At 45.5% G+C, this 144,179-nt stretch overlaps 2 protein-coding genes and 1 non-coding gene across 5 annotated transcripts; 1 reads left to right on the top strand and 2 right to left on the bottom strand.

Annotated features, from left to right (window-relative positions):
• Window positions 1–21,171: 21,171 nt before the first annotated feature.
• LOC141418729 (small nucleolar RNA SNORA40) lies at window positions 21,172–21,298 on the bottom strand. Its single transcript, XR_012443375.1, has one exon. It is a non-coding gene; the product is annotated as a small nucleolar RNA SNORA40 (small nucleolar RNA).
• Window positions 21,299–49,046: 27,748 nt separating this feature from the next.
• Window positions 49,047–75,343, top strand: Pomgnt2 (protein O-linked mannose N-acetylglucosaminyltransferase 2 (beta 1,4-)). Of its 3 annotated transcripts, none has more exons than XM_074059873.1 (2): window positions 49,047–49,218; window positions 68,526–75,343. In XM_074059873.1, the coding sequence occupies exon 2, from the start codon at window positions 68,622–68,624 to the stop codon at window positions 70,362–70,364; it is 1,743 nt and encodes a 580-aa protein (XP_073915974.1). In that variant the 5' UTR covers window positions 49,047–49,218; window positions 68,526–68,621; the 3' UTR covers window positions 70,365–75,343. The 3 variants fall into 3 exon arrangements, with proteins under 3 accessions (XP_073915974.1, XP_073915975.1, XP_073915976.1); XM_074059874.1 differs by lacking the exon at window positions 49,047–49,218 and adding an exon at window positions 49,250–49,406; XM_074059875.1 differs by lacking the exon at window positions 49,047–49,218 and adding an exon at window positions 53,699–53,787.
• Window positions 75,344–78,863: 3,520 nt separating this feature from the next.
• On the bottom strand, window positions 78,864–132,253 carry Gask1a (golgi associated kinase 1A). The gene is made up of 5 exons (XM_020171898.2): window positions 131,792–132,253; window positions 96,502–97,755; window positions 81,556–81,678; window positions 80,081–80,184; window positions 78,864–79,467 (listed from the first exon to the last, which is right to left on the bottom strand). Exons 1-5 carry the CDS (start codon window positions 131,792–131,794, stop codon window positions 79,257–79,259), a joined length of 1,695 nt encoding a protein of 564 aa, XP_020027487.1. The 5' UTR covers window positions 131,795–132,253; the 3' UTR covers window positions 78,864–79,256.
• Between the last annotated feature and the right edge of the window lie 11,926 nt (window positions 132,254–144,179).

The following is a 144,179-nucleotide window of genomic DNA, read 5'->3' as shown; positions in this document are numbered from 1 at the left end:
TTACTATATTTACCTAAGTAGTTATCTTTGCTAGTGTTTTTTTTAATGTGAATTACCATTACTACCTATTGACTTCAGTTCAGCCCGAAGGACTCCTTTTAATGTTTATTGTAGGGAAGATATGTTAGTAACAAATTCTCTCTGCTTTCATTAATCTGAAATACCTTAATTTCATCTTAATTTTTGAAAGATAATGCTGCTGATGATAGAATTCTTAATTGATGATCTTTCTTTTAGCACTTTGAATGTAACACCCCATTGCCTCCTGACTTCTTTTACTTCTGACGAAAAACCTATTATTCATCTTGGTTTTTATTATTATTATTATTATTATTCATATGTGCATACAAGGCTTGGGTCATTTCTCTCCCCTGCCCCCACCCCCTCCCTTACCACCCACTCTGCCCCCTCCCTCTCCCCCACCTCAATACCCAGCAGAAACTATTTTGCCCTTATTTCTAATTTTGTTGTAGAGAGAGTATACTGTTTACTATATTTACCTAAGTAGTTATCTTTACTAGTGTTTTTTTAATGTGAATTACCATTACTACCTATTGACTTCAGTTCAGCCTGAAGGACTCCTTTTAATATTTATTGTAGGGAAGATATGCTAGTAACAAATTCTCTCTGCTTTCATTAATCTGAAATACCTTAATTTCATCTTAATTTTTGAAAGATAATGCTGCTGATGATAGAATTTTTAATTGATAATCTTTCTTTTAGCACTTTGAATGTAACACCCCATTGCCTCCTGACTTCCACTTCTGACAAAAAGCCTATTATTCATCTTGTTAAGGGGTCTTCGTATGTGGTAAGTCATTTTTCTTTTGCCATTTTCAACATTTTCTTTGTGTCTTTGACTTTCAACATTTTGACTGTACTATGTCTTGATGTGTTGACTTAGGTTTACTTTATTTGGAGTTTATTGGGCTTCTTGGATATATAGATAAAATTTTTTCATTGAATTCAAGCATATTTTGGCCACTATTCTTTCAAAGATTCTTACTGTAACTTTCTCATTTTCCTCTCCTTCTGAGACTCTGTAATGCATATATTGGTGTGCTTAATGGGATCCTATGAGTTCCTGAAGCTCTGTTTATTTCTCTTCATTCCTTTTTCTTGCTCTTCAGCAGAATGAGTAATCTCAATTGAATTATCTTCAAGTTTATTCTTTCTTCTACTATCTCAAATCTGTTTTGACTGCCTCCAGTGATTTTTTTCATTTCAGCAATTATATTTTTCAACTCCAAAGTTCATTTGGTTCTTTTTTAAAAAATAATTTCTATCTCTGTATTAGACATGATTTTCTTTAATTATTTGAACCTTTTGTAGTACAGTGATCCCACCTTGTCTGCAGATTTATTACATGTAGTTTTGATCAATCACAGTCAAAAAAAATTTCCCATGCACACATGCAGCTCAGTGGATGGCAGAGAATTTCTCAATCTGTCTCGTGTTATCATCAGTTGTGTTTAAACTCTATGCATCCTGAGCATTTTGGGATTTCTTCAATGGTGGGTGTCCACACACCCTATATACCAAGAGCCTATTCTAGCTGATTTAAAGCTTTTATCTGATATTCCAATATGTGGCCTTCTTTACAGACAGTTTCTATTATTATTATGGTTTTTTTTTACAGTACTGGGAGTTAAACACAGGGCCTCACACATGCTAGGCAAGCACTCCACCACTGAGTCCCATCCCCAGCCCTATTGGCTGCTTTTCTCCTGGTACATTGATTATATTTTTCTGTCTCTTTCCTTGTCTCAGTTTTTGAAAACTAGATTAGATAATATAACATAGCAAATATGAAAATCAGATTCCCCCCTTCCCAGGATTTCTCATTGTCGTGTTGCTTGTTGGTTCTACTATTTATGTGGCTGGTGACTTTCCTGGATTACTAATGTGAAGTCTGCATTCCCTGTGGGGTGTGGCCACTGAAGATTCTGCTCCTTAGCTTAGTTGTGAGCTAATGAATGGGCAGCAGTTACCTTCAGTGCACTGAACGCCTAAGTCTTCCACCCTTCCTAAAGTGCTCTGCATGTGTGCTGAGACAAGCTTTCAACATTCAGCTTACCTCTCTGCTTTTCCTTTTTCCTTGTACAGAGCCTCAAGGTGGGCTAAAGACGAGAGATGGGGCTTTCTTATATTTTTTTCCAGACATGTGCACAGTCCTGGATGTGCATGTGACTTTCTAGATGTCTGGGAATATGGCAAAGCTTCTCAAAGTGTTCTATGGCTATCTGATTCCCCAAATTTTCATTTTATATTTTGGCCCTTCATTTTATATTTTATATTATTAGTGTCAAGGATCTGAGATGGGAGTTTTTGAGAAGCTCCAAACCCGGTCATAGAATTCACTGCAGCTCAAAAATGTTGATGTTCTGCTCATACCTTTCTCTTTTATCATAAAGAGCCTTTCACCACCCCTACCATCCTGTTCAAAATGAAGGACATAGCAAAATGTCTGCAAATTTGGTCCTACTTAAAGCCAAACTGAGGTAGTTTGGGTATGGATGACATAAAGGCTCAAATTGGGCCTGGTTTTGCTTTCTCTTTCAGCTGATATTAGGAACTCATGTCACAAGATAGAATTGGGATCAGTCAACTCAACCTGAGTTTCTTCTACTTGTGATAGCTGCAGAGACCTCAGCATTTATGAGCCAGTGGGCCAAGCATGCTGCTGGATATGCTGACACATCCTCTTCTCTGTCTGTGATCCGGGAGGTGGAAGAGGGAACAAGTGAGCTAGTGCTCAAAAGACAGCCACCTACAGATCCACAAAGATCACCCCTTTGCCTCCACGAGAAACCTTTGTAACCATTCTCAGAACACAAAGCGACCTTTGGAGAGATGCAGCTGTGGTGGCTTTGCCACTTCTCAGGGCTGGGCTGATATGGCAGGGAATGTGGCAGGTGTCACTTGGCAGAGGCAAGGGGCAGAGGAGCATTCTATGCTATTTACAGTGTCACATTTCTGACTTCATTGAAACTAGGATGTTTAATAATATATAGATTTTAAGTGACTGGAGGCTTACTGTCGCCAAATCCTGGCCTAAAGCATATTTTTACAGCTGAGTACATAAGTCCCTGAAAGACGGCACTTACCATGGAAACGCTGACCCAGCCTTTCATTCCTTTCACAGTAATTAAAATCCTCATTTCAATTTGTTTTCCTTTATTTTGAGATGGAGTTATTTGCAAGTCCAGGAATACATCTCCCTATGATAGAAAACTAAATGCTGCCCTCTGTCGGGAATAAGATGAACTGTTTCTGGAAGATCTTGGTTTGGAAAATCAGGGAAACCCAGGAAAGAAAGTCCCACAGGACTTCCCGTGTTTCCCAGGAAAAGTCAGATAAGGAAAAGGAAGGGTGTGTGATCAAAACAAAGGTCACATCTGGGTGCAGTTATTCATGTCCATAATCCCAGCTACTCAGGAGGGGAGGTGGGAAGGATCACAATTCAAAGCCAGCCTGCACAAAAAATTCTCAAGACCTCATCTCAAGGAGAAAGTTGGTTGTGGTGGTGTGTGCCTGTCATCCCAGCTACACAGGAAACATAAATAGAAGGATTGTGGTCTGAGCCAGCCCAGGCATAAATGCAAGAACCTAAAATAACCAAAATTAAAAGGGTTAGGTGTGTGGTTCAAATGGTAGAGCACCTACCTAGCAAATGGAAAGTCCTGAGTTCAAACTCCAGTACCACCACCAAACAAACAAACAAAAGGCTGCTATGGGCAAATGGAGATTTATCCCTTGGAGGAACTCTGGACAGAGTAGACAAAATGAAGGATGTATCACCTTCCTGAATGTGGATTCTTTTAGGTTCCATCTCCCGAGACAGGACAGCATGGCACCTGGTCAGTCTCACTGGCTGTTGTCAATGGACAGCTGGATCTGCCTGGCACGTGTTCCTCTGAATCCTCATTGAGCAGTGTCGTGGCAAAGTCCAGAAGACTGCCTGATTCTTATTATGGGAAGACAAAGTGGATGATATGGAAGCAAGGGGGCTGTGGCTTGGGACTGTGCACCGAGCTTGGACCCTCCAGAAAAGCCTTCCAGCCACCAAGGGACAGAATCGGAGTGGTCAATATTACTCCTTCCTAGAGTCCCTGTCCTAGGGGAGGGCCAGGTAAGATGCTTATGGCTAACTCCCACCAGTCCTTGATTTTAGGCTGCTCTTCATCAATTTTCATGCATTTCTGGCCTGCTGGCCTTGCAGGCTCCAATGACCAGAGGAGGCCTCAGGCACAGGGATTCAGACTCTGGCACTTGAGTGACCTGTCTATGGCACCCAGTCTCCATTATGCCTTTGATGCTCCTTTGGACTGTTTTATTTGTAGGCATCTCCAATGCCCTTGGAATTCAGGGTATTCCCTTCTGTTTATTCAAGACCCACAGTCTGTTGCACCTAATATGATCTTACTGGCCAAATGCCTGAGGATGTCTCCCTATTTTTTCACACCTTTTCTTTGGAAAATTTGTCATGGATGTGGCTGCATGTCTTAATCTGCCAGTGGATTCCCAGAAGGCTCCTGGCCTGAGAGCTGCAGTGGTCTCAGATTTCCCAACCTAACAAGGCCTCATTCAGCTGCACAGATCATGTTAGAACTTGGCCTAATGGGACTTGAGTGTTCCCCAGACTCTGCACATTAGAACTTTGCAACAATTTTCTAAAGTGTGGGCCACGGATAGTCAGTCTGGGCAGTGCTCCTCAGAATAGGGGTTTAGAGGTCAGACAAGGTCAGGTACATGAGCAGGTAAAGCCCTGTCCCTTAGATCATAGAGCCTACAGCATAGAAAAGCTCTGAGAAGGACCCAAGGGAAGAAGCACAATTAGCTTTTTTGAACTTGGCCTTTCCTGGCTTATTTCATCATTTGGCCACTTTTTTATGAAATGTGTATTATCCTGTAACACACTAGGTTATGCTACACGTAAAATTCTGCACACTTTGCTCTTGTTTTTTTTTTTTTTTCTCCGAATTTTAATGAATGTTTTTGGCAGTTTTGGGGATTGAACTCAGGGACCTCATGCTTGCTAGCCAAGTGCTCTATCACTTGAGCCACACCTCCTGCCCTTTTTGCTTTTGGTTTCTTTTTCAGATAGGGTCTCGCACTTATGCCCAGATCAACCTTGGACTACAGTCCTCCTACCTCTGCCTCCAAAGTAGCTGGGATTGCAGGCACAACCCACCATGCCTGGACTACTATTTTTATTATGGAAGTACTACATGTTTATTGTAGAAGGACTGGAAAAGTACAAATAAACAGAAGGGAAAAAGAAAGCACTGAGGCACATCCTGTGGACACTCTGGGTTCCTGCCCAGCACGTGCTGTGTTGTGGCATTCCTTTGTGGGAAAGATTTTTTTTTATTATGACAGGAATCAATTCATGTTCCCTGGGCTGTTTAATTTTATTACCTTTGATTCTAAGTAGCTAGTTTCAAAAAATAAAACACATGTCTCAGCCAACACAGGTCAAAGCATCATTTTGAATTTCTTCCAAAACCCCAGGTAGAGGAAAATTCCCCCACCATATGTTGTATGTACCTTTTACAGGAGTGGCACGCCAAGAAAATAAAGGAATTGTAGGAAGAGGAAAAAATTATATATGGTGATTTCTCAACTATGAAAAAATACTTACTATTTTTTAAATATGGGAATGAAATACACCCAAGAATTAGGAAGGTTTTCTTTGTGTTGGTCTGTCTTTGTGATATTGTCAATAAAAAGCATAAAGATAAGTAGGTTTTCTTCATTTGTTCGTTTTTTGGTACTTTGGGGTTTGAACTCAGGGTTTCACACTTGCCAGGCAGGTGCTTTACGGCTTGAGCCATGCCTCTAGCTCTTTTCTCTGGTTATTTCTTAGATAGGTTCTCGCATTTATGCCCAAGAGGCCCTGGACTGCGATCCTCCGACTTTATGCTTTCTGCCATAGCTGGGATGACAGGCGTGCACCACCACACCCAGATTTTTTCTGTTGAGATGGTGTCTCGAAAATTTTTTTGCCTGGGCTGGCCTGGAGCCTCAATCCTCCTGATCTCAGGCTCCCTGCATAGCTGGGATGACAGGCACACTACTATGCACAAGTATTGGTTGAGATGGAGCCTTGAGAATGCCCTGCCTGTGCTGATCTTGAACAGCAATCCTCCTGATCTTAGCAACCTCCCCTCCCTGTATCCCCCTCCCCCCAACACAAGTAGCTGCCTGGCTTTAAAGACAAATATTTTTGAAAGCATCCATTCTCCCCACACAAAGCTAGCTACAGTGGGGATTAACCAGAGGGGGGGCACTGTGTTTTGGGGGGGCAATGCATGAGAGGTGACATGGCCCCATGAGATTGAGCGGAGACCCTAACATCTCTCCTTAGGGAAACACTGGGCTTACTCAGGGCCCTTGGCCTCCATGGCCTCCAGATGTAGCAAGCTACTTTTGGAAGTGTCATGGATGGCTCTGAGTGAAGTGGAAGGGGGTGTGGTAGCTTATTGCATTGGCCTCAGAGCAGCCCTGGGAGAGAGGTGCCATTTTTATACCTTTGCACCAATGCTCCCTGAACAGGTGAGCACATTTCTTCCCTAGAGGCTTGACCCTGACTATGCCTTCAGCCTGGACTGTCTTCAAGTATGAACTCAGAGAGGGTCTGTGAGGAACCCAAGAGCACACAGCACTGAGGCAGAGCCAATACCTGCCCTATTGCAAATTTCACACACTCAAGCTTTGCGGTCTCATGGGATTTTCAAAGTCACACTTAGAAGAGAAAATTCTCAAGCCATGGGGAGGACATCAGGTACTGTTACTCAGATATCCTTCTTTAGAAGGCAAGGGCTTGTCCAAAGTGGCTGAGGACAACTCTTTTTGTTCCTTGTGGCTAGAAGGCTGTTCTGGAAGGTCTGAGCTCTACACATAGTCACAGCCACAGCCCCTTTGTTTCCAGCCCATCTCCTTTGCCCTCCCTTAGCAAAAGACAGCCAGTCTTCTGGGCTCTTCCACAACGCTGCTCAAATGTGGATCCTGGGGAACCCCTGACAGGCAGAGCCAGCTGCCCATCAACCACAGCCAGTGAGTGCTGACCAAGTGCCATGCTGTCCTGCCTCAGGAGATGATACGGAACCTGGAAAGAACCCGTGAACAGGAAGGTGATGTTGGCCTTCATTTTGTCTCATCCTCCATGTCACCACCTCACGACACCTGCCCTGACCTTCTATATAGCATGAAAATTCCTCACTCTCAAATCCTATTTACTTTTCTTCTTAGCACTTATCATTTTCTGATGTATTTTCTGTCCTTCTCACACCTTCATGTGAGGCAGATACATGAGTGATCTTGTTCACCTTGGGTTCCCTGACCCCAGAACACTGCCCGTAATATCGGTTGGCTCAAGTCTACCTGTTATTACACTGTGATGGATGAGCGCATGTCAGCACATCAAGACTCCAGGTAAGGGCTACTTGGGGGGATTTGGTTTGCATGGCTCAAGTTACAGTCCTGACTTCCATGTAGTCATTATAGTTGACAACTCTGCATCTATGAGTGATGATTCCTTCACAGGTCAGCTGTCCCAGCAGCAGAGGATGACATTCAGAGGATGACTGGGCTCTGCTTCCTTCTCTTCTGTGTGACCTCCACAAAGTCTCTCCCCTCACTGCCGAGGTGGACTCCCAATATCTTAGGGTAGGTTCCTACCTAAGATAAGCACTACTAGTAAAGTGGGTTATTAGGAAGAAAAGTCAATAGGGAAGTGAGGAAGTGAGACCAGAAAGGAGGGAGGCCATTCAAGGGTGAGTATCAACCACATTCCACAGGGGACTCCAGGGACAGTGTAGGTCACGCCCCAGGGTATCTTGACCAGGGCCAAATCCAAGGATCCTCCAGCTCCCCATGTGCACTGGCCTCCTGTAGCCTGCCCTCAGGAAAGACACAGGAGAATGAAAGGGAGTCAAGGTCATAGGAGTGTTCTGACATGGTCCCCTGCATAATATGTAAGACAGTGCTTTCCCACACAGCACTCTACAGACCTAGAAATGTGGGGTTGCCAGCCTGTGCAAGTTACTGTACCTCTTCGAGCCTCAACAAACTCCACTGTGAAACCAGGGAGAATGACATCTCCTCTGTTTGAATCCCTACTACATAGGGATGGCCCTGACTAGCTGTAAAGCTTGCACAAATGGTCAGGGATATTATCATTACTGTTCTATGTTAGTACTAAGTAATTTTAGGTGTTTGCTGTTTATATTAGTGTATCAGTATGTGATATAACAAACAATCCCCAAAATTTTGGTGACTTTTCACCATAAAGGGATAGATCTTGCTTATGCAATAGTACAAAATAGATGTTTCTAGACAGTGACGGGGGACAAGGTGAACAGAGACATCAGCTCAAGTCAGTCATTCAGGGACCCAGGCTGACAGAGAGACTGGGACATCTTCATCACGTAGCTTCCAAAGTCACTCTGGGCACTGACCTTGAGCTGACAGGAGAATGAAGAAAGGGTCACGAATAAGAAGCTTTCATTGGGAATGCTGCTCCTGTTCCATTGGCCAGAAGTTAGTCACATGACCACATTTCTTCAAGGGAGCCTGGGAAATGTGGCCTAGCTGTGGAAGAAAAGAAAAAGGGTTGGTGAGTGACTAGGCTTTGCCTCCTTACTGAATTTCACAGCTGTTGTCTTGGAGACAGGAAGCTGCTTTCATAGGTTTTGCCTGCATCTCTCTCCCTCTTCCTGCCCAGTTCCCTGCCCCTCATACAACTCTCAACTTGTGGGCCAGTCCCTGGATGCCTGCTTTATCTCAACCTGGAAGAATCATGTCTGTTCAGTTTCAAACTGCTCTTAGAGACTTTTGCAGTCTAGTAGATAATAAACCCCTAAGTCAGAATTTAAACACAGGAAGCCCCTTTTTCCTCCCTTTTCCCTCCTGCCCTCTCCTGCCACTTTAGGATTGCTTCTGCTCACAAATTATAATTACCATGTCAGAGAGAAAGTATACTCTTACTTGGCCTGATGCCCTCCCAACACATTGACACTTCTAAGGGAAGACAGCGGCCAGAAATAGGATCTCCTTTCACCTTCAGTATCCAGAGATTATAAATATTTCATTTTACCTACAAGACAAGTCAGGCACCTCCCAAGAGCCAGAGAGTTGTCTGTGTGACTGGATTTCAAAGGAGAAAGGCTGAGCCCAGGGCTAAGCATGGGACAGAGTTATAGCTGCTCAGACCAAGAGAAGACCTTCAGACTTGTTGCTTTAGAATATTAGTTTGATCACTTAAAACATGTGGAACTGAGCAGTCACACATTCCAGGAGCTCTGGCCCTGAGGACCCTCTTCTCCCTTTGTGTTTGAACCTAGAAGTATCAACAATTGGAAGTTAGCCCTGAGAGATAAGGAACCTGGTCTCTATCTATCTTTTAATTATTTGCTGCTCTCAAATTCTTTGGAATGCAATTTTTGGGGTGACTAGTCATAGCCCAAACCACTGGCTGATTGTGGACAAGTTTCTGTACTATCTGCAGCTAAACACAAGGGTGTGTTCTCAGGGGCAGTCCCTGTCCCCCAGGCTTGTGATCACGAGTCATGGAGAATATCTGTGACCATGGATTAGGAAGCTCAAGTTCACAAATGTAGCCTAAGACCCAGAATAAGTTATTTCCCTTCCTGGACCTTGGTTCCTTCATTTGTAAAATGTGGTGGCTGGACCAAGTCACCCTTGAGCTCCCTTCTGGCTCAGATGCCCTTCCATTGGCTGGCTGTCTCTCCACCTTTGAAGAATAAATCTGTGGTTGCTATGTGCAGTTCAGGGAGATGCCAGAAGAGGGCAGAAGTTAGTAAACAGCAGGTGCTGCAGGAATCCTGGTGAGGAGACCAGGTGCCTGCAAGGGTGTCCAAGGGAATAAGACGTAAGGGTGTGGCTGCCACAATTCCTCTGGCTGCTTCTTCTTGTGAAAGTGTCAGCTGGGCCATCCCCCATCCCTGTGCCCATTGATACCCAGTGGTGCTCTATCCTTGCCGATTCCACTGTCTTTGCTGTACAGACACCTGGATTTTAGGCCCCTCTTGCTTGTTTCAGCCCAGAAATTCATGTGCCCGTACCTGCCATCCTGGTACAGTCACCTCTATATCTTCCCATATATACCTCATACTCTCAATTTTAGCTTTGCCTTCTCTACCCCACACCCCTCCACTCCAAGGGACAAGAACCTGGATGACTGCGCCTCGCTAACACAGAGTAACCAATTATAGTCCTGAGGCAGACTACACATTAAGGAAACTCCACAACTTAAAAAAAAATCATACAGCCTGATTTAGAGCACTTTGCTCACCTCTCCCTTACCCATCCCCTCTGAGTTCAGAGAGCTCCATTTCAATTGTAAATCCTGTGTTAAATTAGAGTGAAATTTCTTCCCATATGAACTTAGGGTACCTGAGATTTAGCATAGGTGTATACATGAGTGTGCCCATATCCTCCCCTGCTCAAAGGCCATTGGAGACAGGGAGTGATATGAGTCTTCTCCCCACCTCCAAGTTAAGGATTTTATAAAAACGACCTAAAATAAAAATTCTTCCCCCCACCTTTTCTTCCTGCATGTGGTGCCTGCATTCCATCTAGCAGAGACTCCACCTGTAATCCCCTCCCCTTTCCTATAATAAAACTCTGTTATTTATCTCTCTACATCCACATGTTCTGAGTGGATTCTTCTTCACCAGAGTGCAAGGACCAAAATCTTCTTATCAGAATCATCAGTGACTTCCATAGTCCAGGTAGGGTGAGCCAGTGCTGGTCCTCAGCTGTCCATTCACAATATCTCATTTCTAGAGAGCAGAAGGGACTCTCTAGACAAGGTCACTGAATGCTATGCTCCTCCCACACCTGGTAGTTCACAAACGAACCATGAGGATAAGGATTTTAAGCAAAGCACTTTTTCCTCATCCTCTGCTGCACTTCCTAACTGTGCCAGGATCCCCCTTCCTGGGCTCTGCACGTGCTGTTCTTCTCACTGGAGGCCCCCAGTCCTACCACCCCCAACATAGCTCCCCAACTTTAGGTAGGTCCCAGCTTTATAAGCCTCCTCTATGTGGTTTTCTTCCTGATCCTTCCCCCTGCCCAAGTCTGTGCTCAGATCCTGATCCAATTAAAATAACAGAAATAATCTGGCTAGAGAATGGGCCAGAAGAATGACCAGCCATCCAGTCTAGACATGTCCCTAGAATGAGAAGACTCCACCAATAATCTCATGTCACTCAGGGAAGCTGCAAAGGCCACAGAAATTGTGGCTGGCCCCGAGCTGACTATAGACTGAGTCCCTAATTTACAGACACTTTTAGATGGTGCGGGACAGGCAACTCCCAAAGTGTACTAAGGTGCTGATAGATGGGAGGAGAGGATACAGGGAGGGAGTCAAGAGCAGCTCGATCTACCACAGGACAGTGCATGCTCCTGCTTCACCTTGGCCCACTCTGGTCTGAGCACTTACCACGTTGTGCTGTCATGAAATGTTTGTTGCCTCTCTCTCCACTGGACTGTGAGCATCCTGAGGACAGGGAGGCTGTCCTGCCCACATTTCAGCCTATGGTTCAGGCTCAGCAAGTGCCACAGAAACTGATGGATGAGGATCAGATTCCTATGCCCAATTCTTACCTGTGTCCCCATGATGCATGACTACACAGAGTCTCTACTGTGGTGAATGAAATCTGTTCTTCTGTCCCGTATATGTTGGGCTTGAATATGGCCATGAAGACCAAAAAATCAGAGCCAGTTCTGAGCAAGATCTCAGGAGACATCCTTTAGTTTTGCTCATGGTCCTTCAGCCCTGTGATTTGACCTGGAAAGAGCAGGCAGCTCCCAGTCCTAGGAGAAAGAATGGGGAACACAGGGAGCAGGCTAGAACCCAACTCAGAGTCCAAAGCAAAGCCCAGATGACTTGCACCTGGAGCAAAGCCTCCTCTGTTGATTCACAGACCTGTGAGAGGAAAGGATAAATGGTTGTTGAAAGCCACTGATCTGGAAGGGTTTGTTGGGCAGGTTATTGTGGCAATATTTTTGCAGGTCAAGTTCTCTAGGAAGCAGACAGACACCAAGATCAAAAAGTGTGTGCAAGAGGTTTTATTAGGGAAGTGTATTAGTCTGGTTTTTGTTACTATAAAGGAATAACTGAGGCAGGATATTTATGAAGAACAGAGGTTTTCTGCTCACAGTTTTAGAAGCTGAAAGTCTAAACAGCATGGTGTGGATACTAGAAGGGTCTCCTTCAGCTGCATCACCTCATGGCTGGTGGCAGTGCTGGGATCACATGTAAGAGTGAGACACCAAGCCGGGTGCCAGTGGCTCATGCCTGTAATCCTAGGTACTTAGAAGACAGAGGTCAGGAGTATCTTAGTTTGAAGCCAGCCCTGAACAATTAGTTCTCGAGACCCTATCTCAAAAATTCTCAATACAAAACAAGGCTGTCAGAGTGGCTCAAGTGGTAGAGCACCTACTTAGTATGCATGAGGCCCTGAGTTCAAACACCAGTACTGCCAAAAACAACAACAACAACACAAGACACCATATTGCAAAACAGGAAGACAGAGGGACTGGGGTCCCCAATTCCTTCTATGGGCATACACACTCTCACAACCTAAGAACTCTATGAGGCCCCACCTCCCAATATCACCACACTGAGGACCAAGCTTCCCACACATGAACCTTTGGGACACACTCAAACCACATACAAACCATACCAGGATGGCTCTTGAGACCAACACTACAATCCCTCAGCTCTTTCTGGAGTTGACCCAAGCCAGGGCAAGGGCAATTTTCCTGAGATACAGTATATCCCAGGGGGAGCTGCTGGCAGTGCTCAGTGTATCTACAGGAGTAAGAACTTCCTTCCTAAGGGGTATGGGTATGGGTGCATCAGAGTCCACAGGCTATACCTGACAGATACAATGGTTTTCATCGGGCTTCAGGACTGCCTCCCTACATTTTTATTGCTCTATGACCAGAGATTTCAAATGCATCTGATTATTTCTGAAATCAACTCCATCAAGGACACAATCCTGCAGCCCTCTAATAGGCTTCAAAGTAGCAAGTAATTCGTGTTAGCTGACAAGTTCATTTTACAATGCTTCTGCACCCAACCTTTACCCTCCATTAAGACAGTAAGCTGAAAGCTGCCTGGAGTGTGAGCTGTGAAGATGGAGAGTGGTCTTCTCTTAACAGACAGCAGAGGGCAGGTGATTATTTCTGGATGCAAATACATCCGCAACTGACCGCCTGAGGCAACTCCCCTTACAAAACCACAGCTCCCTCCTAGCTCCGCCTTGGAAACCTACAGCGAAACCTGGACAGATCTGTTCCAAAGGTCTCAGCCACACAGGCTGCGAGAGAGGCTCAGAGCCCAGGAGCTGGTGCAGACCAACTCTCTCAGATCCCTGTGGAGCAGAAAACTGTCACACCAGAAGGGATGTGTCCTTCGACACTTCCCCCATCCCATGATGTCACCTACACAGTTGGCTTTATGCTGGAGCACTAAGCTGTCCCTCTTCAAGGTCATCCATGACTCACTTGCTGCTTGTGAGCATCAGCCACTGTTCCTTTGCTTCATATAAGAAAAGCTGCAATAGAGGGGCTGTGTCAAGGGAGTGTTAAGTGGTATTTAAAAAAAAACCCTCAGTGGTTTTAAATAATCAAAGAATAAGAAACCCAGTGCACATATTTAACATTGCCCTTTGTGTATAGATTTCTGTCATGAATTTTTTGCAAGTCACCCAGTGTTACCCTGCAGCTGCTGGGAGCTGCAGTAAATACTGACATCTGTCACCTGCAGAGGGCAGGCTGTGAGGTTAAACACTGGGGCATACCCAGAGGGTGGGGTAAGTTTATTTCCTCTGAACCTCCCCTCTCCACACCATCTCAGGGGTGAAGAACAAAAGCAACCCTCAAAGTAATTGGAGGGAACTTGTAACCTTGGTGCACAGAATGATTTTTTATTTCTAATCTGAATGCATTAGCAAGTCAAAGACAACTCCAGCATGGAATGCACTCAGACTCCATAGCGGTGCTTTACCATTCCTCACTCTCCAAGGCTGGCTCAGTGGCTGAGCACAAACCTTGCAGACTGAATCATGACAGACAAAAGCTGGAGACCATCCTGGTCCTGTTTGTGAAATTGCCTAGCAAGCTGGTTAGTTTTCAGGTGCCTGTGCCGTACATGGATCATGCACTTGAACACGTAATACCAAGAGCACAACAAAGGCGTTTCCATGTTAGAGGAACTGTGTTTTGTGGACTGTACCTTCAGGTCTTTACAATGAGTAATCCTGGCTTGCAAAGGTTTTCTTGGGTCCCTGCCAGTGTTAGTCTCTGCAAGACGAAATTTGATTGACTGCAGTAGGCACTGAAGACCTTATTCAGTGGAATGTGATATTTCAACACTCATTTTGGGAGACTTTAAATTTTTTTTTTTTTTTTTTTTTACTAAATGTGGCATATCAATGGGTCCTGGTTACAGTTCTGTTAAGTAACTATATGAGGCTTGATTATTAAATTTAATCTCTTTGCCCCTTACTTTTCTTGTATCTATGAAGTGAGTTAATATTTTGAAATAGGAGCTGAGCTGGGTGCTGGTGGATCACGCCTGTAATCCTAGCTACCCAGGAGGCAGAGATCAGGAGGATCATGATTCGAAGCTAGCCCCAGCAAATAGTTCTTGAAACCCTATCTCAAAAAAACCCATCACAAAAAAAAAAAAAGGGCTGGTGGAGTGGCTTAAGGTGCAGGCCTTGAATTCAAATCAGAGAGCTAAAAAAAAGAAAGAAAGAAAAGAAAATGAAATAGGGGCTGAGTTTTCTTACCATATTTCCATGTACTTGGGTCTTCCCCACCCTACTCCTATTTCATCAGCTAAGCTTGGTTATGCTTCTTTGATTCAGGGAAGGAGTGTAGATTTAAGAAAAAAGAAAGCATTTCCCTGACTTTGAATGTTTTAAACCCAAGAGAACTCAGCAAGAATATGGTGAAGATAGTGGATTTGGAGGAAGGAATACACAATAATGTAAAACTCTAAGACTTGAGATGTCCCTGGATGAAGGAAAGAGACTGGGCACAGAAAAGACTTTATATATATGAACTTTGTAGACCTGGTTTACCTGCAGCTGGGATACTTGTGATGCTCCTTGCATGCTGCTGGCCTTCCAGCCTAAGGGCCTATGTTCTCTGCTCTTCTGTTTGGTGCTAGATTCTCTTACATCAGGAAAACACTTTCTCTATCTTTGTGGGAGCTTACTCTACCATGGAATGCAGAGGAGTTAGTTCCTTGGAACTAACCTCATCCGAGGAGAGACAGAATTAGTGGACAAATGCCCCAGTTTCCCTGTCTTCCAATGGGACAAGTGTGTTCTTCGAGGTTTCTCAGGGATCTACAATTGAATTGAGGCACATTTACCTACAGTGGTGACCCACTCATTAGTGGTGACCCACTCATACTCTTTGTTCTTTTTTATTCCCTGTCTTACTCCCCCATCTCCTCACTTGGGAATCTTACCACTTCCTGGACTTTACTCACAAGTAAGGGTCCAGATGTTCTCTGCTCCCAAATTCTCCCAAACCTGTACCTCGTCACCCAAGAACTCAACCAGGGATGCAAGAGCCAAATCAAGGACCAACCAGGAAATAGATATTTCTCCACCAACTCTCTCCCCTTATTAAAGGTTGGTTGCTCCAGCAGCCACTGACTCCCTAGAATTTCTGGTTTGGCCCCATACAGGTCAAGTAAAGTTCTACAACTAAAGAATATGCCAGGTAATAGTCACAGGTACCATGAAAGGGCACTGTCAGTGTGTCCAAGAACTGTCCACTAAGGTAGGAGGGGATGTTTGGAGTGGGTTGAAGGGACAGAGCCAGGGCTGACATGTCAGGTATAGAATTCCATTGCATCCTTGCCATTATTCAAGCATTGGTGACTCCTTCTCAGGCTCACCAAAACACCTAGATTCTCCTGCCCTTCTTGGAAAAGGCTCAGTATCCCATCCTGCTGTCCTTGTCTTTGACAGCATTCTATACTATCCCTTGGTAATTTATGAAATCTACTCCTGCATCAATGACCAGCACAGTGTCCTCTAATCATTACCATAGTCAAACTGGCCTGGGAAACAGAACAACAAACGGTTGCTCGGGCAGGTGCCATCACATCATCCCTGTCTCCCAGGGTTACCCTGACAAAGTACCATGAGCTGGGTGGTTTGAAGCAACATATATTTATTTTTCCAGAGTTCTAAAGGCCAGAAGCCAGGTATCAAGGTGTCACCAGGGTTTGTTCCTTCTGGAGGCTATGAGGGAGAAGCTGTTCTGTGCTCTCTCTTGGCTTCTAGTGGTTGCTGGCATTTCTTGATGTTCCTTGGCTGATAGGTGTATCAGCAAGTATTTAGAATAGACGGGATTTATTGCAGGGAATTTGCTGATCAGAAAATGAACCAACTATGAGAAGCCAATGGGAATAAGAAGGCAACCAAGATATTACCAAAAACTGGAAGTAATTCCACTCCTAGGCTGGAAGTATACCAGAGCCCAGGGGCCTGGGATCACTCTAGAGTGGTCCCTCTCACTAGTGTACCTAGTAACACACATATAGAATTTTTGACTCTTTGTCTACATCTTGGGCTCTGTTAATGCAGATGGTAGTGCCCAAGAGATGAAAGCCTTCAGGGCACTCAACAGTGTGTCTGTTAAGTTGGAAATTGGAATTGACACTTGACTATGATGGACTCCTGTGCCATCAAGACAAAACAGAGACACAATGGTATAGATTCATTTCTCCTTGCTCTTCTCCCATCAAGTACAACAAACTCTGGAAATAAGGGAAATATGTCAAGAGGCAATTAGAGAAGAACTCTGAACAATGGCAAGAGGGGCACTGGTTAGGGACCCCAAGTCCTAAGATTGAGGAAGCACCATAGTATCAGGGTCCCTCTGCTCAGCTGGAGAAGGTGACCCAAGCCTGGCATTACCTAATCTCTACCTAGCAAAAGAAGGTGGTCCATGTAGGCTCTCTCAGTCTTTCCCGGATGGAATGGATCCAGTGAGGGGTCAGGAACCCTGATTACAATAAAGAGCATGCTTCTCATCCCCTCAGCAGGGGACTCACAAGAGATACTTGGACAACCAGGTGTCCCAGGCATGAGCAATTCTACTGTAATAGGTGATCGGCCCCAGAAAGACTTTGTCCTCATGGATTAGAGACTCCTCTCTTCTAGATGGTAGCCCTGACAGGTGTATCCAACCACAAGTGTCTCACCCAGAAAGCAATCTTTGTCCCTGTGGGACGGAGGTTCCTCTTCTCAAACTAGATGCACCAAGTAATTGTCCCTGTGGACTGTGTCAGAAAGAATCAGGGGGAGCCCTACTGGTACCAGACACATCAGGCAGGTGAAATTGCTCCCCCAAAACTGAAAATTAAACTGCCATTGGAACCACAGCCCATAAAAGTAGGCCTGGACTCACAAGTATACCTAAACAAGTGACTTTCTGCTACACAAAAGAACTAAGCAGGACCTAAAGTCTCCTAACACCACAGTCAAAGTGTCCAGAACACAATTAAAAAAATCACTCCAACCAAGAACCAGGAGCATAATAAGTTGAACCGGAAAGACAGTCAACCAACACCAATGCCAAGTTGAATCAGATGCCGTAATCATTTGGCAAGGATTTTAAACCAGTGTCATAAAAACACTTTAACAATAATTAAAAATTCTCTTGACCCAAGTGAAAAAATAGAAAATCTCAGCAAAGAAATAGAAATTAAGGAAAAGGAACCAAATGAAAATTATAACCTGAAAAATACAGAAACAGAAGTAAGAAACAGTAGAGATGATGGAGGATACCCTGGCTGGTTTCCCACTGCGGAGTCATGAAGCATCATGACACTGTGATTTGGGGTGGCTGGTACTGGGTCCTTCCTGCACTGACTTTACTGAATCTGTGCTATTGCACCCACTCTTAGGTATCTTTATCGTTTCTCGTGGGAACTCTCTGAGTCATCTCTCCACACTGGCTTCTGCTATGCTTCTTTATGGGCTACTCTTCAAAGCATCTCAAAGATCACTTTTCTCTTTGCTAGCAATTTCACCTATTTTGGTGACACAGGAAGTATTTGGCTTAGGGACCTGGGAAATTAAGTGAGACAAAAGCAACTCAGCTAGTCATACTAGTATCACATCTGCTGCTCTGCCGTCAGTCTGACCTCTTAGCTCCCTAATTTCTCCTTCAGCTTTATCCGTCCTTCTATTTAATTTATTAGTGAATTATTCTTTAGTTTGGCAGATAGACCCATTTTTTCCTCACTGATTCCTTTCCCACTCCTTCAACAAAGGGAAACAGTATTCAAAAATCAGCTCATTTTTGCTTCATATAGGTGTTTTGTTGTTGTTGTTGGCAGTACTGGAGTTTGAACTCAGGGCTTCCTTGCAAGGCAGGTGCCCTATCAGCCACACCTATGGTCTTTTTTTTTTTAATTAACTCTGGTTATTTTGGAGATAGAGTCTCACTTTTTTGTCCAGGCCAGTGCGGAACACAATCCTCCTATTTTATGCTGCCCACCATCATTGAAATGACCGGTGTGTGCCATCACCATCATTGAAATGACTGGTGTGTGCCATCACACCCAGCTTTTTTCCATTGAGATGGGATCTCATGAACTTTTTTTGCCTTGGCTGGCATGGAACCATGATCCTTCTGATTCCAGCCTACCTCATGGCTGGTTAAGATGACAGTGCACACCATTTGCCATTGCACCCAGCTACTGGCTGAGATGAAGTCTCATGACCTACTTGCCCAGGGTGGCCTGAAACATGATTCTCACAATCTCAGTTTCCCAAATGCTTCATACAGGTTTTATACCTTTCGAACATATTTATCTATAGTAAATGTTACTGTTTAAATACAATGTATGGGCTGGTGGAGTGGCTTAAGTGGTAGAGTGCCTGCCTAAGAAACGAAAGGCCTTGAGTTCAAAACCAGTACCAAAAATAAATAAATAAATACATACATACAATGTATTTCTTCCAAAACTGTGTATTCATAGTACTGTATCACAATGCACACATGATTGTTTTTTCAAAGCATTTTTATTAGCATACATTATTTGTACAGGGGAGATTCATTGTGATATTTTTGAATATTCTTACATTTTATATTGGGTAGGTTTGCCCCCACCATCTCTCTTCCTCATCTATCTCACCCTTACTCAAAAAGTTTCATTGTTCTATTTCATATAAGTATATAAAGTACATGAGCCATATTCACCTCCTTTATCCCCTCCATACACTGCCCCCCCACAACAGTTTTATTCATTCAACTTGCAGAATAAGCATCACCTGAACACCACCAAGCTCTGTCCTCAGTGGCTGGGTCCCCTTGAACCATGGCTGAGTGTCTGGAAAATGAATCCCGGGCAAATTTTCTCCTTGGCTTGGTGTGAGCAGATGACCCAGAGGTGCTCTCTTCTCAAAGGAAAGTCTTATTTTTAAAATGAGTTTACCTTTTATTATCTTAAGCCTGAGATGGGTGAGATCTAGCTATTTGCTGAAATATCTTCATCCAGACTTCTCTCTCTCTCTCTCTCTCTCTCTCTCTCTCTTTTGCAGTACTGGGGTTCGAACTTAGAGCTTTATGCTTGCCAGGCACGTACTCTACCATTTGAGCGATACCTTCAGCCCTAGTACTTGACTTTTTAAAATTGGTTCTGGTCTCTTCAGAAACCATGCCTTCCTTAGTCCCAACTTTATACTGTTTTTTTTTTCTGACACACCTGCAAGTTTTTCAAGTCCTTTTGCTCCAAGTTTTCATTATAAACTTAGCTTAAAGCAGCAAGTAATAACCATATCACAGCCTGAATTCAATGCTGTCTTGAAATTTCTTCTGCCAAATTAATTAGTCTATTATTGTTAAACTTGTCCTCACTCAAAATTTCAGGACATGGACAAATTCTTTGTCAACATGTAGCATAAATGAGCTGCAGTCTAAGTCCCAACAGAGTACCCATTTCCACCCGAAATCTTATGAGTCTGGCCTTTTGTGTCCACACTCCTATTAGGATTCTGGTCTTCTGAGCTCTGACCAGAATCACCCTTTAAGGTCTGTTTACAGAATTCTAGGGCTTCCCTAGCCCGTATCTCCAAAATTTTTTCAAACCTTCCCACAAAGCAGTTCCAAAGGCTTAAGAACCATGCAGTCAGATTAAGTCACAGGAAAACTCCACTTCTCAGGTACCAATTTTGATGAAAAACCCTTAACTGGAAAGCCACACTGATCATAAGGAAACAAGCTTTGATGACTCCAAAACCACAACGGAGTCTGACAGTGCTTCAGGATACAGTGACTGGAGTTTAGATGTCACCATGATAGTCATACCTGGAGTGGTCAGCAGAAATACAGATGTCAGCAGATGGCAGTAAAACCAAAGTGTACACCTTGCAGAGCTTCAACTACCATATGGACAGTTACGCCTAGTTCAATCGCTAAACTCAGTCACTGCAGGCTGAGATTTCAGGAGCCTCTGAAACTCTGAGATTTGTACACTCAGTTAGATTTAGCCAATGATTCAAGAACTAGCAGGGGAATCAGGAATGTGAAAGTGAAGCCAATGTTTTTATTCCCCTCAGCTCCCAGTTGATGTAGAGTACAAGGCCTTAGCCCTCTTCCTCAATTTTAGATAGCTGTAAAGTGTCATCACGGATCAGAGCTCCTGTTGGATGAGCTGAGTTGTCTGTTGCAGCTATGTCACATTTCTTCTCCCTCTGCCAATCCCGCTTCCCTTGCTCTTCACAGGAGCTCTTCCTAGAAGCACCTTTCCATATACAAATCTCAGAGTTTCAGACTGAAAAGCAGAAGATAAGGGAACCCACTGATGCAGCTCACACAGGCCATTTTCTGGGGGCCCACATACTTTGATCTCTTATATTTTCTTTGCCTGGGAATGAAATTGATTCCCAGGTCAGGATTATGGTGGCTTAGTGAATAGGCTATAGACATAAATGGAAAGTATTTTTAAAAACAAATTTAGAAAGAAAAGGCAGGTTATAGGGAGTCACTCTCACTTCTAGTACTCAGTGTAGAAATCAGTTATGATTTTAACTTTAATCATGACTATTAGGTAGCAATTTGTTTACATGTGGTTTCTTTTGTCTCTTTCTTTTTTTATATATTCCTCCTTATATGTATCAAAACTCATATTGAACTATGAGTCTGGGCTGCAAAAGTAGATTTAGTTTTTGCACCTGTCTATGAGTCTTTGTCTAGAAGTTAAACAAAATCACATATAAATGCTGTTTTTGTGTTTTTCTAACTAAACTTTGCATCTTGACATAATTGTAGAGTCACACAAATCATAAGAAATAATGTAGAATGTGGAAATAACTTAAAAAGAAATAATGTGGAGAGATCCTATGCACTTTTTTGCTCAGTTTTGCTCAATGGTAACGTTTTTGGCAAACTATAGTACAAAATCACAATCAGTACGTTGACAATGATGTAATTGAGATACAAAGCCATTCCAACACCACAAGGATTCCACATGCCCTACATTCATAGTCACGTCCACTTCCCTGCCAACTCACCTCCTCCTTAACTCCTGTCAGCTGCTGCTGTGTTGTCCATTACTACACTTCTGCCATACAAGGATTTTATATAAATCAATGGCAGTATGCTTGCCTGGTATGTGTGAAGCCCTGGGTAGACCCCAAGCATTGCAAAAAATTATATAAATGATAAATCACACCACATAACTTTTTGGAATTGGTTTCTTTACTCAACAAAATCCTAACATTTTACCCAAGTTGTTTTAGTATTAGTATTTATTTATTTATTTATTTATTGCAGAAATGGGGTTAGAACTCATGCTTGTTCAGCAGGCACTCTACCACTTGAGCCACTTCACCAGCCCATCAGTAGTCATTTTAATTGCTTAGTACTTTTGCATGGCACACAGCTTGTTTAATATTCATCCATTGAGGATTATCTGGATTATTTCCAGTTTGTGGCTATTACAAATAAAAGTGCTGTAGACATTCATGTGTAAGATTTTGTTTGCAATAAATTTTAAAGAGTAACATTTCTGGATTGTATGGTAATTGCATGTTTTGTTTTATGAGAAACCACAAAACTTTTCCAGAGAGCTTATGATTGCTGTCTTTTTACGTTGATGTCAGAACATGAGTGATCTAGTTTTAGTGTTTGTTATTATTATTTTTTTATTTTGGCAATCCTCATTGGTATCTACTTATCTCATGAGTTTAATATACATTTAACTAATAGCTGATAATGTTTAATATCTTTTGTGTGCTCTTTGCCATATTCTTTAATCTGTAGTCTTATCTCTTCCCAAATTTGAGAAATATTCAACTTCTGTTTCTTTGAGTACTAATTTCATCACCATTCTCTTTATCCTCTACTTTTAAGACTCCAATAACACAAATATCTTTTATTTCAATTCCATAGCTCATTTCCCTTTTCCATCTGTGTTCTTCCTGTTGGTTATATTGGGAAAATTCTGTTTTTCTGTCTTCCAGTTCACTAATCTTTTCTTTTATCTTATCCACTCTGTTGATGAAACCATCCACTGAACTTTAAATTTTGGTCATTGTATTTTTAAGTTCTAACATTTCTACTTGACTCTACTTTGTATCTTCCTTTTTTTTTTTTGGTGGTCTTTTAGATTTCTTTGCTAAAAGAAATCCCTTATTCCCTGAGACCTTCTATTTATTCATTTGTGTGAAAAGTGTTCATAATTTCTCATTGAATCATTTCTATCATACTTGAAAAAGTTTGGGCAGATAATTTTAACATCTTTTTTAATCATGATGTTGGTATCTACTGATTTTTTTAATCAGTTTGAGATCTACGTGGTTCTTGGTATGATTAGTGGTTTTTAATTAAAATTTGAACCTTTTCCTGGTGTGTTATGAGACTCTGGTTCTTACTCAATCCTTTTATTTTAGTTGTTTTTTTAAACCCTGCACTGTTGGGGAAAGGAAGGAATACTGCTTCATTACTTGCAGATGGGAAAGAAATTCAGGTTCCACAACTCAGCCTCTGTTGACACACAAGGATCAGGGAATGTATGTTATTGTCAGGGAGTTCCCATGTAGCTCCTTCTCACATACAATAGAAATGGCCTTGGCACTGTTGGGTGATGGGCAAAGTCCTGACTCTCCAGGAGATCTTCTCTGACACCACCCAGCAGGAAGGAAGGGCAAGTGCCTTGTTACTGCCATGGAAATTAGGCCCCTGCATAGTCTGCTGGTGAGGCTGAAAGTCACAACTCTCCACTTGCTCCTTCTCTGGAACCACCCAAGGGAGTGTTGAGATGCCTCATTACACTCTCACAGTGTGAAAGCTTGAGCCTCTCACTTAGCCTTTGCTGGTGTAGGTGATTTTTTTCTCTTCAGTGTTGAATAGAGCAGAGCCTGGTTAAAGCTTTGGGAAAGTTTCTTGTTGTTGTTGGGTTTTTGTTTTTAATTTCTGTTTTTTGAAGCTTCTGGGCTTCTTCAGCTCCAAGTCTGAGATATATAAAGCAAAAAGAAAACCCAGAGAGCTTATCATTATTGCTGTTTCCTAAAGGTCCTTTGTGTTTACTTAATATGTAATAGTCAGGAATTTTAGTTGTACTTAGCAAGAGGAATACTTTATATTCATGGAAAAACCCTGCTTACTTTAAAAAAATTAATAAGAAAGAATTTTTTGAGAAAGGGTAGACTTTTTATGGTGATTTATTACTTAGAGAAATAGATGCTTACCTTCTATATGGTAAAATTCTGAGGCAAGGTAATTTGATACTCTATAAAGACGTGGCTTTCCCACATATCTTTACTCTTTTTTATAGGAGAACACACACACACACACATACACAATTACATATATCAGTTTGCCAATAATTCAGTGACCCTCACAATAACTATAAAATTCAAAGTGGTCTCATTTCTATGCTTTTAAAAATCAAACAAATTTCCATCCACAGGCCAGGGCTAAGTCTATAATAAGATGTTTGTTGCTAAGCCACTCAGTCTATGACTTTTTGTTTTACCAGCCCAAATGGTCTAAGACAGACACCACCAAGTTTACCAATATATGCATAACAAGAGTCAGAGACCAAGAAAAAAGGGGCACAAGAATATATGAAGAAACAGTAGTGAAAAACTCATATTTAATGAAAAACCATTTACACATTCAAAAATCTCAAAAAATCTTCAAGTAGGATGAAATCAAGTAGATCCACATCTATACATATCATAATCAAACTGTCAAAAGCCAAGATGAAGAAAGAACCACTACCAAGAACATGAAAAAATAACCTATAGAATGAGAGAAAAAATTGAAAATTATATATATAAAGTTCTCATTTTCAGAATATATAAACTTCTTACAACTGGATAGTAAACACATATATCCCAATTCAAATGACAAAAAATGGTTAATAAGAGCTGGGGCACAGAAAATGGGAAATTGCTGCTAATAGGTACAAAGTTTCTTTTTGATTAAAAAAAGTGCTCTGGAATTAGATGGTAGCGATGACATAATTGTGTGAATGTACTAAAAACTACTGTCAGATATGTTTTTACAGCATGAATTTTACGGTACGTGAGTTACAGATGAATAAAAAATGAAAAACTTTATGTGGTTCCAATAGTATGATAAACACACCTGTCACATAAAGCTAGGTAAAGAGAGAGCTCTAAGATGGCAGATTCACCATGACTGCTAGAGGATACATTCATGGAAGGAACCACAGCAACAGGAGTAGGTTTAAGCTGGAGGAATTGTACTTGGGGTTATTATTTTTAAAATACATGGAAATTGAAAGAGGAATTAAAAGCACTGTCTCGTGTTTTACTTTGACTTTCCTCGAATGTTCTCAATATCGCGACACAGATGCACAAGAGTCTTGCATGAGACTAACATCCACTTGGATTAACAGTCAACATTAGTTGACTATTGGTTAATGTTGGAGATTTAACATTAACTTACCAAGTTATCGCAAAAGAAAAAATCACTAAATAAATCACTTGACAATTACTTGTTCTTGAAACTTTGATGACTCAGAATATCAGACATTTTCTCTAAAATCACACATCAGTCTTTCAATGGGCCCTTCCTACAATGTGTACATATACAATGAGAGACTAGAAAGAAGAAAGAAAAAGTGAAAATGAGGGAGGCAGGAATAATTAAGAACAATTTTATACAAATCTCAGGTGCTAATTGCATGCAGGGGGAGAGTTCAGCTCTGAGAAATGGCTGTGATGAGACCTGTGGGTGGCTCTGTTTAATTGACTAGAACATTGGTGTTCATACTGGGGACTGCTCTCAAATCCATCACACAACGCAGCTGCTTTTCATTCATTTCAGCATGCTTTTCAAAGTTTGCTTCCTCTCTTCTAGGACTGTGAAGCCCATATTTCATTTTAAAAATCAAGCTTTTATAAAAATGGAATAATACAATAAGTACCTATTCCGTTTTCATAGTTATCAGCTTTTTCAGTCTCATTTCACCTACACACCCTTTTGTGTATTAATTTTTGCAGAGGCAACTTCATGTAAGCCCTAAGCATCATGTCACATCACTCCACAGTTCTTCAGTATGTATTTCTAACTGATAAGAACATTTAACAACATATATGGCCATCACAACACTATCATACCTAGCAAAATTAATTTTTAAAAACTTTAAATTAGAGCTGGTGGGGTTGCTCAGTGGTGAGCACCTGCTTAGCAAGTGTGAGACCCTGAGTTCAAACCCCAGTAAACTGCCAAAAAAAAAAAAGACTTTAATATAAATGCATGGCCTTCGTTAATTTTTTGTCAAGAATGCCTCATAAATGGTGCTTGACCCTTCTCATTCCATTCTATGAGGAGGCACACAGCATCTCGTTTCTTTCAGTAATGCTTAGTTCCATCCATGAACTCAGGATGGATCTGTTGTCAACCTGATTTATTCTTACAAAGTTCCTGATCAACATTTCGCTCAATGGTTTTAGCATCCAGTGCTGATGGTGACATTGCTCTAAAAAAATTAAGAGCATCCCTCCACTTGAATTTATTGGCTGGAATTGTCTACAAAGAACTTGTAATCACCTATTTGCTTACTTTGAAAAACTGTTATGTGTGAGAGAAAAGACAAAGGCTTGATCATTTCCTTTTGTTGGGATCCCTAGCAAGATTCAAAGACTTGACCAGTAAACTTTTCTTTTAACTATCTGTAGAAACCTTTAGAAACCTTTTGATTCAATCAGTTGCATTATTTTTTATGTTCAAATTGTTCCACTTTTAGCCAGTGGGAACTCATTCAAGTTGGGTTATGCCTATCTTTGATATGATCCCATTAATGCTTCCTCCTTTGGGGAATAACCAAATGTTTCAGGACCAACTTGTATACTTTCTCCCTCAGTCATTGCTCAAGAAGCCCTGGTTTCTTTTAGATTTAGAGACTATGACTTCAGATCTGAAAGCCTCTCATTGCAACTAGCTCTTTCAACACACAGATCTAGGAAATCCACATTTCTTTTCAAAAACAAAAGAAGTAACAACGGACTGATATTTCCTATTTAAAGTTAAGATTATGTATTTCCCCATTAAATTTGCTTGAGTGTACATTTTTCTTCTTAAACTCTCCCCGCTGGTTCTGCCTTTCTGAATAGATCCAAGACCTAAACCTACAGTGGGTTCAGCTCCATCCCTCGATCCCCTCCCCACTTTCCCATCTGAGCTTCTTTCCAGATCTGAAAGATAATGAAAAGTTTAGTTCCTCTTAGAGAACTAATGTAGTGGAAATAAGATGAACTTGAGAGGATATGGTGAAAAGCTCCCTATCCCAGACCAATCCAAGGTCATATGAGCCACTGGCTCTCATAATGCCAACCGTTTCCATGCAAACACCCACCTCCCTCAGACTTCCCAACAAATCACTCCTGGCAGAAGCACTTCCCCAGGGAAATCACAAGCAAAAGTAATTAAATGAGCAGGATAGTTAAGAACATATCACCAGAGAGCCTGTCTCTGGGAAGACAAAGCTGAGTGCTTTTCCATTCTTTCTTAAAAAAAAAAAAATCAGATCCAGGTTAAATTATGTTTCATGGCAACAGGAATCAATGGAGTTGTCATGGTTACAGGTGAACCAGAAAGTGAGCTGTGACAGGCTGGCTCTGTGCTCCCAGAGCTGCATGTCTTAAAAATGCATTCATTTTGTCTTCTTGTCCTGGCAAGAAAAGTAATGAGAATTAACAGCATTTCCCAGCATGATCCAGCCTGTAGACAGATGCAGGACAGGGAAAGGTGGAACCACAGCCACTTCAAATAAAGGTTCTTCCCCAGAAGCCAGGCCAATGTCCCAGGACACGTCACTCATGACATCATCTGCCATACATGGAGATAGGAGAGAAGCACTGTGTGCTAGCAACTCACCATAAGCTCCCCCACCGAATGCTCCTTAGATGACGAATGTAAAATAATACCTATCTCTCACCTATGACAGTGTTATCCCATAAAAACAGAATGTGAGCCACCAGTGTGAGTCACTATGCCATTTTACATTTCACGAAAGCTGCGTTTTATAGATTAAAAGAAACAGGTGAAATTAATTTTTATTAAAAATTTAATCTAATATATCCAAAATGCCATTTCAACATGTAATTTATATAAAAATGAGATATTTACATCTTCTTTCACACTAATTCTTGAAATTCTGATAGATACACTTAAATCACTTCTCAGTTAAGTATAAAATCTCCTGGAAATACTTGATCTATATTGAGATCTCATGAAATTTGCAGTTCAAAAAGTTGGTTCATATACTCAAGTTAATCCCAACATTAAGTTTTTAAATAACATTTAAAATCTTAAATTTAAATGGGTTAAAATGAAATAAAGATTTAAATCTCGCTCTTTCATCTCACTAGCCACATTTCAATGGTTCAATAGCCACTTGTGGCAGGTGACTCACAAGTGTCACCAGACCTAAAGCATGTGGCCCAATAGCCACATGGACCTGAGGTTCTACTACACAAAGTGGTGGTCCTCAGACCAGTTTGTGGATTCTTCTCCCACACAGGGCCCTGATGTGGCTGGAAGGTGAGCCTCACAACTACGCCACAGATGAGTGCTGTCCAGGCTGTGCAGCGGGAAAATGTTCTAGACTATGTCATGACCCAGTGTTCCAACAGCAGGAGCATCCCAGTGATATAGGCAGTACCGCAAACCATTAACGCATAACTCTTAGGTATCCAGGTCACAACATTAGCTCACCTTGTTCCAATTCATTCTATCAGGAATTTTTTTTCTTTTTTTTGGTAGTACTGTGGTTTGAACTCAGGGCCTTGCACTTGCTAGGCAGGTGCTCTACCACTTGAGCCACATCCCCAGTTGTTTCAATTCATTCTAATGCTGGCCTCTGGGACATAGCACCAGGCCAAAAGAGCCCAGAATTTACATTTCTCCATGCACATTAAAAAGCTGAGGGTTGGTGATGTTGCTCAAGTGCTAGAGCACCTACCTAGCAAGTGTAAGACCCTGAGTTCAAGCCCCAGTACCAGTAAAAAATCAATCAATCAATCAATCAAATTAAATAAAAACTGGTCTATGGCTTGTTTGTGAGTCTAATCATTTTGAGTTGGCTTCTCTCTAGCTCATCATCTCTAGCACATGAGTCAGACAGAGTTGCTGGACTGCAACTCTGTGTGGCACCTTCTGTATGCTGGTGGCTTCCTGGGATAACAGCACACCAGAACTCAGGCCTGACTTCCATGTTCCTGCAAACTCCTGAGCCTTCTTTATCTTTTAAAAGCTCATGCAGTTCTTGTAATTTTAAGAAATGACTTCATGAAAGAGTGGGAATATCTGTACACATAGAAAGAGAAATTACTTAGAAATAGAGGATGTCATTGCCAAGTCATACTACCACGTGCGAGTGAGAGGTGTTGGGGTAAATGGAAACACAATAGCCCGGGGACCATCACGCAGGTGAGACCCAAGACTAGGGGCAACTTGGTAAAACACACAATGAAGTTTTGTTGACTCCCCCCCCGCAAATTCTTTTAAGTTGACCCCAGTTGAGGAGAAAATATGAATATGAGGCTTAGAGACTCTCTTGCCACACGGAAGAAGCAATAGAAAGGAAGGGGCATGTAAAATGGATGAGAATTACAAAGCAGCTCACATTTCCAGAAGACCTGTGCCACCCAACAGAACTAACTATTCACAAGAACAGTGTGGTCATCTGTCTCTAACGAGCCCCTAGTGATAACTCCTGGTATTCACACCCTTGTGTAGTCAGTCTCCCTTGAATGTGTGTCCTAGACCCAGTGACTTGCTTCTAACAAGTGGAATATAGCAAAACTTATGGGATGCTACTCCCCAAATAGGTTATAAAAAGATTCTGACTGTCTTGCTGACTCTCTCACTGTCTCCAAGGTCTTCCCTAGAAAGCCAGTTGTCCAGTTGTAAGCTGCCTTGTGGAGAGGCCTAAGAGGTAACAAATTATTATCTTTGGACAATAACTGGATGTCCCAACAATCACATGCAGGGCCAGAGAAGGGAATCATTTCCAAGTCAAGAATTTCAGATGAACTAGTAGACTCTAGTCCAACATCTTATCTGTGGCCTTGGAAGGGCGCCAGAGTCAGAAGCACTTAGCTAATCTTACCCACAGACCTTGTGAGATAATGGATGCTCTTTGTTTTCAGTTGCTAAGTTTTGGTGAGGGCCAAAAGATAGCCCTGCCATGGACAGTGGTCTCTACCATGGTGGGGAACAGTCTTGTGCACAAATTGTATTTTGTCCCCTGAAGTAGTCACCAAGCCTGGCATATGATGAACAACCAACAAATATTTGTTGACTCTTGTTGAGAACTAGGAAAAGAGAATTGTAAAGAGAAGAAAGACTGATGGATAGTAGAATGGCTGGAGTAATTACCCCCCCAAAAGGTAGTAAAAGTAACAACAAAGGAAAGTCAGCTTGCAATATTTCTAAGGGTGGAACTCATGGGGTAGAACTTTGGGTGGCTTAGCTATTAGTGGCATGGTTGATGCTGCTCTCTGAGGTTTGAGTAGGAACTTGAGTTGCTTTCCATGGACCTCCAGAAGTGAGAGAAAACTTGGCGGTAGTGTTGAGATCAAATCTGAGAAAGTGGAGGAGGGTTACAGCAAATCATGTCACTGCTATCCTTCACCCTGAACGTGGGCTTCCTGGGGCACAGTTGGCTTCTTCCAACCCTCGAACATTGAAGCCTCCTCCTGAACTATTTCAGAGATTCTGAACCTGATAACCTGGTAGAAGGAAGACAGGGAGTATGGATGAGACCTGGAGATATCATAAAAGGAGAGAGAGAGAGAGAGAGAGAGAGAATTACAGAGGCTGCTGAAGATGTAAATCTCCTAATAGATGCTGGGCGTGGGTGGGTGGAGGTGAGAGAAGAAAGATGGACTTCTGTTTTGGCTGAATTTTCAAATAACTTTAAGAAATACAACCCCCAAACAACCATTACTAAAATCAAATTGCTGAAGGTGAGCAAGATATCCGTGTACCAGAAGTTTACGAATTCTGTGTGCTTGTTGACAAGGACAAACAAGCATGTGCAAGCGGCGTGCACCAGCTGCCTAGCATTGGCAAGACTTGGTGTCCTTGACACTGAGCCATACAAAAGTGCATCCAGATTTTCTTCAATTTATGTTTTCTACCTTTATGAAAATTGTGTGATTTTTTTACACTGCTGTAGACAAAAAAAAACCACCCTAAGTCACAATCCATAATTTACATGGTTGGAACCATATAAATTTTGTGAGACTGGCATGTACTTGAAGTTGTGTTTGCTTGGTAGGAAGTTGCTCCCTACACACTCACACCCTGGGCATCCATCTCTCTCTCTCCTCTCTCCTCTCTCTCTCTCTCTCTCTCTCTCTCTCTCTCTCTCTCTCTCTCTCTCTCTCTTTCTCTCTCTCTCTCTGGTACACAAAACCCCAAAGGTCAAAAGCAAATCTTACACTGACAGGAAGTGTAAGATGATAAGCCAGGAAGACTGATAAAGGGATATGAGGAAATGAGACACTTTGAAATCACTATGTTTTTCTCTTGGTTGTAGATAGAACTTTTACCCTTTGAAATACTCTTCCCTGTCTACAGTCATACCACCCTCCACGTGCCCAATCTCATCTGAAATAGGCTCCCCTGCTGTTGGAGGGGAGTCATGGGAAAGGCCAGGTCATTCAAGCAAGAGTTTGTGGATCAGCAGTTCCTCTCCCCATCACTCCTCTGTCCCTGGCAGTATCAGCACACATGAAAACCCCACAGGAGTCCATCCAATGCTGATCATTCCTCCACCCAGTGGGTCTCATTCCTGGAAGCACATTAGAGTCATCGGAGGGCGTGAGGGGCAGTGATACCTGAGATCCCACCAAAGACCAGTCAAGTTAGAGTATTTGGGGGTGGGCCTCAGAGGCAAGTATTTTCAAATGAGAAGTCCTGAGCATGGAGCACCATTGCGCTAGACCAGTGCGTCTCAAATCTCCACATGCACCACGATCCGCAGACTTGTTAAAGAAATGAACTGTACTCCCCAGAGTGAGTGACTAGCTCTGAAGGGGACCCAAGATCCCGGCTGGTGCTCATGCTTCTGGCCAGAGGGAAAACCCTGAGCATCCCTGCTGTAGAAAGGCATTTCTATGCCTATTTCTGTATCTTATCTCTGCTCCTGGTCCCCTACCTTGTGTTTGTGGTCACAAACACCCCATCAGTGGCTTGTTCCTTTGATTTCCTTAGTTTTACCCTCAACATGCACTCGTGGGTGACTTTCTACCAGCCCTCCTTCTCTAGCCTCAACCTTTGGAAAATGTACAGAGCTAAGTGATGAGATTTCATTGTATGCATTTTACAGAGGAGAAAACTAAGGCTGGGTCCTGTGTTCACTCCAGGGATCCTATCTGCCATCAGCCCACATGGTCAGAGCTTCTGCTTAGGTGGTATGCATTTCCCTGAGAAGGGAAAGTTACAGATGCTCACACCATGGGTCCCTATCTTGTCTCAAATCTTCTGGTTATGATCTTCCCACATGATAGAAGCATTTGGAAAATGCACCAACCTTTTATGGGGGTCTTAAGATGTGTCATTTTCTGGCTTTATAACTCAAGTCCAGTTCGTCACCTAGCTTGGACCTAGTTCTCTGAACCATAAAAGAAGGAAATTGGACTAACTCACTGCTAAGGTCCCTTTCACCTCTGTAAAATAAATAATTTCTCAATGATCTGAAAGAGTGAGCAATTATCTCACTTTACTGGTATAATTAGACTCACCTCAACAGAACAAAATATATTCATCTTAAAAAGTTAAAACATGCACCCGTAGCAACAAAGGAAATTATGGGCTTATTAAAAATAGAAAATGATAATTTAAAAATGTCTGTTCATCTCTAGGCACTTGAAGGAAAATGGTTTTGGCCAAGGCAGATGAGTCAGCTTCCTTACTGCAATCTGCTTGTGATTCCCCTGAAAACCGCTACCCCTTCAAGAAGATTCTTCGTGCTGACACATTCACTAACCAGCGGTAAGTGCAACAGGCAGATTACAAAACAATGTGAACATTGTGGCCTGGTTTGTATTTGCTACACCTGCACAAAGAAAACTTTCTGGGAGGTGATACAGCAAAAGGCTGACAGGAATGCTCTGTGGATGGTGAAATGAGGGGAATTTTAAATTGCGTTGTTTAGCTTAAAGTGGCTTTGACTTCTGCTGCAACAAATGTATTCATACTACTTCAATAAGAAAAGCACAAAAAGCTTTTTCAAAACATGTTGTGTTTCCAAACTTGTGTATCCTGAGTAGCACATGCCTTTCAGAAAGAGACTGTGTCACAGAAGTCATTTTATCAGTGGAGATTTGGCCACCTGCAAGGTGGGCAGTTTGGAAACCATGTCCAAGTTATTACTGACTTCCCAATACAGCACCTGCCCACAATGTCCCCACGGAAAACAGAAGAGTTATTTCCTGTTTTCAGGTGTCTCTGTTACGTAGAGACTTTGATTAGGTGAGAGGGGCTGTTCCAGCTTGATTTATTGTAGTATTCTATCCTTGATTCTGAGTTCTAAGGGTCCATAGAGCCAGCCCCCTGCTGGCACACAGACATGTAAGTTATTAATGACTGCTACTTAAGCCCTTGAATTTTGGGTGGGTTTGTTGGTGAAGCAACAGCTAACCAAAGAGAAGGTTTCATTGTATACATTTTACAGCGGAGAAAACTGAAGTCTTATGGGGGGGGGTCAACAAGTGCATAGCCAGCCTCTGCTACCCATTTACTTAGTATTTCTTTCTAAGACGAAGCTCGTGTCCCCTCAGTTACCTGTAAAATAGATTCTGTTCTTATCATTGCCATTTTACAGATGAGGAAGCAAGTAACTTGCTCAAGTCAGACCATTAGTAAGTGGTGAGCCTGGCACTGAAGCCAGACCTGTCTTACTCCAAATTCCATCCATCCTGCTGCCTCTACTGAAGTAGCTGTAATTGGGGGGATTGGCATACATAGATAAGCTAAACTAAGAACTCCAAACCCACAGGGCTTCCATCCTGGATGGGAAGAGAAGGCATGTACACACAGAACCTTCAACAGGAGTAGGAAGTCATCTTATAATATGTCAGTGCCAAAGACTTTCAAGGTCATGTCTCCAGTGCAGACCCTCCCCTGAGCTCCAAGCATAGTGATCTACAGTTCCTGCTGACGTCACTCTTTCCTAATCTGCCCAACAACTATCTACATTTTTTAACATCAGCCCTGTAATATCCAATATCTAATTCTACTGAACCTTGAGAACATAATACTGAAAGAGATAAGCCAGTCACAAAAGGACAAATGCAGTCTGATTCAATTTCTAAGACACTGAGATAGTCAGATTCCTAGACAGAAGGTAGAAGAGTGGTTAGGAAAGACTTGGGGGAGAAGGGAGTGGGAAGTTCTTGTCCAATGGCCACAGAGTTCAGATTTACACCATGGGAACAGTTCTGGGGATGGATGGTGGTGATGGTTGCCCATTAGGGGTGTATCAAATACCATGCACTGTCTATTTAACGATTGTTAAGATAGTAAAGTTTATGTTATGTGCATTTTACCACAATAAAAATCAGAAGAGTAGAATAGAATCATATGACTTCTTAGCTTACCGTACTTCAGTGGCTTCCACTGCTCTAAGAACAGAGACAAAAACCTTAAGCACACCTTATGTGACACATTCTGACCCATGCTTACCCCTCTAGCTAATTGAGCTTCAACTCTCCCTCTTGCTCTGTTCATCTCCAGCTTCACTACCTTGGTCCCTGGTGCCCCAGGGCCTTTGCACATGATATATCTTCTGCCTGAAATTCTCTTTCCATATTTCTTCCACCTCTGTTTAGTTAACTGTCATGTCTTCTTCAAAGAAGCCCTTTGATTCCTCAATCTAAAATATATTTTCCTTCCATCCTGTCCCAGAGCTCAGTTCTTTTCCTTCACCTCACTTTGTTGCTGATTGTATTATATACTTGTATGCTTATTTGATTAATATTAGTCTTCTGTACTGGAGTCTAAGCTCCAGAAGATCAAAGTGTTCCTCTTGTTTTCCCTGGCAGCTACAGTATTTGGCACAGGGTTTTATACAAAGAGATATATTGATGGCTGAATGACCAGAAGTTCAGTAGCTGCTGTTGGATCCCAGGACCACCCCTCAGCCCTCCCACTCCCTTGAATATTGAAGGCTTCCTAAGGCAGGTACCTGGATTCTCCACCCCAGGCTTTCTCTGGAATGTTCTATCAACATAGGTGGGGCAGAAGGAAGTATTGAAGCACCTGGAAACAGCTCCTGTCCCCCCACCTACCTCACTAGGTGGAGTATTTTAGAGGAACATTCTATACCCACTGGACTGAGCCACTGTTTCCTCGGTGGTGGCATTAAGTCACTTGTATTGACTCCTTTTCTTGTCTCACTTCTAACTTTCTGATGGGAGTTTCCTGCTACCATCTCTCAGGTAACCTCAATTTACAAGAATGACCCAGCAAATGGAAGCCACAGAGGGGAGAGAGCGCCCTCCAGGTAGGGACTATTTGGGAAGGTTTTCCACAGCATCTAGGATGTCTATTGGGCTTTGAAAGTCTGCCATTAGGGAAGGAACGTGGGGGAGCTCTGTGTGTAAAGCTTCCAAGGAGACGCGTGGAAAAGTGAGCAGCTGGCATTGGATTCCCTTCCCTGCCTCAGGGAAGGAATGACTCTGCTCTACCAAGCTGTCTATGGGTTTTTTGTTTTTTGTTTTGTTTTTGGTTTTTTTTTTTAATATCTCTCCTCCTTCATCTTTTCCTTTTTCTGAACTGCTGAATTTGATGCATCAGTGAGATCATTTGCTCTTTAGGTCACATTGGCAAATCAGCCTCATTGCTATTTTTGCTTTTATAAAATGTCTCTTTAACAATCCAGGAGCAAGGACTTGATAGAACAAAAACTAGGACAGAGAAAATTGAAGAGCCCAGTCTCTACCCCTGCTCCCCACCCCCAAAGTCAGACCAAGGACTGGCAATTTCTCCTGTAAACTGAGTGTGGGGGGGTGGCGAGGGCATCTGATTAGAGGAGAACAAAGAGAAGATTTGTCCCTCAGCCCTCAGAATGGCTGTGAACCAAGTAAATTCAATCAGATGAGAAAAGCTTTTCAAAAAATAAAAGAAGCAGCGCCAGCGATCCTTCACTTTTCTCTTTGACGATGTAACAGTGAAAATGCTTCCCAAGGTCATGTGGTCTGACTCTCCAAAACTCTGACAAATACTGAAATGACATATTATAGAAAGAAGGAAACAGTTGGAGAATGGAGTCCCTCACGTAGCACTAGAGACCCAAGAGTCCTCCTTTGTTCAGAGGGAGATTTCCAGAAGTGGATAACAGTGTTCCACACCACAACTGGTAAAAGTCAACTTGCTCACAACTGGGACTCCACATCCAAGGCCCACCCTAATCTGCAGACACCCTCTTGATAGAATTTGCTTACAAGGCACAACAGACTCTTTAGGTTGCTTGTAAAGAACATGCACACTCTCCAGGGGTAGGGGAAGCGCAACAAGTGAGCATTCGATATTCTCTTCCAAGCTTTCCAGAATTTCATTCTGGGGGGGAGTGGGGGTAGCACCCATTTTGCTGCTCCTTAGAGGTTCCACCTGGATATGATGTATTCTCAAGTCACAGTGCCTATGGACAATGGACCAAAGATTTTGAAGGCTGGTAGAAATACACAGTGGAAACCGAGTTGGGGACTGAAGATGACTGGAATCTTAAGAAGGTCCGACTTGTTCAGTGTTTCAACAGGTAGAGTCAAGGCTAAGTGAAGCCAGTCATTGTAGCAGGTTTCAAAGAGAATTGAAATGGGTCACAGGAAAAAGTACTTGTCCATCAACTCCCTCCTCCCCCTTCCTCTTCCTCCTCCTTCCCTCTTCCTCCTTCCTTCCTCCCCCTCCTCCTCCTCATTCTTCTCTCTGTCTCTCTTTCTCTCTCTCTCTCTCTCTCTCCCCCCTGCCTTCCTCCCTCCCTCTTTGCCCCTGTTCTTAATAAAGTGGAAATCCAACCCACCCTTGAAGGGCCAGGTAGGAAGGTACCTCCCACATTGGTGGCATGAAGTCATCTGTATTGACTTCCTTCTCTTCTGGTCTCACTTCTCACTATCTGGTGGGAACTTCCTGCACTGAACACTTGCTATATGACAAAGTATTGTGCTGAGAGTTTCACAATTTTATTCTATGTAATTTCACACTGCCAAATAGTAAGATACAGAAAAAAATGTCTTAAAATCTGGCAACAGAATTCCTGTTATAAAAGGAGCTGCCTTCTGGCAGCATTGAAGTACTTTGTGAGCATAGCATAAACACAGACTCACTGACTCAGACTTTTACTGGGCCTTCCTCTCTGGATGAGCTCCATCTCCCAGACCTCTTGCAGCTAGGGTTCCACCTGAGATCCAGGCTCTACCAGGAAGATGAAGGAAGGGAATGCCATGAGGTGGTTCCTCATATGGGAGAGTGGCAAAGTTGTGTGGTTTCTCTGTGGCCAACTGTGGTAGCATGGTCCTGGGGACAGAGTGGCAGCTATTCATAGGTAGTTTGGTTCTCAGACATAGTAGGAAGCCCAGTCTAGAGTCTGTCCCTCATCTCAGTGAGTCTGTGACTCTTCTGATATCCCTTAATCAACCCTGTCAGCTCAAGACAGCCACAGTAGGTTTTGCCTGCATCTAAGAACTCAGACACAGGGCAGAAGTTGAGATCTCAAGAAGCTTGGGTACCAGAAACAAGCAGGGACTGCCATTCATGACACAAAGAGAAGTAACTATTTTTAGAGAAGCCAGGAGCCAAAGGGGAGGGCAGGGGAAGGGAGGAGGCAGGAGAAGGGCACGTGCAGAGTGAGGAAGGAAGGAGTAGGCAACAGAGCACCCCCTTCATGGTATCTAATTTGGGTGCTGTTGGCTGTGTATGAGTGGTACAGCCCAGCTGATTGTCAGTTCTCACAAAGTCTATCTCTCTGTTCCTGTCACTGATGCTTTGGGTGAACTAGGGAAGAAGGGAACTAGCTAAGAGTCAAAGTTTCCAGTTTGAACTGAGTCATAATAGCAACCATGAGGATGAAGTCCTAGGATGATTTGGGGGACAAACCAGGCCATGAGACTCAAAGAGGGGGAGGAGCCAGCTAGTTTTCCTCAATTCTCAAGGGAACAAGAAGCCCCTGGTGACTGACAGCTGTGTCATCATGTCTGCAGTGCCTTGATGTCCATCTTCTTTATACTGTCTTTTTGGCTTTGAGACAGGGTCTTGCTATGCAGCCCTGGATAGCCTCTAAATTACACAATCCTCCTTCCTCAGTCTTCCAAGTGCTGGGATTACAGGCGTACACCATCATGCCCAGCTATGATTTCCATTTTGTGATTGAGAAATCTGAGGTTTACAAAGGTCACAGAGCAACTCAGAATTCATAGTTGCATCTGTCTGATTTCAAACCTGTACTCCAATGTTGTCCTCCATTAATTTTTAAAACCTAAAAGTTTGGTCATAAAACCAAATTAAAGCACGAGGAAAGAGCATATAAAAACACCAAGCCATCAAGTCATGTAAGAAGAAGGGACAGTCCTGTGTGGATCAGTCCCAACTTGGGGTCCCTTACTACCCCTTCACCATAGACACTGCAGAGGGGTGTACTCTCTCTGAGCTGACTTCCTCTGGCTTTACTGCATGCTCTGACACAGGTATGTACCACCAACCTGGTTTATTTGTTGAGATAGTGTCTCACAAACTAACTTTTTGCACAGGCTGGCAATTTTCCTGATCTCTACCTCTGTGTAGATGGGATTATAGGTGTGAGCCATCATGCCTGGCTCTGAAGGCAGCCTTTTATCTCTCAAGAACTTGAAGGGGGAGTCTTTACTCCTATTTCCTATTCATGGAGCAGGAAATGTACCCCCCCTCCATTTCTCCATACTTTATCTCACTATACTAAAATAAATCCTTGCTAAACTTGAAATAAAAAAAAAGAACTTGAAGAAAGGCCAGGTACAGTGATTCACACTGTAATCCCCACTACTTGGGAGTCAGAAATGGGAGGATCAGTTCAAGGACAGTCTGAGCAAAAATAGTTAGCAAGACCCTAAGCTCAAAAACAAGCTAAACATAGTGGTAAATGCCTGTAATCCCAATAATGAAGGAGGCATAGGTAGGAAAATTGAAATTCAAGGCCAGTCCAGCAACAAACCCTGTCTGAAAAACAACTAAAGCAAAAAGGGCTGAAGGTGTGGCTCAAGGGGTGAGCACCAGCCCAGCAAGCACAAGTCTCTGAGTTCAACCCCAGAACTGCCCAAAACAAAAAGAACTTGAAGGAGGACAAAGAAGTGCCTTTTTGTCCTTTTCCAGTGTCTACTCATCCCTAGAATTCATGGAAACCTTAGTTAAATTGGAGCAAGCAAAAAGCGGCAGGGGTAGGGAAGGGAAAGGAAGGAAAAGAAAGGGAAAGGGAGGAGAGGAGAGGGGAGGGGAGAGGAGAGGGAGGGCAACTTTGAGCCTGGCAGGCTGGAGGGCTCCAGGGCTCACATGGTCCCTCAATCTCTTTTTATCTTTCAGTTTCTCCTCCACTCTTCACTCCCTTTCTTTGATTTTCCAGTAGGGGAGGGGCTGCTTGAGTCAGGTAGACAGGAAAAGGAACCCAGAAGATGAGGCTGTCCCCTACCGCCAAAGGCCTGTGATGCTTTTCCAGAAAGGGAGCGAGTAAAGGCAATGCCAGTTACATTGCACTTGTGTTCCCTGTCATCTTTGTCCTGCTGCACAGGACAAACCAGCAATGCTTCACTTCATTAGATGACTGTCAAATGACCACCTTACCCCACCGTGGCTATTCACAAGTCAGCGTCAGTGCTATTAAAAAAAAAAAAAGTCCTTTTCCCCATCTCTATAACATCCAACTCTGAGTTCTCCAAATGTGTCATGAATTTGGAGAAAGTCCAAAGTGTAGTTAGGTGAGGCCTTATTTGTCCCCATAGGTGGGGCTGTTCCCATACAAATCTCCAAGACGCTCTTCCAGAGGCATTTCAGGATTTCATATGGAAAGGAGGAGGTTACTGGATGGCCTCTACCCAGGGCCAGAGAGCCGTTGCTTTGAGCTGTTAGTCCTGTGTTTTAAGGCTGGTCAGGCAGGGGCGCTGTGGCACACAGTCCTGTGTCCCCACTCATGATATGCTAACAGCACCACAAGCTGCTCCACTCAGTATAGAAGGAGACACTGGGAGATGACAGCTGCCCACAGGTTAACTGCAAAGGCCTCAAAGAGTCTGGGAATTGGTCTTAAGGCAGATGGTCTCCAACAACAGACCTGGAACATCACAGTCACCATGCCCTGTTCCCTCTCCTGGTCTCAGCTTCGTCTCCTGAAGACGAAGGGTGGACTCCATTGACTCCATGAGTCTGAGAGTTAACAGCAGTACACAGAGCCTTGAAAAAGTATGGAGAGATGGTTCCATAAGGCCCTCAAGCCGCCCTCTGCATTCCTATTGAGTGGCTACCTGGGGGCCTTTGAGGAAATAGGTATGCCTTTCTCCCTACTTTTGGGCTTTGGCTCACAGAAGAGAACCTACAGCCCCACTTCTGCTCCTGTCTCCACCCACCTCCTTCTAAGAAGAGGAGCAGCTAATCCAAGGGGCCTTATGTGCACTGCAAAGTGTTGCTTAGTGAAAATGCATTTCCACAAGCCCTTTTCAAGGTACAAGGAACAGCTTGCAGAGTGCAAGTGCATGCACATATGTGAGAGTGAGAATATCTCTCCAGGATAAATTCCTAGCAGTGGGATTTCTGGGTCAAGAATAATTGCATTTACATTTTTAAATTTCTGATTTGTCTTTCACAAAGACCCTATGAGAGAGAGTGCTAGTAATCTACCAAACATTCATTCTCCCTTAGTAATCAAAAGGCTACAACCCCAGAACTCCCTTGCAGAAAGGGGTGGCCTATAGATTTCTAGGAAATCTCTTTTGCTTTCAGCTCTTCCTCTACTTCCTGTGTGATGGCAGGCGCTATGGCAACCACATTATAACTCTGAGGATGAAAGCTGTGCATTACAGATAGGGGAGCAGAAAAACCAAATGAGTCTGGGATCCTGAATGCCTGCTTAGAGCCGTCAAACAGTCCCGGGCTGTTTCTCACAACCAAGCAAAGGCCTAATTGGTCTAATCTATTTCAGGCAGACCTCTGCTGCTCACAGCCCAAGCACCTAACTAATTCACACTGATTTATGTTCTCACACCTCATATCCTCACCAATATTAGGCATTCTTTTTTTTTTTCTTTTTAGCAGTACTGGGGTATTGAACTCAGGGTCCTTTGTTTGCTAGGCAGGTGCTCTACCACTTGAGCCACACCCCCGTCCCTTTTTCCTTTTTAGTTATGTTTAAGGGTCTTGCTTTATGCTCAAGCCAGCCTGAACCACGTCCCTCCTATTTGTGCTGGGATTACAGCCTTCACCACCACATTCAGCTTTTATTCGTTGAGATAGGGTCTCTCTAACTTTTTGCCCAGGCTGGCCTTGAACCATGATCCTCCTGATCTTTGCCTCCTGATTGGTTAGAATTACAAATTTGAGCCTCAACACCTGGCAGTGTACCCTATTTTTGACCATTAAGCTTCTAGTGAATTCATCCTCCAAGAAATTGAGGCTGGAGAAAGTGAAGTAAACCACTGAGCTGGAGATTTCAGAAGCAGCCACATTCAAGGAGTAGCTGTGTCTATGTGAATGAATGGCCAGAGAGAGACGAGGACGTGAGCTAGACTGTCCTGTAGAGTGTGGGTGGTCAGATCACGGGTGCCCAGACTTGTAGTTCTAGGTGTGTGTGTGTGTGTGCCACATGTACTTCTCTCCAATGCAACACTGAACAGTTATCATGAGAGGAGGCGTCATTCCTTCCCTCTCACATCCAGAACAATGACCGTCACTGGTAGGAGCAAAAGGAGGGGCCGTGTTGGGGATGAGGTGATGAAAGACTGTGATGCGCACATCTTCCCCCACATTTACTAAAGACACCGCACTCCATCACACCACTTACAATCCTCCTCCTCCCAGGTAGCAGTTAATTATCTCCACAGGTCAGTGCATAGTAGGAGCCTTGACAAAGCCCCCATTCCACCTCCTGCCAGTACAGGACACTGAGTACTCACTATGGGAGGTAAAATGGAGGGTGCCTATGGCAAACAGACGTGGTGAGTTCTAACGCCAGCAGAACTGCCTAGCTAGCATGCCATCAGTGAGCTGACCAAAAATAAGCTTGAACTAAAAATACACAGTGGGGAACATTTACAAAAATTACACGTTCTGAAAATAGAGTGCAAACACTGTGTACACATGTATGTAAGCTGAAAAATGAGACCTGTTGAAACTATTCCAGGAATAGGGGTAGGGAGATAAAGGAGAATGATGGAGTGGTGAATTCAACTATGATATTTTGTAAGGACTTATGTAAATGCCACAATGTATCCCCAGTACAACAATTAAAAATAATAATAATAAAAGATCATGTTTTTAAAAGCACTGGTTTTAGGGCCTTTCAGAACCTCATTATGGTGTCATAGCCAGAGAATCCGGGCCTGGATTAATGGTTGTGGAGTACCTGAGTTTTGCTTTTTCTGTGTATCTAGCTCTCTCAGGCCCTGCCCTAGACTCAGTTTTCTGATTTGGACAGATTCCATTGGAATTATCTGCTTTCCTGTTTCTCCAAATAGATACCTAGAATTATAATAGATTGCTACTGTTTCTTCATTCACTTAACAAATAAGTGCTTTTTTAGTTTGTATTTTTTGAAGTAGCTAATGTAGATAGGCCCACCTTGAATCAGAACAAAAGAAGCAAGATTGGAAGAGGTTTAGGAGAAAGATAGACCTTGTAGGAAGTTACACAGTCTGGCAGTGTGGAGAAAGAGGGAACAGCAGGGGTGAAGGTCTGTAGAGCCAGGGTGGCATCACACCAACCAGGGCTCCATCTTTGCTCCTCCATTTGCTAGCTATGTGATCTTGGGCAAGATGTTTAATGATTCAGCTTCAGCTTTCATCTGTAAACTGGGGATGAAAGGAATCTGTATAAGGTTGGGCTGAAGACTAAGTGAGATGGTAGCTCTTACTATTGTAGAGAAGACTCCATGGTCTGCTGTGACCCTTATCTCTTGGTGTTCACACCCTTGCATGGTTCCCTCCCACCATGCAATGCTGACCTGTGTGACCCAAAGAACACACCATAAGTGATGGTGTGTGAGGCTCTGAGACTTCTCAAGCTAGGTCACAAAGAGTTTTCACTCTGATGTAGAATCTAGACTTAAAAAAATACGATATAATTGTGAAAGGGGGACTGGTGGGGAGAACCAATGGGAGGGGAGACAGGAAAGGAAAAAGAGATGGGGTGAATATAATCAAAGTACATTGTGTGTGTGTGTGTGTGTGTGTGTGTGTGTGAAGATAGCATAATGAAACAACTAGAAACTATGTTGAAGGGAGAGAGATGAGGGAGGGGAGTTAAGAAAGAGTACCAGGGGGTGAATTCGATCAAAGTACATTGTAGACATGTATGGCAATATCTCAATGAAACTCCTTTGTACAATTAATTTACCCTAATAACAAAAATGTATAGCAACTTCTGCCTGGTCTGTTTGACCATTTGCTCTGGAGGAAAAAACACTTGTCATGGGGACGCTTAAGCAGTTGCACAGAGAGGCCCCGTGGAGGGGTACAAACCTTGTAGCTTTCAAGCCAGCCATGTTTGTAGGCACGTCTGGTCTCAGCCAAGCCTTCAATGATGACAGTCTCAGCCAACTCCTGACTGCAACTACCTGAGACCCCGAGCCAGACCCATCAGATGTTCCTGCTCAAGGAAACTGAGGTACTCTAAATGATTATCATTGTTTTGGGCCACAAAGTTTGGGGGAGGTGATTTGGTATGCAACAATAGCTAATTAATACAGGAGGATGATATTAATTATCAAGTGCTATACAACCATACCCTAAACCTTGATGAACTGAAATTACAGAAGTAATTTATTCATCACAGTTTCTGTGGATCAAAAAGTTAGACAAGGCTGGAGGCTGGAATCACCTGAGGGCTCTTCAGCTCACATGCCTGGGAGTTGATATTGGTGGTTAAGTTGAGGGCCTGGCTGGGACTTTTGGCTGTATACCCATGGTTGTGGACTAAGTGGTGTCACCAATCCATTCATGTGTGAAAGCTCTGACCTTCAGTATCTCAGAATGTGATTATATTTGGAGACAGGGCCTGTCAGCGACAATTAAGGTAAAATGAGGTGGTTAGGCCCATTTTAGGGTTAGACCCTAATTCAATCTGACTGGTACCCTTATGAGAAGATTAGGACACACAAGAGACATGAAGGATGTGCACAAACAGAGAAAAGGCCATGTGTGAGAAAATAAATTTCTGTTATTGGAGTCACTCAGCCTCTGGTATTTTGTTATGGCAACTCTTGCAAATGAATATCTTTGTGTGTTGTTCTTTCCACATGGACTGAGCATCCTTATAACAAGGTATGTTCCTAAGGAAAGGAGAGAGAGAAAGAGAGAAAGAAGAGAGAGAGAGAGAGAGAGACTCAGTTTTTACAATCTAGTTTCAGAAGTTGCATAGCATCACTTCTGATGAATTCTATTCAATAAAAGTGAGTCACTAATTTATACCCACATTCAAGGGCATAGGAGCTGGACTTCAACTTTTGAAGAAAGAATGGTAAACTAATTTTCAGACACATTTAAAAGCCACCCCAGTCTTCACCATTGCCATCAGGTTCATCATGGAGATTTTGAGATGCCAACAGGTGAGCCAGGTGAGCTATTTCCCAAGCAACTTGGACAGGAAGGTCAATGTGAACCTCGGGGCTAGAGATGTGGGTTTAGGAGGCACCACACGGAGAAAGAGAAATTCCTTTCTCTTTCAACCTTGAGGCATGCAAGGCCCGGCCTGGTGTTGCATAAATATTGACTTCTTGGAAGTACTGGGCAAGACCTTACAGAGCCAGCTTCCCTTTGATATTTAATAAAAAGGAAAGTACTAGTTTTATCTGTTCTTTTAAAGCCTCCTACCAGCAAATAAAGCATTATGTAATGCTCCACAGCCAGAATGATTTTTAAAATATCATGAACTCGTAAATGAAACATGAACATTGCCTGAAAGCTGGATCCTAGGGGCCCTGCAAGCCATGTCCTTTGGAATCCCAACCAGGAATGTGGACTTGGGCCAGAACCGGGTCACCACCTGCTGCTGTCAGCTGCTCTCTTGGTTTCATGGTGCCTCTTCTGTCAGCATCCTGGCTTTCTTATAGAGACCCATCAACTCAACATAGGAGTTCTTACAACTAATAACAGCTCATGTTTAACATCACAAACAATATGTTTTCACTGCAGAAATAAATGTATATGGGTAACTGGCCATCCATTGTTGACATTTCACTGATGTCCTACTAAACTCTCTTCTGTGTACAAACATTCATTTTTAAAAAGCATCATATTGAATGCTGGGTGCTTATTTCATTAAATGTGATATGATTTGAAATATCTTCCACAGCATTGAGAATACATTATTTTGCAATACCCTTTTAATGATTCTTAAAATGGTCCATAATTTTATATAACTAATCCTGTGTGACTGAGGGATTAAACAGTTCCAAAGGTTTTGTTGTATACTTTTTAACTTTTTATTTTGAAATGATCACGGACCCATAAGAATTTGCAAAGAAAGTAGAGAGAGGTTCCATAGAACCAGTTACCCTTGATGGTTACGTCTTACATAGGTTTTGTGCAATATAAAAATTGGAAATTTGACACTGGTATAAAGTTCACATACAGTTCTATGCCATTTTGTCACATGTGTAGACTTAAATCCAAAATGATTCTGTCACAAAGAAGTCCCTTCTATTACCCTAATTGTCATATCTGCTGCCTACCCCCCAAACTCTTGACAACCAGGAATACTTCTTCCTTCTCTATAGTTTTGTCATTTCAAGAAATGAGAATGATAGAGAGTGAATAATAGTGAAACACAATACACATATGTATGAAGATAGTATAATGAAATGCATTGTAAGCTGTTGAATAACAGGAGAACAAAGTGATAGAGAGTAAGTAACAGGGGGATTCATCTATATATACCTGTGTGAAATACCAAGGCAAAACTCCCTTGAACAATCAGTACACATTTTAATAAATGAAGGACAGGAAGGTAAAACATGTCTGTATGGGGGTGTGAAAGGGAGGGTAAATGGAGAGGGTGAGGAGGGCGAATATGGTGGATATATTTTGTATATGTGTATGAAAATAGAACAATGAAAGTCATTGAAATTGTTCTAAGAAGAGGAGAAGGGGGATGAGGGAGAATGATAGGGGGTATATCTAATTAAGATATATTGTGAACATATATGTAAATGTCACAAAGTATCCCCCATACAACTACTTATTTATTTGTTAGTATATACTACTAATAAAATAAATGTAAATAAAATACATGTAAATGGGATCTTACCACAAAAAATTTACATAAATGGAAATACCCAGCATATAACCTCTTTTGCGGGGGCAGTACTGAGGTTTTGAACACAGGGGCTTGTTCTTTCTTCCTTTCTGCAGCACTGGGGTTTGAACTCAGGGCCTCACACTTGCTAGGCAGGTTCTCTACCACTTGAGCCACACTTCCAGCCCTTTTTGCTTTAGTTACTTTTTTAATCAAGTATCACTTTTATGTCCAGGCTGGCCTGAACTGTGATCTTCCTACTTATGCTTCCCACATAGCTGGGATGATAGGCATGTACCACCATGCGTACCTTTTATTGATTGAGATGGAGTCTCACAGTTGGCCTGGTCTAGCCTCAAACGTGATCCTCCTGATCTCCACCTCCCAAATAGCTAGGATTATAGTTATATGCCACAGTGCCTGACTCTATAACTTCTTTGTTTTCACCTAGCACAATGCTCAAGCTGTCGTATGTATCAACCATTTGTTTCTTTCCATTGTTGAGTGATATTCTATGATATGTATATGTCACAATTTTTTATCCATGCATCTCCTAAGGACACTTTGTTTCCAGCTTTTGGCAATTACAAATAAAGAAACTTATCAATAATTGTGTACAAGTTTTTTATGTGCACATGAGGACAAATCCCAGCTGTATGATTGATGAGCCAGAGAGTGTGTTAGTCAGCTTTCTGTCACTGTGACAAAATACCTGAGATAATAAACTTTTAAGGATGAAAGGTTTATTTTGATTCATGGTTTCAGACATTTCAGGGCATGGTCCCTGCTGTCTTGGGCATGTGGCGACACCATACATCTTGGTGGGAGCCTGTGGCGGAGGATGCCTGTTCACCTCATGGTGGCCGAGAAGCAAAGAGTGAGTAAGAGACCAGTGCCCCAATATCCCCTTCAAGGGGACATCACTTGTGGCCTAACATCCTTCCACAAGAACCTTCTAAAGATTCCACCACCTCCTAACAGTGCCACAGACTGGGGACCAAGCCTTAGGGGACATTCAAGATCCCAACTATAGCATAAGTTAAGTGAATGCTCAGTTTTTAAAGACACTATGTGAGCAAGGCAGTTCTCTGCATACTCACTAGCATTTGGAATTGGCAGTTATGTTTTAAGCTGTTCTAATGGCTGTATTGTGATAGTCCATCCTGGTCTTAATTTGCATTTCTGAATGACTAGCAACACTAAACATCTTTTCATGTGCTTATTTGCCATCTGTACATCTACTTTGATAAAATATCTGTCTTATGCTAATTTTTAAACTTACGGCCCAGGATAGAGTTTATTTCAGGATATATCCCATGGATGCTTGAAAAGAATGTGAATTCTGTCGTTCGGTAGAACATTGTATAAATATCAACTAGATCAGGGTGGTGCTGGTGTTGTTGAACTCTGCTGTCTCCTTGCTGATTTTCTGTCTAGTTGTTCTGATACTGGAGTGTTGTTCCTGAGTTTGTGTTCTGGTGTAGTCGATGATTGAAGACACCAGTAAAGCAAGCACAAAGTTTTTTGAAAGGATAGCAAAGCACCCTGACAGGCGGGACTTAGTGAAAGAGCTAAGCCAAAGAATAGCTGAAATCTAAAGGGTAATACAATGCTCTGCCTGATTTAGGCATCCCTTACTTTACTTTGCTGTCTAATTAACTTTTTGTTGATTCCGATTGTCCTTATGGGACTGGACGTTCCAGGAGGGTCTTGTTAGTCCATCCTCTCCTTGAAACGTGCCATATACATTGTATAACTACCGCTCATTATTTTGGTGAGATGCCCCCTTTTGCTATCTTAGGAAAGTTTGTGTGTTATCTTCCTTAAGGGGTGTATCATCCTTTCAGATGTTTGTCCTTAAGAGTGCTTCCCTTTTCTAGGAGAAAGACCACCGTATTTATTATCTGGGTGAGAAGCCAGCTCTAACGTCTCCTTAGACATACCTAGAGCCATTTCTTCTGTTTACTCCCCCTCAAGTTTACTCCCCTCACAGTCTATCAGTTGTTAGAGAGGAAGGCTGAAGTCTCCAACTATAATTGTGGATTTGTCTATTTCCACTTTTAGTGCTGTCAGTATTTGGTTCATTATTCTGAGGCACTGCTGTTTGGCACATCCACATTTTAGATTATTACATCATTTTGATGAATTGACCTTTTATCCTTATGTAATTATCTTTTTAAAATTCCTCATAATGTTCCTTGCTCTTGATTCTGCTTTGTCTGAAATTAATATAGCTATTCTAGCTTTTTAATTTATAATCAATATAAACAGCACTAGTCAGCCTTTCCACTCATCACAGTTACTAGAATTTCTCGTTGAAGCTTTGACTGCATGATTTTAAAAGCTTTTGACTGCTAACAAATTGTCCTGCATAAATTTACCAATTTACTGCCTCAACACTGAGGCATTATCACTTAAAGTGACTATAAATTAATGACAGGGTTTTCCCAGCTTCATAGGAATGTTATCTCATACCTCTATGGGTCCCAGAGGAGGTAGCCCCGGTTGGCACAGCTGTACGTGATGCAAGTTCTCGGTTATCCTAGTCCCAAATCAAGAGATCTGAAGTTCCTAAATCAAGAAATAGAGGGGTTGAGGATTTAGGTCAGTAGTAGAGAGCTTGACTTAGCATGCGCACGAGGCCTTGGGTTCAAACCCCAGCGCATGAAAGGAAAGAAGGAGAGAAGAGGGACAGGGAGAGAGATGTGGTTGCAGCAGAAAAGGAGCTGTCGCATTTTGTTTTTTAAAAGCATGTCAAAGTATTATTTTTCCTTTATAAATGATATTTGGTTATTGGCTTAACTTGCATTTAGATTCATTATCAGAACTCGCGTAACTGTAAAAGCTGCTCGATTACAAACTGACTTTGGATCATTTAGAATGAAGGGGGAGGGGCGGGCGTCCCTGGCGTAAACTACAACTCCCAGGATTCCGCGAGCCGAGGGACGGTCCCGGCCGTGGCCCGGGCGCAGCGCCCCGTCCTGCGCACGCACTCAGGCTCGGGCGCCGGGCTCGCCAGCGGGGTAGGCGCGCGGCGGGCACCTGCGAGCCCCGCGGCGGCGCGGGCAGCGGCCGGGACGGTGCGGCGGAGTCTGCGCTGGCTGCCTGAGCCTCCGCGGAGGCTCGGAGCGGTGCGGTCCGTGGGGGGAAGCCGGAGCCGCGGAGGGGCCGCTTGGACGCGGAGCCCGGCTGCAGGTGAGGCGGGCGCGGACTCCGCGAGCAGCTGGAGCTGAGATTGGAGGGGCCGGCCCCTGCACCTCCTAAAAGGGAACGATGCGGGTGCCAGGCCCTGACTGGAGGAGAGTCGGTAGGACGCCTTCAGGAGCCGCCGAGTTTGCGAAACCGAAGAGTGACGTGTGTGCTGGCTGCAGAAGGCGCCCGAGGTGGGCGGGGCGGGGTGGACTTTCAGGGGTACTCGCGGCGCCCCGGGATGTCCCACTTGAAACCCTGCGCTCGTGGCGGGCCCTTGCAGCCTGGCCTCACGCCCTTTTGCTTTGGAGAGCATGGTGCGCACTTGGCGCTGGTGGCAAGGCAAGGTGCGCAGAGGGCGCCTGGGCCGCCTGAGCTGCCTTTGAAGGCAGTAACTGGGCAGGCCTGCAGCTGATGTCAGGCCCCTTGGATCTCAGTAGGGCATCAGCTGGGTGGTCATGGTTAAGAACTTGCCACGGCCTGCTTGACAGTGCCGGGCAGCCTCTGAAGGAGGAATCCCATAGAATGCGTCTCCTGAAGTCCTGTACCATACAGTAAAGGACCCTCATCCGGAGTCCTGCAGCAGGTGGTGAGTGGCCAGCGTCCACTTACTTTAATCCAGCCAGCCCTCAGCCTACTCTTGGGACCCTGCCTGAGAAAAGATGACTTCAGGGTTATGGGGCGAGCTGATCACCCAGAGCAGGGTTCAGTCATCAAATGTTTACTGTCGCATCTGCCGGGCACGCAGTTCCTGGCTCAACAGCAACTCGCTTACCTCTCTGGGGATGAAAGTAACTTCTTCACAGGGTTGCTGTGAAGTTTAAATGAAATAGCGTTGGGCAAAGTCTTCAGCCAGTATCCGGAACATAGCGAGTGCCCTGCATATGTTAGCGGTCATGGTCACTAACTATAGAAAGTGTTAGAGGTGACAATGGGACCCAGGTCCATGTTCACTGGTTCCCATGGGTCTCGGAGATCTTCCAGCTCATCTTTCACATTACAGACGAGGACTCTTGAGTCCTGGATGATGGCTGTGCCGACATATGTCCCCTCAACCTCAGGGTCGGCTAGCATGTCATTTGCTGAGCCTCGAGCCCCTGGGGGCAGGGAGAATGAAGCATCCTTAGCAGAAAAGAGGACAGGTGACCCGTCATCTATGGGAGCATCCTGGTAGCCTCAGGATGCTGGGATTAGCACAGCTCCAGTGTGTTCTAACCAGCCTTCTTCTTGGGAAGTCCTTACTTTGAACTTTGCTTTAGAAAGTAGCAACGATGAACAAAGGTTTGTAGTGAGTATTGAGCTAGCCAGAAAATTAAATTACTAAATGCCTGGTTCCCCAAGAGGCCTTGTCAGTCTCAGCTTGGTTGTGCAAAGGATATTTTCCTCTGGGGACTGCTAATCATGTGATTCCCAGGGTTATTCAAATTGGATGAAATAGCAAATGTGAAAGTCAGAATCCCAAGATGTCATCGTGGGCTTTGGTGTTGGGCTTAGGTTCGCATCTCAGCCCTACACTTAGTAGCTGTGTGATATTGAACACCGCATGTAACAATCCTGAGCATACTTTCTTCAATCGGAAAGGGAATTAATAACATCTACTGTAGGTTTGCAGTAGGGAATAAATGACATCATGCATGTAAAGCACTTAGCATTGTGCCTGGCATAGAGTAAGAGCCAGGCAACAAATTGTACCTTTATTATGATTAAAATATGAAAATAATTGTCAAGCAGTATTTTGCTTGTGTTGTCTCTTTGAATTCACAAAACTAGAACCTCCCTGTGAAATAGGAATACTTGCATCTGTTTTTCAGGCCAGGAAGTGGAGGTTTGAGGGGTTAGAAATTGGCCTAGGGTCATGTAGCTGCTAAGTAACAGATAGGAACTATCCTGGAATCTCTGTCTCCATTTAATTCTCCTCTTCCACTGCCTGTAGTCTTTGCTGTTCTTGAGCCCAGCTATGACCTGAGGCAGCCTGTGGTATTACAGCAGGGATCTGGCACTGCCTGGGTTAGAGGCAGAGCCCTGCAGCCTGACTGTACATGTGTTTCCTGCTGTTGGATAGGTGGTGAAGCTGAGGAGATCAACCCCTGGGTGAGTGTGGGGGTGAGATGTTGAAGAGGCAGCACATGCAAGTCCTGTGGCCTCAAAAGCTGTCATCACTGGATCACACAGTGTGGGAGGCTGCAGTCTGGGTGGGACCTGGAAGGTTTGGTTATGAGAAGACCCTGTTTAGCTCCTGGAAAAAGTATCAGAGCTGTGTGCTTCTCCAGGCCAATCTCTGCTTTGGGAGGAGGGAAGCTCTTGGGCTGTGGGTGAGAGAGGCAGCAGCCCTGGTCTGAGAACCAGCATGCCACCGTCTTAATCCTGGCTGCCTGAGAGACCTCACACTGCCTCTGAAGACCTCTTTTATAAATAAAGAGTTGGAACAAATAATTTCTAAGAACTCTTAGTTCTAAAGAGTGATGGTTTCGTAATTGCATATTGATGGCTTAGCCATCTCAGCACAGCACCAGGGCAGCTGGGATAATTATCACCCCAGTGTGCTACCTACGCTCTCCTTGGGGCCACAGCTCCCTAAGCCACCTGCCACAACTGGGTACTCTCTCTGCCTGGCTGGCAGGGCGTAATTACAGCAAGAGGCTTTGGGTTGCTAAGTTACCATCTAGGGCTGTGGGTCTACAGTTTCCAAGCCATTCACACTTGCACTGTCCTTGAGTCATAAAAAACTCACTGCTCTGAAGTCTGCCTCCAGTTGTTCCTTCAAGTCTGATGACAGATGAGCACTGTACTTAAGAACAAGACCTCTGGAATTACTGGAATTAGAGGCAGGTTCAAATCCTGGTGTCCCTGCTTGAGCTATGAGACCTTAAGCAAGGTATTTAACCTATTAAGGCCCTGTTTTCTTATACTGAAGATAAGAGGGTTGGGGGTATAGCTCAGTGGTAGAGTTCTTGCCTAGCATGCATGAGGCCTTGCAAACAAAATGAAACAAAAGCAAAAGGAAAAAAAAGGGGGGTGTGTGGACACTAGTGCCTGCATTGGAGGCCTTCTGTGAGTCTTAAATGCAATAGGACAGGAAGAGATCTTAGGACAGTGGCTGGCGTGTGGTAGGAAAGGCAAGATGGTGGTAGCACTGACCCTTAACCCCCTGCCTCAGAGGCCAACAGCCTCTTTTCCTTAGCTAGTCTGGACAGAGATCAACCTTTCCATTTCTCAGATTCCCTACATCCTCACTAGTCCTACCAGGGGCCCAACATCTATAAGAAGATTTGAACTTTCACTCTACCAGTGGTGACTGCTGTGAGTACAGTCTTAGTTGAGCTTGTCTTTTTTTCTCCATTTTGCAAAACAGCAGAGGACCTCTTCCTTACTATATAGTGAGTGTTCAGCCTGGAGCCAAGCCTCACCAGGAGGGGCTTGGGGTGCCTTGTCTGCTGTACTGGCCACTGTTACTGCTGTTTGCCAGTACAGGCCCTTGCGTTGGGTGGTTTTTAGGCAACCCAATGATGAGACACACCCAGGGGTTCTTTGGCAGTGGAGATTTGTAGTGGGAATCATGGCATATCCTGAGGTAACATTAGGAGTTTCCGGGTTCCAGAGCTTCCAAGAAATTGGAGAAGCAGTACAGCCTTGTTCTGTTTAGGGGCTGCCTTCTGTCTGCTGGCCAACAGTATGGTACGAGCATCTCCCAGTGTCCCCCACTGGTGTCTGCTTTAGACCTGGGCCCCACCCTAGTTCATTTAGTTGAGGCCAAGAGACCTGGACTCATTTCTTGCTGTTTCTACTCCATAAGCAGTGTCATGTGGGAAAGAGTGGGTAAGGACACTTTTCCAGAAGATTTAAGTATGGCAGACTTCTCAGTCTGCCCTAGGACTTAAGCTTGTGCATTGCCTTGGTAAAGGCTGGGACAGAATGTATGTGGCTTTTATTGATGGGGAGGATGTATGCAATTGGATCAGCTGTTTACACAAATGCCTTGCTGAGTATTGCAGAACTGCGTAGTGTTAGAACAATTCAAAAAACCTCAGCACAGTTCCTCTTAAAATTGACCATACATGAGAGTCACCTGGAGGTTTTATTAAACCATAGGTTCCTTGACCCTCCTCTCAGAGAGATGTGATTTAGCTGGTCTGGCGTGGGGCCCAGGATTTCTGCATTTCTAATTTTCCTTGTGATGTGGATACTGCCAGTCCTGCTTTGGAGGACCCCAGGACCTTAGAGAGCAGCTGGCCTCTCTGGGCTCGGACAGTTCTAACCTTTAGAGAACTCTCCTCCTGCCTACTGCCAAGCTGAGCTCTGCCTCCCAATGTCTTCTTTGTGCAGTTCCCAGAGCAGCCCTCACAGCCATACCAGAGTATGGCTGTATGGACCTGCAGTCCACACTTATGCCTGGAAACTGGGGTTGCATGTATCATTGTTATGCACACATGGGTCCACAGAGGAGAGGGGTTGCATCCCATCCTTCTGGAGTAACCTCAATCTTGCTGTACAGCCTTGCAGGTGATTGAAGAATGCCATGGATCCAGCAGCTTCCTTTCTGCAGAGAAGTGGTCTTCCTTCAAGTATCCTATGCAGGTTACTGTTTCTTGCTCTTTCCTCATCCTGGCTGACTTTTTCTTGGAGAGGGGGCAATAGTGGTGTTTGCACCCAAGGCCTTGACAAGTATTCAGTTTGAGCCATGCCTCTAGCCTTTTTTACTTTAGGTTATTTTTTTAATAGAGTCTTGTGCTTTTCCCCTCTCCCCCCGGCCAGCAGCCCTCAGACTGTGATCCTTCTGCCTTTGCCTCCCACATAGCTAGGATTACAGGTATTCATGCCACCACTCTCAGCTTGTTTGTTGAGATGGAGTCTCACTAATTTTTTTGCCCAGACGGGCCTCAAACCTTGATCTTCCCAATCTCTGCCTCCTGCGTAGCTGAGACAGGAGTAAGCCACTGTGCCTGGCCCATCACGACTATCTTAAAGATGAATATCCCAGAAAGATTCATATAGAGAGAACTCATCTTAATGCTTTAGCATGTAGACTCTTACTCCTCCAAAAATGCATAATATAAATTTGATCATAAGGAAACATCAGACAAATCCAAGTTGAGGAACATAAAGAGAGTAACTAACTGTCCTTAAAAATAGTTTCAGTCACCAAAGTCAAGTAAAGACTGAGAAGCTGCCCAGACTGAGGAGACCAGAGAGACTGGAGCCCTATTTCATCCTGGAGTAGATTCCAGACAACAGAATAGAAACCACAAATTAAAGACAGTGTAATGTTAGTATTAATTCCCGAAATCAGTGCTACGTTTGAGAATATTCTCATTCTTCGGAAGTACACTCAAGTGTCAGGCTAACAGGCCATGTCTCACGTTTCCAACTTGTTTTTTTTTTTTGAGACAGGGTCTTACTATATAGTCCAAGCTGGCCTTGAACTAATCCTCCTGCCCCAGTCTCCCCAGTGTTGGGATTGTAGGAATATGCCACCATACCTGACATCCAACTTACTTTTAAATGGTTCACAAAAGAGATTTGTGTATAGAGAATGATAAAACCAATGTGTCAAATTAGCAGCTGGGAAATCTGGGTAAGACAATGGGAAAGTTCTTTGTGCTATACCATGCAACTTTTTTGTAACTTTGAAATTGTTTCTGAATAAGAAGGAAAAGATAGCAGACACTGTAGCCAGCCTACATGCATTAGAGTCTCCTGGTAGCTTCCGTGTAAACTTGGGCAGCTTTCTAAACTCTCTCTGACCTTTGTTTTTACCACCTAGAAATGAAGGTTATCACAGTGAACCAGAGAGCCCACACCTACTGGCTGACCAGATGGCAGTAGCTACATAGTATCATCTGTTAGGAAGGGAGGGGTCCAGAGTGACACTGTAGTGATGAGACCAAAGGAAAACCCAAGCTGAGGCCTATCGCCTCCTTCCCTTGCTGATGGTTGAGTCTGTGGCAGTGACCACAGTGAGTGGTCACCTGATCCCGTGGGCCTCCCAGGTGAAACCCAGCTCTCCCAGCAGCTGCATCCCCCTGCTGTTCCTGGCCCTACCTGGGCTCCACAGTCTCTACCTATCTGCCCACTGAACTGCATGTATCTTGGACCTGGTGTCACTGCCAGGGTGGGAGAGGACCTCATGTCTTGGAGGCCTCATGGTTTGTTGGGCAGACAGGAAAACTGGGCACATCACCAACCAAAATGCCTCCAAAAAAAACCTCACCCGGCCTCCTCTAGGTAACTTCTCTAGACAGTTTCCCGTTAGACTCCTGTGCATCAAACACACTTCCTTGTATTACTTTGTGACTTTTAGGCCTTCTGTGGTGGGTGTCCCTGGACTTTTGATGAATTCCACCATCTCACACTAGATCCGAGGCCCATCTGGATTAGTGTACACATTGGGGTCTGTGTGCATTTCCTGTGAGAATCTGTTTGTTTCACCTTCAGAATTTGGTACGTCATGTTCTTTTTACCTATGAGCCTCACAACATGTTTGCTTCCTTCTGTTCCCATCTGTGTACCTATGTGTGATCACGCAGGTAACATAGTAGTGCTGCTCTGTGACACCAGAGAGGACCAGTGCAGGCAGATTCTGAATGACTTGTTTGTGCCAAACCAAAGCCAGTGACACAGCAGGTTGTGTGGTGAGCAGAGGCTTCTGCATCATTATGAAGCAGAACCTTGGTGAGAGGGTTGTGGACCAGCAGAGGGAGGCCAACTCCAGCTCATCGAGTCCTCCCACCTCCTGTGCAAGGCTGAGCTTCTGCATAGGAAAGACTGATACCGCTTGCCTCATATGGAACGTACAGTCCATTGGGTTTTTCCCTTTAGTAGGAGTTCCATATCCTTTCATTGATAAGGAGGTGGAGTCATCACCATCTTGAGCTATCAACAGAGGACTGGTGTCTCCATCTTGGAGTTTGCTTTGCTCTTTCATATAGAGGTGTTAGTCCAAGAATATAAACTTTTAACTGTTAAATGTGCCTTAATAATTCAACTTATCAGTGCTACAAAGCCCACAGGCTGCCAGCATTTTGCTGAAGGATAAATACCTTTGCCAGAAAACCTGATCTCCTAAAAATGTATAAACTTATTGCTAGTATTAGCTTAACATTTAATTTGGTGCAGGTGTAAGCATTCTCTTACTAATACCAGGTCCATTTTCCACTTATGGTACCAAAAAATGGGGGGAGGAGTTGGAGAAGAGATCACTCTGAAGGTAAGTCTGGTTTAAGGAAGCTTGTTTGCTCTTTACTGACTCACAGTATGAGTCACATCCATGCAGGACCCAAAGTTTCCATCATTCAGCACTGGTAAATTCAGGCTGCATTTACGATAAAATACTTCTCAGTGACAAAATAAGGAGTCTACCAGTCCTTAAAAGTCAAATTGCTAAAATGCTAGTATAAAACCTTACCTCTTTCCCTCCTGGCTGGGCTCTGCCTGGGCTTCTGCAAGCCTAGGTCTGGCACATGCTGTCAGGCCAGTCCCCTCCCCTCAGTAGCCCTGCTTTTGGAGGAGAGACTGATGAACAGCTGTTTCTGGCAGTCATGCAGGTGGTGAGGCCAGCAGGAGGAGGGGTTTGCTTTGGACCAGAGCTTACAAATGTGCACCTGTTTGTGCCAGGCAGGAGCAAGACCAGCAGCCCAGGGCCTTGGGCTCACACACTGTCTTCAGGCAGTGAAGGTCAGGACATTTCACATTTATCAGAAGAGTATGGTTATGAATTATTATGTCTCCCCAGATTTGTGTGAAGCCCTGATCTCCCATTACTATCTTTGGAGATGGGACCTTTAAGGAAGTAATGAAGGCTAAATGAGGTTGTAAGGCTAGGCCCCTAATCTGTCAGGACTGGTGTCTTCATACAAGAGGAAATTAGACCAGAGGTGCATCTGTCTGTCTGTCTGTTGCTCTTTCTTGCTCTCTCTCTCACACACACACACAGAGAAGAGGTGATGTAAGGACATAGTGAGAAGGTGGAGGCCTCAACAGAAATCAACCCTGACGGCACCTTGATATTGGACTTCTAGCCTCCAGAACTGAGAAAATAAATTTCTGTTGTTGAATCCCCTCAGTCTGTAGTGTTTTATTTTGGTAGCCCAAGCTGACCAATACAAATGGCTCCCATCAGCCTGCTTTCCTGACAGGCTGTCATCAAGCTGAACTTTAACCTGGAAACTTGGTGTCTAGGTCACATGGCCCACCCTGGTATTACAGTCTGCCCCCATTGGCTCCTGACCCTAGTAATAAACATGTGAGTTTGCACCACCTCTATGCCAGGAATTCTGGGCTTTTTCTCCTTACCAACCTCAACACTCATGCCCATGAGTGTTTTCTATGGCCATGTCTGGGCCCCCCAGGAAATGGAGCCTGCATCCATTGTGGATGACCAGCCTCATGTGTGAGGTCCTGCACATGGCCCTCACCCTCGCTGCCCAGCTCAACTTGCTGTCTGGTATGGCAGATGTGGCAGCACTCTTAATGCCTTCCTCCAGTGCTTCTGGAACAGATGGGTCCTGGAAGGAGGACTCAGTAAGTCTGCGGGAATCTCATAATATTTACCCCTCTGGGAGCTGAGTAAAGTGGCTGGGAGGGGGAGGGGTTGACAGCATCCTTCTGTCTTGCTCGGTTTCTAAAGGGCTTTTTAAGGCATGTTTTAAATCTCGTTTATTTCTTGTTTCCCTTTCTTTTGAAAAAAAAATTTTGCTCTGTTATGCTCTGTTAAGCCATAGTCCTTTGTTCCTCACGCCAGTTGGGTCCTAAATGTGTGGCTGAAGTAGAAGAGGCAGGGAATGGTAAAGGTGGTGGTGTCTAGGAGTCCTGAGCCGCACTGGCCCTGAATGCTACGAAGAAGAGGTCCAGATGGTGCTCGGACTGTTAGCTTAAGTGCTCAGGGTTCAAATCCTGACTCCTGTCCATACAAGCTGGGGGGTTTGGACAAGTCTGCTTAGCATCTCCAAGCTTCTGTCTTGATCTGTACAAAGGGGGTAATAGAAATAGGCTTATTCTCTTCATGCTGGTTTGAGGATTTAATGAGAAAATAACCATATGGTTTTTAGTACATTGCCTGGAACATAAAATGTTGGAGTTGGTGGATTGTTTATGTTCGAATAAAGCTGGAAGGAGCTTTTTGTAAATTTATGGAGCCATCTTAACATGAAAAGGACAAGTCATTAGGAAGACTGAGTGAGCCCTGGAATCTATTGAGTGTGGGTGCCATGATGCTACCCAAAGCAATTGGAGTCCAGACCTTCAGGAGTTGATTTGAAGCTGTATGACTGTTTTGGTCCCAGTTTTCCTTCCATTATTAACTTTAGAAACCCCAATGGAAGTGCAGTTATGACAGCTAATATGTAGAGCGTGTTAGATGCTCTACGTGCATTTCCTCATTTAGCCCTCATGACACCTAGGGAGGTTATTGTTCCATTGCACAGTTGAGTAGATAGAAGTTTGAGGAGGTGAAGGAACCAGCCTGGATCATGAGGACAGTTCACCTCTGAGTCTGAAGCAGGTGCATTCAAACTCTGTGGCCTGGAAAGAACTCTTGACTGCCACATTAGGGAGGAGCATTCAAGTCTCTCACAGGCTCCTGTGTCTTGACACCTGCACTTAGCCCAGAAGGAAGGCACTTAAGTTTTGGAGGTATGCCAAGTGTTTCCCACTTCTTAAGCAGCCATCTGTGTCAACCTACACTACTTCTCCTCCAGGAGCACTGTGCCCAAGACCCACTGGAAGCAGGGTTTTTAAGCAAAAGCACAATGAAGCAGAGGGGCCATCAGATGGGGAGAAGGCTGGTCCCACTGAAAGGAACGCTGTGACCTGCACAGAGCACTTGCTTCTCCAACATTGGGATGGGAAGAGGGCATTTTGCAGTGATGACCTGCCTCATCTCCAGTAATTCCTATGCTCTCTCCATCATACTGCAAAGCATGCGTTACTTTCTTCTGATAGCTGCACCACATCAGGAGGTAACAGTAGCCTCCTTCTCCTTTGCCAGTAAGAACCATGATGTCAGGGCATCATTGTTCATTATTGTATCTGACACATAATCTAATTTGGGACAACAGAACAATAGGTTTAGTGTCATGCCTTCCACATCTAACCAGTACCTCTTGTCAGGACAATGAGGGTCATGAGCTGAGAGCCTCTGTCATGAGAGACTGGAGGACACAGTTTTCCACCCTGTACCACAGATGTGGCCTCAGCAGACAGTGTCAGGAGAGATTTCCTTCCAGGACCTGATCAAAATCTAGCTCATTGCAGGAAGATGGCAACTGAGAACTCAGTACAAGTGTCCTTTTGTGTCTTGTGGTTCTTAGAAGGAATTTGTGCTCTGTCTCAGCCTGGGCATTGCCCCCTGCTCGCTCCGTCTCCTCACCTCTCTTGGAATGAGGTTCCACTGCACCAGACCAGGCTTTGTCTGGGAAAGAGTAACATGGCAAGAGATGTGGTTATAATACTTTTCAGACTCCTCCCTTCATGAGTCCCCCATGCCAGGGAGAAGGTGTGCTAAAAACAACCTGATTCAAGCTATTGACGCTTCATAGTCCAGTGGAGGCGTCTTTCCCCTGCAGCAAGTGTATTTCTAAAGAATGGCTTTGGTTACCCTTTGCCCCACAGCAGAGAGGCTGCCATGGAGGCATTTGTATTGAGGAACAGAATCGAGGATTGTTTCCAGGTGAACATCCGAGGCCATTTCTTTTCAGGAATAAAACCAGGATTTGAGTTGGTCCTTTTAAGCGTCTTTGCACCCAGCCAAGATTGCTTTTCAACTGCCTCCATAACATGACTTTATCGGAAAAGATAGCAGGGACTCTGGCCTCCTTTTCCTTTCATACCTTGTACCTATACAGAAAACTTGTTTCCTCTCTACTAGCAGATAGCCCTGAGGAGCAGCTAGGCCAAAAGAATTACATATCTCTTACATGTACAGTAGAAAAGGACATTTGCTAAATTTGGGTTGCTCTTTAAATTGCAAAGCAAAATACTTGGGTATTGCCATTTTGCAAAGGCAGTGGAGTTTTGTTTTATGTTACCTGTCCTGGGGTACTCAGATGAGGCAGGCTGGCTTGGAGCAGGGCTGGAAGGCTGTGTTAGGGTGCCTACCATGGCCTTGCCCAAGTAGGAACAGAGCTGTCTGACTCTTCTTTTTCTCCTTGTGGAATGGCTCACCTCAAAGAAGCTCCTCACAGACCAGACCTTTGTAGTCACCTGCATATCCTAAAGAAAAAGCTCACATTTTCAGGGGGCATCAGGTAGAAGTAAAACATACTATCCCGGCTTTCAGGCACCACCCGCTTACCTCCTCTTGTCCGTGGGGCCTCATGATTGGACTTCTGGGTAGCCCTGGTCTCTTGAGAACAGCACAGGGATGGATGAATGGGGCCAAATGCTGGATTGTACCCTTGAGCCTCTCTCTGGTTGAGAAATGGGGGTAAAGTGAACCATCTTGCTGAGTGGTGATGAGGAAGGATTTAGTGGGATTTTGTGTGTGTGTGTGTTTGAGGGGCCATGGGCACTGCCATGGCAGGAACTTCATATCTGAGGTGCTTGGCAAAGTTGACTGCAGGCAGTAGTAGACCTTGCGTCACTGTTGAGAAGTAGATTCACCAGGAGACAGAGGATTCAAAGCAGCAGGGAAGGGAGAGGCCAATTCCAATTCTGCTTTCAAGCTTTCAAGGTCTGCATAAAGACCTTCAGTCTGAAAAGAGTTCTGAGTTCTCTGTTGCCATTGACATGGGGAGGTCATTGGCTCACGGAGTTGCTCTGGATTATTAGTCAAAACATTGGGACCAACAGATAGCATTGGTTTGTCAAGCTACAGAACTGCAGAAGGCCATCACTGAGTCCCAAGTCCATTTCAGTCTCTAAGGCCAAGGAAGGAGATCCGAGTTTTCTCTCCCTGCTGTTGCATTCCTGCCACTGCCCTGTTGGCAGTCTCTCCTAGTAGCCCCCAGAGCAGTGAAAATTGGCCTGGGAAGGGGTACATCACTGGATCTATTGCCCAGTAATCACCTTGGCCCAGTTACTCTCCACCATTTTGAATTTTCCTCCTAGAGAATTCTGTGATTGGAATCCAGGAACATTTTGATGTGGTAGTGATGACGGAAGGACTATTTATTGTCTTTAGGATGCCTCCATCTGCTCTTTTGGTTTTGGCTGATCCTTCAATTGTGCTGGCTTATGTAGGCTGCTGCAGTGGGAGGTGGGAGGCCACACAGAGGAGTGTGAGAAAGACTGACCACTGAGTGCCCAAGTACTTTCTGCTACCATACCTTGGCTATTTCATAACAGGTAGAAGTGTGGCTACAGTGTTCCCTTTGTGTCTGAAGTGATGAAGTACGATAATGCCTGTGTTACTTATGATTGCCCAGAACCGGATCCCGAGACAAGGACTTAAGTGCAAGTAGATTATTTGAACCAGGTGCTAACAAAGCTGAGCGGGGGGTGAGGAGATGAGACAAGGAGGGAAACGCGATCAAAAGAGGTTGCACTGGAACACCTGGAGCCTCATTCCATGGGTGAACCTGGGGAGCCAGTGTACAACAAGCCTCGGAGTTGTCCCACTTGGGGAGAAGATGTGTGGGGCATTTATGCCTCCATTCCCTTTGTTAGACATCAGTGCAGGCTTCCTGTCTTAAGTGAGTTGTAAATCCAACTTAGGACTCACGCTTTAACTACCACACTATCTCTAGCAAAATGTTTTCTCCTTCCTCAGCAAGGCTTTCTTCCCATTTTCCTCCTTGGGAGAGTAGCTCAGGAACCTGAAGTGCCCAGTAAAGTTCCATGTGGCCTGGTCTGTTTCTGTCAGTACCTTTCTGGCAGGGCCTGTGGTGGGCTTGGAGTGCTTAGCATCTAATTTGAACAGCTTTCACTTCCCACTGCCAACTCAGAGACTGGTCTCTGCCTGTTTGTCCCACAAGGCTGCCACCCCATGTTTCTTAACTCCTTGAGCTTTGCTCCAAAGCCCTGAGCTCAGTGCTTTGGCTAGGATCGACCACTATATACAGCCAGCCAGGTCCAGAGGATTATGGCCTCCTGCCTGCATCTGGGCACTGCCCTACACCCCCTTCTGCTCCCAAGTCTGTCTTAGTCCACTGGGTTGCCTGGGAGAGGGGCAGGTGCAGAGTGATCGCTAGGGATGTAGTGAGTACCTACCCAGGGGCTGGGAGGCCCACTCAAGAAGGAAAGGGTCTTCCTTCTCTACTTTCCTGATTTTCCTGAGAGTCTTACTTTCTGGTATTTCCTGGATATGTCTGTTTTAACTTTAACTTCAGTTGGAAGTCATTCTTTTATCACAGTAAAACACATTGTCAACTCTTGCTACACACAACTGCTCTCATCTCTCCAGGGAGGGCTTTATTTTTTCCCAAATAGTAATGTAATTCTTATCTGCACTCCAAAATTCTCTTATCATTTATAATAGTTATTCATTTGATTGCTGCTTCCTTTTTAGCTTTCTCTATGTAAAATCAACATGGAAGAGGGTAATACAGAGAAGTCCTGCATCATCCACAGTCAGTGTTCCATTTTCAGGCTCTATCTCCATTCTTTTTTTGCTGGAATATCATAGAGCACACAACATACATGTCACTGTAACTATGAAGACTTGTGTCCTCTTGTTTTTTAGGTTATCTAACTTTTTATAGCTTTTTACTTTTAAATAATTTTAGTTACAGAAAAGTTACAAAAACTACTTCACTCACCATCTCCTCATGTTAGCCCCTTACGTAGCCATAGTAGAATGATCAAAACCAGGAAATTCATACAACGTGTAAAGTAAACCAAAGACCTAATTCAAATTCTGCCAGTTGCCTCACTAATACCCTTTTTCTGGTCCAGGATGCAAACCAGGATCGCACATTGCATTCCATTACCACGTCTCCTCCAACCTGGGACAGCTCCACAGTCTTCCCTTGTCTTTCAGGACCTTTGCTCTGTTGAAGATGACTTGCCAGTGGCAGACTCAGCTATTGAGAGCTCCTTCAAATTGGCTCCCGTATCTTTTGCTGTGTCCCCATTTTTTGGAGCACTTCCCTATGTTCTATCACTGCATGATGTTCCAAGCTCATCCTGGCTGTGTCCCCTCAATTTTGGTTTAAGGTGATTTCTATTAACTAATCCGTAGAGTTTATTCAGAACAACTAGAGCTAGAACTAAAGTTCCACATTTAGAAATAAACATTGTAGCTGTGTAGTTTGTGCAAGAAAACCAGAGAAGTAAAGTACCTTTCCCAGTGTGTTGCATTAAGGGACTCATGATGGCAATGTGTTCTCCCTGGTGAGATTGACTTGATTGCTTGCTTCTCAGCCAGGCTTCTCCACTACTTTCTATTTTTACCTTTGTAAGTAATGTGTATCTCATGGGGCGATAATTTGAGACTATGCAAATATCCTATATCTCATCATACTTCATTCACTAATTTTAGCATCTGTCAGCAGATCTTGTCTACAGTAGTCATTACTGTGCTATTTGCCAAATGGTGATTTTCTATTTCCATCAGTGCTTCTCCATTTGTTATTTGGAATCTGTGAGAAAGATCTGTCCCTTCTTTCTATTCAACTATTTATTCATATCAATATTGACTCATGGCTATTTATTCTATGTAATTGTAATCCATTACTATTACTTTTTAATTTTGTTACATTGTCTCAGACTCAGGTATTGGGGGCTCCTTCAGGTTAGCTTCTGTGTCTCTTGCTAGGGCCTGATTTTTTGGAATACTTTCTTTTATTCTGGTACTGTGTGATGTTCTAAGCTTTTGTACCTGCCAGTATTTTCTATTTTTTTTCCCTCTCCTGACCTGTAGGATGAGTGAACTCTCTTTCCTTCTGGCTTCTTGCTGGCTTGTGTTTTCTCCAGCTGATACCACATTTTAATACCCAGGCTTTCTCTTTTAAGCAGCCTGGGCATTCTCCATGCCAGGAGATGGTAAGAATTGCTGGTTCCTGTGGCAGGACTATGGATACTGATCAAAAATGGTTGTAAAACAGCAATTCAGTGTGATAACCTTGTAGCAAATAGTTCTTAGCTGGTCGGGCTGGATGGTGAATTTCCAGCTGGGAGCATGTATATTTGAAAAAGCATACACAGTGATATGATTTTATATTAGAAAAGTGAAATAGGTGTAGACACAGATATAAAATACCAACTTAAGGAACTGGAGGTTCATGAAATCCACTGGTGTTAAGGGCAGACATTGCAGAAATCTCATCATTGAGGGGACTCTTGGGGGCTGGGGTACTGGGCTTCCTAAGAGTTTCTGTTTATATTAATGGGTGTGTGGGTTTGAAAAGCCTAGGGAACAATGAAGATTAAGTAGATTTCTCACCTGCAGGGTTTCCAGGCTCACAGAAACCCTCCCCTGCAGATAAACAGAGCTGCTAAGAGGAGAAGTCAAAATCCAGCTAAGAGGGCAGCCACAGTACTCAGGCCTCTCACCCTGTGGCTAGACCACATGTTCTCAGCCCTTATTCCAAAAGAGCCTTGAAGACCTGCAGGAAGGATATCAAGTTCATGAGCCTGCTCCTCTCCACTGTGTAGGGCCCGTGGGGTAGCTGGGAATTTACCTTCTTCTCTTGGCACCAAGAAGGCCCATTGGGAGACAAATAGAAGTCTCATTAAAGGATTAGCTTTTAAATAGCTTTTAAATTCCCTTTTTAAATAGGAATTTAAAATTTAGAACATCTGTAGACTTTGGAACTTGAATTGCCATGAGGTGTGTGCCCCTGCACCCCTTCCTTGTAGAGCGGGACCCTCAGGGCCTCTGTTCCCTCTCCTTTAGGCCCCCAGCCTACTGCTCAGGCCCCACTCTCCTATACTGAGTGAGAGATGCTGAGCCTGGGAGCTCCCTATTGGCTTTTCTACCTCTGTTCTCCCCCTTCCTGTAAGCTACTCTGCTCAAAGACCCATAGCAGCAACTTGATGCCAAGTTCAAATTCCTTGAGCTTGCTGCCCATAACTGATTTTTAAGTTTCTGTTCATGACTCTTCTGTGTGAGCCATGTCCTCCAACCAGCCTGCTGTCCCCTTGTTTCCTGTCATTGAGCTCACATCTCTCTGTTCTCTCTGAAGGCTTCAAAAACAGCCAAACCAGGACTCACTTCTTTCCCACAAGGGTCAGGCACTCCTGCCTACAGGGCTCAGTCAGGCTGCCTGCTGCCTGTGCTATGATGCTTAAGTTACCCTAAGTCCCTGTTCCACCAACAGGTGGCCTCCCCCAGTGGGAAATTTCGGCTCCTCATTGGCATTCAATAAGTATGTTTGATTTGCTTTTGTTTCTCATCAGAGGTTTCTTAGGGAGAAAGCTTCACATATCCAAGTTAGGAGGACCATGGGGACACTGATACTGAATACTTCTAATGATAATTCTGATACTTCCACAGGTTTAGATCCCTGAGCTCAGAAACGAGACACAGGCTAGACCCCCATGCATTCACTTTATGCACAACACTGCTGTTCTTGTCTGCAAGAGACCGAAGTGTGATGTCATTTATTGGTGCACTTAACCTGGAGACCCAAGAAACAGGATAGGTGCTGACTCTGATCCAAGGTGCCCAGGTGACATGGCTGGTGACATTCACTGTCTGGTTTCCATTCTCTGTCTTCTTTGGAAGGGATCTCCTGCCTAGATTTAAAATCCTTTGTGAAGTGGCAGTTTCTGCCTCAGCACAAACCAGCTTTTGCTACAGGCCAGATGAAGGTAGCCAAGTGTGTCCAAAATGCTCCAAAATGCCACATTTCTTCATCTATCTGTGTAGCCCTTTATTAACCATAATACTGTTTCAAAATTATTCTTTTCCTCCCTGCTATAAGATTCACCTGTTAGGTAGAACCTAATTGAAGAAATTGCTTTTTGTACATCAAAAATGGTCAGGTATTAGGATTATTTCTGGCCTTCTCCACAGCTCTGTGAGGTGGGTGCTGTTGCTCTTACTGTTACTGATGAGAGGCCTGAGGTCAGAGAGAAAGTCAAGGAGCTGGAGTTTGAATCAAGTCCATCCTGCACCCTCTTCTAGGAGCTGCCTGCAGGAACGCGGAGTCATGTGACAGCTGTGATTGGTTAGTGACATCTTGAAAGGTGTCTCTGAAAGAGCAGACTGTGGGCTCAGCTCCCTGAAACTAAGGTGTTCTTAGTGTTCCTTACCCACACCAAGCCTTCCAGTGGTCGGGGGTGGGGGTGCACAGTGTTGGCAAGGGGAAGACTCCCAAGGTAGCTCCTCAGTCAGAGCAACCTGCAGGTGCATAAAAAGGCTTGCTGTCCATTGTAGAGATGTGCCCAGGAGGGTTTCGAGCCACTCACGCATATCAGACCTGGTCCAGACCCCAGTGTGAGGCAGGTGGATGGAGAAGCAGAGTGTCTGGGCTGTGTGGGGACCCATTGACTTCATTGGAACTAAACTCAGGAGCCCCACAGCCCACCTGCTCCTGACCTGCTGGTCTCCCCAGCCTTGGGAGGCAGCACTGCATGGGGAGTGTTCAGGACACTGCATTGCAGATGCTTGCCGTGCCGGGGACTGCTGTGTGGCTTGGCAGATTGCTCCTCCTCTTCATGTGATGAGGAGGACTTGCTTAGTGGTCATTCACCTTTTTTGCAGTGGAATTACTTCTTCAGAGCAGAGCCCCATGCTTCCAAATGAATTTCTAGAGAACCTACCTATACTAGCCTCCTAGGGCTGCTACAATAAATTACTACAAATTTGCAGGCATAAAATGACAGAAACCTGAAATCATTTGTGAGCAGGGCCATGTTCCCTCTGAAAGCTCCAGGGGTGCATCCTTCCTTGCTTCTTTTAGATGCTCGTGGTTCCTGGTAATCCTGCTTGTCTTCATCTCTCTGTTCTCTGTCTTCATCTTCACATGCCCTTCTTTGTGTGTCTTCTTCTATTTCTTATAAGGGCACTGTCATTGAATTTAGGGCCTATCCTGATCCACTGTGATCTTATTTCAAGATCCTTAATGAGTTACATGTGCAAAGACCCTGTTTCCAAAGTATGGGCATATTCTGAGCTCTGAGGTTCTGAGTAGACATGAATTTTGGGGTAACACTATCTAATTAGTTCACTATTCCAAACAAAACAGATTTAAGGAGTTTGGTTCTGTTTGGAGCTAGATGGAGGCCCAAGACCTTGACCTTCCCATCCACCACTATCCTCAGCACCCCTAAGAATCAGGTCTACAAACCACTGGGGGCCCTGGAGCCTAGGCAGCCTTGACTCACCTGGCCTATTCTTTATTTTGGGGCTCAGGAATAATGACATTTAACTGTCCTAGCAGGTGACCTTTTAGTGACTTAAGAGAAGAACTTGTGTCCACAGCCCTCATGGATGTGGGTGGGCCCTGGTTGGGAATTTGGACATCTCCATTGAAGCCAAGATCACTGCAGGCCTGGTGCTAGCCTGTCAGGTTCAAGGAGCAAGTGCCCTTCCTCAGGCAAGTCACTGGGAAAGTGTCAATGTCACACTGCATTTTGCCTGTTGACATGGTAGTCTTCCAAGCAGAGGTGGTTTGGAAAACCTGAGTATCCATTCCCTGGGCAGGGCCATGGAAGTCACCCTTCTTCCTCCTGAGAGCAAACAAATGAAGCCATTTCTTTGTTCCTTGCCTTAGCTGGGCTGTGTATTCCGGGCTTCTTGCTTCACATTTGGTTGCTAAGAAGATGAGCTAAGACAAGCTATGTTGCTTTATACTGATCTCCCAAGGGCCAGAGAGGTGACATGTCCAGTGTGTCACACAGCAAAGCGACAGCTTGGTGTGAAGTTCTGCAGGGTTCTGGCTGAGCCTTTGGCCATCTTTCTTTCCTCCATAGCTCATGATGGGGAGCATTCGTGCATATATTGTACTCTTGTGGACTCACTCACATGTTCAAACCAAGATAACTTACAGTGAAGTAAAGCAAAACAGTGACTTGTGTCAGCTGCTGCTGTTAAAAAGGGCGTAACTAACACACTTGTCACTCACAGCTCAGGTGGTGGGGTTGTAGCTTCTTGTGATCACTGAAAAGCCAGTCCTCATCCTCCCAACTCCAGTAGGTGTATCAGAAGACAACTGGGTGATGGCAATGTGATTAGAAGGACAACATTGACCTAGATGCATACAAAAGAAGCAGGAAAACATTTCCAAGCTTTAAAACTAACAGTCTGTAATGTGATTTAGGACCAGGATTTTGGTTAAGAACCATTTGTTTTTTTCTCAAATTTGGCTATAACCTAGAATCACTTGGTAAAAAAGCAGATGCCAAGGAGCCTGCATGGTGCCTGGCATAGGGAGAGCTTATGGTGACCCCAGACTGACTGGAGTCCTTTTCCTTTCCTTTCTCTGTCCCTGTAGGCTTTTGCTGGTGCCCATAGGGATGGGTGAAGTCCACCTGGCCTGTGGCACTTTTCAGCAGCCATCGTCTCACTAGGGCCCCCTAGTGGCGTTAGGATGCACCTCTCAGCAGTGTTCAATGCCCTCCTGGTGTCAGTGCTGGCAGCGGTCCTGTGGAAGCACGTGCGACTGCGGGAACATGTGGCCACTCTGGAGGAGGAACTGGCTCTTGGCCAACAGACCCCAGAGCCAGCCCAGGGACTTAGGATCGACTACCCGAAGGCCCTACAGATCCTGATGGAAGGCGGCACACACATGGTGTGCACGGGCCGCACGCACACGGACCGCATCTGCCGCTTCAAGTGGCTCTGCTACTCCAACGAGGCGGAGGAGTTCATCTTCTTCCACGGCAACACCTCTGTCATGCTGCCCAACCTGGGCTCCCGGCGCTTCCAGCCAGCCCTGCTGGACCTGTCCACCGTGGAGGACCACAACACCCAGTACTTCAACTTTGTGGAGCTGCCCGCCGCAGCCCTGCGGTTCATGCCCAAGCCAGTGTTTGTGCCTGACGTGGCCCTCATCGCCAACCGCTTCAACCCCGACAACCTCATGCACGTCTTCCACGACGACCTGCTGCCGCTCTTCTACACCCTGCGGCAGGTCCCCGGCCTGGCCCACGAGGCCCGGCTCTTCTTCATGGAGGGCTGGGGCGAGGGCGCACACTTTGACCTCTACAAGCTCCTGAGCCCCAAGCAGCCACTCCTGCGGGCACAGCTAAAGGCCCTGGGCCGGCTGCTCTGCTTCTCCCACGCGTTCGTGGGCCTCTCCAAGATCACTACCTGGTACCAGTATGGCTTTGTGCAGCCCCAGGGCCCAAAGGCCAACATCCTTGTCTCCGGCAATGAGATCCGGCAGTTTGCACGGTTCATGACAGAAAAGCTGAATGTGAGCCATGCAGGGGCCCCACTGGGCGAGGAGTACATCTTAGTCTTCAGCCGCACCCAGAACAGACTCATCTTGAATGAGGCAGAGCTGCTGCTGGAGCTGGCCCAGGAGTTCCAGATGAAGACAGTGACGGTGTCTCTGGAGGACCATGCCTTTGCAGATGTTGTGCGGCTGGTCAGCAATGCCTCCATGCTGGTCAGCATGCACGGGGCTCAGCTGGTTACTGCGCTGTTCCTGCCCCGTGGGGCAACTGTGGTTGAGCTCTTCCCATATGCCGTCAATCCTGACCACTACACCCCCTATAAGACGCTGGCCATGCTGCCCGGCATGGACCTGCAATATGTAGCCTGGCGGAACATGATGCCAGAGAACACAGTCACACATCCTGAGCGGCCTTGGGACCAGGGGGGCATCACCCACCTGGACCGGGCGGAGCAGGCCCGTATCCTGCAAAGCCGTGAGGTCCCACGGCATCTCTGTTGCCGGAATCCCGAGTGGCTGTTCCGAATCTACCAGGACACCAAGGTAGACATTCCATCCCTCATCCAAACCATACGGCGTGTGGTGAAGGGCCGTCCAGGGCCACGGAAGCAGAAGTGGACAGTCAGCCTGTACCCAGGCAAGGTGCGGCAGGCACGATGCCAGGCGTCTGCGCAGGGTGCTGCTGAGGCTCGCCTCACCGTGTCCTGGCAGATCCCATGGAACCTCAAGTACCTGAAGGTGAGGGAGGTGAAGTACGAGGTGTGGCTGCAGGAACAAGGGGAGAACACCTACGTGCCTTACATCCTGGCCCTGCAGAACCACACCTTCACAGAGAGCATCAAGCCCTTCACCACCTACCTGGTATGGGTCCGCTGCATCTTCAACAAGACCCTCCTTGGGCCCTTTGCAGACGTGCTGGTGTGCAGCACGTAGCAACGGGCCATGGCCAGGCCTCGGGGGGCCTCTCCAGCTCAGTGTCCCCGGCCCTCTGGTCCTGCTGTGGCAACTTTGGGGAGTATTTATTTATTTATTGAGCAGAACTGTGCCAGGCCTGCACCCCCATGTCTTCTTGTTGCATCTGGCTTTGGTATTCACAGTACCCCTCTTCATCCTGGAGTGATGGGCGCCCACTGCCTTCTTCTATCCTTGTCATCCATTCCCTGCAGAAGCTCCTTAGTGAGGGGGAAGAGGAGGGGGGAAAGCAAGAGTCCCAGGGAATGCTCTGACTGAGCAGTCCTTTGGACTGGTGTCCAGGCTTCTGGAAATTGGGTAATTGTGGTTGGTAGCTTCATCACCACGAAGTTCACCTGTAGCCCAGGGATGGGTGTGATTGGAATAGTCATTAAATGATTGTGAACACTGTGGTCAGGTGTTTTCATTGAGGTGAGGAGGGTTGGTAGTTAGTACTCGATGCCCTTTAATCCTGATTATCAACCAAGGAAATGCGTGATAGGAAGGCATCAGGACTGTGAATCGAGTAGGCTGGGTAGATTCCATTTGTCTGGCTTGATTAAAGCCACACACCCATCTCCATGGGATGAAAGCCCTCTCCCATAGAGGACTGAAGAGCCCATCTACCAGGGGATTTTCTTAGATCCAACTAGGCATTCAGACTTGACCTAGATAGACTATAGCTGGCAATGGACTCCCATAGCAGGATGGGAGGACAGGAGCTCAGCAGTGAGGGGCAAGTAGATTTCTTCCTACTCCACTGGAAGAAATAGAGGTGATCCTCCGGGTGACACTTAAGCCTCGTGCACTTGACACACTGCTTTATGGATGTTGAAAAGAAAAACCATTAAACCAATAAAAAGAGAAACCTCTTAGCTCAAGGGCCAGCTCTCCTGGAAACCCCAGTCTGTCTCTTCCAGCTCCTCAGATAATTAGGCCTGTGACATCCGCAAGCCCCCACCTCTGCAGCCACACTACCAGGAAGACTCAGCTGCCCACCGGGGGCTTCTCCGGGACCGAGGCTTAGAGCAGGTTTGTGTTGAGCAGATCGCGAAGCAGAAAGAAGCTCAGTGAACAAATGGATTTCTGCCTAAGTCCAGATTGTTTTTACGAGTTTTGTTTTGTTTTGTTTCTATCAACTATTAGCAGGAAAGACCTGCAGACTCATTTCTTCTTGGCACAGCCTATGGTTACAGTGACCTTGGTGTGCTAGCCTTGCACACAGAGGCCCTCGAAGTGGCACAGCTCAAATCTTCATTCACTCCAGGTCTTCATGGGGCTTGTTGTTCAGACTGTTGGCTGGAACCTGGCTCTATTTCCATATTTACATCCTTCTGTCTGTTCAAGAGCCAGCCTGGGGTCTCATTACTGGTGTGGATTCTGCCTAAAATGGTGACCACACATGTCACCTCATCCTCAGTGAATTCTCTGTCTTCTTGGTGAGGTCAGCGTCTGCTTTTCTTGACACCATGTGAGAACATATTCACTCCCCCCTTTTTTTTATGGCATTGGGATTTGAACTCAGGGCCTCATGCATGCCAGGCAGGTGCTCTTACCACTTGAGCCACTCTGCCAGCCATTTTTTTGTGATGAGCTTTTTTCAAGATAGGGTCTCAGAACTATTTGCCTGGGGCTAACTTCAAACTGTGATCCTCCTGATCTCTGCCTCCTGAGTAGCTAGGATTACAGGCATGAGCCACGGGTGCCCAGTGCCCCACACTCAATGGCAATAAGAGCAGAGGCTATTTTCCACTGCCCATCAGTGTTGGTGTTGAGCAGTTGTGAAATGTGCTGGTGGTGGCTGCATGTGTGCCTCCTGTGAAAGAGTGAAACTTTGGATTTTTTCTCTTAGCATTAACAAGAACACTCAGTTTATCACTGGGCATTATTTAAAAACAAGACCCTGGATGTCTATAGAACATGTAGAAATGCTAAGAAGTTAGCATCCTTTCCCTGGGCCACACCACAGCATGGCAGGAACCTGGACCATCCATGCCCCACAGCCAGGCCACCCCTTGGCAAGTGCTGAGGCCTACCAGCTCTTCCCTTGTTGCCCCTGCTTGTTGGTATTTTAAAACATTTTATTGGTGTTTACTTATGGTGAAATGCACAGCACTTCAGTTTAGTGTTCTACCAGTTTTCACAAATACATCTGTGTAACCTACACCCCTGCAAGACATAGACCATTTTCATCTCTTCATAGTCATGGTTTCTAAAACTATGGAACTTTACAGAAGAAATGTAATATGTGGGAGTTATAAGAGCTGGTTTAACAACAAGAGTGTTGACATTTTCATTTCTGTTTCCATTTAAAATCTGCATCTTAACACTTTGTCCCATCAAAGAATCAGGAGATCCTGAGAGCTGTGACCTGGGATGCACAGGAAACTTTTTGTGCCAAAGCCAGGGTCCAAAATCCGCCACCCAAACCCTGGGGCTGGATGTGGCTCAGAATTCTGAACTTTCTGGATTGAGAAAGATAATACAGTGCACATATCACGCAGTATGTGACACCCTTGGCAGGCTCTGAGGTTGCACCCCGTAATCAACACGATGCCATTTCTGCCAGGCTCGTGAATATTCTCGCTGCGTGGGACATGAGTTTTGGCTCCAAGTATGCTAAAAAGCCTTTGATTTTCAGCGCTTTGGGGATTGTTGGAATTGCATCGGCAGGATTGTGAACCTGTGTTGCTATCATTTGACACTCCAACTCAGAAACTCCATCATTTTCCTTGGAACAGCCCATTCAGGGTGCAGGAGCAGAGTCAGGCTTGGAGTGAGGCCAGTCAGGCAGCACAGGGGCCAGCAGTTGGGACACTCCCCTCAGCAGACCTCCCCCCCATATACACCTCTGGCCTCTTTCTTAAGGCTGCTTTTCCTGAAGCTGAGCAGAGGCCCCGGCTGCTCCCAAACTACTGACCCCAACAGCTCCACACTGGTACCTTGTCCAGGGTTGATGGGAATATCCTGACTCACGGTTCTGGCTATTTCACTTGGCCTATTTTTCTTATTCCAGAGATAATGGCTGGGGGAGGCATAGGTCAGGCAGTAAGCACTGAAGCTGCTGAGAGGGTTTTTGACAGGATCAAAAAGTAAGCCGGGTGCCAGTGTCTCATGCCTATAATCCTAGCTACTCAGGAGGCAAAGATCAGGAGGATCACAATTTGAAGACAGCCCAGGGCAAATAGTTTGTGAGACCCTCTCTCAAAAAAACCCATTACAAAAAAGGACTGGCAGAGTGGGTCAAGTGTCAGAGCCCCTGCCTAGGAAGCATGAGACCCCACCCCCAAAAAATAAAAAGATGGAATTTTCCTTCAAGTTTGAAGGAAAGACACAGTTAATAGACCTAGCAGACTTTAACCAGCAACAAGTCAAGTGCAGGAACTGGGCCTGCTCCTATGAGCTCCAAATCCAAAGGGATTACCAGAAAAGACGCTTGTGAGAAGCTGCAGGGCACTCTGAGCATCTTTTAATGGTGGGTTTGGGAGGTGAGACTCACCAGCACAACTCCTGCCTGGATTTGAAGTTTCACCTTTCCACCTGCAGGCTAGGTGATCTCAGGCAAAATGGAGATAACAATCATACCAACCCATGGGCTCATGGTGAAGTTAGATGCCTTGAATGATGTACGCAACCTCAGAAGAGGCCAGTTGAGAGGTGCGTCCAGCACCTCCCTACTGGGGAGGCTAGGCAGGGAGTGCTGGGCCTGTCCCACAGTGTTACAGGTGTGGATGTGCACTTGGCGTCTGGCAGTGGGCAGTGTCTGCTCACATGCCCCCTTTGCATCAGAACACAAAAGTAGCTGGGTATAAACTGGGCCCTTGCTCGTGGGCAGGAACTCTGGTTTGGCGTTTTCAGAGAGAAACTCCACACATCCCAGCCAATCCACTTGTCAGGCAGTCAGGTTTCCCTCCCTTTCCAGGTGACTACTAGACCAGTTAGACTAAGGGAACCTGCTCCCTGGACATGGCTCTGCTTGCCGCCCTCCCTGTAGGGACCAGATACCTGCTTTCACTCAGGTGTCATCTCCTTTGTTTCTTCCTCATCTCTGCAGTGTGGGAGTTGACCATGGCCACCCAGTGAGAACAGGGGTGGGCTGCAGCCAGGGAGTCAGCCTGCACTTCCATTGGGCAGAGACTCCAGGGCAGGCAGAGGAGAGGACAGCTTTAGAATGGAGAAAAACAAAGTTGTTGGGAGTACCCTGATGAGAGGTCATGGGCCTACGGCCTAGAAGTGAGCCACCTTTGTGATTAACCAGGAGTATGATTCACATCTGCCTTTTGGTCTTCAAGTGCAATAAGGGGACAAAAAAACTGGGAGGCACTGACCAAGTCCTTACTGTACTGGGCTGAGGCCGATGTGGTTTGGTTTTCTGCACTGATTGCTACGGAGGTTGTGGGTCACAGTTCTGTTGTCATATATGACCTGGCCACATATACGTGGCCCTTTGTCTCTTTAGTCCCTCACTGGTTAGACAGTGTCGGCTCTTTTTTCTCTGAGGGGCTGCTTACATCTCGAGATAGAATGAGAACTCCAACTTCACCTAGGCAATGAACTGTGTCCCTGTATTCCTCCCTCCTTGCCATTTTCTAAGGTGACAGGTGTCTCGCTTCCTCTTCTGGGTGAGTCTGGAGGAGCAGCTGGATGCAGGCATCCTTAGAAATAACAGAGCAGAGGGAGAAAAGAGAAGACAAAGAAAAGACAAGTTGAAAGAAGACAAACACTGGTGACCCTCGGAGAAACACCTGAGCTGTCTAAGCTAGACTCACTCTACCAGGGCCTTGGTCTTTCAGGACATATCTGCCACAGAGCACAGAGCATGCTGCTTGGGTGTAGTCCCCACTCCCATCTCCCACGCTAGGTTGTAAATATTGTGGAAAATCCAGTGAAAGGCATAGGGACCTGGTGGCTTTATGGGAAAAGTCTATAAAACCTTTGAGGAATAAATGATTTGTATTTAAGTTATTCTGGAGCATTAGAAAGATGGCAAGGTTCTGTGTCGATTTGATGAGTCCTTCTTAGATTTAGTGAGGTGGTCACGGAGGGGCCAAGAAAGGAAAATTGTAGATCATATATGAGCATGTGTGCAATGATCCTAAATAAACTATTAGCACATTAAATCCTTTAGTTCCTAAAATACCAATCGCCTCCGCTGAATAGGTTATGAGGATAGAAAGATTATCCACCATTTGAAAATACGGGGACAGTGTGTTCACAAAACCTTGAAAAGGCATTTAACAGAGCCGGGTGGAGTGGAGTGCATCTATAATCCCAGCCATCGGGAGGCTGAGTGAGGCAAAGTGATCATGAGTTTGAAGCCAGGCAGGCCTACGTAGCAAGTTCCAGGTCAGTCTGGGCTACAGCAGGAGACCCTGTCTCATAAATAGGAGGGGGCATTTTATAAAATTCGATACCCAATAATGTATCAGAAATGATATCTTCAAACCTGATAATAAACACCAGTGGCCTACGGCTGTAATCCCAGCTACCTGGGAGACTGACATTGGGAGGATCATGGCTCAAGGCCGGCCTAGGCAAATAGTTCAAGGGACCTTATCTCCCAAATAACCGGAGCAGAATGGGACTGGAGATGTGGCTCAAGTGGAAGAGTGCCTGCTTTGCACTGTGCCTGCTTTGAACTGTGAAGCCCTGAGTTCAAACCCTGGCCACAAAAGAAAGAAAGAAAACTGACATAACAGTCAATGGTGACGCTGTGGAGGTACTGCCATTAAAGTCAGGAACAAGATGAGGCTGTTGCTGATGTAGCTGTCATTCAACTTTCCTCCAGGGAGATTCCAACGAATGTAGCAAGAGAATAGAAACCGTTGAGAAGTGTGCATTCACACACACACAACTTGTGAAAAAGTGTAAAACTATCCTTATGTGAAAGGATGATTTCTACTTAAAACTTTAAGACACATATCCAGTTATTAAAAAATATCTAATCCAGAAAAACAACAACTCATTCTCAATAGCAATAAAAATTATGGAATATCTTTAAAATGAATTTATTTGTAGAAGAAAACTTTAAAATGTTACTAGAGATTATCAAAGAATAAGTGAGTTCATAAACCAAGACTCTGACTATGAGCACTCATTAGTCAAATGAATCAAATTCCTGCTCCTTAATCTAAAACTTTGATAAAATCCCAACCGAAACATCAACTGGAATTTGAGGACAATGGAGGAGGAATGGCAGGCTTCACAGACTGATGTTATCATATGAAAGACAAATGCACAAAATAGCAAAGAAAAAAGTTAAAGTAGAACAAAGCATGGGGCTTGCCCTACCAGATAGAAAAAATGTAAAGTAACTTTAATTAAAGCAGTGTCAGGCAGATCCAGGAACTTAAAAGACTGTATCAGTGGAACAGAATTTAGTGTCTGGTAAGAGCACACTTCCAGGGCTGGCGGAGCAGCTTAAGTGGTAGAGCACCTGCCTAGCAAGTGTAAGGTCCCGAGTTCAAACCTCAGTGGTGTCAAAAAAAAAAAAAAGAGCACACATTTTAGAGGGACCATTTGAGGAGGACCAGCAGGAGGGTGAGGACTAAAGGAGAGGGTGATGGGGGTGAATATAGTTGAAATGCATGTATGAACGCATCATGATAAAACCCATTAACATTGCATAAAAAGGTAGGGGGAGAAGGGATGAGAAAAAGTAATAGAGGGATTTGATATGAACAAAGCACATTATATGCATGTATGGAAATAACCACAATGAGACCCACTGTGCAATTGATAAACACTAAAGAGAAACAGTGTATTTCCAGATCAGTAGAGAAAGAGTAGACCTTTGACTAATGATGTCCTTATTCTAACCTTAAGTTAGACCTCAATGCACACCACTCTCCAGTACAAATTCCATATGCACCAAGAGTGAATATTTAAAAATTCTACACAAATAGTGTTTTGACAATCTTGAAGTAGTGACATCCTTTCTAAGAAGGCTTGGTGCTTGGAAGTCTCAAAGGGAAAGACGAACAGATTTAACTATACAAAAATTAAAATTTTCTGCTTGGCAAAAGACTCCATAAACAAAGTCAGGATGCAAATGACAGCCTGGAAGAAAACATTTACAACATGGCTAACAGAGGAAAGATTGATTGCACTAATTAGATTCAAAGATCTCTAACAAATTAACAAGGAAAAGACAAACATCTTCCAAGGAAAAGACAACTCACAGAAAATGCAAATGGCCAGTGCATAAGTAGAAAATAACTTCACTAGTAATAAAGCAATATTGTTTTAAAATAGGTTTCCCTCTCAGATGGATTAAAAAAAAAAGAACAAGTCTGAGAATATGAAGTGTCAGTGAGGGCAGAGGGAAATAATTAGTTCTCTACTCTCTTTGTAGAAGCTTAACTTGACAGCAGATTTTGGGGAGCAATTTGGCAATTTTTCTCAAAATAATGAATGTCCATACCTGACCAGGTGTGGTGGCTCACAGCTGTAATCCCAGCTAGTCATGAGGCAGAGGTAGGAGGATCATGATTTAAAGCCAAAAAAAGTTGCTAGACCCTTTCTTAAAAAAAAAACAAGCTGTGTATCTTTGCACATACATGTAATCCCAGCTATTAAGGAGGCATAGATAGAAGGTTCACACTTGGAGGCCAGTTCAGGTAAAAAGCAAGAGACCCTGCCTGAAAAACAACTAAAGCAAAAGGGGCTGGAAGTGTGGCTGTAATGGTAGAGAACTTGCCTAGCAGGCACAAGACCCTCAGTTCAAACCCTAGCACTGCCCCTTCCTTTAACCCAGAATCCACTTTTGGGAATCCAGCTGCTAAATACTTACACACACAGTGATCTTCAGAGTAGCATTGTTTATAATTGGTGAAAAATTAAGTCATTTAAGTGCTCATTGTTATGAGAACAGTTAATAAACAGAACACACTCTTGCCTGGGAATTCCATGCATTCATCAACAAAAATGAGGTCAATTAAGACACAGAGTCTAGTATGTGAGGTGCAAATAGTGAGTCAACAAGCAAAGTATGACCCCACTTTTAATATTTTTTAATTGACATGTAATGTAGTTTGAACAACAGACACATGTACATCTCTAAGGAGTTTCTGGGTCTTTTGCTTTTTGCCTTCCGTGCTTCTTTATTTATGAATTTCTTTTTAGTGAGCCTGTATTACTAGTTTTTAAACCAAAAACCATAACTGAATAAGAATTAAACTTTTTCTTTGTACTGGGGATTGAACTCAGGGCTTCGTGCAAGTGCTCTACCACTTGAGCCATGCCCTCAGTTCTTTTGTGCTTTAGTTTGTTTTTCAGATAGAGGTCTTGTGTTTTTGCCCTGGCTGGCCTTGAACCATGATCATTCTATCTCTGCCTCCTGATTCTCTGGGATTATAGGCATGTACCATCATGCCTAGCATTGAATTGAACTTTTAAATCCTATAAAGACAAATGCTAGGTGTTTCCTTCATCAGACCTGAGTCAACTTTCAGCCAGAGCAATTCTGTGCCACAAGTACAATTCTATGAAAACCTTTTATTTGGTTTGTGTCACGTATCATGTATATGCTTATACATGCACATACACACACACACAGAGTGGTACAGCATATGTTCACATGCCCACATGTGCATGTGTGGTACACTTGTACAGTACACAGGACATTTTTGAACATATTTATTGGTGCAATGGATAAATAGGCAAAAAGGAATGTGGTGAGACTGAAAAGCCAGCACCACCTCCACTACCTCCCATGACGTCCATGTGCCCGTCTGGTCTCTGGCTTTTCCAGCTTGTCATTGTGCATTGTGGAGAGCCCAAGGACACATGGCCATGGGATGGATGCTCATCATCTCAGGGTTGTGTCATGGAAGGTCTACCAGTACAACAGGCCCTGCCTGGGCAGTGGTGAGCTCATGGGTCCTCATCTCTGAAGAGTGTGAGGTTGTGCTTCTGGATGTGCCCCAGCAGGACCTGACCTCGCTGCTCCAGGGTCTGGAGGACCTGCTTCAGCCCCTGGGTGCCACCTTGGCTCTCCCAGAACACCGGGTCCATCTGCAGCGACTTGAGCAGAAGATTCTGTAGACACCCTGATGCGAGAACCCGCACAGCCGATGCAGGAAACCTAGAGCAGAGTTCCCAGAGCCCCACGATAGAAAGGAAAAGCACACGTGACCTCAGAGAGCTCCAGTGGAAGGGGAAGCCAGATGGCCAGAACTTGCACAGCCAGAGAAAGCCGACAAGGTCAACCTACAAAGCCACTATGCCTGCACCTGCTATCTTGTTACCAGGGACTCCTTGATTTGCTATGCTATGAAAGCAGAGGACACAGTTCTCAGAAGGGTCTCATCTCACAGAGAAGCCCAGTGACTCAACTCTGCCACCTTGGGCTCAACTTGGGAAATGCGTGACCAGAAGGAGCCCTGGGAAGGCTGAGCTGTCCTCCCAGCTCCCAGGCCTGCCCTCCCATCAAAGCAAGGGAAAGGAGACCTTCTGCACTTCAGCAGGGCAGCTGGTGTTCTGCAGGATCGGAGGCCCTCTGGATATCGGGGGTAGACCTGCCAACTGCATCCCCTCTCAGCTTTCCCGGACTCCCCATCTCTCCTGAAGTTCATATCCAACAGCTTTGGTCTGATGGACTGTGGCTTCTCCAGAACCATAGTTCAAGGCCCCAGAGTCATCAGCAGGGGCTTCAAGCCTCATGCCATGCACCTGCACCCAGCCCCTTGGACTCTCACCCATTTATGCCTTCCAGCAGCCGGAAGTCGAGCTTGTCTTCAGGGTGCTGAAGGTGACCAGCATTGTCAATGTAGACCAGGTGAGACGGATTGCTGCTCCGGACCTCAGAGGAGGAAGGTGGGAAAGCAGAGGCAGTGTAACTGGCGTCTGTGGACTCTGTCAGTGCTAAAGGGGCTGGGGGCCCAAGCTGTCAATCCCACAAACCCCAAATAATTAGTCCCCATAGCTGAGGGCCTACTCTACACCAGGCACTGTGCCTTATGTCAGTGAATCCTTCCAGCAACCTTAGGAAGAAAGCACTAACAGGGGCCTCATTTTACAGAAACAAGGACATAAAAAAGTTAGTTGAGCCAGGCACCAGTGGCTCACGTCTAGAATTATAGCTACTCAGGAGACAGAGATCAGGAAGATCACAGTCCGAAGCCAGCCCAGGCAAATAGTTTGTGAGACCCTGTCTCGAAAAAAAAAAAACCCTCACAAAAAAGGGCTGGCAGAGTGGATCAAGGTGTAGGCCATGAGTTCAAACCCCAGTACTGCAAAAAAACAAAAAGTTAATTGAGTCACACGAGATCACACAGCTAATAAGTTGCCAGGCTGGTTCAAAGCAGGCCCACAGAGCTCAGCCATGGCAGCACCTGCTAAATTGCAAGGTAGGGGGCTGACTCCTACTTTGGTGGCACAGGGATGGGAGCATGGGTGGAAAACAGCAGTGCAAAAAGGATCCTACCCATCAGGGCATGGGCATTGCACACGTGCACACCCATACCTGCTGCACCCACAGACTCACCGCTTCTGCCACCTGTGCCCATGCCCTTGGGCACACCCCAGAGAACCCCTCAAGCATAATCAAGAACACATGGCAATGTCCTTTATCCCCAGAAAACACTGACCATACCCTTATTTCCACAGGAAGGAAGTTCAACATCTCCTATATCTTTTCCAAATTAAAACCAGCCACAGGGAATTCTTTAGGGCCTAAGAAAACATGGTGTGGTTGGGAATGGGAGGCCATCTCTTCTGGCCCCACTCACATGTACACACTCAATCCCATGCTATTTTCCCATAATCCCATGCTATTTTCCCATAATCCTCTGTAGCAAGTTAGGCTTGCATTATGGACTTTTTTCTCTCTCTGCCTGTTCTTCCTTTCATTCAAAGGCCCAGTTCTCAAACTCTGCTTCCAGTAGCCCCCAGGGTCCCTTGGAGTCTCTTGGGGAGGGGAGGGTAATGGAGGCAGTGAAAACAGTGCTCCAGTCCCTATGCCACCTCAGCCACTTACTCAAAGCTCCATTTTGTCCTTTTTATATATTAGGGCTTCCTGAAACTATTCTTTGAGCAAAGGGTTCTGCTGCTAACAATAGGATTAAAACCCCAGAGTCAGATCATTTCTGAAACTTGCCACCAGCACTTCTGCAGAAGAAAGGAAGATCTGGATCCAGGGTGACAAGGGACGGCGGGTGCAGAAGAGACGTACCAGGATGTGAACCAGCCGCAGCTCGGCGGGGTTCCGGCATTTCTCTCGGAGCCTCTCTTCCACACAGGGGTCTGAGGGCTCAGGCTCGAAGCCACAGCAGTAGCGGTCCAGGCGGTCATGAACCTGTGGAGGCAGCAGCCTCTGAGGGGCAGCACAGCACCTGCCTCCACCAGGCCCAACACCAAGGCCACCTGGCCTGTGGTACCCTGTGCCATATCAGGGCCACTCTGAGGCGATACTCAGGGACTCTGTTAATCAGCTGTACCCTGTCCTCCAGCTAGGAATAGGTCTCCACTTTGCTCACCTTGCACCGCCCCAGGCCAGTGTAGATTTCATCCACTGCCCACTGCTTAACCTGCACTGCTATGCTGAGCTCTGACCTGGTACCCTGGGGCCTCCAAGTCTGACCCTTTGCCTGTCTACCTAGGGAACCTGCACAGGACTCCACTTGTTTCTTAAGCAGCAAACACTATGTCAGAGTACAAGTCCTTTCATGATCAGCTAGACAGCCCCCAGTAGTCAGCTGTTTCCCTGGGGCAGCCTGGGAAGGAGGGCATCCCCATTACAGGCTCCTTTGCACTTGAAGGCCTGATGGGGGCTTCCCAAGTGTGATGAGGAGCTCTGCACCCATCCCCACACATGCACACACAGATGACATCTCAACATTTTGGAGTTAAAGGTATAACAGGAAAAGAGGCCCATAAAATGCTTACAGCTGTATTAGTTAGCCTAATAACTAAATCATCTCACTAGCGGGCCTGCTTTGCTCAATGGCTCAAATTTAACTGGTCTTTTCTTTGTGCTCTTCTACTCCTCACCTGCCGAGCCATCACACTGTCAGTGAGGGCCACTCAACTACCTGCTGGACCACCATGCTCCTCAAATCCAGGAGGATTTGAGGAAAGAGACAGGAAGCCTTTGTCAACAGGACTTGCAGCTTCTGAGACTGGCACTTAGCCTGGGAAATACACCGACTCCCCAGATAGGGAGGAAGGGAGGTGAGTGAGTAACGGGAATCACCATCACTTATAGGACGGCCAAGTCAGGGAAGACTCACTCTTCTTCCCTCTTCAGAAGGAAATTTGCTTTGATACAACTCCTTGACTGCGTGCTTAGGTAAAAAGTGAGCTCTCAACAGGTCTGGGTATGGGAGGAATTGCTTTGCTTGGGGCTGTGGAGGGAAGAGAGCAGCTGGTAGGGGCGAGGTGAGCAGGGAGCAGTGGCAGACTGAGAGTATGAGACATGGTGTAAAGTAAAGCCAGGAGCCCTTGCGAAATGGTTGATGCATGTGGAGGAGGGGCTGAGCTTTGAGTTCGGGTATGGAACAGGACAAATCAAGGTAGTACTCATGGCACCAGAAACAGGAAGAGCCTGCTGCCTGGGATTTCTCCCATGTACAGTCAGGAGCTTGAGTCATTTCCTTAAATCTCCAGGTGGTGGTGGGAAGCATCGGTCAAGGTGATGCCTAACTCTTAGGCAATAACTTGTACTAAGGTCCCCAAAGAGCCCTGTGGGGAAGGAGACTCTACCCATTTTTGCAGAGTGGCTAAATTAGAAAGCCTGGGGACACACTGGGGAGAGGAAGACATCAGGGTAGGGTGTCTGCTAATCAGATCTCAGCTCCTGGCTACTGTCCAGGTCAAGTTAAAGGGGACATAGTCGAGGCGAAGGTGAGTGAAAGTCAGCAGAGGAAGACAGATACAGGAAGCAAGATGGCACTGAATGAGATAAGATGTGATATAGTAAAAAATTAATCTGCCCTTTGTCAGGGTTCCTGGCACAGAGCTCCTAGAATCCTTGTAGGTTCCCACACAATAGCAATCTTTTATTATCTATAATGAACCCCTTTGGGTCATTCCTGTGTTTATGTTAATGAGGTTACACAGGGTGGGGTTCCTAGAGAGTGGCAGGATGGGCGCTGGTCACCAGAAAGACACATGAACAGAAAATGGCAACACTCAGACCCCCACTTCCCCAGCTGCACCCCTGCAGAGAGGGTGGGAGAGCTGGAGTTTGCATTAGAAGAACTGGTTTTTTTTTTTGGCTGCACTGGAGTTTGAACTGAGGGCCTCACGCTTACTAGGCAGGTACTCTTACTATTCAACCACTCCATCAACCCTAGAAGAACTCTTGAGCAGTGAAAATCAGAAAGCTTCCAGATGAATGAATTCATTGTGGGTAATTAGTGTGGCACACACCAACTACAGGGACACAGCTGCACATAGGCCCTTCCAGACCTCCCCCTCTATCTTTTCATCTGGCTTTTCACTTGTGTCCTTCATAATAAACCATAAATGTAAGCAAAGTGTTTTCCTAAGTTCAGGTGTCATTCTCATCAATTATCAAGCTTGAGGAGGTCAGCAGATCCCTCAATTTGTAGCCTGTCAGTCAGAAGTACAGGTGACCCAGGTCTTGCATCTGGTATCTGAAATGGGGACTGAGTCTTTTTACTTGTGGGATTAATAGTGACTCCAGGTAGACTGTCAGAACCTGAGTTATTTTTTGGGCACCCAGATGATGCTGAATTGACTGATGTCCAAAAAACATGTCCCTGAGATGGCCAGTGTTGTCGCCTCTGTCTCATTTGCTCTTTGCAGCTTTGCAAAGAGCATTATTGTCCTCATTTCACTCTGGGGACACTGAGCTCAGTCATGCCCAAGGTCATCAATACAGAATGGCTACAGATGGGGCTGGAATTTGATGAGTTGTGTTTCCCTGTTCGAGGAGAAGGTGGGCTGCACACCCACCTAGAGGGGAAAAGGATGGCAGTGCTGGCTAAAGCTGAGCTGGTCTGTGTGCCAGCTAGCCAAGCAGAGACCATGGAAGATAGACATGGGTCACATGGATGCACCCATGCCTGTGCAGCCTCTGCTGTCTTGGGGGTTTGGGGCTCTGGGTCTTCCTGTGCCTCCTCTTCCTCCTTCAGCTTTCTGCCCTAATCGGCGAGCACCACATTAGTTAATTCCATGATGAGTAGTGATGGGCCTTTCATCTCCATCACTGACTTTCCCTTCCTGTTCCTCAGGGAGGCAGGACAGGTACCACAGAGTGTGGACTAGTCAGCTATGCACAGTGCTCATTAGAAGACCTGTGAGGGAACTGCCTTCCCTGCTGTGCATTGTCTGTCAAGGTCCCAGTCACAAGACAAGCTTCCCTGACCACAGGCTCTCTCTCCAGCCCTTGGCTGACTCCTCAGGCTTCCCAGGGCTCTTTCTTCCATTCCCTGGCATTCTTAATGTCTTACCAAAACCAAATTCTTTCCTAGCTAATGTCAACCAAAGTCTCTGTTGCCTGGAATCAAACTGCCTGTAAAGTGCTGCATCCCCTGAGTTAAATATGCTTAGCTGCTAAGACTTGGGTGAATTCTCTGGGGGCCCTACCCTTGAAGCTGGGACTCACTTGCAGAAGGTCCCCACTGACAAGCGCCCAAGTAGAAAGGAGCCCTCTGGTCCCTGGACAGGCTTGGCCCATCCATGCAGCAGACTGAAAGTGCCAGAAAATTAACATCTCTCCCACCCCAGAAGCAACCTTTAACCAGTGGAGTTGTACAGTGCTCTCTGCTGGCTGGAGGAATGCTGTCCTGTAGAAGTTGGCCACAGCCGCTTGAGGGCCTCCTCTGGGTGCAGCCTGGCTCACATGCAGCAGCAACCTGCTCATTTCTTCCCTGTTCCACCTTCCCACTTGCTTTTCACACTTCCTAGGACCAACCTCCTAAATGAACCACTGTTACCCATATCCTGTCTCTAGGTCTGTTTTGAGTGAACTCATATGGAGGTCACACGATCTCTGTTGCTGTGGCATACTGGATGTATTTGACAATGCATACACAAATGGGCATGGCTGTGTTCCAATAAAATTTCAAATACACTGAAATCGAAATCATATTAATTTTATGTGTCAACAAGTCTTCTGATTTTTTTCAACCATTTAAAAATGCTGAAACAATGGACTGCACAAATACAGGTGAGGGGTGAATTTGAATCCACTGTGTACCAGGGCTGGTTTGTGACCACTTGTTTGGAGTGCAGGTGAACCTTGGATGAATCCCAGTTCCACTGTGTGCTCACTATGTAACCTGAGGATTACTGACCCCATGCCTGAGTTTTCTCATCTACAGAATAGGGCCAGGATACTCCCAGAGAGCTGTGTGGACAATCATAAAGGTTGAGGAGCTACGGAAAGCCGGAGGCTGTCACAATGCTTTGGAGAATGGAGAGTTCCGTTGTCTCTGGTCCTGGGAGGGACAGGGTAGAGCGTCCCTCCTGAGAAGTGTGGGTTTCCCCCCTTACACCAGCACTGCAGTTCCAGGCCCAGACATCCAGGAAGGGTAGCAGTGGCCTAGCCACCCTTCCTCGTGCGGGCCTAGAGCTCAGAGCACAAACATGCCTGTGACAGAGAAGCCCATTTGCTGAGTTCTCTTTGGCCGGGAGAGTAAAAGCCAGGCAGCTCCAGCAAGACTGGAATGTCTTGGAATGGCTCTGGATTTGCCCCAAAGTCCCGTCTCCTGCCAATCCCTGCCAGGCCTGTCTCCAGGGCCCTCCCTGCAGATGTCCACTTGCAGCTGCCCTGCCATCAAGAGGAAGCTACAGGGAGTATCAGCCCAGGGGATTCGTGCAGCGCTGGCTTCCCCAAACCCACACCCATTTGGATGTTGAACAGGACGAGCGTGGCCGGCCAAGTCACCCGTCTGATCATTTTGCCACGTTGTCGGGTTATTTTTTTCCACCGAAGAGAGGTTAGGTTTAAACAGCAACAGTTCTGCAGCCAAGTGTGACTGAGCTGAAGTTTCATTTCCACATTCCTGCAGGATTCCGTCCTTTCCCCTCTTTTTGAAAAAATGAGGAGTTACCCAAAGACAGATACTCCTCAGCAGTTTTAGTTTGTGATACGACATAGCCAGAGTTGCAAAATCAGAATATGAGCTGACATTTTTGTTTAACTTAGTTAAGTCATTACAAGGCCCCTACTCTTTGTAGGCGCCATTCTGAGAGTTTCACCCAACACGTATGTCATCCCTCCCAGCAGCCAAAAAGGAGACATAATTATTCTTATTGCCAAAAGGAGGAAAACGAGTCACAGAGACGGACAGACTGTGCCTCAGGTCACAAGCTAGGAGGTGGTGGCACCTGGATTTGAGCCCCGGCAGCCTGGCTCTGACCACAAAGTCAGAGAGTGTGGCAGGCGAGAGCCCTCCAGCACAGGGGACCACGAGATCTTGGACAGCAAAAATGAAGTCTTGGTTCAGCATGACCCAAGCACCAGGGATTTGGCTGCAGCCTTTGAAAGCAAAAAGGAATGAAGTGCATGATGGGATGCTGGCAGGAAGGACGCAGGAGGATGTAGCCACTGAAGCCTGCCCACCACATCCACCTCCCTGCCCAGGCTTCAGGGGAGGCCTGGTTTTGCACCTCCGAAACAGGGTATCTAGGTAGGACAAGCCACTTCAGCTTACCAGGGCAGGACACCAGGCCCAGCAGTGTGGGCAGGGAAGGTCTGAGGGAGCCCAGCACAGGGCATGGGTGGCCCTCGTCCTCTGACTAGGCCTGCAGGCCAAGCCTGGGACTCCTCAGCCAGTGCCTGCTCTGGGTCTGGAGGACTCCAGAAGAGACATCTGCTGTCCTTGGCGGCCTACGCCCCCAGGGCAAGGAGCTTTTCCCAACTTTTCTTTTTCAGAGAAGAACCCTAATATTCCAGTGCCATTTGTTGAAGAATCATTCTTTCCCTCAAATTTAAATGCTTTATTTGTTAGATCGCTAATTTCCTTATGCTCCAGGTCCTTCAGGGTGGAAAGGGTGGCTCTTGGCTAGATAGGCTCACCTCCTGTGAGTTACCTGTGGCTGGAGGCAGGAAGAGGGCTAAGCTTCCTTTCCACACCCAACATCTCTCTCCGTGGAGGGTGCAGGCTGGTCTTCCAGAATTTAAGGAGGCTCTGGAGCAGCCAGTGTAGGGAAGGAGAGGGTGACTAGACACTGTTACTCTCCTCTAAGGGCTCACCATGCAGTACCCTGTGTGATCTGACAGAGGGCAGCTTCCCTTTGGGGCTCTGGGGAAGGAAGATCTGGACTCTATCTGCCCTCAGCCCAAGGCAGAGTCGCAGCTCCCACTTTGGAAGCAGCTGAATAGGCTGATGGGCTGGGAGTAGCTGGACTGAGAGGAACCATAGCTTATTTAAAATAAAATACATTTGGGCTGGTGGAGTGACTCAAGCAGTAACAGCGCTTGCCTAGCAAGCGTGAGGCCCTGAGTTCAAACCCCAGTGCTGCCAAATACATACCTACACACATACATACATCTGGGAGCCAGGTGCTGGTGGCTCATACCTATAATCCTAGCTACTCAGGAGGCAGAGAAAAGGAGGATCCCAGTTTGAAGCCAGCCAGGGCAAACAGTTCATGAGGCCTTATCTCAAAAACATTCAAGACAAAAAAGGGCTGGTGAATTGGCTTAAGTGGTAGAGTACCTGCCCAGCAAGCATGAAGCCCTGAGTTCAAACTCCAGTACTGCCAAAACAAAAACAAAAATACATCTGCGGACTGGAGGTGTGGCTCAAGTGATAGATCTGCTTTGCAAGCGCGAAGCCCTGAGTTCAAATCCCAGTCGCACACACACAAAAAACACACATCTGGACATTACCCTAAATGTTAAACACCAACACAAAAGCCAGGAACCTTTAAAAGATGAATCCTCCATCACAAAGTAGGTTCTGACCAAGAAAGCTAGGAAGTGTCACCATTAGGACACCTTTCGTGGCCAGGCACCGTGACTCACGCATGGAATCTCAGCTATACAGGAAACATAAGTAGGAAGATTGAGATCCAGGTTGGCCCAAGCATGAAACACAAGACTCTATCCCAAAAGGCAGATGTGCCCAAAAAAGCAAGGTAACAGTTAAGGTAATTCCCCCTTTGCCACAAAAGGCATGTGATATGCTTAGCTGAAGTAACAAAGTGACAATTTGAAATTCGTAGAAAAGCAGCCAGTCTTTAGCTCAAGTTCGGCAGCGTGATGGAAAAATCAATCAGGCATCCGCGATATTCAGATAAAGAGCATGAAATATGATCTAGTTTTTGGTGAGCAGTATTCATGTGCACAACAGCCATTTTTGTGACAGTATTGTGGCCAGCTCCACGTGGCCTCGCACTATGGATGCATGTACTGTAAAGGTAAATGTGAGTCATTTCAGAGTCCTGAACACTATGCATCCTGGGCACGCGTGGTTTTTCCTCAGGACTGGCCTCCTGGGGTACCAAGGTCTGCAGCAACAGCCTCCACACCATCCAAGTGCGCAGGCACGTTTGCTATGTTCACAGGAGATGAACACCCCGAAACCCCCATGCTGAAGAAAATACCAAGATACTCGCGAGAAACATGGACAGATGGAGAGAGATGTCCTGTTCGTGGCAAGAATGACTACATTTTAGAATGTCCGTTTTCTATCTGTCCACAAAAACTTAATTTGCTTCCAGCAAAGTCCTAGAAGGATTTGGGAAGGGAGTGGTAACAACAAGCTAGCTAGACATTTCATGTGAAAAAAAATATATGAAGATATCAAAACAATGCTTAAAAAAAGAAAAAGAGCAATGAGAAAGACCAAACCCCATGAGTCATTGACCTAACATAAGGCTTGGTAATTAAAAGTGTCTTTCTGCACATAAATAGGCCCTTTGCTAGAACAGAAGAGTCCAGAAATAGATGTATATGCAAAGGCGACTGGCTGTCTGCTGAAGGTGGAATTTCAAACTGAGGGCAAGAATGATTCTCCAGCAAGTGGAGCTGGACATTTGGGTTGCCCTAAGGAAAAATAAGATCCAGATGGATCCAAGATAGAGAAATTTTAAAATAATTCTCAAGTAAGGAAGATGCCCTTGGAAAACATAAAATACAAACCTAGAAGTCAGAAAAGCAAAGCTTGATCATTTTAATGATGCAATTTTTTGTTAAATTTCTGCATAGCAGCCAGGCATAGTGGTACATTCTTATAATCTCAGCTACTCAAGAGGCAGTAAACAGGAGGATTACAGTTTGAGGCCAACTCAGACAAAAAGTTAGCAAGATGCCATCTCAGCCAAACAAGATGGGCATAGTGGTACATGACTGTAATTCCAGCTATGAGAGATGTGAAGGTAGGAGGTTAGAGGTCCAAAGCCCATCCCAGGACAAAAAATGTAATACTCTACTGAGAAAATAACTAAAGCCAAAAGATGGGGCCATGTCCCATGTGACTCAAGTGGTAGAGCACCTGCCTAGCAAGTGTTTGGCCCTGAGTTCAAACCCCAGAACTGCCCCCCACCAAAAAAGAATCTGCACAATAAAAAGACTGTACATAAAGCTATGTCAATAGCTAATTGTATCTAAGAGAAATATTACACTGCAATGAAAACAAAAAGGTAATTTCCTTCATCCATAAAAAGCTCTTAAAAATACTTAAGAAAAGAAAACAACCCAACAGAAATCAGGGTGGAGAATATAGGGAGGGTTTTGCTCATGTTAAAAGGCTTTTAAGTCACGGTGGGACCTGAGCGAGCTAAGAAAATGAGGGAGACACTTGTTCAAAGGCAGAGCTGGCAGCTCAGGGGCCCTTGGATTTCTGCACCTCGCCACCTCCGTTGCCTCAGGAATTCGTTTTCGGTGGCTGCATAGCAAATGACCGGAAGCTTAGGCATAAAGAATGTGATTGTTTCAGTTTTGGGGGTTGGCGGAGGCACATTTTCTGGGCTCTCTGCTTGGGGTCTTCCAGGCTGAAATCAAGGTGTCAACCAGGGTCACATTTTATTGTAGCTCAGAGCATTCTCCTGATCCAGTGGACACTGGTCCTTGCAGCTGTAGAAATCAGGGTCCCTAAAGACAGTTCACAACATGGCTGTCCTTCTGGAGGTCAGCAGGACACTCTCTGCCCTTCTTTGAAGACTCACCTGATGAGGTCAGGCCCACCCAGGGTCATCTCTGTTTTGATTAACTCCAGGTTAACTGACGGATAACTTAATCACTGGAGAGATGTTCCCTCATACCCACAGGTCTCATTCATACTCAAGGGGAGGAGCTTATGGCAGAAGAGTGGGACTCCTGGGAGGCACAACAGAAATCTGCCTATCACACTTCACTCTAATCTAGGTCCTGCTTCCTGGGCTCTTCAGGGAGGAAATGGCCAGTGCACCACCCAAAAGAGATTAAAGAAATAACTTCCAAAGTCAGAGGGCAGAGCATGTGTTTTGTGGCCAAACTGTATTGTTGGAGAAGATCCAGGCTCCACCACTTAAGTCTGTGAGACTGTGGGCAGGTTCCTCAGCATTTCTGAGCCCCAGTTTTCCCCTGTAGGATGGAACTAAGAAGATTGTCTACTTCCTTGGGTTGTGATGCCAGAAATCAGAGGTCGTGGTTGTCATGTTTTCTACCTCTGTGAAGTGTACAGTGGGCTCTAAAAGAACTTGCAACAGCTATGGGATTATTTTTAGTGAAGAGGAAGTGGTACTTTTAGGAAAAAACACAGCAACACACACCCATCCATCCATCCACTGACCCATCTACTCATCCAACTTTCCACCCACCCATCCATCCCTCCATCCACCTATCCATCCTTCCATCCAACTATCCATCCTTCTACCCATCCATCCATCCATCCATCCACTCATCCATCCATCCATCCATCCACCCATCCATCTACTGACCCACCCATCCATCTACTGACCCATCCATCCATCCATTGACCCACCCACCCATCCATCCATCCATCCATCCACCCATACATCTACTGACCCATCCATCCATCCAGCAACCAACCCACCCACCCACCCAGCCAGCCAGCCACCTACCCATCCATCCATCCTTCCACCCACCTACCCACCCACCCATCCATTCATCCATCCATCCACCCATCTATTCATCTAACCATCCACCCACCCATCCATCCACCCTTCCATCCACTCATCCACCCATCCATCCATCCATCCATCTACTTATCCATCCATCTATCCACTCATCCATCCACCCATCCATCCAGAAAGTGCTAATTTAGGAGTAAACAAGGTCTTGGCTCCATGGTAGGTACAACTAGTGAACAGAACACAGAGGGAGATGGTAAATACGTGAATAGATGATTACTTGTAAATATTGCACATTGTGCTGAGAACCAGAAAAGAAACAGGCAGGCTGCTATGAAAGAAAGGACTAGAGCAAGAATCAGAAGGCAGTGAGAGCAGAAAGCTCCAGGCCAGGAGGACAGCAGCTGGGCTCTGCACCCAGAGGGAGAGGCGTGGGTTAAGAAACTGACTAAGGAGCAGGTGCAAGAGATGGGCTGGAGAGGGAGAAACCAAGGGATTGTCAGGTCCCTGTAGATCCAGGAGCTTGCAGGGCGTGATGTTAAGGTACTGAACCTGTCCTGATAGCAAAGTTGCGGGCAGGACCTGATTTGGAGGGTAAAAGAGATGGGCTGTTGCCTGAATCCTTCAAGTAAACACCAAATTGCAGTGGCTGTGGTTTTGCAGGGGCTTTCTTCACAGCTGTGACAAGTCCCTCCTGCGCTCCAGGGCATTACCTCCTCCAGGGGTAGCCCCCACCTGCAGACTGCCAGAGGATTTGATTACCAATACCCCTAGGCCTCTTGCCCCTGCCTGAGCTCTGAGCTGGTGTCTCACTCCCTCCTCAGAGCTGTCCTGTGGATTTCAGCCTTGTCACTCACCGCAGTGACCAGCTCCTCTATGTTGGCTGCCTTCCCTCCAGCCTCACTGCCATTGTCCCCTGTGGGTGCTTCTGGGACCTCTCCCAGGTAAACCAGTGCCACTGGAACTCTGGTCTCAGACTCCACCACCAGGGAACCCAAACCCAAGAGAATCACTCAGGCGTGGGTGAGGAAGCAGGGTTGGCCAAGAGGTAAGCAGAGGCAGGAGACTCTCTAGGAGCTGTTTTGTCAGTTCATGGATGAAAGAGCCTGGACTGAGGTGCTGGCAGTGGGGCTTCTAGGGCCCCAATTCTGGGGACATGCAGGCTCCTTTGTGTGAGGTAGCTGAGGAATGGCTTCTGTGAGCTAAAACTGCCAACAACTCTCAGTCTGCCTAAGTCCTCCAGCCCACCACCCATGTCTAGCCCATCACAGCCCAGCTGGAAGCAATCACAGGGGAAAAGAAACCCCTTGCAAAGTGGGAAGAAGAAATGTGCCTGAGCCCAGCCTTTCCCTCACACCCTGGCCTCTAGGAAGAAGGCCTTCTTGGTCCCCTTGTGTTGGACCAGCTTGCAGCAGACTGATGGCTCCTGACCACAGTTCGTCTCCTATCTTCACTGTCCCAAGTGGAGGACTTTGTACCATTCACCAATGTGAACACAACTCTGGCTGCAGAGACCCTTGACATGCAGGTGATCTTGAGTAGAGGGTTGTTTTTGTTTGTTTGTTTTTGCAGTATGGGGGAGTGAACTCAGGGCCTGGCACATGCTAGGCAAGCATTCTACCACTTAAGCCCCTAGTCTTTCTGTTTTATAGGTTTGTTTGGTTTTTTTAAGATAGGGTCTCATACTTTTGCCCAGCCAACCTCAGACTGTTGATTCTCCTACCTTCACCTTCCAAATAGCAGGGATTATAAGCAAATGCCACAACATCCAACCCTACTGCTTCTGAGCCCCTTCCTCCATCCAAACTCTCTCTCTCTCTCTCTCTCTCTCTCTCTCTCTCTCTCTCTCATGCCCAACTTGTTCATTGCAGTAGGACTAATTTCTCATTGATCTGTTCAGAAGTACGACTCTCGTGGTCTCACTTTTCCTGTGACACAGCCTGGTGTGAGTTGGGAGGACAATCTACTCACTGTTAGTACTTTATCTTTCTCAGAGAAACTAGTTTGTTCAGGGAGAACATGGTCCTGGTCATAGTAGCCAGTTGGACCTTACCTTTAGTTTAACATTCATTATGTATGCCAAAAGCTGTTGGTAGCCCACCATACCCACTTGGCACTCACCATTCCCATGCACACCAGAGACAAGTACCCAGCTCACTGCTCTAGCTGCTTTTGGTTGGCCAGTTGATGCCACAAAGTCAGTGCCCTCAGGAGTGGCCTGAACTGCAAGTAAGGCTGTATATCCCAGCAAGACAACTCTGAGATGTCTTCTGCATCCTCCCAAACAAATGAGCATATCTACTGGCCCAAGTAGGCTGTCCATGGGGTTTGTCCCAGCTACAGATCAGAGTACCTCAGGGTCCTGTGCAGAGAAACCCACATTCTGCATCTTTGCCAGCAGTTTCTAGGAAGGTGGCACCTGCCAGATAGAGGTGTTTGACTTGACTGGCATCCAGCTAACCAGGGAAGGAGAAGCATGAGTCTGGCCAAGTTGTGTCTGATCATACAACCAACCTGCGTGTGCCTTGGCTGCAGACTTTTGTCCCTATGCAGGGCTTGGCAGCCAAGGAAAAGTTCACTGAAACCCACAAGAGAACAGAGGGGCTCTGTGCCTCTGCGAACACACTGCTGGACTGGAGTGTTGCAAGGATCTCAGTTCTCCAGGCCCTAGGACAGCGCTGCAGCCATCCCATTTCCCTTCCCTCATTCATGGCCACCAAAATAGTGACTCTGATAAACAGTGAGCTCTGGAGTCAAGAGAGTCAGAGCTCAGCCAGACTATGTCTCAGTCTACCAGTTGTGACCTTGAGCAAGTAACTTAATCTCTCTGGACCTCAGTGTCTCAGTTTTTAAAATAGGATTCAGTGTAGTATCTCACTAGTACAGTTGCCATGAAGATGGGATGAGTTAGCTCCTATAAATTCTGGGAACAGTGCCTGCCACCCACCAGGCACTGTATTAACTACATCATGTAAACAGTCTTGTGTGCAGAAACCATATAAGGTCTGTGCTATCATCTGATGTAGGCTGGGGCCCAGAGACAGACCTGGAGGCAAGAGTTCAACAGGAAGCAGTTTGTTTGTGGGTGAACTCCAAGACCTGTAAGTAGGGAGGTGGAGAAGTGAGAGGACGAAGGCCAGCATGACCACTGTGGGGGGCACTGAGAGACATCTAGAATATGTGCATGGCTCCCACCAGTCCTGGCCAAGGGCTGAGGTAGTATGACCAGCCTTCTCTGTTGGCCCAGCACTGATCTGGTTCTGCAATGAGTCCTAATCCCCATGGATGGTTTGGTCATACCACCTAGACAGCATTAATTCTCCAGCACTTCCAGGGTGTCACACACTAGGCAGAGCAGGCTGCAAGGCCCAGAGCAACCCTGGCAATGAGGAACTGCCATGCAAGAAATGGCCAGGCCCTGGGGATGAGGCTGGGACACACAATCCCATTGTCAAGGTGGGAGGAGTGAGGCTAAGAGGTGAAGCGAACCGTGGATCTGTCATGCAGCAGGAAGGGGTTAACCCAGGTCTGCCTGACACCAAAGCCCATGGTCCTGATCGCCAGGCTCCACTGCTCTACCTGCACAAGGCAGCCATGGGGACACAGGTGAGGCAGCCTCTGCCACAGCCCTGTGGGAATGGAGGTTTAGGGCACTAAACATCTGTTTTTCCAAAGGAAGCTGGATTTTTATGGGAAATCTCCAATGTATTACATATTGCTTAAGAATTTTCTAAAATATACTGGAAGTGCGCCCCAGATGGACCAAACATAGCATATCGGCCCCTGGCTGTCTGGTCGTGGCCATGAGTCTTGTCCCTTGGCTGTGCACTCACCATAGGTGAACCTCAGGGCTGCTGACCTCTTTCTTTAGTAGGGGGGTCCCCATAGAAACAGGGGCTGGCTCAGTCTGCATTTAGTGCTCACATCCATCCATGCTCAGTGTTCATGCACTGTCTTTATTTCTTTCTGGCCATGTCTCCGTGTGTGTCTATCCACAGCTGCCATCCTGCTCACAAGCCCCAGAACAGCCAGCTAATAAACAGCTGACCCTGTGCCCTGACACACCACCTTTTCCCCGAGACCCATCTTCCCCTCCATCCAGAAACTCTAGGGTTAACTTCTGACATGGCAGGGAGGCAGGGACCTCATCTGGTCACAGGGAATATTATTTCATTTCTCCCTTCCCATTCTTTCTGTCTCCCTCTCTCTGCTTCTCCCTCTCTCACTTTCTTTTAAAACTTATACAACCATCTTGAACCCATGTTGATTCAAAGATGTAAGGCTAGGAACGGTGCTGTGCTGGTAAACGTTTAGCAAGTTGCTCTCCAGCAGTAGAGGGGAGCTCAGCTTCACAGCATCTGAAGACTTCCATGGTGTCAGTATTCACACCCTGACCACATAGCTGAATGTAGAGTCGACGAGATGTGGAGGAGTACACCATTATGCAGCGCTCACTGTGTAGACAAAAATCACAGAAATAACCCCAAGAGCACAGATAACAGTAAAACGTTGTATGAGAATTAGGAAGTAATTGGTTTGGAGTATTTATTACCTTTGTTTCTAATGTAATTTTTATTATTACTTTGTATAACTTAATTTTTAATAATGCCTGTGTTTCACAGCCAGGCCACAAAATCCCTGAAAATTTTAGGCATCAGCTGTTGTGGGTTGATATGACCTGGCTTTAAGATACTACTTAGATAAGTAATCAGAGGCAGAAAAATTATAAAAACAGGTGCTTGGTGGTCAAGAGACCAGGACTGCTGAGCCCAGTGGTTCAAGAGGTGGAGACAGATTGAGAAGATAGAGGTTTGAGAACAGCCCACGCGAAAAGTTAGCAAGACCCCATCTCAATCAATAAGCCAGGCATAGTGGGACACTTCTGTCATGCCAGCTATGCAGAAGACGTAGGTAGGAGGATTGTGGTACAAGGCCAGCTTGGGCAAAAGCACAAGACCCTATCTGAGAAATAACCTAGAATAAAAAAGGGCTGGAGTAGTGGCTCAAGTGGTAGAGACCCTGAGTTCAAACCTTATACTATCAAAAAAACCCAAACAAACCAGGAGTGCAAGGAGAGTCACCATCCTTGGTGGACAATCTCCCCTGCTCTCTGCCCAACCCCACCTACCTGCAGCAGGAAGTCGAAGAGTGCCAGGCGTGCCCACTCAGCGTGGTGGATGCCCAGGCATGATGCCTGGCCTGGCCAGCGGCAGCCATGTGCCAGCAAGGTCTGGTACTGCAGCCAGCTCAAGGCCACAGAGTTCTGGTCTTCATCCGGGTCACCCAGGTGCTGCACATCAGGTGCCCACCAGATGACAGGCCTGGCGCCACCATCCGTGTAGCGGTAGGGCAGCAGGGGGCTGTGAAAGTGACGAGCCACGGCAGGCAGGCTCCGGTGCAGTCCCAGCACACGGTCCACATGGAATGCCAGGACCTCAGCCAGGTCCCCAGGCCTCTTGATCAGGCCACACAGCCCCCGGGAGCAGAGTTGGCTGAGTGTGGGAGGAGACGGATCCTGAAGGACCTCTTCAGGAGAGAAGCCGACCTGCAGCACCTGCCCATGGGCGGGGACCCTGGCTTTGCCCACAACTTCACCCTGGGCCAACAGCCGAAGGGTCCTCACATCATGCTCTGTGAGCCATGGGGGAACCTGCCCCCCAGTCATTGAGCTGGCTGATAGCCCAGGGGTCTCGATGTCACACCATATGGACTTCTGCAGTTCCCCAATGGAGCCAGGCCACCAATGTGATCCTGAGGCTGGGGTGGGGTCCCCTGTTTGTTCTCCAGCTAAGACTCTGTTCTTGGCTCCCACTGGATGGGGCCAAAGGGTGAGTCTAGCAGTAGCTCTCCAAGTTGCCCTGTCATTCCCAGTCAGCCGGCTGACCAGGTTGCCCATGTCACTTTGTGTCTCTTGGATGGGATCACGATGCCCAGGGTGGCCCAGAGCTCCGGCTCCTGGATCGCTGACCTCATCTTCTCTCAGGAGCACCAGATGCTGGGTACTGGGTCTCGGATCTCTTGCCAAAGTCACGTCCCTCCTGACCCTTCCTTGACGCCTGCTGTCCCCTCCTGGGAACCTCCTGCTTCTGTTCACTCGCCCTTGTTTCTCAGCACAGACCATGATGGAATTTCTGGGTAAAGCCTGGCCTCTCCAGATCCCCAGGTCTCTTGTCTGCTGCCTCTGGCTGGAGCTCAGAGCCTGCAAGATGGGGAGATCAGGCGTTCCAGTTTCTCCCCAGGGCTTCCTGGGACCAGGGTCTGGGCCAGCAGCTGGATGCTCAGCAGGGAAGCGGGTGACAACCACTGCAGACAGGGTCATCAAGAGGCAGAATGCCACCACTGATCGCCTGCTACCACGCAGTCTTCTCCAGAGCCGCAATGCCTGGGCAGTGGGTAGAAAAAGATAGCTTGAGAACTAGGGAAGACACAGCCAAGCCACAAAACAATGAGGATGGTGAATGAGGGGGCTTCTGGGTGCACGAGGGAAGGCAAAGAGTGAAGCCCAGGCAGGACAGCTAGCTGCCTTTGAAGGAAGGAATAGTGGCCTTGCTTTGGAGGTGGCTTGCTTTCAGGGTCAGCCTTTGCTGATGCCTGCAGACAGACTTGGGCTGACACTTCTCTCCCTGCCATACCACACTGGCTGGTTACCATGGCCCACAAAGGACTCTGCCTCACCACCCAGTGCTGGGCCTGCCCTTTTTATCTCAATATGACTCTGTGGGCTCCTGCCAGTCAATTGTCCCCCACAAATAAGCACTCCCCCTTTCCAGGGAATGTAGCTTCCCACTTACAGATATCTTTCCTCAGCCTCCCCTGTCACCTGGTTTGCCCATGCCACCAAGTCCTTGCCTTTGCTGTGAGAGTCAACCATTCTGCTTGCCCCAGTTGCTCCAGAGACAGCTGGCTGCCCTGGCCTGTCCCCTTCCCCTCCCTGCAGGTTGGCACACAGATCTGGCAGCTCCAGTATTGTACATGCCAGCAAGTGCACACTCGGGTGCAGTGCCTCAGCATCCCCTGGGACCTGGTCAGAAATACAGATCCCCAGTCCCCACCCCAGAACCACTGAGCCAGAAGCGGCCCACATCCTATGTGCATACAAGTTCCCCCGAGGAGATTCTGGTGCAGGCTCAGGTTTGAGTGTCACAGAGCTGCCACCAGGAAGAAGGAGCAGGGAGCTGAATAAGAGGTGGGGAAGTTAGCTGAGGGCAGACTCCCATCCCCTACTCCACTGGGTGGGGACTCAAGCCTGGAGAATGAATGTTTTCCTTGTAAACCATGTGCTTCCACAGATATCTGTGCTCCCCAGTCCTGTGTGTCATTTGGAATCTTTCTCCTTACAGAGAACATGATCGGGGGTTCCTTCATTACCTACCCTGGGGCAGGGTTCAGAGGAGGACTTGTGAGCCGTGCACACACACGCATACATGTGTGCACACACGCACACACATACAATGCACCTTCACCAACAGAGCTGTGTGTTCTTTCTCCAGTGATTTAGCCCATTTATACTACTTGGCTATGCTTTATGTGTTTGCTCTTAGTCTGTCAGAAGATTTTATGGCTTGTTTTCCTTTTTTATTCGGACTGGGCCTCAAACTCACGATTCTTCTATTAATGCTGGTTTAATATATTTACATTTGAGGGGCCAGGCATAGTTGTACACACCTGTAATCCTGGCCTGGTTCTTTCTGTAGCTGCTCATTCTCTAGTAAGGTCAATTATGAAATTAGCGCATTTTCTCTTTCTCCTACCATTCAGTTTTCATTGCTAGTATTCTTTTTAATGTATACCTTTGTAAAATTAAATATATTTACCTTTCTGCTAGATTTGCCAGATTTCAATGATATTCTTTGGAATTCTGCTATGATTATATGAAGTGCAAAGCATATTTATTCTTTCTCCCATATTTTCCTTTCATTCTCTTTCTGATTTTTATATATTTTTTATCGTTTTCCATGTTGTTAGAAGAGAGGTATGTACACTGTAGTCCCATCACGTTGTTCAGGTCCGAGTTCTTCAGCTAAACACATGCGACATACTCTATCCTATTACCCTTGTTTCCCATGACTTCTTGGTTGCCTGAACCACACATGGAAACAATATCCTCAAGTTCTTCCACTTCCAAACTGTCATTCTGCAGCATTGGCACCTGAAGAGAAGTTTGACTGGGCACAAAACACTGGGCTCAGCTTCTTTCTTTGAATAGCTTGTGGGTCCTTCTCCATGTCTGTCTACACTGAATGCTGCCCAGGAGAAATCTAAGGTTTCACTGATTTTTTTTTTCCCTGCCCTACAGATTTTTTTTTCTTTGAAGTCCAATAATGTAACTAGAATAGAGCTCAGGGGTGATTGGATTTGGGCAGATATCCACATGTAGAAGACTGAAACTAGATCCCTGTCTCTCATCCTGTATCAAAATCAACTCAAAGTGGATCTAAGACCTTAATATAAGGTCTGAAACTTTGAAACAACTCAGAGAAGTAGTAGAGAATACATTGGAACATATAAGTATAAGAAATGACTTCCTAAATGGAACTCGAAAGGCTCAGTATCTAAGAGAAAGAATGAACAAATGGGACTGCATCAAACCTAAGAGCTTCTGCACAGCAAAGGAAACAGTAATCAGACTCAAGAGAGAGCCCACAGAATGGGAGAAAATCTTTGCCAGCTACTCATTCAATAAGGGACTAACATCCAGAATCTACAGGTAACTCAAAAAACTCAACCCACAAAGAGTCAACACCCCAGGGTTAATTCCCTGAATTAAACGGAATTCTCAAAGGTAGAGGTACAAATGGCCAGTAAATACGTGAAGTGTTCAACTTCCCTGGTCATAAAAGAGATACAAATTAGAACAACACCTAGATTTCATCTCACCCCATTTAGAATGGCCACAATCAAGGGTAATAACAACAACAAATGCTGGCGAGGATATGGGGAAACAGGAACCCTTATACACTGCTGGTGGGAATGCAAATTAGTACAACCACTATGGAAAGCAGTATGGAGACTCCTCAAAAAGCTAGAGCTAGAACTTCCATATGATCCAGTGATAGCACTTCTGGGCATATATCCAAAGGAATGTAAGTCAGGATTCAATAGAGACACCTGTGCACAGATGTTCATCACAGCACTGTTCACAATAGCCAAGCTCTGGAAACAAGCCAGGTGCCCTACAACAGAAGAATGGATCAAGAAAATATGGTATATATACACAATGGAGTCTTACTCAGCCATAAGGAATAATAACATAGTTTGAAGGTAAATGGATACAATTGAAGGACATCATGTTAAGTGAAGTAAGCCAAGCTCAGAAAGACAAAAGCCACATGTTTTCTCTCATACATGGGAGAAAACAACCATGGCCATATACAAACTCGTATGTAGAAGAACATATTTGTAACAGTGGAACTACTCTATGGAACTTGGGGAAAGAGGGAAAGGAAAAAAGAATGATAGAGCATCAATAATATCATAAAACATAACATCTGTGAAGGTAGGGTGTAATTTGAGAGCTGTTAAAAACGGGGGGTTGGGTGGGAGGTAAAGGGGTAAGGAAGAGTAATTAATGGGAAGGGGTGGAACACACCAAAGTAAAATAAACTCACAACAAGGATACACTGAGAATCCCCTTTAGTAATGAAAGACAGGACTGTAAAATAGGCACAGCGTGTGGAGGGGTATTAGTAGGAGGGAGGAGGGCGAATGAAGGAGATTAAGGTGAGGGAATATGCTTGATGGACTTCATATGCTTCTATGAAACAGAACAAAGAAACCTCTTGCAACTGCTGAGGTTTCTGTTGAAACCTCTGCTGTTGAGCCTTGAGCCTTGTGTGACACTTTGCAGGTTTCATAGGGACTGAGCCAGAGAACCTGATGAGGACTAAGCAGGAATTAGGACACCTGATGGCTGAGATCCATGGTTTGGATGTTGATAGGAATCACAACCTAAACTGCTGATGTTAACAGAATGGCTTGTGACACAGAGCTTTAAGTGGAGTGGAAAAGGGATTGTGGGGGAGAGACGGTGAGGGTGATCTAACCAATGTACAATATAAGCCTAACCAGAATTGTCACTATGAATCTCCCACTGTATAACAAATATATCCTAATAAAAAATGAAAAAAAAGATTTTTTTTTTATGTTTGAGATCAGGTCTCACTATATAGCCCAGGCTGTCCTCGAACTCAAGATCTTCCTGCCTCAGCCTACCATGCCTGGCTTTTCGTTAAGTTTTAACAATTTACTGTGAAATGATTGCTCAGAATTTTCACCTGTTTCAGCATAGTAATTTCAGGGGTCTTGCTTTCATCGTTAATAAGCTTTGCTGCTCTCTGTCTCCCTCTTCCACAGCTTCCGCGTGGCTGTGGAGCTTGTTTTATTATTGTGGGAGGGGACCAGTCCATGGACACAGGGCCCGGGCAGCACCTGAAGTCAGCTAGCTGATCCTCACCATGCAGGGCTTCTCCTCCTCGGCCTCCGTGCAGGCAGCTGCTTCTGCACACTGGCGTGTCAGCGCCAGCAGTTCTTCACTGACACTGTCTCCTCTGCTCCTCTAGCCCTCTGTCCAGATGGGGCCTCTGGACCACTCAACTCACCCCATTTGCAGCAGACCAGGGGAGATGGGGACTCTTCTCTTCAGCTGGTGCCCTCTGAGCTTTGCCACACCCAGCTCTCCTCTCCTTCCTCATTTCCTCCAACTCTGCGTGAAACTGCCTGCTTGTTATGCTGCTCCGCTGCTCCAAAGTGTTTGATGTCTGCCTCTCAATGTAGCTGAAAAGGGAATTTGCATCGTGGCTTCCATTCTCTTTGTTTGCCTTCAGCTGGCTTCCAGGACTCAGTAAGAATGCAGAGTTTGTGAAGCCAGAGTCACATCACCTATCCAAATGGCAACTATGTAGTCTAGGCTGGCCTTGAATTCGTGATTCTCCTGGTCAGTCTCCCAAGTGCTGGGTTCAGAGGCATGCACCACCATACCTGACTCACATTTGTGGGAGCACAGTACTTGGATTTGAACTCAGGTCCTTAAGCTGGCTGGCAGGTGCTCTGCCATTTGACCTATACCCCAGCCATGTTAGCATTATTTATTATTTTTCAGATAGGGTCCCCTGTTTCTGCCCAGGGCCAGCCTCAGACCACAATCCTCCTAGCTACAGCCTCCCACATAGCTGGGATTATAGACATATGCCACCATTCCCAACTTGTTTGTTGAGATGGGCTCTAGCTAACATTTTGCCTGGACTGAACCATGATCCTCCTGGTCTGTCTCCACCAGTCCTTTGTTGTGATGGATTTTATTGAGATAGGGTCTCACAAACTGTTTGCCTGGGCTGGCTTCAACCTGCCATCCTCCTGATCTCCGCCTCCTGAGTAGCTAGGATTACATGTGTAAGCCTCCAGCACCCAGTGTGGCTCATGTTTTTAAGATGAAAGGAGCCTGCCATTTCTGAATGCAGTGACTAGACCAGCCCACAGGGAAGTCACCTTTTTCCAACTTCTGTGGTCAGGACCCACAGCACCCAAACAGCCCAAGGAATTCCAAGAATTCTTTTCCCTCTGCACATCTCCACAGAGTGGGTCACCAGCTCTGTGTGGGTCGAGAGCAGCCTCCAAGTACACACAGCACTGAGCACCTCACCTGACTGAAGCCCTCTGAAGGGTGCCCATGTCAGCCCCCACAGGTTTCTAGGAATCAGGGAGAGGGGAAGGGGCCACAAGGTCCACTAGCATTCTCCATGTTAGAATTTACTTACCATCTCCACCCTCCCCCCGCCCACAAGCCTCTTTCTGGTTCCAATCTGGCCTACAGGTAGCACTGTCCACTCAGATCCCTAAACTCAACCATCATCCCATCCTCTCCTCTGCCCCATTCAGCCAGCTCTCATGAATGTCTTCCTTCTGCACATCTCTTGCATCCGTCCATTTCTCAGGCCCCCTGTGACTCCCTGAGAGAGCCTAGTCCATCTACCACAGCCCCTGATTGGTGTCCTCCCACCCCCATATTCTTCAGGTCTTAGCTTATACACCATACCTCTGGGGGCCCTCAATGGGACAGAAATCTTTGCTGTGTGCCCCCCAAAACACACTGCTCCTCCTTGGGCTCAATCTCTTCCACTCCAAATAGTATTTGATAATTGTCTGTCTCTCCCAAAAATGGATGGGTTAGTCCTGGTAGGCAGGACACTGGCTCACTTATTTATCTCAGAACTGGTGCCATGCCTGGCACATGGGGAGTGCTCTATGAAATGAGCTTCAGATAAGAAATGTCACCAGGGAGATGCAAGTACTGTTCCCCTACCAATGGCATTGTTGGTCAAGTGAGTCCTACAGTCTCTGAGGTTCTTCCCTGTCTGGATATCCAGGGGCTCCCCACACCAGATGGTTTTTGTGCCCCACTATTTTAAGCTGTACAAGATTTGTTTCAGGCAGGTGCAATAGAGGTATAGACACAGAAATGATTTCCATGAAAGAAGCTTTACTAAACTCATGGTCTCCTAGAAACAGAAGCCATACAGCATAGTCAGAGAGGTAGAGGAAGTGTGAGCAGGGCTTGTAGTGTGGACAAGGAAAGGAAGGAGGCTGAGCAGATTCAGGGTTGGACAGCTTGAATGACTTCCTTCAGATCCCCTAGTGTAGTTCCACTTGGCTCCATGGTGATTAGTGTGGGGACAGAGTCCCAGGCTCAGGAGCCTGACAAAGGAGGAGCAGTGAGTTGGCTGGGTCGCATAGCAGTCATGGCCACAGGCAAGTCTGTCTACTATGAGTAGGAGTTAATTCACCCTGGGAAGAGGGGGTTAACCATAAGCCCCCAGGTCTTCCAGGCCAAAGCATCATGAATAAGAAAATATAGTTAATACACCCACTTATAACTCCTTGGGCCCCCACTGATTTCAGATGCCCCTTTAGCGTGACGCTCCCACTTCACCTGAAATCACTCTCTGCCTTCTTGCAGGAGAAATGAACATGCTTGGTGACAACCCTCAACCACTGGGAGACAAAAGTCAGTGGGTGAATGCCCAGCCTCACCCTCCAGAGGGACGACCCTGAGGCCTTCATTCTAGATGGTGCAACTGACAGTCCTCATGGGACCCAGTCTCGTCAAATGATGACTTGTCACCCCTTAAGGTTCCTTCATCTGATGAACCTTTTGAAGTCAGATCCTCAATTTTTGTCTGATCAGATACGTTTTTAATTTGGTCTTTATTATCATTTAAAACACACACATAAGTGTAAGAAATACACAATGACAAAACCTAATCATTCTGAGAAAATCAGACCAAAATGTGAACATCTCCTCCTCCTCCCCAGAGGGGCCACCGTTCACACTTTGGGAACGCATCTCCCCAGGCCTGCTTCTTTCCTTTGAATTACAACATCTGTTTATGTCACAGCATATTTGGTTCCTGTCGCTGTCATAACAAGTAGCCAAGATTGATAGCTTAAAGTAACAGAAATATATACTCTCACAGTTCTAGAGGCCAGAAGTTCCAGGTCAGCTGTGCTGGGTCAAAACCAAGGTGTTGACAGTTTCCAATTTTTAAAATTATAGTGAACAAGGCTGTACTGAACATCTCTGGGGAAAATGCTGAGGATTCCTACAGAGAAATTACCAAGAGAGGAAGGTGCTTGGTCCTACTCCTATTGCATTTAGCTTTCCACTTAATGGCAGTTACTATCTCTTTTAATCCTGGAGATATCGGAATTACATAATCTTCTTTTTGAGGTCCAGAGGCTAATGTTTACCCAGGGCAGAAGAGATGGCAGGGACACCAGCATTTAAATCAGCACTCAAAGAGGAAATGGCTATGGACATGTTTGCTTGTATTTCTTCTTCTTCTAAAATGAAAATAAAAATGTGTTTTCAAGTTGAATTCATAATCGCATTCTCAATCTGGATACTGTTGGGAGAAATAAGTCACCTTCTAAAGACATTTTGAGAAGACAGACTATTTTGATCCTGCTCTGGGCTTTCCTTGACTTCAGAAAACCTGGGGAAGTTGGCAGTTGTGCAGAGAGAGGGGTTCAGAACCTCTCTCATGAGCAGATGCTCCTGGCAGGGCCACCCAAGTTAAGCTTTGGGAAAAGCAAAGCAGTTTTGATCAAACTGAAAAAAAAAAATTCTCTGAAGAGGACAAAGAATAAAGAATGCATGAAGAAAAAAATTGGCCAATGGCACATAATATGCTAGAAAGTTCTGCTGATGGGACCCAAACTGACCCATCACTGCACACTTGCCAGGCAAGTCTCACCTTTCAAATACACACTGTCTCTGCCCTGCAAGGACTGTGGCAAGAGGGAAGGAGAGACAGCACGCCCTTTGCTGCCTGGCTCTACAGCTGCTCTATTTCTTCTTTCCTCCCAAATCCCTCCTTCTGCCTATTCATCAGGAATCCCCCTCAGTTCCCTAGAGAAGGCACCCACTGGTCCCACAGTTACATCCACCCACAGAGGAAAAGGAGTGAGGAAAGAGAAGAGTCAGGAGAGTCAACGGCACGGGCTTCAGGAAGCCACTACTGAGTTCTGCATCTGCCCTTCTGAGCTGTGTGTGAAGTACAAGTATCAAGGCCTCCCCGTCCTGTGTGTTCAGTTATAAATGAGGGAGTGTGATCATTCTCCCTCCGAGGACTGGCGTGAGAGCTGAGGGAAAGCAGGTGAAGGGCCCACTGCACAGTTTGGTCCTTTGACCAGAATGGTGGGGATAGTGTTTCTCTTCCCCCATTTTCTGGACACGCTCTATCTTTCTGAGGGTCTTAAAAAAACCTACTCTTCTTCCCAGGTTTTAGCACATTATAATGTCAGGCTGCAAAATGAGGATATTTGGGAATAAAGTCAAGGCAGAGGTAGAAAGAGATGCCTTTATCATCACAGAACCCCAAGGGTGAGGCAGGAGGAACCCCCTTGGCAGTGAGGAAGGTCTCATAGTTGCGCCAAGATTCTTTCCAAAGACAACCAGGATGGAATGGAAAGAAGTGTTTGGCTTAAAAGCATGTGGGAAGGTGAGGGTGGAAAACGTGGAAGCCAGGAGGGACTACAAGGAGAAGACACATTCAGACAAGAGTGGAGTTGGGGCTCCTTAGTAACTGTGGGGTGGGAAGTGAGGAGAGTGGTGACTCAAATGAACTGGCCCACTAAGAAGCCACTGTTCTACATGGGTGGACGTCAGCTCTGAAGGAAGTGAAGGACAAGGTGTTCGCTGTGCGCTCACAATTCTTTCTCTCCATGTGCCGTGGTTCACTGCAGGAGGAGGATCCTTTCCTACCTACTGTTTTTGGCCTTGGTCATGAGACTTGCGTTTGGCAAGCGTACATCACAGATCTACTTCAGATGTGCTTATCAATCTGCCCTCACCATGAGCAGAGCGTGCCCCTGTTGGGGGACCTGATGCAGACCTGACCCAACCCCAGCCTGGAGCCAATCCAGCTGGTCTGCTGGGCTCAGCCCACCCACGGCCCAGTAACCAGCGTACACAGGCCTGTGCTGATTACTGATTCCAGTCAGCTGGTGGCACAGGGACCAGCTGACAAAAACAGGCAAAGTTATCTTTTCTCAACTCTTAGACTCCAGAGAAAGATGGCAAAAATCTAGTCCTCAACCAGATGTCATGGAGGACCACAGCAACAGGCTGGGCAAGGAAGATGCAGGGCAGTGAGAGGTCATGCACTCCTTCCCCATCCAGACAGCGTGACAAAGCACTTGATAGTGTTCCTTAGGAATTTCAGGAGTGACAGAAGGGGCACAGGGATGTCATATGATGGAGTGTGTGTGTGTGTGTGTGTGTGTGTTTATAAAAGTTGACTTTGGCTCTGATTCTGCGGCTATCACTACAGACATGACAACCCCTTGGGTCTGTCCCTTGACCCTCCCTCCTCATTGATCACTGACTCATCACCACTCAGACTGACTGAGACTGGCAGAGACTTTGGAATTTGGAGTTTCTGTGCCATTTTTTGTAAGTTTAGTTAAATAACTATCATAACAAAACTATGGGTGGAGTGAGAAGGAATACATGAGATTTTCAGAGAGCTGGATTAAATAAAACCACATGTCACAGCCCTGTGAGTGACTCTGTGGGCTTTGCTGCCTTTGGCTTTCCAGAGCAAGGCCCCAGGCAGGGAAAGCTGTGTGGGCACAGCCTCCTAGGCAAAGGGGTCAGGCCCAGCCTCAGAGCCGCCAGGCGCACTGCTGCCTTTTCCCTGTCAAGTCTGCTGAGTGCCAGGAGACTGAGGCTGTCCTGTACTGTGGGCAGAATCCCAGGCTGTCTGTCTCCACTGCCACCGCTTGGTGGGGTCCCCTTGCTCAACTCCATTGGAGGATTGTGTTTTTCCTTCCACATCAGCAACTTCAAGACAAGAAAAACTTTTGCCCCTGTAATTTCTGGCCTAGCCAACTTAAAGGAAAAAGAAAGAAAACCAAAGGAATGATAACTAACATATAGTCAGTGTTCACTGTGTGTTGGAGCCTGTTTGAGGAACTTTACTTAGATTAACTCATTTAATCCTCATGCCAGAGTTCTGAGCAGGTACTCTTATAATTATCCCATTTTACAGGCAAGAAAAGCAAGGCTCACACAGCCAGGCATGGAGCCCAGGCTGTCTGGCTAAATTGCTGAGCTACCTTGGGAAGGGCTTGTCAGCCAAGGCCTCCCACTCCAGCTTGATACTCAAGACTATGCTGTTATTTAGCACTGGGGCTTCTCTCAAAGGAGGCTTATCTGTTTAAGACCCATCAGTCCACCTGTAAAATGAGACATGAATGAGGTCAAAGGTGGAGGAAACCTTTTTTGTATCAGGGCAAATTAACTGAAGGGAAAACAAATTTTTTAGGCTTCATGTTTTTTCATTCAAAATGAAAACAGCTTCATATCTCTTGTCTTGTTTTATTTCTTCTTTCTATAAATAGAAGAGTGTCAATGAGACAATGTCACCATATGACCCCTCAAATCTGAGCATATTTGAGAGGTGGCCTTGAACGCAGCTTTGTAATTAATCTATTATCCCCAAAGTAGGTCTGGGGCTTGATCTCAAAAACAGGCAGGTTCTACACTGCTGCTTGTTCCAGAATCAGACAGACGGTGGCCAAGATCCTTTCAGCTTGACTACAGGCCAGGAAATTGGAAACATCTGACTGTTGAGGTGAACATAACAGCCTCTAATGACAATCACCATGTACTGAGCACACGCCATGTGCCAGGCACTCTCCACACTCTACCCTGTATGTACTAGTAGAGTCACTTTGTCACTGCAGACATTCAGACTTAGAGAAGTGAAGCACCTTGCTCAAGATCATGTAACTAATAAGTTACATGATTTAAATTTTCCTCAAAGCTCAGATACTTTTCACCCATCACAGAATGGTGAGGGAGGACTCCCAAGTCCTGAGAGACAGGGCGAGCTTAAGGAGGGGCATAGGACAGGAAACTAGGATTTTTAGGCTCAAGTGGCCTGTCTAGCAAGCATGAGGCCCTAAGTTCAAACTCCAGTGCCACTAAAAAAAAAAAAAAAAAAAAAAAACAACAAAAAAGGAAAATCTCTTTTGATCTCCTTTTCACCCTTCCTTAATCCGCTCAGCAAAATCTTCCTTAGCCCATTTGAAGAAAGGTGTTTTGAACAGGTAAAGGCACTGTGGATATTCAGACTTAGGGGGGGTTTTAGGGGATGGGATGGGGGCTGAGATCCATGGTATGGGACAACTTGAAATTCCCATGAGGTTCACATTTGAGTCTTATTTCCCAAGCAAATATGGGGCAGGAGCCACACGAGTCCACACTGCCTACCCATTCTGCTGCTTCCACAGCCTGACATCAGGCACAAAGTAACCACATGACATGATTGGAACTTTCTTGGCCAACTAATAGCAAGTACTAGTGCTGGCAATAGAAATGAGGACCAAAAGTCTAAGGAAGTGATTGTTCTCCGTCAAGGGGAAGAAAAATTTAAAAACAGGAAGACAAGCCCAGAAATTCTAGCTTTGAAAACAATGAAGAAAGGAATATCACATTTGGAGATGGAAGAAATCTGTGATGCAAATGAATTCTCTGTGCCCTCACAAAAGAAAAGCTATTCAAAAAACCGTTTCATTAAAAGGATTCAGCCAAAAGAAAATTCGTTTTTCAACAACAGTAACAGAAATTGAAAATTAACCTTCCCACCCCACTTTATTGCATTTTTAGACCCCCAAATGCTAGTATTTCTCAAATTTGGGGATTATAAAAAGCTTCAGGAACTGGCCGCTGAAAGCATTAAGATTCTACTCAAGGTAGAATCTGGAAGAAGGTTCTGGGTGAGTAAGTCCTAATGTAGGCTCACCTTCTGAGTCTCTCTCCCACACCTGAGTGGTTTCTGTTACTGGCAGCAGAACCTACAATGGCATAGAATCCAACACATGACTGGTAGTTTCCATGAACTGCAGTGAGAAAGACATGTGACATCAGGTACTTCTAAGACACTCAGGGCTCCAGTGTGGGAATCTGGGAGCCTGGCATAGGATGTGGGCAGTTTCTTCCAAAGGACAATTCTGCTGCATCACAATTTTTCTTTTTTAGTGGGACTGGGGTTTGAACTCAAGGCTTCTGTGCTTGCAAAGCAAGTATTCTACCACTTGAGCCACACCTCCAGCTCATTTTGCTCTGGTTATTTTAGAGTTAGAGACTTGAGAACTACTTGTCCAGACTGGCCTTGAACTGGGATCTTCCCAATTTCAGCCTCCCAAGTAGCTAGGATTATAGGCGTGAGCCACCAGCACCTAGCTCTGCATCATAATTTTATCTTTATATTCTGACCATCTCCGTGCCAAGCACTGGACCTGGACATAGGGACACCAGCATGAAGAAGGCTTGGCCCTGCCCTCCAGCAATGCACTGTCTACAGTAAAAACGTGAATGACCCAGTTATTTCCCCCACTCCATTTCTGCCTGCCCCAATCCTCCCTTAAACTGGCCTTGCCTAAGGCCATTCATCTTTCCAAGTATGAGGAAGCAGAGCTGGGCACTACCTCCTGAGGACCCTGCTAACGCCTGCTAACATTTTAGCATTTGTCAGAATTATGACTAGAAAGACATTCTCCATATAGTCTCTCCTTATTCTCAGATAGGAATAAGTTTCCATCATGCTTGTTTTACAGGTGAGAAACTCAAGGCTAAGAGAGACCTAATAATGTGCTCAAAATGACTGGTCAACTAAATAGAACTAGGATTCCCGGTGGCGACTTCAGCCTTTAGAGCCCATGACCTTCCCAGGACAAGCAGGGAAAGGAGTAGCGCTCAACCCCTTGGAGCTCATGCAGAAGCGTTTCCGGTGCTCCCAACTGACATGGGGGAAGTAGTGCTGGCGGAAGACTTAGAATACCTCAGAAACACCAGGATCTGCCAAGCACAGTGGAACTCATCTGTAATCCCAGCACTCTGAAAGCTGAGGTAGGAGAACTGTGAATTTGAGGCCAGCCTGGGCTACATGAGACCCATCTCAAAAGATCTGTCTCCTTTGGGAAACTGGCACCGCCTGAGACTCATGACTCATAAATTCATTCCCTGGTATTCCAGAAGGGTTGGTTCCAGGACACTCTGAGGATAGCAAAATTCACAAATGTTCCAGTACCTTAAAAAAAATGATCTAACATTTCATATAACTTATATTCATTCTCCTGGGAACTTTTAAATCATCTCTAGATTGCTGATAATAGCTAATGCAATGCAAATGCTGTGGAAATAGTTTTATATTACACTGCTTAATAATGGCAAGAAAAAATTCTGTACGTGTTTAGTGAAGACTACACGTTTTGTTTCTGATATTTTCAATCCATGATTGGTTGAACGCACCTACTTTGGTAAGACACTATCTGGAGGGAGGTAGTGAAGTGTACTCAGGAACATGACTTCACATCAGTTTCCCTGTCTCAAAAGTGATAATGGTTCCCACCTCAAAGAGTTGTTGTGAGGATTGAATGAGTTTTAATATGTTAAGTGCTTGCATACGTTTTATGGCTAATACTTAGCATCATTAAGTCCCAGGGTTATTAGTCCTGAAGTACTTTGTAACTCCAGCACCTCCTTTAGGTTACTGTCTTGTGCCTCGCTCTTTCCATCCATGAATGGGCTGGTAAGAGTTGGGGGCGCAGCACTCTGAGAAATGTTAACCTATGGTTGAGAGGAAAGGGAGAACAGGCTGATTTTGATGGTAGGTCTCAGGGACTGAGGCCAAGGTATCTCCTCGGAGCCACCACTTGCTCAGGTGACCAAAACAACAGCCTTTGAGCTCTCTGTCTGCAGCCCAGATGACAGACCTCTGCACTTGGCTGCTCTGTAACCTCCTACAGGGCTCTGGAGAGGTCAAATGCTCCCAGGGAGATGCTTACCAACAGAACAGACCCAGCCAGAAAAGCCCGGAAGACTGGGCCCTTGGGAAAGGTCACAACAAAGCTCAGCATGGAACTTGAGATGGGAAAACTGAACTTTGACTTTTTCCTGCAGTGAGTTTATCAGGTGGGCAGGTCTGTGGGCTGGAGGGAAAGAAAGAGCAAGCTCTTGGAACATTTCCTGACAGCCACATGCTGTAGAACTCCTTCCAGCCAGGTGACCACAAACTGAAGAGGACAACAGAAGAAGTGGGCAGCCATGTCTGAGGATACAGATGTAGATGGCGCCATCTTGGAGAAATGGAGGGCTTCCCTAAGATGACTCCCTGACGCTGCCTGTAGCCAGCATTGTTGGGCAACTCCTGTGCCCGCCCTGAGCAAGTTATTTGGCTCCTGTCAACACTAGTCCCTGCAACCTCAATGTGAGGTCGTCACTCATATTGAGCAACTGAAGAAAGTGAGGCAGAGATAGCTTAAGTCATTTTTCTCACAGCCTCAGAGCTAAATGGCAGAGGGAGGAGGCGAACCTGTGTCTGGCTCACTCTCTTTGGAGTTTTGTCCCTACTACTGTAGAAACTTCAAAGAGCAAGAGTTGTTTCCTCCTTGCCTCCCTTCTCCAAGTAAGCAAGCAAATCTGGAGAACTAGAACCCTGCTTTTCTGACTCCAAGACCAAATCAAGCTGGGTCATCTGACTGCTGCTGGGTCACCTAGGTGAGGAGACAGCTTGCTGGAGACAGACATTTGATTCAGAAAAGCAAGACTGTTGTTCAGTTAAAAATGGTGGGCTCAACACAAGCCATTCCCTCTCTTCCCTCTGAAGCCTCAGCAAAATGACAGTAAAGCAAGGGTCAATCCATAAGGACCAAGAGAAAGGAGAGGAGGCAAACCAGCAAAATTCAGGAAGCTGGAAAGAGGTGGCTGAGAGGCAGCAACCTTAGTAGACCCACAACAGCAGAGTCCTAAACTGGAAGGCAGAAAATCAAGAGTCAACATGACTTAAGCACAGAAGCCTCCAACAGATCAAGAACTGATCGTTGGGTACCAGTGGCCTGCAATCCTAGCTACTTGGGAGGCAGAGACCTGGAGCATCACAGTTGAAGGCCAGCCCAGGCAAAAAGTTGGTGAGACCCCCATCTCGACTAACAGTTTGGCACAGCTACACATGCTTGTCACCCCAGCTACACAGGAAACATAAATAGAGGAATATGGTCCAGGCTGGTCCAGGCAAAAATGTGAGCCTTAGCTCAAAAATAACCAAATAAAAAAGGACTGGAAATGTGGCTCACATGGCAGAGCCCTGCCTAGCAAGCACAAGGCCCTGAGTTCAAAGTCCAGTCTGGAAAAGAGAGAGAGAGTAAACACTGAAATATTGAAAGGGTCCCCCTTTATCCGATGATGGTTAAAAACATGAAGCAAATAGTATTGAATTTAATTATTTTTTGCAACCCCCCAGCCTCAGCATACACACATACAAGCTCTTGCATTTCTTTAAGATTTTTTTCTGGTGGTACTGGGGTTTGAACTCAGGTCTTCACACTTGCTAGGCAGGTGCTCTACCATATGAGCCACTCCTCCAGCCCTATTTTGTGTTGGGTATTTTTGAGATAGGGTCTTGTGAACTATCTGTCGGGGCCTGGCTTCAAACCTTGATACTCCTGATCTCTGTCTCCTGAGTAGCTAAAGTTACAGGCATGAGCCACTGTCACCTGGTGAAGCTCTTGCATTTTGATGAGACTACCAACAGTATGTCCTGTTTCCACAGTCATGAAGACAGTTTGTTGCTGTAGCCATTAAAAAGCAAAAGCCTCCCCAGCAGAGGCTGCTTGAGGTCACCTGCAGGCACATCATGACAAATCCTCACCATGCAGCAGAGCTGAGTGCCTACTCACCTATGTTGGCCTGAGTGGTGTACAACCCAGAAGTATGAGAAATGTGTGTCAAGTAGATCACTGGGAGACCTAACAGGTGGGTAAATCCAAGTGTCCTGAATTCAGCTTATGACACTTCTTGGTTGGGTCTACAGGAACACATAATTAATGGCACTTAGCAGCAGCCAAAGTGACACATGTCCTCATGCTGTCATCACTCCACTTCCCTGCTTCTCTTTTGGATGTTCCCTCAAATTGCTTTCCCTAACAGTATGATAGTAAATAAGCCCCCTGCCCCAGGCTCTGTTACTGTTAAAGACAAACCAAGTCATAACATTGTGAAATTTCAGAACACTGAGAAAGTATCCTACAAGTTTCCAGGGAGAAAGAAATTTTATAGAAAGTAGTCAAGAATCAAAATGGGTTTGGACTTCTTTACTACAAGAACAGAGGCTAGAGCAAAGCCTTCAAAATCTGGCCAAAAATATTTCTACCTGAGAATTCTATTCTCAACCAAACTATCAACCAAGTGTGAGGGTAAAAGACAACAGGTCCAGGCAAGCGACATTTCACAGTGGTTGCTCCTCCTGTGCCATTTTAAATCAGCTATTAAGAGAAATGACTCCACCAAAACCAAGAAAGAAGAAGGCACAGGAGGCAGAAGTAGAGCTCTGCCACAAAAGAGAGGCAAAAAGACTCTTAGAGTGCTGGCAAAGGGACATCAAGGTAAGGCAACAGCTACACAGCAAACCAAGAAAACAACCAGCAGAGAAAGGAGCAGATTAGCTGCTCATGGTGGCTCACGCCTGTAATCCCAGCTACTCAGAAGGTGGAGATGGAGGATCTCAGTCTGAGTTGGCCCTGGCAAAAATTGGAAAAACTATCTGAAAAACAAACTAAAAGCAAAAAGACTACAGGTATGGCTCAAGTGGTAGAGTGTCATCCTAGCAAACATGAGGCCCTGAGTTCAATCCCCAGTACCCCCCCCCGACACACACAAAAACACACACACATCAAAAGACTCTGTGGGGGAGGGCTTCCTACGAAGGTGAAATTGATATGTGCTTGCATCTATTAAGAGGAATTTGATTTGGTGCTAAGCATATGAAAAACTAAGCAAACAAAGAAGGTAACTGTTAACAAATCAAAAAGGAACTTTGAGCAAGTAATACACCTGAGATCTGCTGCGTCCAACTACAAAGTGAGGAACCACTGACCTTCACTCTGAGCAGCTATGCATTTCCACTCCTTGGCCAACTGGCCAGCTTTCCCAGAAATCACCTGGTTTTACTTTCCATGGCCTGAATAGACAGCTCTCCCCAGTGAAGGCATGTTAAATACTAAAAGGTCATCTTGGCAAGTCTAAGAAAAAAGATCTCCATCACTCATTCTTCTACCCCAAATACTTGATCCAAACTTCATCCAGCCCTGAGGCAAGATTCAGCATCCAAGCTCCCAGACAGCTGGGAAATGTCACCAAGGCAACTATTGCCTGGCAGATCCTCAGTGAATGAATGAATGAATGAATGAACAAATAAATGAATGACTGAAGCACACATTCAAAAGAAGAGCCGCTACAGTGGTGGGGTTCTACCACTACAGAGTAAAGTCACCCTCTTCGGACTGTACTCTCAACCCTTGTGGATCCCATGCCTCCCTATTGGTGAAATGAAAATATCCATTATAAAACATGAACAAGAAATTAGAAATTTTGAAAGGATTAGGTAAAACAAATGTAAGCAAACATTCTAATATTTCCATATTGTAGCTCAGTATACCCACTGAAGTGAGTGAGCCCCACTTTGAGGACCTCTGTTCTAGAAGCAGGCTGCCTACTTCACACATCTGAGCTTGACTGGGCTCATTATCTATTATTTCCTAAAAGCACTATGTACCCACCATGGTGCCCTAGAGATAAGGTGAGGGAACGCTGGGTAAATCAGGAGACTCACCAAGATTAAGATCAGCAGCTAGTCTTCTCAAATAAACTAATAAAATAGGGTCTTATTCAAATTGTGACATTTGAATAAGAAAATCAGGGTTCAGTGAAGACCTGTTGTCCTCAATCATTCTGAGATAAAAACAAAAGAAAAGGGCCAGAAAACAAGGAAAGAGGGAATTATTAAGCTTGACTTTCAAGAATCAGAGAACTGGAAATGAAACTCTGCTGTGAGCCAGTGTTTCTCTAACTCAACAGAGCTACCCAACAAAGATAGAATGCAAAACAAATCTGAAATTTAAGATTTTCTTTTTTCTTCTTTTTTTTGGTGTTACTGGGGTTTGAACTCAGAGCCTCACACTTACTAGGCAGGCCCTCTACCACTCTAGTCACTCCACCAGCCCTGAAATTTAAGATCTTCAAGAGCCACATTTTTAAAAAGTGAAAAAAAAAAAAAATAAAATATTTTATTTAGCCCAATATATCCAAATATATTTAGTTAACTCAATATATTTAATCCAATAAAGCCAAAATATTATCATTTCAATGTTATCAACATAAAAGCTATCAAGTACACATTTTACATTTGTGTAATAAGCCTTTGAAGTTCAATGTATATCTCACACGTACAACACACCTCAATTCCGATTGGCTACCATATTGAACAGCACCGCTCCAAACCAAGGCAACTACTCTTGGAGCTCCAGAGCAGTGTTGAGAAATGCTGTGCTAAAGAAGAAAGACATGCTGGAGGAGTAGCTCAGTGGTGTAGGACAGTGTGTGTGACAGTAGCAGGGAGAGGTGTCGAGGCCCATCCTCATGGGCTCAGGAAGTCATGAGGAGACAGACTCCAGATGGGACAGGGGGTGGTGAGGAGAGACAGGAAGCAGACCAGATCCCAGCAGGCTACAGGACAAGAGGAAGGGGGAGGGAAAAATGTCTCTCTAAACCGCAGAAATTACTTCTCAAAGCAACTCGACCCCAGTCCCACTGGTCACAGGAACAGAAAAAGTATTATTGTCCCCATTATTGGCCTCCAGTGCCCACCTGTTCCCACTGATACCTCTTCCTTCTTCCTCTCCTCTAATTTCTCACTGAGGCTCCTGGAAAAATAATGTTTTTGGAAGTCAGCAGTCAGGGCCCCTCACCTTGAATTTAAGTTCTCTTTTAAAGGGAGCAAAGTCAATTGACATCTCCCCTCTGCTGGGGAGCTTTGTATTTGAAAAAAAAAGAAGCAAGCACCACCTCCGTTCACATACTTGCCAAGGGCTGTGCATGCCCACAGTTAAATGACTATACAGTTAATCTGTGAGAGCAGCACGCTGTTTTAACAGCTAATGTAAGAAGAATAGTGTTTTCCAAACAGACATGTGATCTTCCTGTTTGCATTCCTGAGAGCCTTATCCACTTGCCTGGGAGTGTTACACAGGAATGTGACAAAGATATGCAGAGTCAGACCACGGGAGTGTCCACTCTGGCATGTGGGATAGAATTATGTGGAAATACATGGCCTTGCAGGCCTGGCTTCTATCTTAAGGGGCTTCCCGGCCTCCTCCATCTCTGTAGCATCCAGGGCTGAGCCTACAGAACCTGACTGATTTGACTCAGAGGCCACCAGTTTGAGACTCTGTGACTTATATGAGCTCTAAGTTTCTGTTACTTGTAAGAGTGTGGCTCTCTGTCTTCCACAAACTCAAAGAAGAACTCAGCTGAAAAGCAAGACCCTAATGCTGGAAGTGGTAGAACACAGTAGTTATTTCTTAAATATTGAATAAATAATCACTACGGATTTTGCTTGCTTTGGTAGATGGGAGTGTTAATGCATTAGAAAGGTTACATTGGTCTCAGTCATCCCCTAGAGTCCACACAGCCCTAGCCTGACCTCACTCACAGGACTGGGCCAGCCAGTGAAGGGTCATGATCCTCAAAGCAGAGGCTGGATGACCCCTGTGCTAAGCTGAATAATGTCTTCAAAAGACAACTGGGTCCTTATTCCTAGAACCCATGTTACTTTATATGATTAAGTTAAGGAGCTGGAGATGGAGAAGCTGCCATGAATTACCTGGGTGGCTCTAAGTGTAATCATGTGCCCTTGTGGGGTGTGGGGAGGATTAAGGTGAGATGGCAGTGTGGTAACACAAGCAGAGATCAGTGATGCTCTCTGAAGACAGAGGAAGGGGCTGGCAGATTGACTTAAGTGGTAGAGCGCTTGCCTAGCAAGCAGAGCGTGAGGCCCTGAGTTCAAACCTCAGTGTGGCCAAAAAAAAAAAAAAAGAAGATGGAGGAAGGAGGCACAAACCAGCAATCTAAGCAGCTACTAGAAGCTGGAAAAGGACTGTCCCTAGTGCTCCCATAAAGAACCAGCTGGTGACACCTTGAGCAATCTCCAGTAGCAACCCACTCACCAGGCAGCCTGCCCAGCTCTTCCTCCCACCTCACCTGCTCCCCCTACTGCTCCCCCTACAGCACCCAAAGGTGCTGCCAGCCCTGGGACCCTGCCTCAAATCTCCTTCTGAGGAAGCAAACTTAAGAGGATGCCTCACCAATAGGAAAAGGGGACCAGGAACTAGAGAAAAGGTTAGATCAAAAAGAATTAACCTAGAAGGTAACACCCACGCACAGGAAATCAATGTGAGTCAATGCCCTGTATAGCTATCCTTATCTCAACCAGCAAAACCCCTTGTTCCTTCCTATTATTGCTTATACTCTCTCTACAACAAAATTAGAGATAAGGGCAAAATAGTTTCTGCGGGGTATTGAGGGGGGAAGCGGGAGGGGGTGGAGTGGGTGGTAAGGGAGGGGGTGGGGGCAGGGGGGGAGAAATGAACCAAGCCTTGTATGCACATATGAATAATAAAAGAAAAAAGAAAAAAAAAAAAAAAAAAGAGGATGCCTCATAGGACAATTATGCTAATTAAATGAGAAAACTGTCGAAGGCATACAATTGTTCTAGACTTATAGTAGTTACACAATAAATGTCAGCTATGAGCAGAAGGAATTAGAGGATAGAAGAGCCCCATTGAGATCAGGGCAACTTGTGGTGAGAGGCCTTCAGGAGGTACAATTTTGGGAAGAATGTATTGTTTACTTGTTTGCTAACCCAAAGATTCTCCCCATCTCTGTGGTGCAGTCTCTCTCTTCTCTCTCTCTCTCTCTCTCTCTCTCTCTCTCTCTCTCTCAAGCTTGTGCATATAATGCTTTCACTTGAAAAACAGAAAAATCAGGCCAAGAGGGGCCCCACAGAGCAGGAGCAGGGGTCAGAGGTATACCTCCTCACTTCCAATCCCAACACTGATCCCCAGACAAATCCCACACTCAACTACTTCTCTTTGACTTTCTGAAAGGATCTGCACACATCTGTCAAGGTGTGGATTGCAGAGGATGGAGGTTGGGCAGGTAAGAAAACTTCCCTCTCTCTTGCCCCACCTGAGAGATGCAGGCTGTAGGATTTCACGTCATAGGGCCTCTGGACCCTTGCACAGAAGAACATCATTCCAGCCCTAGTCTCACCCCCAGCTCTGACTCAGCCTGTGAAGGAAGCATGGAATGTGAAGAGCCCTTCACTCAAACTGTGGCCAGCTCTCTGCTCCAGGGACAGACTGACCTACTTTGTCATAAAGACAAATAGCCTCTTGGAGTTTGTACACATTCTCCACAGAAACTCAAATCCTTCAGCTCAGTGGGGATGGCCTGGGGCCCATGGAGAACAGGCTGAGCTAGGAACTGAGCATCCTACATTCAAATGGTCCTAGGGAGCCCCACTCAGTTCCTGACCACAGGACCAGCACTTCAGGACAAATCTGGTCCCTATCACCCACACTGTTTGACAAGTTTCATCTCTGAGCAAGGCCTCCTGTCAGCACTAGACTAGTATAGTTGCTAATAACACACAGGCTCAGAACCAGGCTACTTTGATGTCAATCCTAACTCCACTGTGTTCTTGCTGTGTGACCTTGGGCCTCGAGGTCCTCATATGTGCAGTGGGGATCACAATAGTACCTCACTCTTAAGGTGGTTCATTCATGAATGCATTGGGTAGACATTTCCCAGGAAGAAAAAATACATCATGAACAAAGTAAATGAAAGCTCTCCCCCTCTGGCAGTAACATTCTGATGTGAAAAAAAATGAGGTTTGCCATTCATAAAAAAAAAAATCACTCGATAAAATACAAAGCATTCAAAACAGAGCCTGAGCCAGGTGCATTGGCTCATACCTGTAATCCAAGCTACTTGGGAGCTGTAGGTAGGAGAATCAAGGTCTGAGGACACCCTGGGAAAAGCACGAGACCCTATCAGAAAAATAGCTAAAGCAAAAAGGGCTGGGGGTGTGGCTCAAATGGTAGAGCATCTGCCTAGCAAGTGAAAGGTGCCAAGTTAGCACCCTACCACCACAAAGAAAAAAAATAAGAGCCTGACTCACAGTTAAGTTCAACGAGTGTTGGCTGTTAGTATTGTCACTATCATCATGACTGCAGTTTTCTAGCAATGCCCCTGGGACTGCCTCTGTGCGGGGACTCTGCTGGCCACTCTGCTTCAGTCTGCAGTGATTATTGGTCAGTGCTTTGCAGCCCTGATGGCCCCAGGAGCCCTGTCCACTCCACAGCTGAAGCAGCATTTTGTTCCAGCTCACAAGAGCCCCAGCGTGGGAACACCGCAGGCCAGATGAACCTTTGGAGACCCTGTCATTTGTCGGAAATTTTCTCTGGCCGCCTTTGTACTGACAGCCACACATTTTTGCTCTTGGGCCTGAGCGTGGGGCTGGGGTGGGGAGAGGATGAGGAATATTGCTGACAAAAAAATAAAGCACGTTTTTCTCTGGGCTACTCCTTCCCAACCTTCCAGAGATTTCAACTCCAGAGAGGCCAAGACACAGAGAAGAGGAGGAGGCAGATCTGCATCTTCCAGCTGCACTGAGCCAATCAGGAACACTCCAGACAGAATCCTGCCCCTCTCTGCTCCACGTCCTTCCTGGCCTCCAGAAGTAGTATGGACTTACACAGGATTAGTCCTAGAGGAAGGTTCAAGCCGGATCCACGCATCGAATCCGGCCTGCAGATGTGTTTTGTTTGGCCTGAAGTGTTTTAAATAAATTCCAGCTAATGTTTAAAATCCAGGATATTACACACACAAATCCAGATTTCCAGCTTCCCTTGACTGTGGCTCTCTCCCTGCCTGCTAGTCACTACAGGCCCCACTGGTCCCTATCGTCTTTGGCTTCTCATTTGCCTTTTTGTTTATCTTTAGAGGACTAACACGTCTCCGACCACAATTCAGTTAAAGTTGAAGAAACAAAACATACTCAGGTTGGTTTTCACTCTACCCAGCCCCCTTCATTCCCTTATGTGCCAGCAGCCTGGTCCCAGGCCTCATTGTGAGGCATAAGCCACAGATCACCATTTATATGTGAATTCATTAAAATGAAATATTTCCATTCCTGGTGGCACTGACCACATTTTAAGTGCTCAATTGCCACCTGTGAGTAGTGGCTACTGTGTTGGACACACAGGATGGCATGTTGCCAATGTCTCACAGTTCTGTCCCACAGCTCTAGAGAGATTTGAACACAACACGTGGGAGGCTGCCAAGTAACAAACATTTGTTGTGCACGTACTCAGTGTCTACACTGTGTGCGTATTGGGGAAATGATGCACACTGGGGCTACTGCTACTGCCTTCCCACAGCCCAAGACAAGCGACCAGGGGAGGTCCCTGCAGATCACAGGGACCCTTCAGAGAAGAAATACGGGGCTCTGTCCATGACACAAGAAACTGCTTTGCTTACCTGCCACATGCCGTAGCCGCCCAGCGCCAAAGCACAAACCTGCATCAGAGGCCTCCAGAAGTGGGGCTCCCTCGGCCCCTCATGGAGGTGCTGCTGAGATGGTGAGGGTTCAGTCCACGTGTGCTTTGCAGACCCCCAGGAAAATGCACTGAGCCCTCTGAGCTTTGGAGCTGGACCTCCCTGTTCATGCCCCCTCCAGCACTACCCCACCCACCTACCACCACACTGGTTCCAACAAGCCACCATTTGTGAGTCCTGCCCCAAATCTAGACCCAGCCTTGCCCTTCCCCCTCCTCTGTCTATACAAGGTTCTCCCGAACCCAGACTCTCAGGGCAATGTGGGTATTGACTTTTGACAGCATTTCCTAACAGAAAGTGCCCAAAGCTAGATACTAAAACCATAGGGCTCCATCCACGTGTGAGGATTTTCAAGGTTGATTAAGTGGGAAAAGCATCACATTTATGGGTGGAGGGCTCACCTTCAAGCCCTTCATACTGAAGAACTGCATGACTCGGCCATTACTCAGCCTCAGTGGGCCTCTATTTATTGATCTCTAAAATGGGCCTAATAACAGTCTGAGCATTTAAAGAATTAGGGATTCAATGAGATAATAAATAGGAAAGCTAGAAATCTCAATGTCTGGTGTTGCTATGGTGTTGTTACACAATAGCAAATGCCATACAATTAGTTATATATTTAATGTGTTGTTCTTATTGTTGAGGGGAAATTATCTTCTAACAACCAATAGATTGTTTTTTGGTGACTCTGCAGTGGAAGCTGGGGAAGACACCTTTAGTCAAAGTGGATTTTGGGGGCTGGTGGAGTGGCTCAAGTGGTAGAGTGCCTGCCTAGCAAGCATGAGGCCCTGAGTTCAAACCCCAGTACTGAAAATAAATAAATAAACACATGTGGCCACCTGGTGAAGCCATGTGTCCTTCCTAGGATGCTTTTTTAAATGTATAACATGAAAGGCATAGGGTTACAAAGGTAACTGGTAACAATGAAATATGATAATTAAAATATCCTAAATATAAGCTGGTGATATAATTAATCATCCATATACCTCTCTATTAACAAGAGCTAGCAGTACATCTAATAACAAATGTACTTTCAAAGCAGTGATGAGTGAAGACTGTATTTCAAAGTATCTATTTCTACTGTCATGATAGAAAATGTCAGTGACTTCCCTTGGTGACAAAGTCACAGATGCCTACATTCATTATTAAAGAAACACTAAATTTGTTAGATATTAGTGAAAATAAAGTTGTAACTTTCATCAACCAAATTTAGGGCTTCCCTGAATTCTATGCATGGACCTAGGTCAAGAACCTTTGAACGAGGTGCTCTTCTCCCCCAGCTCTAATTTCATCTTTCACCATCATAGGGAAGGATCTGCAGAGCTGCTATAAAGGCAGTTCCTTTACAGCAGACATCCCACTTAACTCTCTTCTGCATGGGAACCAGAATCCAAGGCTTCCCCCTGGCTCTCCCTGATGCACCAAAGAACCCACTAAGAGGCCTAGATTGCTATGTCTCCATCCCTGACTGTTCTCTATGGACAACGATGTCCCAGCTCCCATTAACTGCACAATACTAGGTACTGACTGTCCTGCAAGATGCTTTATGGTCCTTATGGAATTAAGCATACAATCCCACAAGGGGGCCCTGTTATCTGCAAAGGAGGCTGAGCGATTATGGGTTCACAGACTTTCCCCAGGTTTAAGCAGGGTTTGAATTCAGTTCTGATTATAACTCTGAATCCTTCATGCGTTAAAAACTGTACCAAGGAAGGTATTGTTTCAATTATAGTCTAAACCTAGTCACGATGGGCCACTGCCAAGAAGAACAGTGAGTCTATAGGAGGAGCCAGGAACCTCCCCTGACTCCTAAGAAAGCGACTAGACAGGATTGTTGCTGCCCATCAGCCATTCACACTCCCTCCCCACAGGAGAGGGGGGATTTTGACTAGAACATTCTGAAAGAAAAACACAATATCACCTTTGTAGTTGCAACAGGATCCAGGAGAAGCAGGGATGGTGGGGATGGAATGCAGTGGCTGACCGTAAAGGCAACTTGGACCAAGGCCTGCAGACAGTGGCCGAGTGTGTGGAGAGGCCAGGAGGCGCACTGTGCTATCCAGGAGGCAGTCCTACCAGCACCCAGTCCCTTAGTGGGAGTCCAGGCTCCCAGGAGGCACACTGAGCCTCTGTGTGGACAGAGAACAGAGCAACTCTGTCCTGGTGGAAGAGGCCTCTGTATCTCACCCTTCCCACCAGCACAGGGATGGACATCTAAATGGCCCATTTGCGACCCATCTGTGCCTCCATCCCCCAAACTGCCTGCATTTGTGTCCAGGATCCAGACTACACAACTCAAGTCCCCACCCTCCACCTAGGCACAGCTCGAGCCCAGCCCTGGCCCTTCCAACCCACCAAACGCCCCTGCCTCAGAGAGGCTACTATGAGCCCAGGTACCCATCGTGGGGCCACTCTGTGCATGTGAGGGGCTGTGAAGGGGCTGTCAGAATAGAAGTGTGCATCTGTGTCAGTGTGAGCCTGGGTTATGTGTGTGTGACGATGTGATGAGTGTATGTGTGTGAGTGGGTGTGTGTGTCAGTGTGACTGTGTAGAGGGTGTGAACAGCTGAGATACCAGCAGGAAAAAGGGACTGACTAGTAGAAGAGAAGCCTTCAGACCTCAGACGATATCTTTACAGGAACTTTCCCAAGCCCAGGGTGGCCTGGGCCCATCACCCACACTGCTTCTACCTAGACATATCTAGGGACTCCAAGAGTCCTCCCAGAGGTTCCCAGACCTCCTCCCAATTAGCTGGTGTGAAAAGAGAAGTAAACTGTCCCCACTATTTGGCACACACATACCAGGCTCACTTCAGGACTGGGTCCAGCTCCTGACTCCACCATTTCCCAGCCACAAGACTCAGACAAAGCACTTGCCTCCTCTGAGCCTTAGTTTCTACTTTATTAAAATGCTGGTTACACAAAGCTGGGAGAACAACACATATGACCCACAGAACAACATGCCTAGAACATAGAACAACACTCTTGGGGCACAGAGCATCACATCTGGGACCCAAATAATGCACCTATCATGGAATAGACCCCCATCGCCTTCCCTCACACTGGGAACTCCCGAGGGTACCAGGGCTTCCTCATCTCAAGCTCCCTCAGTGCCTGGGCACATGGCAGGTTCCTGATTCTGCCATAGCTAAACTGAGTTATTTGAGTTCCTTTTATTCCCCCTTTCTCAGCCACAGACAACAGCCACTGCTGTTCCAGGAGAACCAGAGAACAGCACGCTGAAGGGCTGGCTAGAAGTTTACCTCCAAGGGAACACGCACAGGGACCCTGACTGTGGACCTCCCAGCGGGTGTGTCTATCGAGGCTGCAGCTCTAATGCAGGAACCACTCAATGATACCTCCAAAGAAAACCAAAAGTAGGCAGAATTTTCCATAACGAGCAGGAATTGCTCTCATAATTAAAAAAAGAGAGAGAAGGGGAGTAAAACAAAAGATCTGAGAACACTATAAGGACAAAAAAGGCAAATATTCTCCTGTAATTGGGTGAGGAAGCAAAGCAATAACAATACTTAAAAGAAGTTTGTAGGAATTCTACCTCAGCTCTTCATACAGCAACAAGAAATATTAACAGCACCATGAACCCTAAAAGGGAAGGTCAGACAGACAGACTGGGAGGCCTAGAGGGAAAAAAATGGCACAGACCAGAAGACAGCAAATATGAGGACATCTGCCACCCCACAACTCTCTGCTTTTCAGGACACATGATCCTTGCTCTTCCCCCGACCCTCTCCCCTCCCTGGCTCTTCCCCTTTCTTTCCACCTGTCCAGTAAGGGCTTCTCACACAAGCTCTGGGGCTGGAGTTCATTCATCTCCTTTGGAAAAAAGGACCAAGGGAGTTATACATCCTGTGCTTTTTGAAAGTATGACCCTCTGATGTTGCAGGTCTTACTTTAGGTAGGTCTTCCCTTCTACATCAAATATGTCACCAAGCATTTATAAGGACTGAGGCAATTTTTTTACATCTTTGCCAGAAGATCTTGAGAATTTCCTAGAGTTCAGTGCTAGGAAGTCACCTCACAGCACTCATGCAAAACCAGCCAGGCAGAGGCAAGACCAGTTCTGGAGGGAATCAGGTTTGTACTGCTGTCACCGCCTCCTCAGGCAGGGTACAGTGCTGACCTGGGACGGGAAGCACAGAGAAGCAGTGGCCATGAGGCCTCGTCAGCCAGGTGAGTGGAAATCAGCACTGCTCTCCCAAAGAGTAGCACCATGATGGAAGCCAGCTCAGAACAGCACGCACAGCATGGCCCAGAGCCCACGGCACACTCACAGGCTGGAGGGGTACCAGCTATGGTTAAGAGGCCTTCATAGAGCCAGCCTCATGTGTCTCCGGGGCCTGCCTCCATTCATCACTATCCACACTTCTCTGGCTCAGATGCATCTCTTTTTATCTGTCTCCCTTTTTGTCTTCTAGTTCTTGCCACTTTCATCTCTTTGACTAGTTCTTGGCTGATGGCATTTCTGGAAAAATTGCTACCCAACTTGGCACTAAGCACAGAACCATGAACCTGCTGCCCCAGCCAAGATGGGAGGATTTGAGTTCTCCAGATGGTTCTGGAAGAGGCTGTTGGCTCACTGTAAGCAAACACCCTCCAAAGCCAAACAAAAACTACCCACAGGTAAACAGCATGCGATACAACTCCTTCCTGCAGTCACTTAGCAGGAACCCAAGCCCGTGCAAGCAAAGAAGCTGGGCTAGAGGGATGTAGCAGCCACAGCCCCTGCCCATCCTCCAGCAGGATCTGGAGGCCAGGAGGAAAGGAATCGGGTGGCTACACTGGCTGGGGACAGCATCAGGGCCCATACTTTACTCCTTTATGATTATAAAGGCAATGTACACAAAACCAATTCAGAGGATTAAGGGAGAAATACCACTTTACTTATAATAATCTGTTTTGTGTTATTAAAATAATCAGTGTCATTTTTAAATAAGTAACTTTTGTGTCATAATTACTTCTAAGCATGACTAGTTCAGAAACATGAAAAGATAAATAAAAGTAATGATGAGAGGGTAGAAACAGACAGAAACTCACACACCCAGATGCCTGGAGCCATGGAGTCATCCTTGTCTGAGGATAACAAGGGCTGCAGTTTCTCCTGCCCTAATATCCCTCTTACCTGCCCCCATCTGGACAGTTACAGGCCCATGCCTCCACCCCACCCACGGGTTGCTCCCTAGACACAACAGTCCCTCCACTGTCTCCTCCTTCCAGTTGGAAAACTGCTCTCTAAAATGCAAACACAATCCCATCTCTCCAAGCTCAAAAACCCTTCCATTGACCCCTCTCTCCTGTGGACAATAACACCAATCCCTAGCTGAGTGAACATTAGCCTTCTCTCCCTAGCTTAACAAAACACCTGAAACATCAACTTAAAATAGAAAAGACTTATTCCAGCTCACGGTTTCTGAGTTCTTTGAGCTCTGTTGTTTCTGGGCCTGTGGCAGGGCAGCACATCATGGCAGGGAGCAGGTACTAAGCAAAGCTGCTCACCTCACGGAGGCCAGGAAGCAGGAGGGAAGAGGGCCAGAGACAAGATAATAGACCCCAAGGATCCACTCCTTTCAAGTAGGTCCTACCTCCTAGGTTTCCATCACCTCCCAATAGCTCTTCACATTGTGAACCCACCAGTGGCTTAACCAATGGAAGAGGCCAAAGCCCTCGTGATCCAATCACTCCCCAAAAGTCCCACCTCTAAACACTGCTGTCTTCAACATCATGATCTCAACTACAACAGCAGGAAGACCACCCACTCCTAAGAGCCAGGTTCTGTCCCCAGGCCTATCTCCCAGAGTTTCCTCGTGGCCTTCCCTCAGTGCCCTCTCAGCCAACTTTAAACACCTCATTTTTGTGTTCGGGAGCTCTGCATGGTCTTTCCTTCTGGAGATGCTTTCCTCTTTTTTGGCTACATCATTTTTTAATTTTATTTTTGAATTAGCATATGTTAATGATATAAGGGAATTTCATTGTGATAATTCCATACATGCATACAGAGTACCTTGAACAAGTTTACCCCCTCGTTATATTCCCATTCTTTCCTTCCCACCTCCCCCCTTTCTCAAACAGTGTATGATGGGTTTTATTATGCTGTCTTCTCTTCTCCCCTCAGTATTCTTTCCTATCCCCTTCACCTCTCCCACTGATGCCCCTCCGACAGTCCTCCATGAACATTCATGTTATGTTATTTTTTAATCTTTGTGTAGTAAAACTAAAACTTTTTGCACACGGTTCCAAGAGTTTTAACCTATATAGAGATTTGTGTAATCAGCAGCACAACTGAGACACAACAGTTCTATGAATCCAAAAATCTTTGTATTCCACTCTTTGCAATCACAGCCTCCCCCATTCTGAACCCCCAAAACTACTGATCTGTTCTCAGTCTATAATTTTTCCCTTTCAAGAACGTCGTATACAGAAACCCAGGTGTCATGGTACACTACTAAACTACTTGGGAGGTGGAAGCAAGAGGATCATGAGTTTAAGACCAGCCTGAGAAAAGCTAGCAAGACCCTACGTCAGAAACAAAATATGAACATGGAGGCTGGGAGCATGGCTAAAGTGGTAGAGCACTTGCCTAGCATGTGAGGGGTCCTGAGTTCAATCCCTATACCAAGAATGCCATTTAAGCGGAATCACACATTACGTAACTTTTCAAGTTTCCTATCTTCCATGTAACATGTCATTGATATTCACCCATATTGTTGCATGGATCAATTTTTGGTTTTGTTTGTTTGTTTGGGTTTTTTTTTTCCTGCTGAGGTGATATGGGTACATCACAATTAATAGTCCAATTGACAGTATAGAGACATTTGGGTTGTTTCCATTTGGGCAATTATGAACAACGCTATTGCAAACATTTGCATTCACGTGTAGACATGTGTTTTCTTCCATCTGCAAGAACACACAGGAATGGGACTTCTGGGTGATATAGTGTGTTTCATTTTATAAGAAATTACATTTTTCTGGTGTGACAGTACTACTTCCTCTTTAAGGTAGAGAGTTCCAGTTGCTTTGCATCCTGGCCAGCTCTTGATATCATTAGGCCTTTCTTTTGACTTTTTAGCTATTATAGTAGACGTATAATGGTTTTTCTTTTCCTCATTTGACAAAATGCAGGTCATCCTCAAATACTCCGAGTCCTGAGGGTTCCCAGTGACCTCCTCACTCCTTGGGCTGGGTCCATCCTTCTCTGAATTCTCACTGGAACCTTTCCCTTCCAGGACAGAAACATTTCTTCATGCTTCCCTCTCCTCTGAACCTATCATCTGCTCCTGCCCTCCAAACACATCCATCAGGAGCCCACACAGGTACACACAGGCAGCCTCATTAGACTATGGACTCTCTGGAGGCATGGTGTGTGTTTTGACTTTTGCATTTTCTGCCCTAGCACCACATTCGGCTTAAGAGAGGCATTTTGTGAGTGAGTGAGCAAGTAAGTGAATGAATGGTGAGGCAGAAGTGCTCCCCTGAAAGAGGGGGACATTAACACATATTTGTGCATGCATTGTGAATTTCCTGTGTGGCCTTCTTGACATGCCACTCAGGAATTCCAGAGTCACTTGTGGGTAAGACTCAGTCCCTGCCCAAGAAGACACCTGTTCCTTCAGAACCACTCAAAGCCTGGAGAGCAGTCTGAGGCCCCTCCTTGCCTCATCCTCCACTTTCCCCTCCTCCCTCCCTTCCACTCTTACCCCCACTGCTCCAGGACTCACAAGTTGCTATCAAAAAAGCACCTTCCATCTTCCACTAAGATACCAGGCTGGGTCCTGGGAAACTGGGTCAGATCTCAGGCCGTTCCTGAGAGTGTGTGTATGGTTGGGGGTAGGTCCAAAACAGAGAAGGGCATTCTGGAGGTTACCCACAAAACATGGATTCCATCCTCACTCTCAGGCAGCTGGGCCTCCACACATGCACCTGTGCACAGGCACCCAGACATGCAGGGATGGGCTCCAAACTCCCCAGGAGCAAACACTTTAGCAGTCACATCAGAAGATCCAAGCAAAGATAGCTCTGGTGGCTCACAGCACCCATGCCTCTGAGTGCAGATACACTCTGGGTCTAGTCTAGCTTGGGAGGGGAGCTGGCCTCTGGGAGGCCCATCTGCAACATGTTCTCTCACTGGCCCCTAAGAAAAAATAAAAGAAATAAAAAACAAGGAACTAATTTCTTTGTGAAGTCTGTTCCCACCCCTCTCAGTCTACCCACTGTTTTTTAGAGTGACTCCTATTTAGGCTGGTTGAGGTTAGGGGATTGCTTAAAATCCTCTGTCCCTGCAGAGCCTGAGTTATGCCCCAGGATCATAGGTAAAGGGGTTGCCCAGGGGAGAGAATGCATGTCAAATTCCCGTGACTGCAAGGGCTAGATTCTTAGGTTCCCAATTGATTCCAAAGTCAGTTTAATCTCTTTGGGGGAGCCTGAGAACTCCAGGGACTTACTCAGGGCAGGGACATTAACTGGGACATCCCTGTGTGAAACCTCAGAGGCCTGCTCAAGTTTAAGGGCTGCATCCTCTCCAGGAAGCAGCATGCAGCAAAGGAGGCCCAGGGATACAGATGGGACAAACATTGCCACAGGGTAGGTTTTTCCTGCCTGGTAAGGAGAGAGACTAAAAGGAGCAAGAAATCTATTTTAGGATAAAATCTGGTTCTACTTTATCTACACTGGAGAAGCATCCCAGACATATCTCCTTGGTTGGCACTGAATGAAAGCCATCTATGACTTCCTTAACGTTTGTTTTAGGTCCTGACTAAGAGAAAAACAATTTTTGTGGTTTCTCGGCAAAACTCCAAGTCTTATGGCATTATTAGGGCACAACTTTCAGTTGCCCATGCTTAGGACAGCTCAATAGCTGAACACTAGAGGTGACATCCAACCTCACAATTCTTCACATATCACTAATATGGGGAGCTAAGTGGCACCTCAGAGGCCACCTGATTCATTCTCTCATTTTATGGAGCAGGGTGCAGGAGCCCCAATGGACTCCCAGGCCCCTGTATCCTCTCGTGCTGTTTCCACCCAGTGCTAGGCTCCCTGTGGGTTCCTAGGTCTGTGGATCACAGGATCCTTCATTTGGAGAGAGAAGCAAGAGACCCTTCAGATCTCCAAGGCCATCTCACTGCCAGAGGTTGCTACCAGGCAAGTGAATTGTGACACAGTGGACTGTGGACCTAAGTACTCTTCAAAACACAATTTCAGAACCCAGAAGCGTCTGAGCAGGAAGAAGGCAGGTAGGTCTCCCATCTCAGCTGCAGGAGGCTGGACAGGCTCTGTTAGATACTGCTAATGCCCCTCAGAGAAAAGGACTGGCCCCACTCTCCCAGCCACACTCTTGTCCCTAAACAGAGAATCTGTAGCAAACCCTCTCCATATGCTTCCATTGCATATCCTGTACCTCGAGCTACACTCGTTTCAAGCTTAAGATTTCAGGGTTCCTTTCTCTTTAGCAGCTTTGAGAAAGAAACAGGAGAACTAGGGAGAGGCCTTCATCAGGGGAAAGGTGAAACACACACAGCCCTCACACACTCACCTCACCTGAGCCCCTACCTCCTGTTGGCCAAGCCTCCACATCTGACAGGACACCCTGGGAGCTATTCACAGAGACCTATATCCTGCAGGAGAGGATCCAGGTGTCCTAATTTCAGGCCCACAGCCAACTTCCCAAGAAGCAACTCTGCCCTCTGTGGGCTTGGAGTGGGAGGGAAAGGGGTATAGAAGCAGGCATCAGAGCCCAGGGAGCTGCAGAAACCAGGGTTTTCTGCTTGGAAGCTGTGCCAGTCCTGGGTTTACATGAGTGCTTTAGCTAAACCGCCTGGGCCGAGTTCTCAAAGGGTTTATCTGCATGCCTGCTGGCTGTCAGTGAGAAGAAACAATCAAGTCCACAGGTCCTTCATGTCTCCCACCGACCAGCACGCCCACATGTGCTCAATGGTCCTTCTGCCCAGTAGGTAGAGTGAGGCCGGAACTGGAAGTCAGGCATTGATCCTCAAGTTCGACTCAATGGTAATAAATGTTAAAGCGTTTTTTTTTTTAAATTAACCCAAACTAAGCTATAGAAGATAGCGTAGGGTTCGCAAGCATATTTTGAGAGGAAAAATGTGACTCCAAAGGCTTCTCACCCATCAGAGACCGCCTTGGATGCCCCACGGACTCCTCCCCTCTCCCAGACCTGTGGGTCAGATAAACTTGAGCAACAATGAATGTCCCCTACTACGGTCGTTCCCCAAGAGCACCGTTTACCCCAGTTCTGGGTAAAAACGAAAACCGCCATCGTTCTATGCAAGTTTGGGAAGCCACGCAAGCTGTGCGGGCCCAGAGCCAGTGCGCGCCACCTGTCCAGGCGCCCACCGGTCCTCTGCTCCAGTGCTCCCTCCTGCAATTCCTACCATGTCCCCACGGTGACAGGGCCAGGTCCTCGGTGCACTCAGCCGGCTTGCAAACTCATCCCGCCGCCCCCGGGCCGCCCCCGGCGCAGTGGATCGCCGGGCTTCCCAGGATGCTCGGCCACGCTCGGCTTGAGTTTCCTGGACTGAAGGTCCACACCTCTCCAGCTGCCAAGTGGCCCTGCGCCAACTCCCGGGCGTGCGATGCGCACGGAGATGCTCCGCAGGTGGAGAGCGGGACGCGATCTGCGCGCGGGATCTGTGGGTCCGAGAGAGCAGTCCCAAGATCGCGAGCCTCCTCGGTCTGCAGGGGACATCTGCAGAGTTTGCAAAGTCCCAGCCCTGCGTCCCGGCCCAGCCTCTCCATTCCCTCTGAAAGCGCGGGAGGGGGAAGCTCCTTTCACAATAAAAGCCCTGCCCGGGGCTCGGCCAGCCGCAGCCGCTTGGAGCAGGCGCCCAGGTGCTGGGAAGGAGAGGGCCCCGCCTTGCCCGCGGGGTGAAGCGCCAAGGCTGGGCGCCAGGCGTCGCCCCAGTCCTGCCTCTAAAGGGTGTGGGCGCTCTGTGAGCTCTTGGCAACCTGCGGGGCGGGGCTGAAGGTCCCCAAAACTGCCACCCTCTGCTACAAAGTCTCAAAAAGACAAGTCTCTTTCATTAGCACCTTTTCTCCTGGTTTAGGCTCAGTTCCCAAGAGCGGTTTGGAAAGAAAATCCGTTGACCACTGAAGGTCATTAACAATGAACAGATTTTCTCCTGGAGAGCTGAACAATGTTAAAGTTGGGAGAGCAAGTGGCTGATACTCTCCGCTTTGCACCCGAAGACAGTTCCTTCATGTCCCCTGGGTCATCTACTGCCCAGGTGACAGTCAGGGTGGGACCAGAGGGTCGGTGCACTCCTTATAGGGGAGGGCACTGGGCTTAAGTTTGGAAGAAGGCTGGCTTCACTGTTAACAGCTGGGTGACTTTGAACCAGTGCTGGGACCTCTGACAATATTTGCACCTTAGGACTCTTAAGAGCCTGGAGGCAATGGGTGAAGGTACAGTGCCTCAGAGAATCTAGGAACCAGGCTAAAAAATAAACTTCCAGGATTAAAACTGCCTGGATTCACCACTGGTTGACCCATTTCAGGGTCTCCCCAGCAGTCACCTGCCCCAGAATACTTTGAGGTTGTCACTAAAAGCAAACATCCAGGGGGACGTCTTAGGATGCAGGTTGGGTGGGGTGGCAGGCAGACAGAGGAAAGTATTTCACTCTTACTGTTCCAGACACTTTGGGTATTCATTTCATCTCCACAAACGATCCTAAGAGGAAGAGTTTATCATCATTTTACAAATGAAGAAACAGTATTAGGAGGTTGAAGAGACGTTCCTGAGGCCAGACAGCCAGTAAATAGTTCAGCAAATTCAAGTGTCTTTGCCAGAGCAGGAGAGGAAGAGGGAGACATAGATCAGGCAGAGAGAGGCAGAGCTCAGGGCTGCACAATACAGCTGGACAGTGCATAAGGAGTCCTGAAAGAACAGGGAATCTGAGCCCTGGCTGAAGAATGACACAAGAGGGAGGGACCCTGGGCCAAGCCCTTAGCATTTTATTTGGATGATTAGGGAGATAATGTGAGTCTTTTTTTTGCCTTGAAAAGGGGCGTAAGATGTGCCACAAACATTTTATAAAAACATTACTTCATGTGATGCTCACTGATATTTCCTATTCTAATTGCTTTTAATGTGGTCTCAAATCAATAACTTTTTTCACAAATATGTTCTAAAAATACAGTTTGTAAAGCAGACACTCAAATGCTAATTCCATTTCTTTGTCGGCACCAGGGTTTGAACTCAGGGCCTCCCACTTACTAAGCAGACACTCTACTCTTGAGCCACTCTACCAGCCCAAAAATGCAGTTTGTAATCCACTAGATAGTAGAACAGAGATATTTCTTTAATGTTTTCCAAAGAGCTTTTTGTGCTCTGCAGAATATATCTGTTATATATAAAAAAGAATTTAAATGGCAACAGTTCTGTGGGTGAAGTTTGGAGAACACTTAGCACAGTTAAACAGTTGGTAATTTTTATTTTGTTGGCAACAGGACTTATCAGAGTCTTTGATGCTAAAGTACACTGAGATTTTTCTAAGATGGGAAGAGAGTGTTTGGTATTTCCCAGGTTTACTGGAAACAGAACTCCTTTAAAGAAAGCAGCTCTGAGGATTCAAGGGACATAGTTTGGAAAAGCTGCTCCAGGATCTGATCCAGCCAAGTGAAATATCACACAAGAACAGAGTTAAAACCCTACATTCTGAAGTTCCATACCTCCTTACTCAGTGGACCCTCTCCTTGGCTAAAGAGAATACCAGGTAGGAGTGGAGGAATTCCAGCTATAAATGAATACCTGCCACCTGACCTCCAGCCAGATTGAATATGAGCAGTCAGTACCACAGGAAGGGCCAAGCTGGATAAGCAGATAAAATTGAGTTTTGGACCTATAAGTCTGAGATATATCCCCAATGTACAAGAACTCCACCAGGAACCTGCATTTCACAGTTCCTGCCTAGAAAAATCAATTTCCTTTTCTCTAACCCCTAGTTGACAATGATTTCTTCTGCCTTTGAAACCGTAACTTAAATGGTCTGTATTATCCTAGATGTGACAATTTGTCTCCCTGATAACATACACAAAGCCATGCCTGTCACTGTGACCCAACATATCTACAATGTGACAATCCTTGCCCTGATCTTTTTTCACTCCATGGCTCCCTGCTTCCTCACTCTTCGTGAATTTAGGAACCATTTCTGCCAGTCACCTATATAATGTGCCACATTCTGTGTTTGAGGCTGAACGTCAAAAACAAAACATATTGGAAAACTGTCTAGCAGTCTCTACTAAAACAAAACATACACATGCCCTTTGACCCGACAAATCCACTTGGAGACCTGTACCCACAGAAATGCCTTCTACACATGCTCACCAATAGCTATGTGAAAAAGTGTTCATATGAGTAGTGTATTTCGTGATCCCAAGCCAGAAACAATCCATCAGTGGTAGAAAGATAATGATGGACTCACACAATGGAATAATTTACAGCAATGGGAATTCGTGAACTACTGCTACATTCAAACATGAAAAGAAGCCGGCATAAAAACAGGCCAAGGTGTGATTCCATTTATATGATGTTTTCAACAGACAATGCTGATTTCTGCTATTAGAAGTCAGAGTGTTACATTGGAGGGGAATCATGACTGGGAAGGAGACAGGAGGGGACTTTTGTGTGATGTATCATATTTTGTTTCTCAATCTGGCTACTGATTTCAGTATTGATGACAAATGAAAAATTGTCAAGTTGTTATCCCTATGTCATGTCATGTGTACCTTTCTGTATGTATATTAAACTTCAGTAAAAAGCTACATAAAACAAGAGTTGATAATACTGTCTCTAAGACCAAAGGTGTGGCTTAATTGGTAGAGCACTTGCTTAGCGAGCACGAGGCCCTGGGTTCAATCCCAGTACCAATAATAATAGTAACATTGTCTGTAGCCTTAAAGAACTCACAATCTGTACCAAACATTTTTCATTATTCACCTAACTAGCAATACTTTTAAAAACTTTTTAGGAATTTATTAAGACTAATATCATGGCCTAATATGTGTACTTGAGAAAATGTATATTCTGTTTTTGGGTGCATCATTCTGTATTTATCTGTTAGGGCCAATTTGTTTGTAGTGTTGTTCAAGTTCTCTGTTTTCTGACTTTCTTGAGTCCTTTGTGTTTTTCTTTCAGCATTTTTAATGTCATAGTGTTTATCTGGTAAATTAAGCAGTTCCCTCACCCTCCCACCCCCCTATACCATACACACACACACACACACACACACACACACCCCAAAGGGCCTCTTGGTTATGCAGCGTTCTCTGCTGCAATGGCAGATTGGAGAGCTGTTCCAAAGAGCTGAGTTACAGTAGTCACTTGAGCACCCACTGACCCCAGCTCCCCATCTTTCACACATAGTTTAAATGTGCTCTCCACCCCATTCGAAGTAGTGCAGTCATGTTACTAATGTTAGCCAATGATAGGAGCGGAAGTGACACCACCTTTGTGTGGAAGCTCTAAGACCCCAAGCAGGACTGGCTACATTTCTTCTCTTAGGCAGTGACTAAAAGGCACATGTCAAGGTAGAGCTTCCATCAACTTGGATCACTGGGTCCTTAATTCCTGTGGAGCCCACTTCCCTGTAATCCTGCAACCATGTAATGTGTCCATGTAAGTTACATCATCCAGGACAGGGCTTTTCTCTTGGTAAGTGCACCGAAACAGTTGTTAAATCCACGAATAATGAAAGAGAGTGGAGCTTACTTTGCAACAGAGAATGCTGACATCCAGTTTACATTATTTTTTTCATTCACTGAACCCCTATGTTTTAGGCAGCATCAGAGCATTCAGTTAAAAAGATTATATATTTCACAATCTTCCTTGCAAAAAAATGGACAGTCAAGGAATAAATGGAAATCACTGAGTGAAGCCTATAAAAAACTCTTGAAGAGGGGCCAGAGCACTTTATATAATTGTTACGCAAATATTCACTCCCTTCCCTGCAGTGAAGCACAGTATGTGCCTTTGCTCTACTGTCCCTGGGGCTGGCCAGGGACTAGCTGTGACCAATAGGTCACGGGCAAACCTGTGCAGTGTGACTTGGCTTTGCATTCTGATGACTCACCATGTGAAAAACAAGCACAGAGATCATTTGATCTTTTGAAATTGAAATTGGATTCTAAATAAGTGTTTATTTAATAAAGAAATTGAAAAATCCCATTTATGTTAACTGTCCTTTTCTGTCAGCAGTTTTGGAGTTCTGGTGAAGTCTTCTAAAACTCAAGTCATTTTTGCTGGATGAGTTTTGTCATCAAATGACTCCAGTGTATTCTTTTCAGGTTCCTTGTGGCATTGTGAAAAAAATCACATTTAAGAGAAACTGTGTTTCTCCAACCTCATCCTTCATAAATTTCCAAATTAAAGAAGGAAATTGCTGTGGACTGAATGTTTGTGTCCACCACAATTCATATGTCAAAGCCCTAACCCTCAGTGTGGCTGCATTTGGAGATGGGGCCTCTAAGAAAATAATTAAGGTTAAAAAAAGGTCATAAGGGTGGGGTCCTGATATGAGTAATGCCTTTACTTATTAGAAGAGTTATCAGAGAGCTTGCTGTGTTCCATCCCCAACTCACACCCACCCCACCCTGTGCATGCACAAAGGGTCACATGAGCACAGAAAATCACCTGCAGCCCTTACCAGACACCAACCCTGATGTTACTTTGATCTGGGACTTCCAGTCTCCAGAACCACAAGAAAATAAATTTCTGTTGCTTAAGGCAACCAATTGTTCATATTTTATTATGGAAGCAGACTAAAACACACATCCTTCTTGTCCCACACTTTAAAATTGTGATTTTATGGCAGGCCAACATTGTAATATCTTTCTATGCTGACAACAGTGACAGTCACATCTATTCCTATAAATTTAAAATTGCAAAAAGTGCTTCTATAGGTATCAAAGAAATTTAAAAAGTGCCCCAAACTTTCATTATAAAAGCCTCAATATCATATGTAGGCAATTACACTTAGCAATATTGTGTACAAGATCTGTAGGTCATTTAGCAGGCAGGGTCTTTTCATTGTCTTTGGTAAGAAGTTTATACACTGAATGGAATTTGTCAAAGATTACATTTTCACTGTCTGCTGAATAGGCAGATTGGTGAGGAATGTCTGGTTTGTACCAAGATTGCTGGCCCCACCAGTCATGAGACCAACCAGACCACACCTATGACTGGACTGTTTAACTATGCATATTTTCGTTCCCTGCCCCCAGTGCTTTTTGTCTATTTAAACCTATAGCTCATGTTTGTACCCGGAAGATGGCTGAAGATGAGCTGAGTACTTACTCTGCCTCTTTCCAAGGCATGCCTGAGCCGTGTAATAAACCTCCTTTCTCTGCCTTCACCAGGCCTCTTTATTTGGCTTTTAGGGGTGGGTAGCATATGGAATCTCAGGAGTTTGGGCCTTGGGTCCAAAACTCCGTTTTCAAAAGCACCTAATACTCAGGGGCAGCATTTTTCTGTTGCCATGATTTGATGTACTGTTTGATGAATTGTAAAGAGTATGATCATTGATAAGATTTGACAGAATCTACCCTATAATACACCGTCACACTACATCTATATAAATCCTTCTATTTGCCCTGAGGACATTTTAATTGCAAACTTGTAATCGAGAAATACAGCTGCTATGATTTAGATGTGTGTTGTACCCCAAGGGTCCATATGTTGAAGGCTTCTTCCTCAGTGTGACAGTGTTGGAACAGAGCTGATGGAACCTTTAAGACGTAGGGCCTAGCAGAGGTCCTTAGGTCATTGAGACACTGACCTCAAGATAGTTCTTGTGTGACCTCTTGGGAGTTCTCAGGAGAGGGGTGTTGTAAGAGTCTGAGCCTGTCTCTACCCAGCTTTCTCTGGTTCCTGTTTGGAGACATAGCCACTTGCTCCCACATTCACACCCACCATTTCCATCCACCGTGCTGTGATGCAGCTGAGAGAGCTGTTGTGTGGATATGGGCACCATATTCCTAAATTTCCAAGACTTCTTTTCTGTGTAACTTGGCCTGTTACAGGCATTTTATTATAGTGATTTAAAAACCTGACTAATACAGAAAATTGGTACTGAGGAGTGGAACAGTAGCTAGAACTATCAGGCTTTGGGAACTATTTCGTGGTGAGGTTGAAAGATTTTGGAGAAGCAAGGCAGAAAAAGTCCAGAATGCAATAAGTGGAGTGTTAAGAGAAATTCAGAAAACAAGGACCCTAATGTCAGATGGAAATGAAGATTCTATGGAAAAGGAAGGAAAATCCAGCCTTATTATACTGTGTCAAAGAACTTGGCTGCATTGTGTCCATGCCCTAAGACTTTGTAGAAGGTTGAACTTCAGAACGATGGACTAATTTATCTGGCAGAAGACATTTCCAAACAGCACAGCATTTAGGTTTCAGAGTCAGAAGATTTGGAAAATTCACAGCCTAGCCAGGGAGAGAGCAAAAAAAAAGTATGTTTGAAAGGCAAGCCAAACAACTTGCTGAAGACATTGGCCCAGATAAAAAGAAGCCAGGTGCTTTTCATCAGGACAATAAAAAAGATGCTTCAAGGGCATCTCAGGAATCCTTGAGGCTAGACTCTCCCATTACAAGCCCAGAGGCCCAGAAGTGCAAATCTGTTTCAGAAACCTTTCAGGGCAGAATTCTTTCAGAGAAAGACCCTAGGACACTCTCTGCAGATTTGCCACCCAGGATCACTTTGAGATTTGCTTCCCTGCATTGAGCTGGCAAAGCACCCTGCAGTTACAGCTCAAGGGGACACAAGTAGCAGCCCTTGGTGTCAGTGCCCAAACAATGTTAGCTTTGCAGAATCCAAGAATTATGAGGTCATGGAAGCTTCCATCAAGATTTCAAAGGAAGGCCTGGGAGACCTGGAAGAAGACTGTTTCAGAGTTGAAGTTCTTGCAAAAACACTATGATTGGGCCATGCCTCATGGAGCTGGGGAAAATGGAGTCAAAGTAGAAAATAAGAAAGTTGAGACCAACAAAATGCACAACCCAACAGGGAAAGCTAACACACTTGCACTCGAACATGGGCAGTGTCTGACAAAGCTCTGTCAACCATATACACCCTCTTTTACTCTCTTCATTTACCCTCCCCCTCCTGCTCCTTAACATGACCTGTTTTATATTCCTGTCCTTCATCATTTAAATATCTGTCCACTGTTCAATGGGGTTTTGCCTTAGATTTTTACCTATAACTATATTGTACTTTAATCAGTCAAACCCCCGCCCCACTGTTACTCTTCCTTATCCTTCACCCCCCCATCTACCCTGTATTGTTTGTTTTCAGTATGTTTCATTGTGTCTTGTTCCTACACAGATGTGATTTACTTCAATATTGTTCGCTCTCTATCATTCTCTTCTTCTTTCCCTCCCTCTTAATCTCCTCTACCAGTCCCACTACTGGAAACATGTTCTGCATATATATGTATTTATGATAATGCTTGTATTTGTATTTTGATCTATCTTCCACATATGAGACAAAGTAACTTTTGCCTTTCTGAACCTAGCTTACTTCACTTAACATGATGTGCTCCAGTTCTACCCATTTACCTGCAAACAAAAAATCTCACACATACACACACACACACACACACACACACACACACTACATTTTCTTAATCCATTCATTAGTTGTAGGACATCTGGGATGTTTCCATAGCCTAGCTATTGTGAATAATGCTGCAATAAACATGGGTGTGCAAGCACTCAACAATTTTTAAAAGCTTCTGTAACAGATGTGACATGGATAAGTCTCATAGACAAACTGTGGTGAGAGCATCCAAACATAAAAGAGTGCATGCCTAATGATTTTATTTACACATAGAACACACAATACACACCTACAGCACTAGAAGTCATTGCCATAGCTAAATCTTGGGAGGAATTTGACTGTCAGGAAACACCAGAAAGCCTTTTCTACTACCTGCACCTGGGTGGCGGGCACAAGAAATCTTTTGCCTCCACTGAAGATTCCCTTACTATTCTCAAGCTGGCTTTTTCTCACTGGGCAATATGTCATGACCTTTCCACGTTAACAAAGGTACCTCTCCTTCATCAATTTTAAGTTGCTGGCATCTTTTTTATTTTTATTAAACATAGTTTTAGGAATCCTGTCACTCTGAGTAAGTTATAAACACTACAAGGGCTGGGGTTCCATCTTACAACTCTCATGAAGAAAGAAACCTTGTATCGATGGAAATAAACCTGAGTTTAAAGCTGAATTTCACCAGTTTTGGCTGTGTTACTTTGGATAAATCACATGCTCTCTTTACGTTCAGTTTCCACCTCTGTGACATGGGGATAATGCCTGCCTCATGAAATTTGTTAGGGAATTTTAAGCAGACAATGAACGTCAGGCGCTTAACACCTAGTAGATACTCACCAAATAATAGCTCCCTTCTTCTGTCCTCACAGAGTCTCCACTGAGCTGTGATGATTTGCTTAACTCGTTCCTGTAACCAAGAAACAGTTTAGAGACTGAATGGAGCACGGTGTCAGCTCCATGTTCTTCCTCATGTCAATCACTTCTTCTCAAGGTCAGGAGCTAGTGGTTTGGCTGACCTCATTCATTTAAGATCCGAAAATGAACTCCAAGAACTCACAGCAACAGGTATCCTGAATTTCTCTCACCAGTCATAGACAGTGTTCCCCTGAGAAGGAGTAAAAAGGAATAAGTGCACTGAGCTTCCAGATTGGCAGGCAGGGTTTGACACATTCTGGTCCCAGAATCAAGAAAGAAATGTTTAAAATAGTGAGCGTTAAAAGAGGTGCATAGCACCACCGTGTGGCCAAGATTTCACATGCACTTTGCCCTGTGACCGGACTCAGCCTTGGGTCTTTCCAGCTGCTGTGCTGTGTCCTCACCTCAGGGACTGAGACAGAACAAAGACAAATTCAGGACCGTAAGAATAACGGATTCCACACTGTGCCCCTCAACCAGATCTGCGGCCATGTGCCACTGTGCGTTTAGGGCCCTTCTGTCTTGAAAATCCGGCTCAAATTCTACAGCCTCTTCCGTAGGCATTTTACAGACCTTAACCTGAACAAATCCTACTGCCAGCTGGCCTCTCAACACAAGGGAATGAGACCCAATCCTTGCTTTCCACCATCTGTGCCTGCGTGTCTGTGGACTTTCCTGAGCAATATGGCAGGTGCTGTTATAATTTGGGTATTGAGTGACTCCCCGAGGCCCACGGTGGTGCTATTGGGAGGTGGTAGAACCTTTAAGAGGCATGGCCTAGTGGCCCTTAGACCAGTAGAGGTGTGGGACGCTGGCCCCGTCCTCTTCTCTTTGGTTCTTGGCTCATGACATAAATAGCTTTGCTCTGTCACGTACTCACACCATGATGACAGAGAGGGCTGTGGGACTCTAGTCTCTCCATCTCTGAATCAAGACAGAATTGCTTTCTCTCGACATGTGCTGCAGCACTGCGCTCCCCCGAGCGCCAGGAGGTGATGCGGACAAGAGGTGGCCCTTGCTAACCCTGCACCACATCATTTGGACTTTGATGCTCTAAACTGAGCTAAATAAAACTTTTCTCTTTATAACGTTAGTTGCCTCTGATATTTTCTTTTAGTAACACAAGGCTAACTAATACGTTCATAAATCAAAATTTTCTAATACCTATATCAATGTACTTCAATAAAAATGACCTGCCACCTACTGGATGGATGACAAACGGAAAAATATGATTGAGACACTCTCTTGTGAACTAAATGACCGCATAAAAAGAATTTGCAATTTGGAGAAGGAAATAAAGAAGGGTGCTGCTACTTACAAATAGTAATTATGAAAAGCATACAAAACTGGGTAAAAGGAAAGAGACTTATGCAAGAATAATGGTAGGAGAAGAAAGCATATCATTTACCTGTTAGGATTCAAATATTGATATGTGTGGACAAGAGTTTATGATGGGTATAGGAAAATTAAAATGGGGATCTACCGAGGTAGTAGGATTAGAGATATATTCTCTTTTTACTTAAAATAGTTATAATTTACTTGTACAGTACTGCGATAGCTTTCATTGTCCTATGATAACACTGATAACACATGAATAAACTAATCAAATTATATAGTTTAGTCCTACATGATACCAGTGTCATAATCAAATCAAACTGAGATCTGAATCTGAATACACTACTTTAAATTAATTCAATTTCCAGCAAGTTCAGGTGGCTACCATCTCCTTGGCAGGCTTGCCTGTCTCAACAGTTGACTATGCCACTCACAATCTGATGCTCACATACACTGATTTGTGAACCATCAGTGTCCAACCAACAATTTTCTCTAATCCTCCTCCCCAAGCTGTGATCAAAGCTATGGTTGCTCTCGCTAAGCTCTCTCTCTCTCATCCCTTTTTCTTTAAATGTCTGATCCCTCACCAGAAAGGCCCTTGATCAATACTTCAGCCATTCCCGATCGTGAGCGTGGGAAGAGAGAGCCCATAACAGGCCCTCCCTATGTGTGAGAGTAGGATTGTGAGTGGTTTTTCAGCAGTAAAGGAGGAAGGGAGACCAAGCACCAAGAGGGGTAGATGGATGAGGGGGAGATGGTGCAGCCATGATCATGTGTGGATCTTAGGGTCACTTGCTGGTCTTGACTTCTGACCCCTCAGTAAGTTCCAGTACAATCATCCATAAGCCCTGAACTCACACTGAAATGAAGCACATAAAGTCAATAAAAGAGTATCTGATTCCTGGTTACTGCTCGGTATAGATTCTGCTACACACTGTGTTCATGTATGTGCATGAATGCTTAACTGTATGCTCTCAGCCTATCCACATAAAACCTTTTTCATTGTATGTAAATATTATTTTACTTTGACACTATGGTCTTAAGTGGTAGAATATTGAATTAATTCACCAGAATTTTGAGTGCCAAGATTATCAAAATTTATTTTTGCCAACTATCTATAAGGGAATGACTTGCCATTTGAGAATTTTTGTTTAAAGTAACTAATAATTCCAAACAAACTACTGCAATCCCAGAAAAAACTTAACTATAAGCCAGAAAAGGACAAAAGGCAAGTTACTGAGACACACACACATCCAAAAAAATATTTCCACAGAATTAGTTTTAATTATTCTCTGGGTTCCCCAATTGAAGTATTTTTATATATGCTATATAAAGTTAGATACCGATCCATCCATTTAAATTATTTGAGTAACAACACTTTGTTTAATAAATTTTCTGCTTTAAAATTCATTGTATCTTGATCATAGCCATGTATCACACTGCACAACATGTAAGGTCTGTGTCATTCTCTGAAGACTTCCTGAATTTGCATCTCAATAATTTAGAAGACCTTGCTTTCTATCATTATAGAGCTATAATTCCTATAAATTATTTCTTTGCTCAGTTCCTAGTGAAATTTTCACTAGCTGGGGCCTTTCACTTTATTTAACATGAAGCATCTAGTGGGCCATCCCTGTGGCACAAGTTTTACCTTCCATCTTGGAACCTGTTCTCTCTCTCCACAGGGAGAAGTGGTTTATTAGCTGTAAATTTGTAAACTGCTGTTTGGGATTATCTGATGTAAGATAACAGGAGTGGAAACATATTTCCTTGTCTCTTCTGTCCAAATAGAAAGAGCAAGCATGATTATCATCTTCCAGCAGAGTGAATCAAAGTCCAGTGAGTGACATAGAGCCTCTATCATATGACTGTCAGAATGTCCTTGGCTGGGTATTTGAGGTCTCCAGGTTTGATGGCTACTTCTACTGTCACTTCAGTTTAATAGTAGTTATTATATGTGTGTATT

The sequence above is a fragment of the Castor canadensis genome, chromosome 17, assembly GCF_047511655.1.
Source record: "Castor canadensis chromosome 17, mCasCan1.hap1v2, whole genome shotgun sequence".
NCBI classification, from domain to species: Eukaryota; Metazoa; Chordata; class Mammalia; order Rodentia; family Castoridae; genus Castor; species Castor canadensis.
This window is presented reverse-complemented; position numbering and strand designations above follow the sequence as displayed.

Bases quoted from the DNA above. Each gene is read 5' to 3' on its own strand.
- Gask1a (XM_020171898.2), bottom strand. The intron at 81,679-96,501 runs GTAGGTGGGGTT...CTGCCTCCACAG, and splicing joins TCTTCGACTTCCTGCTGCAG to GTTCATGACCGCCTGGACCG. The intron at 80,185-81,555 runs GTACGTCTCTTC...TCCTCCTCTGAG, and splicing joins TGCGGCTGGTTCACATCCTG to GTCCGGAGCAGCAATCCGTC.
- Pomgnt2 (XM_074059873.1), top strand. From the start codon at position 68,622: ATGCACCTCTCAGCAGTGTTCAATGCCCTCCTGGTGTCAGTGCTGGCA.